The sequence below is a fragment of the Motacilla alba genome, chromosome 15 (genome assembly GCF_015832195.1).
Source record: "Motacilla alba alba isolate MOTALB_02 chromosome 15, Motacilla_alba_V1.0_pri, whole genome shotgun sequence".
In the NCBI taxonomy this organism is placed as follows: domain Eukaryota; kingdom Metazoa; phylum Chordata; class Aves; order Passeriformes; family Motacillidae; genus Motacilla; species Motacilla alba.
Genome location: NC_052030.1, coordinates 8478408 through 8602581, shown reverse-complemented (window position 1 = coordinate 8602581; position 124174 = coordinate 8478408). Strand labels below are relative to the sequence as shown.

The following is a 124174-nucleotide window of genomic DNA, read 5'->3' as shown; positions in this document are numbered from 1 at the left end:
TTCGGCCTAACCATCATCATCCTCACCTTCGGCCTCACCATCATCATCCTCACCTTCGGCCTCACCATCATCATCCTCACCTTCGGCCTCACCTTCATCATCCTCATCTTCGGCCTCATCTTCATCATCCTCATCTTCGGCCTCACCTTCGGCCTCACCATCATCATCCTCATCTTCATCATCCTCACCTTCATCATCCTCACTTTCGGCCTGACCATCATCATCCTCACCTTCGGCCTCACCTTCATCATCCTCACCTTCGGCCTCACCATCATCATCCTCATCTTCGGCCTCACCTTCGGCCTCACCTTCATCATCCTCATCTTCGGCCTCACCGTCATCATCCTCATCTTCGGCGTCACCTTCGGCCTCACCTTCATCATCCTCATCTTCGGCTTCACCATCATCATCCTCATCTTCGGCCTCACCATCATCATCCTCATCTTCGGCCTCATCTTCGGCCTCACCATCATCATCCTCATCTTCGGCCTCACCTTCGGCCTCACCTTCATCATCCTCATCTTCGGCCTCACCTTCATCATCCTCACCTTCGGCCTCACCTTCATCATCCTCATCTTCGGCCTCACCATCATCATCCTCATCTTCGGCCTCACCTTCATCATCCTCACCTTCGGCCTCACCTTCATCATCCTCATCTTCGGCCTCACCTTCGGCCTAACCATCATCATCCTCACCTTCGGCCTCACCATCATCATCCTCACCTTCGGCCTCACCTTCATCATCCTCATCTTCGGCCTCATCTTCATCATCCTCATCTTCGGCCTCACCTTCGGCCTCACCTTCATCATCCTCATCTTCATCATCCTCACCTTCATCATCCTCACCTTCGGCCTCACCTTCATCATCCTCACCTTCGGCCTCACCTTCATCATCCTCATCTTCGGCCCCACCTTCATCATCCTCATCTTCGGCCTCACCTTCGGCCTCACGTTCATCATCCTCATCTTCGGCCTCATCTTCATCATCCTCATCTTCGGCCTCACCTTCGGCCTCATCTTCATCATCCTCACCTTCATCATCCTCACCTTCATCATCCTCACCTTCGGCCTCACCTTCATCATCCTCACCTTCGGCCTCACCTTCATCATCCTCATCTTCGGCCCCACCTTCATCATCCTCATCTTCGGCCTCACCTTCGGCCTCACCTTCATCATCCTCACCTTCGGCCTCACCTTCATCATCCTCATCTTCGGCCTCATCTTCATCATCCTCATCTTCGGCCTCACCTTCGGCTCACCATCATCATCCTCATCTTCATCATCCTCACCTTCATCATCCTCACCTTCGGCCTCACCATCATCATCCTCACCTTCGGCCTCACCTTCATCATCCTCATCTTCGGCCTCACCTTCGGCCTCACCATCATCATCCTCATCTTCGGCCTCACCTTCATCATCCTCACCTTCGGCCTCACCATCATCATCCTCATCTTCGGCCTCACCTTCGGCCTCACCATCATCATCCTCATTATCGGCCTCACCTTCGTCATCCTCATCTTCGGCCTCACCTTCATCATCCTCATCTTCGGCCTCACCTTTGGCGTCACCTTCATCATCCTCATCTTCGGCCTCATCTTCATCATCCTCATCTTCGGCCTCACCTTCGGCCTCACCTTCATCATCCTCATCTTCGGCCTCACCGTCATCATCCTCATCTTCGGCGTCACCTTCGGCCTCACCTTCATCATCCTCATCTTCGGCTTCACCATCATCATCCTCATCTTCGGCCTCACCATCATCATCCTCATCTTCGGCCTCATCTTCGGCCTCACCATCATCATCCTCATCTTCGGCCTCACCTTCATCATCCTCACCTTCGGCCTCACCTTCATCATCCTCATCTTCGGCCTCACCATCATCATCCTCATCTTCGGCCTCACCTTCATCATCCTCACCTTCGGCCTCACCTTCATCATCCTCATCTTCGGCCTCACCTTCGGCCTAACCATCATCATCCTCACCTTCGGCCTCACCATCATCATCCTCACCTTCGGCCTCACCTTCATCATCCTCATCTTCGGCCTCATCTTCATCATCCTCATCTTCGGCCTCACCTTCGGCCTCACCATCATCATCCTCATCTTCATCATCCTCACCTTCATCATCCTCACCTTCGGCCTGACCATCATCATCCTCACCTTCGGCCTCACCTTCATCATCCTCATCTTCGGCCCCACCTTCATCATCCTCATCTTCGGCCTCACCTTCGGCCTCACCTTCATCATCCTCACCTTCGGCCTCACCATCATCATCCTCACCTTCGGCCTCACCTTCATCATCCTCATCTTCGGCCTCATCTTCATCATCCTCATCTTCGGCCTCACCTTCGGCCTCACCATCATCATCCTCATCTTCATCATCCTCACCTTCATCATCCTCACCTTCGGCCTCACCATCATCATCCTCATCTTCGGCCTCACCTTCATCATCCTCATCTTCGGCCTCACCTTCGGCCTCACCATCATCATCCTCATCTTCATCATCCTCACCTTCATCATCCTCACCTTCGGCCTGACCATCATCATCCTCACCTTCGGCCTCACCTTCATCATCCTCATCTTCGGCCCCACCTTCATCATCCTCATCTTCGGCCTCACCTTCGGCCTCACCTTCATCATCCTCACCTTCGGCCTCACCATCATCATCCTCACCTTCGGCCTCACCTTCATCATCCTCATCTTCGGCCTCATCTTCATCATCCTCATCTTCGGCCTCACCTTCGGCCTCACCATCATCATCCTCATCTTCATCATCCTCACCTTCATCATCCTCACCTTCGGCCTCACCATCATCATCCTCATCTTCGGCCTCACCTTCATCATCCTCATCTTCGGCCTCACCTTCGGCCTCACCATCATCATCCTCATCTTCGGCCTCACCTTCATCATCCTCACCTTCGGCCTCACCATCATCATCCTCATCTTCGGCCTCACCTTCGGCCTCACCATCATCATCCTCATTATCGGCCTCACCTTCGTCATCCTCATCTTCGGCCTCACCTTCATCATCCTCATCTTCGGCCTCACCTTTGGCGTCACCGTCATCATCCTCATCTTCGGCCTCATCTTCATCATACTCATCTTCGGCCTCACCATCATCATCCTCTTCTTCGGCCTCACTTTCATCATCCTCATCTTCGGCCTCACCTTCATCATCCTCATCTTCGGCCTCACCATCATCATCCTCATCTTCGGCCTCACCTTCATCATCCTCATCTTCGGCCTCACCATCATCATCCTCATATTCGGCCTCACCTTCATCATCCTCCTCTTCGGCCTCACCTTCATCATCCTCATCTTCGGCCTCACCATCATCATCCTCATCTTCGGCCTCATCTTCATCATCCTCATCTTCGGCCTCACCATCATCATCCTCATCTTCGGCCTCATCTTCATCATCCTCATCTTCGGCCTCACCATCATCCTCCTCATCTTCGGCCTCACCTTCATCATCCTCATCTTCGGCCTCACCATCATCATCATCCTCTTCGGCCTCACCTTCATCATCCTCATCTTCGGCCTCACCATCATCATCCTCATCTTCGGCCTCACCTTCATCATCCTCATCTTCGGCCTCACCATCATCATCCTCATCTTCGGCCTCACCTTTATCATCCTCATCTTCGGCCTCACCATCATCATCCTCCTCTTCGGCCTCACCTTCATCATCCTCATCTTCGGCCTCACCTTCATCATCCTCCTCTTCGGCCTCACCTTCATCATCCTCACCTTCGGCCTCACCATCATCATCCTCATCTTCGGCCTCACCTTCATCATCCTCATCTTCGGTCTCACCTTCATCATCCTCATCTTCGGCCTCACCTTCATCATCCTCATCTTCGGCCTCACCATCATCCTCATCTTCGGCCTCACCTTCATCATCCTCATCTTCGGCCTCACTATCATCATGTTCATCATTCTCATCTTCATCATCATCGAGTCCCTCCAATGCATCCCCAGCAATGTCTCTCCCTGTGCTGCGGCGCTCCTGCGGTTGCTCTCTATGGCATCTCCTCCCCTGCAGTTCTGTTGCACTGCCCCGGCTGCGGCTCATTCCAGGTGTTCACGGGGCCAATGCTCAGCAGTTTCCTCATTCATGATATTGAAGAAGCCACCAATGAAATTAAATATAAATGACACAGCCTGCATATTGCACATATTTATATATAGTCTAGATAGGAACACTTCTTCATCATCATCCTCATCCTCATCTTCATCATCCTCATCTTCATCCTCATCTTCATCTTCAGATGAAGATGAGTATGTTGAAGATGATGATGAAGATGAGGATGATGAAGATGAAGATGAGGATGAAGATGATGAAGATGAAGATGATGAAGATGAGGATGATGAAGATGAGGATGATGAAGATTAAGATGAGGATGAAAATGAAGATGAGGGTGAAGATGAGGATGAAGATGAAGATGAGGATGAAGATGAGGATGATGATGAAGATGAGGGTGAAGATGAGGATGAAGATGAAGATGAGGATGAAGATGAGGATGATGATGAAGATGAGGATGATGAAGATTCAGATGATGAAGATTAAGATGATGATGAAGATGAGGATGAGGATGATGAAGACTAACAAGAGGATGAAGATTAAGATGAGGATGAAAATGAAGATGAGGGTGAAGATGAGGATGATGATGAAGATGAGGATGAAGATGAGGGTGAAGATGAGGATGATGAAGATGATGATGAAGATGAGGATGATGATGATGAAGATGCCAGCCTGTGGTGTATTTTACCCCGTTCCGTGCTCTCGGGTTCCCCCATTCCCGCTCCGCCTCGCGTTTTCCCGGTCTCGTCCCGCGGCCCGGGGCGCGGCGGCTCTCGGGCGCCCCCTGCTGGTGGCCGTGCTGCGCTGCATGTGGCCCCTCCCGCGCTGCGGCGGCTCCTTCAGAGCGAGAGCTCCGCCAGCGCTCGGGTGTGTCCGAGCCAAGCTCCAAGTCAGCCCTAAAACTCTCTGCTGTGCAAGCCTGTCTCAGAGAAAAAGGGCAGGCATGTACACGTCCTTGAATTTACTGGGAAAAGGACAGCACTTGTTCCTATTGCTTATTAAGAGTACACCAATGTCATTTACTTAGGAAATAAGCTCTGCAGAGCAACACACAGGGAATGTGGGCAGTAATCCGAGTTATCAATTCCTGAAAACACCTGGACTAGGTGGTGAATGAGACAACTAGGCCTTTTTATCCTTTCTATGGACAGCTGGTCTGCTCTGAGGAGATTGTTTTGGGCTTTTTCTATAAGGTTCATCACATTTATTTTGTGATTGTGTATATATTGTGTATAGTGCATATATTATGTGGCAACTTCACTAACTTCATTTTCTCTCAAGAGCAGAGGGAGCATGGATCTAAAATGTCCATTTCTTTGCAAGGGAAATGAGATGTCGGAAGTTCAGTGTCAAAAGCATCCTCTAGTGTTGATTGCCTGCTTCTGAGGTAGAATTATAGGATTGTTTATGTTGGAAAATATCTGTAAGACAATTGAGTCCAACCATTCCTCCAGCACTGCTAAGCCACTAAACCAGGTTCCCAAGTGCCACATCCACGCATCTTTAAAATCCCCCAGGGGAATGGTGACTCCACCTCTATCCATGACCCCCTGATCCAACACTTGACAACTCTTTCCATGCAGAAATGTTCCCTAATATCCAATCTAAGCCTCCCCTGGTGAAACCTGAGGTTTTTTCCTCTGCTTCTGTCACTTGTTACTTGAAAGAAGAGACTGAGTGCCTAGAGAATGCTTTCTCAAACCATTTGGCATTGCACATAATTTAGTTTTGCTCAAATCACAGCTCTCACTGTCCTCAGCTGTAGTTATAAATGCTTGAGACTTCTGTATTCAGACCCTGGGCCTCAGTTTGTCATTCAGGGGGAAAAAAAGAAAACATATCTGAAGTATTATGGCATCACTGAATTGTGAACTCTATACTGCCAACTGGGCAGGATGCCAATTAGAAATATTCGATGCTTTAATGATAGACAGTCCATTCTCTTCTTGTAACTTCCTGCTTGGATTTCTGCCCAAGTCAAGGGAACTTGGTGACCTGAGACCTAGTGCCTCATGTCACTGCTCAGTATTTGACTGTGAGGCTGCTCCAAGGCAATTCTGCTGTGTCTGTAGTCCAAGTGGAATGGATCAGATCTTCAGCAACTCTTATTTTAGGCATATGATCTGTCCACTTGCTGTACAGAACCCCATTCACATCTTTTTCTGTTGGTGGTTTCCAGACAGTTTAAGCTGTTCCTAGGTTGGTTGTGATGTAGGAGACCATATGTTGCCTAAGCATCAGCCATTTGCCTCATGGGTGAAGGAAAATCAAGTAGTGATTTCCCTTAGTTTGCACTAAGGGATTAAAATGCTTCTATTTAGCATACTAGATGCCATGCAGTTCTGCAATTGCAGTGAAACATACCTGTAATCAAAAATTAGCACCTGTTGACCACATCTAAATTTGCATAATGCACCACAGTGATGTCCCTTCCAGCTCCCTTTCTAAACATGCAAATTTTTGTGGCCTTTGATCCACTGTACTGTAGTCTGCGGTGGGTATTTTGTGGCTTACTGTAGGAGCCCAGAGTTGTGGTCCTGCAATCTCTTCTTGATCCTTTGCCACTGAAGAAATCCTCCATGATGTGTTAAGCTAACATTGCTCATTTTGTCATGCTAAGGAAGACCCTACCTTGTCTTCACCTGTAACAAAGTATATTTAGGAAAAGAGCTGGCCATTTGTAGATTATGGTATTATTTCTTCTGCCAGTGAATTAGGGCTGGGCTTTGTTTCCAAACATTGTGTTTCATAGCCAACAAGGGATCTTGGATCAGTTTGTCTCAATCCTCTTTGTCACTGAGTTATATTTTTAGGCTGTGTAACACCATGTACTAATGAGTTCCATGACTTAGCTGAACATACTTTTAATGGAAAAATGTGTAATTGGCTGACATCCAGTTCTTGTGCGAGACTACAACAAAAATCATTACCGACACATTTTCCCCTCATCATTGATGGAGGTTTTGTAGACTCGCATTTACAGCCAAGCGAAAGAGCCCAGGTAACCCAGCCTCGCTTAACTCAGATTCAGGAGATTGGGATCAGGGGTCCGATGAGCCTGGACACAAAAGAGGAGCCCGCCGGGTGCCGCCTGCGAATAATTGGCACGTCCGGCCGGCAGCGCAGCGGTGTCTCTGCGGAGGATGGGTGCCCGCGGTACCCGTGTTGCCGGAGCGCTGCTCCGCCCGCCGGGGCGCGTCCGCCCGGGCTGTGCCACCGGGAGCTGCCCCGCGCAGCCACCGCGCCCGCGATCCGCGCCCAACGCACCGGGCACGGCCGGCCGCGAGCCGCGGTAGCGCCGGGAAGCGGCCCGGCCCAGCCGCTACGGCCCCGGGCCCGCAGCGCGGCGGCCCCGGCAGCGGCGGGCCCAGGCGGTCGCCGCAGGTCTCCGGGGCTGCCCTTCGCGTCCCGGCCCTGCAGGCCCGGCCGCGTGGAAAGCCGATCCCGGCAGGGCCGTCCCGAGTGCCGCTCGCTCTCGGACCCTTGCGGGGCCGGGCCGAGCCAGGCCGGACCGCCGGCGGCCACGGCACCCGCTCGGCTCGGCCGGGCCCGGCGGGGCGGCGGGCGCTGTGTGCACGGCGGGAGGGACCGAGCGGGTCAGCGCGGCGCGGAGGGCGGGGATAACCCCGTGGTGGCCGTCACGTGGAGCAGATGAAAGGGAAGCGGCTTGGCAGGGCGGAGAGGAGCCGGGGCGAGGGAAGGGGAGCGCGGCAGCGAGGAGCGGGGCGCAGCGCGGCGGGAGGGCCGCTGCCATGGGACGCTGACCGGCCCGGGACCCCGGCCCCGGAGCTGGAGCCGCTCGGGAGAGATGCGCGGCGGCGGGGCGCCGCTTCCTCCCGCCGCGCGATGAGGGGCTGCGGGGCCGGCGCGGGGCTGCCCGTGCCGCCGCTGCCGCCGCCTCTGCTGCTGCTCGGGGTGCTGCTGGCCGCGGCGCCGGGCGCGGCGCTGGGCAAGGAGACGGCGTTCGTGGAGGTGGTGCTCTTCGAGTCCAGCCCCAGCGGCGACTACACCACCTACACCACGGGGCTGCAGGGCCGCTTCTCCCGCGCGGGGGCCACGCTGAGCGCCGAAGGCGAGATCGTGCAGGTGAGCGCGGCCGGGGGGCGCCGCCTGCCCCAAGATGGCTCCGCGGGCCCGGCACCTGCGGCACAAAGCGGGGCCGGGCCCGCCGCCCCACGTGCGCCGCGCGGCCCGGGACGCGGTGACAGATGCGCGCCCGCGCACAAAGGCCCGGCGCCGGCCTCACCTCGCGGGGCCGCCCCGCTTTGACAGCCGGGCGCGCGGCGCGGGCTCCGCGCGGCGGCAGCGGGCGCAGCCGAGGCCGCCTCACACGCGCGGCGGGCTCCGCTCCGCTCCGCGCCGCTCCGCTCGCCCCTCCGCTGGGCGCGGGGCCGCCGGGCGGGCGGGCGGGCGGAGGCTGGGCCGCGCCGGGCGGCCCCTGCCGGTCCCGGAGCTGCGCGGGGCTGCTCCGCTCCGGGGGCGGCCGGGCCGCGGGGGGCCCGGACTGGAGTTGCCGCGGCAGCGGTGGGGTGCTGCGCCCTCGGGCTGTGCCGGTCGTTGGCCGCTCCGCGCACGGAGTTGGAGCCGGCGCTGCTGCGCTCGGGGTCCCTCGGAGCCGGGCTTCCAGCGCGTCACGATTCGTACAGAACTGTGCTTGACTTGCTCGCCAGAGAAATGGTTCTTGTCTTTGCCTGAACGCAACTACCCTTTACTCTTATTGAAACTCTTGAAGTGCTTATCTAATTCCTTTGCTTGTAGTTGCTTGTAATTGCTGACTTTATTTCCCCCACTTTGGCTAAACAGAGAAAAATTACTTGAATGGTGTTTCAGTAAGTTTGACTGTAAAGCAAGTGCCAATAGCAATCTTTATTTCTCTTTAACAGCTGTGGGATTGGTTTGTTTGCCTTCCATATATGTATGCATATGTACACATACATACACACTTAAATATACATACAAAACTTACAAGAATCTAACTGGTAGCAAGTAGGTTATAGAAACAACTGTTAAAGCTCTATAAAGCAAAGGTATTACTATCAAAATAACTTTTTTTTGAAGTAAAGAATATTGCTTATGAATGCCTGATATTTCAAAACAGTTTCAGCTGGGCTGATTTCTTATAAAAGTTCTCTTGGAAGCAGAAGAGTTGTGAGGCCAAATTGCTGATGTAAGGTAATTTTTCAGAGAAAAGAGGGATGGACCCATTAAGTTATAATTATGACATTTAGAAGAGGTGGTGCTAGTAGGGGCTGGAACTGACATGGACTTTTTTTTTTAACCTTTTAGTGCTTTTTCATTTTAAGACTTAATAGTGTCTTTGGGGCCAGCAGGAGACTTCAAAGGTTCCTTTTGTGTCAGGTGTTAGTATTAAGTACAGAACGTAGGCCATTTATTGAGGTCATACTTTCTTGGTGACTTCAAGTAAAAGTGGAGAAAAAATAAACTGTTCTGTTAAGACTCAGATTTGCACAACTCAAAACAAGGGTATTAAATAGACTTTGGCAGGCCTTCTTGTTTGTAACATCACCTGTCTGCTTCCTCTTCATGCCTGAATAGGCAGCACCCCAAATAGGAAAAACTACAGTGAAAGCCACATGATGTGGCAAATCTTTGACAGTGATTTATCACTCAAAAATTGATTTGCTTATTCATTTGGATGCATGCTAGATAGCACATGCCAGGGACAGGTTTGGGTTTTTTTTTTGTTTATTGAGCTGTGTGTGCTGCTCTTTTTTTTTTTCAGAGGAGAGAACCTGGCAGATACTGTTCCAGACCAGCCAGACTGAATGCTATCAGTTGTATTTTCACTGCTGAGGTTTTATATTGCATATAACATCTCTTGTCAGTGTCCTGCTTCCTCTGCCTCATCCTGAGAGTTTATCAGAGCCAAAACTGATCAAGATTTTCACAGCATTGTCTTGCCTCCTTTTTTCAGCTGGGCTGTATTTTTTGTAGAACATTTTGAATCTGCTGTTCTGGATCATCATTTAAAGTTCACTGTGAGGTTTAGAAAAGGCTCATGAAGCTGTTGCCCCTCAGAACCTGTTCAGCAGCAGCTAGTTGTACATCAGTCAGTGAAGCAAGCTCTTCCTGGCCCCAGCCCCTTTGTCAGTGCACACAGCTCTTTCAAGAATAAGATGCATTTTTCTTTAAGATGAAATATTAGAAGTTCTTGAAAATCAGGCACACATTAAAGAATGGATCAAAGGAATTGTGGTTTTGGGACTACACAAAGGCTTACTTTTGTTTATGTTAATAGCATCAATTACTCATTGGTCTTGAAAGTCTGAACAAAAAAACCCCAACCTTAAGAAACAATGCACTTTCAGCTTTTGATAGGTCATACATCCACTCCTGAACTGGTTATTGGTCAGATTCCTATCCAGTAGTGGTATGCTATTATATTGTTTCTTCAGTTATTGTGAATGAATCTTATTAGGGTCAAGTGTCTCCCCAGAATAACTCTTCAGAGAGATGAAATGTTCATATGCCTTCTTTCATGTGGCCGCAGTTTGTATTCAGCAAACTCATCCTTATGTTGCTGTGTCAGCTGGTCCTTAAGCTGCTGGAAAGTCGAACCATTTTGGTGGTATCTGGCATACAGGAATATCCCCTGTTTCTTGGGGCACCATACTGGCCATTGATATGGTCAAGAGATTGGAAGTTGCAGATGTTTGGTTAGAGAGTGACTGTGAAAACCAGACTTTGTTGAAACCTCTGAAATGATATATTGCTTTGAAACAAATTATCACTGGAGAGCTCCCTATGGTTGAAACTTCTCCTAGCATTCGGGGCAAAAGTTCAGATGTAGCCTTGTCTCAAACTCAGTGTTACATGGCCACAGACCGACAGTGCTTGGACAGTAAAAATCACTGATTTGAGTAGCAGTGGCTTTATTGCTCAGAGTGAGATGATGTACTTCATCTACTTGCAACTGGTGAGATCTAATTCCTGTTGCTTGTTCAGCTTGATAGCTAAGGTGTGGAGCATCTAATGTCATGCTTCTTATAAAGTTATGGTTGTGATTGGACTGCTCAGGTGAGGAGCTTGGGAAAGAGGATCAAATTTAATGCCTGTGATGTGTCAAAAACTTTAAATTATGTGCATTTATCATTGTCAGTTTTCTCTCAGTCTTGCTTTTTTGTACTCCTGCCTTAAAGCTACTGCTGAATACAATAATATGGGTGGATTACTGATATGTACAGTTTTGGAGAGAAGCAGCATGGAGGAGAGATTTGAGGATATTATGGGTGGTTTTTCTTGTGCAGCAAAAGTTTGTGTTTTGTCTGGTTTGTTTCTGGTTGGAAGCCTCAGCAGGGAAATGATGAACTTTATGTAGCCATTGAACTGGAGCAGTGTAGATGATGTAACAATCTCCACTTGCATATAATTTTTGTGCTTAAAAGGTAACAGTCTGGGGAGAACAAGCATAACTCAGTGCTTTAAGCTCCAGGAAGAAAACAGAAGTGGGACACTTCCCAGCTTCTTGCGTGACATTTCCTAGTAACAAATTATTGTCCATCTTTCTCATTCGGAAGGTGGGGAGGCTTCAAACTGGACTGCAAGACAGTGTCTGTGTATTCCTTCCTTCCTTCCATCTCCCTCCCACTCCTTACTTCAATGGCTTTGAATCTTTCCTCTGTTTTTTCAAAATGCAAAACTTACCAAAGGTTGCAAACTGCACTCAGAAGCATTGGCAGTTTTTAATGGTGTTGAAAGGAGTGACTTGAAATAACTGTGCAGATACAGAAGATGTCTAGCCATGATCAGAGGAGGCCGAGTCAAGGGAATGTTTGTGTCCTTTGAGAGTGGAAGACAAAAATACGTATTTTTGGGTTTTTTTGGTTGTTCTTTTGTGATCATGCAGGTTAAGTTTCTTCTTGCTGAGTGCCTGAAGGCCTTTCAAAATGAGGAAGTGGAATTATTTGTGGCTTTGAGTCACTGTCTTATTGAATGTTTTCTTTGCTAGTTATCCTCTTAAAATATGAAGACGCCTGTGATTGGGTTTGTGTTAGTTTCCATACCTACCTGTGAATCTGTGGCTTGCAGTAATGATCCTGAGGACATCATGCACAATGCATTTATCTGGGCTTCAGGTTGGCTTTGTCATCATGTCCTCCTTAAAGGAAACATAATTTGCTTTCAAAATAAGAGATCATTTAGGCAAAGACTTGCATGGTTATTGTACCTGGACAGCCTTTGTAGGTTGTAATGCACAGGCAGTTTGCTCACAGCAGAGGTGTTGTCTTGGGCTTGATCTCAGGACAGATTGGTCCTGCTGTTTCACAGTTTTATCCCTCCCTCTGTCCTTTTTTTTTTTTTTAAAGTTTCAATCATGGTTTATCCTGTTGTGTACTGTAGTTAAAGACAGCCTGTTAAGGTGTTTGGTTTAGGTTTTTATCCTCTTGTACTGTTTTGTCTTGACACTGAGCACTGTTCTCACACCCTGAGCTCCAGCCCAGTCCCATCATTACTGGCTTATTTTGCCTGTTCTCATTGGCTTCTAGCTGTGATATTGTAAATAAGGATGCTTATTTTTTATTAATTCTTCAGCACTGCAGTATCCAAGATGTCTCCTAGAATGGTGGTGAAAAGACATGGGAGGGGACTGATCTGAGGATGAGGTACCAAATTCAGTGATGAGTTAGTGGTTCTGGAGGAAGCCCAGGTGTCTGTGGTCTTTGCACAGAGCTGCAGCAATACCAGAATCCTCCTGTCAGAACCTTGTTGCAAGACTAAGGCAGTGCCTTGAAGAAAGGGTGGGAGGCACAGTGTAAGAAAATGCAGTAAAAGCTATTAAAGTATGGAGAAGTTACAGTGGAAAGAGCAAGAAATGCTAATGTGACCCACTTAGAGGAAGAAGAATAAAGTAGGTTAAGTAAGTAAATAAAAGCAGAAAGCTCACAGCACTGGCTCGATACTCAGACCAACCCGTGCAATTTCCATACTTCCAAGTAAAGGTGGGAAATCAAGTGGGGAAGATAGTTTGTGGGAGTTCAGGTGACTTTTCTGCGTGTGTCTATATGCTTTGTTAAATTTCCTCATGGATGCTGAAGCTCTGCACTGTTGAAAACCTTGCCTTTGGTGGCAGGATGCTGACCACTTCCTTTTCCATGTGCTCCTCTTGCTTGTTTGGGAGTTGGAAGTAGGAAAAAATCCCAGAGAGGAGGGGTACTGAAAAATTGTTCAACATGCACCCATTTGGAGAATTTTTTTTTTCATTTATATATATTTATTTATGTTTAGACTGGATCTATGTGACTACAGTGGTTTATATCTAATTACAGCCTACTTCATGGTGTTACCAGCAGTTGTGGCCAGCCGTGCCCCATGGGTGGAACTGGCCCTCAGCCCCCCTGAGCACCTCACTGGTGCCCTTGCTGGGCAGCACAGCTGCTGCCTTAGTGCTCTGCCTGGTGCAGGCCTTCTGAAATGGCTCCAGGTGAAGTGTGTAAAGGACATTATTCATGTGGCAGGCTTGGAGGCAGCTCTACTGTGAGCAGATCTTATAGGAAAGTCTTGAGTAGTTGGATAAAACCATTGATTAGCATACATAGTAATTTTCTTCCAGTTTATACCATCTTGTGGTGGAGTGTGTATTTAAAAAGGCTCCCTTTTTTATTACAGTCTTCTAGTTCTTGTTTTGGAATTGCAAAGTGAGGCCCTTCTGAACCAAAATAACTTTCAGAAATGGTTTTTCCAAGGATGAATGCTTTCAGGAGGCCAGCATTGGACTAGTTAAGGAAAGATAAGATCAGGATGCAGTAATCTGTAATGCAATAATCTGCTGTATGTTCTACCCAGTTATGTAGGTGGTGCAGGTATTTGCATTAATACACTTAATACATTGGAAGTGCTCAATTTAGGAAGCAGTCAGTGTTAACTGCTACATACTATCTCTTGTTTTGGGCATCTGCCCTTCAGTATTCAAATATGTTCAAACCAGAGCGTGTGCCTACACATAAAAACAGAATGAATGCGAGTTGAATGCTTGGCCTTATTTCTCGTTTCTTGGCTTAAAAGGAGGGCCCTTCACACTCAAAGAGACCCGCACAGGAAAAACAGATTGTTTTTAAACAAAGGTGTGGTTTGAAGTTGTTAAAACAGCAGCAGAAGATTCGTGTTAAGAAAATTAGTAATCATATTTTCTGCACTTTTTTTGACTGCTTGGCACAAACCAGAGGTGACCAGGGGAGTGTGATCTTGCACATTCCCAACTGAGACTCCCAAAATTTGCACTTGACTGCACTTATCCCATTGGTGAAGCTGTGCTTACATTAGGCTTGAGCAGTAGTGCTCAGGAAAACAGGCCTCTGGTGACTTAGGGTGTCCTCTTCACAGTGGCAGACTGCTTTCATTCATTTTTTTGAATTTCCTTTTCATGCTGCTTAGAGACTTTTGTTGTTGCACTTGGCTTTAAGATGAAGAGGCAGTTTACAAAGGTTGATTAGGTGCCTGTTATGTTCCAGACACAAGTACAACCTTAAATATGCAGCTTAATATATGCAGACTCTCTAGGCTTCCCAGACACATGTTACTTGGTGCATTAATGTGAGGATTTTAGTTGTTTTCTAAAGCTGATGGCCAGCTTAAGCTTTCTGTTGGTTTCCTTGAGCTTAAGCTGCTTTATTATTTTGCATAATTTTCAGTAGTAAAGCAAATGGAAGAAGCAGTCAGGAGGTGACTGGCCTGAGAAGAACGGAGGGGCATGTTTTAGAGTCTGCAGTCATGGTTTGAGTACAACTGTTTAATTAGCTGTACAGGCATGCATGTTGCAAGTATGTGCCTCCTACTGTGAATTTATTGCATGTGCTTGGTAAGCAACTTTCAAATACTTCTGATTGTAGTGTTTGAAAAATTGCTTTAATTCGGAAAAGAGCCCAGTTTGTGCCAAGATCTGTTTTCCTACTTTGAGGCTTTTGATGCTTGCCTGCTTTTAAAAAATACACACAATAAAAAGTGGTTTAAGTGGGGCTGTGAAAAATCCTTCTTCTCTACTTCTTGCTTTATCTATTCTACTCTGCCCCTCCTCCCCCAAGCAGAAGAGGCTCAAACCAAACTTGCAGTTGAGTTCACCTTTGGAACTGCAAGTTTTGAGCTTTTAAACTGTCTGCTTTGATGACACAGTAAGAAATGTACCTTTGAAGGCCTGAACTGGAAATGCAGAAGGTATTTATTCTGTTTGGATATTTTACACTGATGGGTCAATTTCACAATTCTGGGGTTCACGGAAAAGAACCTCTTTTAAAGGCTGTGGGTTTTTTAAATTTTATTTTAGAGACTGCCCTTGAAGATTTATAGATTTGTTTGGGTTTGGATAAATGGTGGCACTCTTAATGGAGCCTTGATGGGTTTTACACTTATAACAACAGCAACAGTAATAATACCTGTGTCTCATAGATAAAACATCAATATTCTATATACAGTGTGCCAGTTGTGTGCACAGGTGTTTTCTGTTCGTGCTGCACGAGGTTTAGCCTGTCCTTGCTAGCTTTGGAGGTTAGGATGTGCAATGTAGCAGTTGCTGCCCTTTTCTTAGGCACACTGGGTTTTTTTCTCCTAAAGCAGTCTCTAAAGGTGTGTATGATAAAATAGGGAAAGGTATTGGTTACCATTCCAGTGTTGTATTTTAATAGGTCCTGCATACTATCTCATACCTGATTTGTATTTTTTTAGAAACCTTTTAGAGCAGATGCTGTCTTGCATGCTGTGAGAATAAAGAGTAGATGAACACTTCAGGATCTGGATGCCAAGCTGGCAGATATCCTGGATGATGTGTAGCAGGGCTGGGAGCAAGAAATGAACTCTTGAAACAGTGCCAAGGGATGCTGCTGAGTTCAGTATTTGAGAGGAGCCAAGGTGTGGAGACCTCTTTTTGCTCAGAGACAAGGTATCCCCAGTCTGGTAGCCAGCAGTATTTTGCCTCCTTAAAAGATATTATCTTTTACATCCCAAATCTGCATCTGAAGAAAAGACATTGTGGACTAGTTAATGCTAAAGAACTTCCAAAGTATGATCGTATTTTTGTTTTCCGCTATTTTATTTGAGAAAGCTACTCTGCCAGAGTTCCCCCTGCCCCCATTCAGAACTGTCAGGGATAGTCTTTTTGGATTTGGATACTGGGAATTGACAGTTTTTTCTACAGTGAAATAACATGGTTGTAGTTGCACATTGGAGTAAATTTCTCACACCAGAGCTGAATGTCCTCAAAAGTCAAATGAACTGGTCTGCTGTCTTGTTGTCTACCACTCCTGTTATCCTCAGGCAACTGTGGGAAGGTGATTTGAAATCTTTCTGGACAGCTTTAGTATTAAACATAGATCCCTGATGTGGAGTAGTCAGCCAGAATTTATGCACACGTGTATGTGTGTGAGGTATGCAGTACCAACAGAATTTCTGTTTCCAGAGTATGTGTTAAGTGTTTGTTTCAGGGGCTTGGATAGGAACTTTCCTGGAGCCCAGAGACATCCCAGCTTTGGAAGTTGTCTAGGAAGAAGCTACTGTCCTTTTCTGGGAAAGGGCTGAAATGTTCTGAAAGAGTTAAGCTCTACTTAGCTCACTCATAAGGTATTTAATATCCTTATTAAACTCAACTGCTGGTTCACTTTTTTTTCCTCTTCTTATGCTGAATAAAATTTCTTGAAGAGCTGAGCCTCTGCCTCTCAGATCAGAGGCTCACATGTTGAAGCTGGCAGTGCTAGAGGCTAGTTCCTATCTGTGTGACAGCATTTTTAATTTAACAGGACCGGCTTTGATGTTTTTGAATATTTATAGGCAGCTTCAGATCACTCCAGTATGTATTCTTTTTAACTGGAGCAGAAGTTCTTCCTCACACAACAAAATTTCTTTCCCTCTGTTTACTCTTTGGTCTCTTTTGGGTCTGTAGACATCAGAGTGGTTTTATGTTACAGAAATATTGCTTAAATACTTAAAGGGGGGAACCACTTGATTTCCTTTCTAGTTCCTGCAGCTTGGGGGTAGTCCAGTAACTGGATCATAGCTCCTTGTTTGAGCCTTGCTACAAACACAATGTAAAAGAGATAGATGCAGTAAAATAGAATTTGAGCAAAACCCAGTTACAGGGAATCCTTCTCCATTACCTGTGTAAACTCAGGTGGGTCTGCAGTGGCTCAGACCTGGAGCACCCTCAGGAATCACAGAAAAGTTTGTCACAGGCCCTAAGGAAGGAGCAGGTTGTGGTGTAAAGGGGAACTGAAAACTTGGGATTTGGCTCTCAATAGGAGCTGATCAGAAATTATGGAAAAAAGTTTTTGAAGGAAATTGCCACTTGGATCGTTTGAGTTGAATGTAACTTTGACCAGACTTGGGCAGGAGTGTTAAAAAGGATACCTGATGGATGAGCTTTCATCCGAGTTTTAACCCATCTCAGGCTTCTTTGCCTCAGTGCTTCCCTGCTCCACAGGCAGTGGCTGCTCAGAGCTGGCTCTGTACTTCAGGAAACAGAGGTGAGGGGTTTGGGCATCTCAGATGCCTCTGGCTTTGGTGTCCTAGCCCTCATTGTGATTTACCTTTACCTTGATGGTGCCACAGGAGGCAGCATGTATGCCATAAGACAGTGTCCCTCAGCTTCTGCTGTGGGCTTCTCTTTTCCTCCTTCCCTGCCATGTTTCCCTTCTGCTGTATCCTTTTAGCCCTGTGTGGTGGATGTCATTTGGATTCCCTTATTCCTGATGTCCTGACCCACAGAAACTTTGCCATGGCCAACTGGGAGAGCAAAGCAATGGCATTTTTTCCTGGAACTTCTCCATGTGGATGCTGGTAGTTCAGGCAGATTCCTGCATCCTTCTCTGCTGCACTCCCTGTTTGTTGGGAAGTTCTGTACTCTTGGTGTAGCAGGATGATCTCCTGGGTAAACCTGGAACACCTTTATTGAAGAAGCAGGATTTTTGTGTGTATAATTTTGAATGGTTTCACTTAGTAAAAAATTCTGGTTTTCAGTGATGATAATTTGTTTTAATGTACAGCCTACAGAGGAAAAGGTCTGTGGGTTTAGACATTTCTGTTGTAGATGCACTTCTCTGTTGGTACAGCCTTTCTAGTTCAGCAAGTGAAATCAATGTCACTGCCTGGGTAGATAAATAGCACTGGAAATCAACCACAGGAGGAAAGTGCTTGCTTTCTATTTGACATAAGCAGCCTGCTCAAAGAGTAAGGCTTCTCTTACTGGAGACATTCAGCAGGGAAATAGAGACCTGGAACTTACTAATGGAGCAGTGAGAGTTTCTGAAAAATGCCAGTAAGCAGAACTTTGTAATACACAAAACTAGAGAGAGAACTGGATGGCTGCTGGAGTGCTATTCCAGTGCTTGTCTCTAGGGATGGGTGGATGTGATAGTGACTTCATTTTTCTTTAGTTCCTGCCTCCAAACTGTTGTTAACAAAAGTAATTTTCCTTCTCCCTACATACCCTGAAATATCCTTGTGAGACAGGACAGTTTTTCACCTGTGGAAATACTAAATGCTTCTGTCTCCAGGCAGGATTTCTCCAACAACCACGAGTTGTGCTAGGGGAGGTTTAGATTAGATATTAGGAAAAAAAAATCACACAGAGGGTTGTAAAGCATTGGAAGAGACTGGCTAGTGGAAGTGGTGGTGTCACTGTCTCTGGAATTGTTCAAGAAATGCGTGGATGTGGCTTTTGAGGACATGGTTTAGTGATGAACATGGTGGTGTTGGACTTCATCTTAATAATGGTTCTGTGATTCCCTCTGTCAGTGTGCTTTTGTCTTAGTAGGAAGTAATAGCCAGCAGCATACATCTAGTTAAATGTTATTGCAGTGAGGATTTTTTGCAAATCAAATGACTTTTCCGTCCTTAAGTTGCACTTGGTGTCTTAGAATTCAAATTGGTGAAGCTGGGAAAATATTTGCTTCCTGTGTAAGTGATAACACATACTGGGTGGTAAGGAAATTGCTAGCAAATAACCTCGTAGGTAAAGATATTTGTCAGACTAGGTAGCACTACTTAAGAAACTGAATTTTATATATATATATATATATTTTTTTTTTTTTTTAGCAGTTGTACTGTCCAAGTACTGGTGAATGTTGAAATCTTGTCATTATGAACATATTCCAGACAAAATGGGTTCTGCAGTCTTTAGAACAGAATCCACAAACTGATGCAATCTGTTCTTGTTCTTAAGATAGCAGAATTTTGATCTAGGTTAGGTCTAGTCCAGGTAGGAAGGACTGAGAAAAGTAATAGGAATCCTGAGTATCTGTCAAGGGAAAGTTGTGGGGCAGGGAACTTGACTTTTTTTATCGCATTCTTGCCAGAAAAAAAAAAAAAAAAAAGCTTGAAACAGCAAACAAGGGATGCTCAGAAGAACAAGAGAGAAGTTGAACAAGCCTTAGAAGAAAGCCATCCTAAAGCAGTTGTTGGGTATAGCACCAGCTGGAGAATATCCTCTAGCACTTTCTCTGCCTCTAGAGGCATGGTGGTTATGGCTGCTCTGCTTTAAGGAATGGTTCATGAACTGTATGATAGAGGAATTTAATCTTTGTATCAGTATGATAATGTGGCATATCCATGCCCAACTGCTGGGCTCCCTTTCTCAGCAGAGAATAGCATTGCTTAGTCTGAAAGAATCTCTACATGAAGTCACAGATTTTTGTTGTTTGTGTTATATGGAATTAACATTACAGACTGTGCCTCTGGAAGGAGGAGTTGATTTTATTTACCTTTTCAAGCTGAGACAGTTGCTAGAAGAATATAATAAAAAAAGAACCCAAACAATATCTATTTAGAGATAAGGGAATTTACATTAAAAATACTTTTTTAGAGTAATTTCAGGCATTTTCAGTGCTCCTTCAGCTTAGTTCTTAACGATACAGAGTACATTTATAATTGTGTAGTAATCTTTCAAGCAATTAAGAATGTGCTGTTTGACTGGGACTTTATGGGTACCTGTGTTTATTGGTTTGTTTTTTTTGCTGTCCATTTAGAAACTTGTCAATGAAATGTCCTTGCAGATGCTGAGGGATGACTGCTAACAGTGAATGAAGCAAATTATTGGAAGCATGAACAAAATGGGTTAGAACAAAACATATGCTCTGCTTTGCAGCAGGTGAGCATATGCTGCCTAACTGAAATGCTAGAAAAGATTGGTTTGAAATCATACATGTTTTAGGGAGATAGTTACATTTTCTGATATTGGCCTGTTCCTGTCTCTCATTAGCTGGTGGGGAATTGATCTCTGATGTTAAGACTCCAGGATCATATTTCTAGTACTGAGGCAGGTCCTGGATTATTCAGTGGGTGAATAAACTTCATTCAGGGTGTTTAAAGTTTGGCAGCTGATCCTGGCAGAGCAGCAGCTCTCCCCTGCTGTCCCACAGGTTGCATTCCCAAGCCCACATTGTTGCTCTTCTCTAAGGTGGATGGAGAGGAGTGGGCAGCAGCTCCTGGAAGGGCTCAGATGCTGGTTACAGCCTGAGATTGTTTCTGGGGCTGGCAGCATGGTCACAGGAACCCTGATGGACAGGCAGTGCCTGATGTTAAATCTGAGTGGGTGAGCAAGGGAGGAAAATACTAGGCTTGACCTCTGATTTCTTTCCTGGTGCCTTTTTCTTGCCTTTGAATTCTCACTTTCTCCTTTTAGTTCCTGTGTGAATTTTCAAGGCACAACACAGAATTGTTTCTGAACTTCAAGGTGAAAATGATTTGCAAGAGAATTTATAAAAGTTCATGATCCTAACGTTTTAACCCCACTCTTCTATAATAATTAAGACAGGAAAAAATTATAATGACCTCTAACTAATTCAGAGTTAGTCTTTGTGTAGCTGAATTTCTCTTCTCATCTGTCTTTGAGGGTAGAGAAGGAAGCTTTGGTTTGTTTTGAAATGTGATTGGTTTACTCCTGCAGTTGAAGGTATTTGATAAAAGCTCTTATCTTTGTTATATCCAGCCACAAAAGTGCAGTAGAAGAGAATTAAATTAGGAAAAGAGAGAATTTCTTACATGTGATGCTCCTTAATATGTGTTATCTCTGGTCCTTTGACATGGACCAGGTCTCAAGGGACACTGAAGGGAAATGCCAAGGTGCTGTAGAATCTTGGAATTCCCAACCTAGCCCTGCAGGGTCTGTTAAAATAATCACTGGTGCTGAGTTGTGCTTATCCTTCAGGACAATTTTATAGGTGGCACTATTTCTGTCACGTTCTGATATTTCATGATGAAATTTCTTACAGATGGGTTGCAGGCAGAGAACTAGGGTTGGTATTTATTATCTCAAGAGACCTTACCTTTCATGAAGAAAGCTAATTAGCAGTGCTCTGGAAATCACTTCAGTGCCCTTCTTAGGGTCAAAATTAGGGATCTGACAGAGAGAATTAAAGTGCAAATAAGCAGATCCAAAAGTTGGCTATTCAGACACATCTCAAAGTTCCAGCAGGATTTACTTTTTTTTTTTGCTCTAGTATTGCCCAAAAGATGGGTCATGCATGAATAGTTGCATCAGTGTACTAGTCTGGTAGGTAATAGACTACTTTTGTAGTCCATATGGCAGAATCCTGAAAATTTGTCATCAACTTCATTTTCTAGTGCATTTTGTGATAAGAAGTGTTTGCCAGCCATCTTTCCCCAGCTTGCCTGCCCAAAGCCAAATCAAGTTTCTGAAATTGCAGTGTGAGATTTTAAGCTGCTGCATTGATTGAAGACCTCTCTAGACTGAAAATGAGAAAGGCAGAGCTTTGTTTTCCCCTCAAATAAATGTTAGAACATTCACTTAACTTTTAGAATGTGATTTAATGGCTCTTGCAGGCCTGACACATCACCTCGCATCTATCACTTGTGCAAAAATATTAATATAAAGTTTATACTTCTTCCAGGTAATAGTGATCTATTATCAAATATTTTGGATTCTGTCCAGTCTTCCAGTTCAGCACTGGGAAGGACTGGGCACAACAATCGACCTTGAGCTCTGTGTTGGACATTCAGGCACAGGCACTGCTGCATGACACCGAAATTCCCTGTGACACACTTTCCCTGGTAGCTGTCAATTGCAGCAGCAAAGTTTTGCAAACAGCCACAGCTGTGTTTTCACGGTACAGCTCAACTGAGTTCTCTCTGGTTTATCTGTCTGGGAAGGCTGCTGTTGTGATTTGCCCAAGCTGTTTCCATAGTCTTTGGAAAAAAAAAAGTGAAATTTTGGGTCTCCTGTCTGTATTTAGAGTTGGTGCTGATTCCTCAGGCTCTGCTGCTGAGTGATGCAGCACCTAGAACATTGAATATTTTGAGTGAGAATTCAGGCACCTGAATAACGTAGATCTGACTGTTATTTCTGTATATTCTGGTGTGAGTTTCTTACCCATGTTTTGTAGAGATGTTCAGGCAGCCATATGAATCGTATGTTGGGGATGCTTTTTAGCCAGTTTCAGGTTTGCACAGAATCATTTGACAGGTAACTTTTCAAGTTGCATTCAAATAAGAAGTTCTTAGAGGTTGTAACCTCTCTAATTTTTTAACCCTTACTCTGTTTTTCCAGCTTGTGTACTGAGACAGGTCTTGTAGAAAACTGTGATCATGAAATGAACAACTTTATCACATTAAATGCTCACAGTAGGTCATAATTTTACAGCTTCTCTTCAGTTCTGACTGTTCTTAACTTTGAAACCACAGTTTTGAAACCACAGAGAGGTTGGAAGAGGTAGCTCATGGGCTGGGTGTTGAAGATTCCTAAGAGTTTTAGGAGAAGAACTCAAGACTGTTCCTCCATTCAGCAAAATCAGGTCTGAGGCAAAAGCACTTGGCTATACCTCATTGCCTTGCACACCCAAAGTAAGGGTGAGTAACACACCCACACCAGTTTTATTGCTTGTGTTTGCACACATGGACCCCTGACTTTCCTATTGGTAATCCTGTCCTGCTCTCAGAGCTTTGGGACTACCTCAAAATAAGTGAAACTGCTGAAAAGAGGGGAGAAGAGAAATTTTAATGGCACCAGACAGCAGGCAATGTGGGAAGTTACTTACTGTGGCAAATCCCAAATCCTTATTTCCAAAACTATCATAATGGGAGTGCTGCTGCTGTGGTAGTGCTGCAGCAAATACTGTTTATTTGATCCTTCAGAGGAAGGGACTTACCTTTATATACCTGCAGCACTCTCCAAAGGAACCCCTGCTCCATTCTGCAGATACAGGATAACAAATTTGACAAAGCAATGAGGAGTTGAATCTGTCTGATCTTTCCTTCTCTGTGTTGGTAACAGAGGTAGAGTTATTCGAAATATCAGCTAGGTGTGTGTGAGAAAAAAAAGTATTTCAGAACTATAATATACAAACTAAAAATGCAACAATATCTTACCCTGTGTTGTAATCTGGATGAAGGTTTTGGCAGCATATCTACCAGGTTTTGAGTGTTTTAAATACAGATGTGCTTTAGTAAAGAAGATTCAGCTGAAGTTTGAGTGTAGCCTTGTACAAATATGTCAGACAAGCTGCAATATAAAAAATAAAGAATAAAAGCATGATTAGAAAAATGGGATGGACAGCCTCACTGTAAGCAAGAGTCTTGTTTTTAATTAGTAGGCAACCTCTGTTGTTTAATAAGCAAGCAAAAAGAAGCTTGGATACAGTAAATCCCAGTTGTTTTTGCAGATTCTGTAATTGAAATATATGAGTATATATGCTGATGTCAGACAAAATGAAGTGGCTTGTTTGAGATCAAAGTTCACCCATCTTCTGTTAATGTAAAGATGAGTGCCTTTCCCTGGATCTGTGTGTTGGTGGAAGGTGGGTTATAAGTGTTTGTGTACAGTTGTGAGCCATCTGGGCCTGAAGTAAAATTGGGACCCCAGAAAATAGGAGGAATGGTGGACAGTGGCCACTCATTGTGTGCTCCATCTGCTAGGGAAATAACTGCTGAGTCTGGAGACTCAAATTTCATGAGGAACATTGGAACAAAAGTAATTAATTTGGTCCCATTTTTATTTTAAGAACAGAACATTGAGTGTCTACCTTTACAGTTGTCTCTCATCATAAAGCCAGCCAGGCTATTTTCATATTTTCTGCAAAGACTTATTTGAGGTTTCATTTGTTAGGAAGCCTGTGCTCCAGCTTGTCACTACTGTGAGAACGGGTGGGAGGCCAAGGGAAGCATTTAGTTTACTAGAGTTTGCTGGATTTGTGGGATCCCTTGGCCTGACTTCAGAAGGTATTTAGATAGTTATAGCTGACTTGACATTACTGAAGAGAAATGATGTCTTCTTGCTGTTTAAACAAATTCATAATGTGTTATGGAAAGGATCTGTGTGATATTAGGAAAAAATTCTTTACTTTGAGGATGGTGAGGCACTGGCACAGGTTGCCCAGAGAAGCTTTGGATGCCCCATCCAGGCTGGATGGGGCTTGGAGCAGCCTGGTCTAGTGGAAGGTGTCCCGACCATGGCAGGGGATTGGAATGAGATGAGCTTTAAATTCCCTTCCAAGCCAAATCATTCTGTGATTCTATGGCACTGACAAATTGATTTTATGAGTCCTAATTTTTCTGACCTTTTTCTCATGTCCAAAACAAGAGGGAGGGGAAATGAGAATGTGGCTATTGGCATGTCACTTTTTAGTTAAGTCATGAACACATCAGACTTAATGTTTAGGCTCCTGATAATTTTTTTTTTTTTTCTTTACACCGAAATCCCTTGCTGAGGGCCGGGATATTGGGTACTTAAGAGTTAAATAATCTTGCTTTGGAAGCAGCTGAACAGTTTACACTCCTTGCTGGGCTGTACAAAAATACTTTTCCTTTGAAGTGCTAGGAGGAGCGGCTGAGGGTAAAACCTGGAATGGGGTTGTAGCTAGCAGTTTGCAGTGGGCTTAGCTTGGAGCAGGCAGCTGCCTGCAACTGCAGTGTGAGATGGCAGAGAAGGTCAGGCTTTCTTTCAGTCTTGCCATCACTGTCTCAGTCTGAAGGCTTTCTTTCTGGAATTCTTCAAATGCTATCTAGTTCTTATAAATTTTTGGATTAGGACACATTGCAAGAAATACAGATTAAAAATATCCTTTCCCATGAAGGCGTGAGAAATAGAGGGGTCTTGTTGGAAGTTCCTTGACTGCTTCTGATGTGATCTGGTAGTGAAGTGCACCCTGCTGCTGTCTGGGATGAGAAGGATTTGCCTCTGCCAAGGGGTGTAAAACAGGTCAAACTCTTGTCTGGAAAGAGCTTTCCAAAGTTGGCCAGAACCTGTGAAATCTCAGGCCTGATGTTCCACCTCAGCCAAGCTGAGCTCTCAGTGTAGCAAGAGCTGACAAAATGACAGTACTGGCACTTGCCCCAGACAGAGGAAACTGAACCATGATGTTTGCTAGAAAAGCCATGGGTTAAGAGCACTGTACAGTGGGAAGCTGTGTGTCCTCTGCTGTCAGAGCTGTGTGTGGCACTGCTGGGTGCTCTTCTGGAGAGCAAACCTTGCCATGGGCAAAACCTGATGCACACTGGCTGTGAGTCGTGTCTCCTGCTAGGACCAGCAGCGGAACTAGATAAACTGAAGTTGCTCTCTGGTTTTCTAGGGCAACACTCTGTCTCTTGGATTAATAATCTCTTGTCACGCGTTTTTCTGGGAGATGCCATTTCAAGAAACTGAAGAAAACAAATTTCCTTCTAGCAATGCCACTAAAGGGACAATAAAAAGCAATTTCCCCAACAGCTAATGAAGGGTAACATTTAAATATCTGGCTATATCTGTTGAAGAGACTATGATGGTAGTGCTGCAGGTCAGATCTCCAAATTTCAAGTTAGAGTTATTTATAATAATAATAGTAATAATAACGATAGTGCCCTTTCATCTTTACTCATTTCAGAATCAGACACTTGGCTGTTGGTAGGATCTCTGTGTTTCTTTCCCTGCTGCTCTGCCACTCAGTCTTTAGCTTTCTACCTCTGTCTTTTTTTAATCTCCGGACAAAAAAATCGTCCAGAATTCAGTTGCTAAAACAGGCAGCATTTTCCTCTAGGGTTTCTGCAGTTGCTTTGCCTGCCTGAAAGACTAACCATAAGTTGTCAGGGTCATCTATTCTTTAAGAGGAGCGGGCTGCAGGCGCTGGCAGGAGGGCACAGGCAGGCTGCCCACATGTTGGTGCAGTGGCTGTGTGTGCTGTGTGTCTGCTGCTCCGGGATCACAGGGCACACATGCCGCTTCAGAGCGTTCACAAAGCTGCTCTTGGACAGGAATGGGTGCTGCTGCCTTTTCCAAAACTGTGCAGGCAAAGCAGATATTATCAGGGCTGGCCCTGGGGCATAAAATAGAAAGATCAAAGGAAGTGGCAGCAGCACACAGAGGCTCTTCAAAGCCTGAGTAAGGGAGGATTGATAGAGAAAAGGAGAATGCTCTTGCTGATGTAATCACAGCCTGTGAGACAGGTTGTTTTTTTTTTTTTTTTCTTAATTTAAACAAAGGCACAAAGACAGTCCTTGTTTGTTTAGAGAGGTGAAGCATGTGCCACAGAGATAGAGCAGGGATACCTCACTATATAGAAGGTTTTCATGAGTAGCGTGGAGCTCAAACATTTGGAAGTGTCTGCAAAGTTGCAGTTTTTATTTTACTTTGCACAACTTCTGCATGTGGTATTTCTCTCACTTGTGGTGTCCATGTGGAATGAAGTAGGAAAATGGCAAAGGAAGGAATGCTTGTTTTCAGGCTGCTGTCCTTATTAAAATGGAAGCTTTTTTTGTTTTCTTTGAGAATGCCAGTTAAAAATTTCTGGGATTTGTATGAAAAGAAGCTAAGCACAGGCAAGGTGGAGTTGGGGGGGAAGTGATAAACCAGATCCATTGTCAAGAAGCACAGGCTTGTTCAGGCACAAGCTGTGAATTGGAAAGAAACAGTTGTTCTCCCCCTTTATCTGTGGAAAGGGGGAAGAAGAGGTGGGACTTTTCTGGAACAGATGTGCAGGAGTGGAGGGAGTTTTCAACCTTCTCTGTTACAGACCTCACTTTATATGCTACAGCTGCAGAAGTGTTTCTGAACCTTCATTTTGCTTATAAAGGTCGCACCTCTGTAATTCAAAGGGAACCTTGTGAAATTGTGACCTAGAGCATGGTAGTCCAGCTTTTCCACCCAAAGCTGTGCCTGTGTGGCGTGTGGCAAATGACCTGAGCTAGCACAGTCTGATACCCAAGAGTTCCATGAAGACATGACTCAAAGCCTGAATGAGTAACTACGACCAGAAAGGCAATGTATATCAATTAATATAGTTGCATTGATTTTGCACACGTTTGGGGCTCAGGCAGGACAAGCTCTTCTGCTTAGATGGTGAGCAAAGCCTGCATGCATCTCTTGGTAGAGACTGGAGGTCCATGGGAGGGAGAGGCTGTCCCTCTGTAAGTCTCTGGGAAGCTGTTCACTCCAAAACTTAAAACAGCTTCACCATTTTGCATTGTTTCACTTATTGATTGTTTTAGAAGAAAGACTTAATGGGATTATCTCAGTCCCAAAATGTTTTCCAGGATGCCAGAGATCAAAGTGGTTGTTTCTGATGGCAAAATCTACAGCTTTCCTTCCCCTGTAGGTCTGAGACCATTTGCAGTGCAGTTCAGATCAGAGAACCACAATTTTGTGTACTGAAGTTCAAAAATCTGTCATGAGGGAAAGGTGACTGCCTATATTGTTAATTTTAATGCCTTCTTCTGGGGTCAAAGCTACATTTATAGTCTGCTGAATCAGTTTATTACCTTAACAAGGCAAGCAGTAAGGTCCCTGCTGAAAAAGGGATTCATCCTCTTTGTTGTGGAGTATGTGGGATGATACTGGCATTCTTGTGTTGCCTCATGTGGAAATTTCTAAATTTTGCTGGTCAGCATCAAAACTTTTTCTCTTCACCCTCCTGCATGTCTCTTCTGCATTGCTGCTTCTACAGATTTGTGTGATTTGATACTTGACACTAACAGAAAGTGCTTCAATACACTTAAAATACTCTGATTTTGGTTTCTGCTTAGCAAACCTTCAGGCACCAGGAAATTTGCACATCTTACAGAGCTTTGAGATGGGCTCTGACATGTACTTGTGTTAGTGCTGCAGGCACTTTCCCCTCACCATACACAGAGGCTAGAGAAAAATTCTGGGATGGGAATCCCAGCAGTTACCATGGCTTTCTGCTTTAAAATACATTCAAATCCCACCCAGAATATGTGAAGGACAGACTGTTCCAGTCTGTAGAGGACAGTTAATAAAGCAGAGGTTTCTCTGCCCATAGAAGAGTGTAAATTGATGGGTTCTGCCATCAGTGTGGCATCCCCATTCTTTGCTTCTAGTGAGCAACAGAATGAAAAAAAGAAAGAGGTTTTAGCTGATTTCCTGTATGCTCTACTGAGTTTGTGCAGCCACTTTTGCCAGCAGTTATCTGTGGCCTTTCGATTCATGCAGCCAAGTGAATTAACACAACTGCCATGCTGAGTTAACCAAAAAAGTTCCTCTGCTCCAGTGACTCTGGCAGAGACCAGTAGCAGATATTTGTGAAGGAATGTAAGATTAGAGCAAGCATATGGTGAGAATTCTGCAGTACATGCTTCCAGGCTCTGCCAGCTTGTGGCTTAGGTCTTCCCATAAGGATCAAGTTCTACAGGAGAGCCCTTGATGGGTTTTTTTTTTTCATATTTTTTTCCAGTCCATTACTTCATGTGTTGTCTAAACCTGAGAGCACACAGGGAAGATCTGTTTTGGTTTTGGGGGTTGCTGCACACTGTGACATTGTACTTTATTTTTGAGGAGCAGTGGAGTCCATGTTGCTGCATGTAGTGCAGGAGGTGTAGAACAGCAGTTTTACTGCCACGTCTGACAGGTACCAACTTAAATTGCTCACTAACAGGATTGGAAGGAAGACAACTAAATCTCCAGAATTTTTCTTGTTCTCTTACTGTTCAGTGTGAATTTTTTTTTTTTTTTGAGCTGCAGGGGAAAAAACGTTGCCAGGAAGTAATTGTTCTTTCTGTCTCTTCCTAATTCTGTGCAGCAGCTGCCTTGTCTTTAGCTGCTATTAATGGTCAGAGCTTTGTGAACAAAGGAGCGTCAGGCTGATGTAACTTCTTCCTCTGCTAGACATTCCCTCTGAAGCCATCTTTTGTCTTGATGGCACTATTGTAACCATTCATATACTGATGAATGAACAGGAAGCTGATGATGATAGTGAGCAGATGAGTTTGATCATGAACAGGTTTTACTCAGACTCCAGCCTGAGGGAGTATATATAGGAACAGAGCTGTAGCACTGTCAGCTACAAAGTCTGATTTGTTCATTCAGATTTTCTTTTGTGTAAGAAACTAGAAAAGGTTGTTAATCTAAGAGGAAGTGTGCTAACTTTTTATAGAGAACAACAGTATTACAGGTAAAAATACAGTAATTCTGTCTGTGACCTCGTCATACAAAGAGACGTTTACTTGAATGGCTGTATTTTTTAGGGGGATTGTGATTTCTTGAACTGGAATGACTGTTTCAAGACTGGTGGTAAATACTTTGCTGTACTGTTAGCTGCCTGAAAGAGGCTGCATGTTGTGTGACAGTGAATGAAGCATCCTAACCATGGCTTTTCCAGCACAGATGTTTTTCTCATGTGGCTTTTGGTGATTGTGATATGTATTAGCTTTCTATAGATAAACTATTCTCAAAATGCCTGATGGAATGGACTCCTATTTTTAAAAATGAACACCAATTTAGTGTTATTTAAATACTACAGACAAAATTAGAGGCTCCCCAGCAGTGGAGAGCGAAGATATGCTTGTGAATGTGGTTCTTTTCACAATGCCTAGCCTTTCCTGTTTGTTTTTGTGATTAGGCAGAAGATTCCATTGACTTTGTTTTTATTTTTGTGTCTGTCACATTTTCTGCATTCCCATTGTTTAGATCTCGTTGAATGTGCCTTTTATGGACCTTGGTTTAAGGGATTCTCCCAAGTCACAGCTGTATGTACAGCAGGTTATCAGGGCTGATCTTAGTTAATTGTAATACAACCTGGAAGCATGAACCAGGAAGAACAAAGAAGCATGATAAAAAGCTCCTCAAAATTGTGGCTAAAATGATTTTCCTTTTTTGAGAATAAAGTGTATTGTGAAAACCATATCCTTACACTAAAAATTTCATGGGATGTTGCAATTAGTAGGACAGGTAAGAGAGCAAATTATGAGAGAGCAAAGCAGAAGACTTGGTGAGCACCATTGGGCTCCAAGAGCTTGAATGCTGCATATAAAAGTGCAGTGCATCATAAAAGTGGAAGGGCAGAGTAGATACTGGAGCAGATAGATCACAAGCTATGGATCATCTGAGTCACGTAACAGTGTGACATTCATCGAAAAAGGCCTGAATTTTACCAGTTTGGAAAAGAGGCTGTTGACAAGAGACTTTGAGTAAAATCTGATGTCAAGGCAGCGATTAAGGAACAATTTTTGGTTGTTCCTTGCAATAGGATTATCTCAGAGCATTCTCAGTGAAATTCACAAAACAGCTTTACTACAGTAAAGCAAAAGAAAGTGCATTTTAAACCAGTAGTTTGTGTTTCTTGCTGTAGGATAGTGTAAAAGCCATAAGTATGTGTGTCATTCCAAAGGAATTAGGTAAAAACATGGAACATAGATGCATTGCTTACTTAAACACAGTATTCTGGGTGAAATCTCAGCTCTGGAGGTCTTAATCACTGATAGCCATAATGAGGCTGTATCTAAAGCATAATCATTCTGTATTTCTTCTGCTTTTCATATTCTCCAAATTTCTGCAGTTAGCAGCTGTTGGGGATAGGTTACTGCACTGGTTGGATTTTTGGTCACACCCTGCATGGCTGCTTTTGACTTGCCCAACACTGCACAGGAATCCTGTGGCAGAGGAAGCAATCCCGTCTGTTGGGAAGCATTCAGCTGCTTTAAACCACAACTCTGTATTTTCTTTTCTCATACTATCTTACCTCATTCCCTGCACTGTCCAAACTTCCTGACATGTGAGGGGAATGTCCTGCAGACAGCACTCATTCACCCCTCACTGCCGTGTTTTTGGAGTGCAGTTTACAGCATTAATTTCCCAATCAGTGAGGCACACCTCAGTGTTGAGGTGTGCCAGCAGGAGATACACAGCACTACACCCAAGCCAATAGGCTTGACTGGATTTATTAGCATGGGTTGTATGCCAGGGCTGGAGGAGTTGGATGAGAAAAAAGGGGGCAGCATGGGGTGGGAGTGAAGTGGTGAAGGGTTGTCAGGAAGAGACAAGAATTGAGGCAATAGATTAGTGACCATGTGAAGGAGGAATCATCTGGAAAGAGATGGGAGAAGGAGGAAGAACTTCTGATGTATCCTGAAATACAGCACAAGCATCTGAAATTTAAGGCTGAATTGGGCTCATGATTTTAATGATTTTAATTATGGTAAAAATGTAACTTTAGAAACTTCTAGTACCTGCTTTTTTCTACCCATACATAGGATGCTGTAATATGATAAGTATGTACATTAATATTTCTCAGAAAAAGCTGAGAAAACCTGATTTGGTTTACTGTTCCATAAAACAGTTCACTTTTTGTAGTTTTTTTTTTTTAATTCAGAGTGGAATTTAATTTTGTTCTTATATCAGGAATAAACCCCTTGTAATGAAAAGGGAGTGCATCAGGTCTCCAGAATTCCAGAAACTTCCATTGCTGTTCGTTTGACTTTAAATAACATTAATTGAATCCTTCGGGCACCAAGTGCTAAGTTCCTGCAAGTGCCTTTGATAAATGAAAAAGAGCAAAAAAGTGATAATGAGTTGAGTGGAGAATAGTTCTGATTCTGGTTCAAGATGCCAAAGCATAGACTGAGAGCAGAGAGTGAAACTGGCCATCAAGTCAGCTTTTGATCTGTATGAATTGTGCACTGGACTGAGTTGTGGAGCCTGTGTTACATTCAAGTTGGTTATTTCCTGTGCAAAATAAAACAAATTAGGCCTGAAAGAGGGAGGATGAATTTCACAGCGTGTGAAATGTTTGCAGAGACTAGTCCAGCAATGTGCTACGTTAGAATTAAGCACAGCTTTTTATTTTCAAGTCATTCTCTCTAGTACAGAGCATTCTTCAGTGGTGACTCAGGGTAGAGCTAATCTCACTCAAAATGGTTGCCAGTTGCCACTTGGAACAATAGGAGCGAAGCCACAGGCTGCCATCAGGTGGTAGTTTTTAAGAAGGCCGATTTTTCCCCAGTGGATTTGTATGCTTTCTGTCTGCTAACATGAAAGATTGCAATGTGCACTGAATTCTTGTAATGGAAAGTGTTGAAACAGTGCATTACTCATTGCTTTGCCTGAAATGGAGCACCCAGTGCAGCAGGTATTTTTCTTCTATGGAAAAACCCAAATGTTAATGTTTTCAGGACCAGCTCTTGGCACCTGATTTACATACTGGCTTGTACTTCTTTTAAAGTACTCAGTTCCTCTCTGGGCAGGGGCATCTCACCTTCCAGTAAAGGAGGTTGTGTTCTGTGCTACATCCTGTTCTAGAGCCTCATCTTGTGTAGCCACAGAAGAGACTTTGGCTTCACCTGTATTTCCACAGGATAAAGGTCAGAGAGATTGTGCCGATTGGAACTGACAAAGAAGTGCACGTAAAACAAGGTGTGATGTTTGGATTTTGCCAGAAAATGTGCAAAGCAGGTGCAGAGCATCAAGGGTGCTGTGGAAAGAATTTCTTGAGAACTTGATGCTGGAGAAAGAGGAAACACTTTGGAAGCAAACAGTACCTATTTGGAGACCTCTGCTTTCCCTTTTGGGTCCTTTCCTTCTAAAAGTTACCTAGCACCTGAAAATGTTTTCACACGGGCAGAAGCCATAAGTTGAGTACAATCCATTGAAGTAATCTAGGTTATCAGGTGAAAGGAAGGTCAAATGGTAAGTTTTGGAGAGGAAAGCTTGGAGCACAAAGTGGGGAAATGGGGATACGAGAAGGCATGTGACAGCTGGAGTTGGAAACAGAACTTCTGTAAACTTCACTGGTTTGTGTATTGGACCAGAATAGCTTATAAAAGGTAAAGAATCTGACCAAAAGGTGAACTTTGAGAAACAGTTTAAGATGAACACCACCTTCAGATTGTAAACTGTCACAAGGATTTTCTTGGAACATTTTTTGGTCATTGCAGCGTAAGCTGCAGTTAAATGTAGAGACCTGGAGAGTGCTTTGTAATTTATGACAGAATTCAACACAAGAATATGATAGTTATCCTCAAGTCAGCTATTTATAAATTTAGAAATCTTAGAAGTTAAGCTTCACAGAAATCTGTGCAAAGATAAGAAGTAAGGGGAGGTGTCCTAAATAGTCTAATAGCAGCATAACAAAGAAGTAATGAAGACCCATAATGCCCATAGCTGATTCCAATATTTTTCTTCCTCTAATGTCTTGAGAGTGATGTGTGAAGGGATTTGCAGTAGACTGGGTCAGAACTGGGTGTTTTGTGGCAGAGGAATGAGGAAAAACTGAACAGAGTATGCAGCACAGACACTTTTATATCAAGACAGAGGTATAAATACAATTCCTTAGAAATAATGCAGTGTGGGAGGAGCAGCTGGGGAGAGTGTTGAGAAGAAGAGTGGGTGCTGGAAAGTCTGGTCTGGGCAGTGAGAGCAGGCACTGCTGGAATCCCACCTCTGTTGGATCTGTGCCTCAGGGCGTGCTGTGAGCTCTGGGAACTGGGAAATCCTTATTCCACCACTGCCCTGAGAGCACATCTCTCAGATGGGGGTTTGTCTCCATCACATCACTCTGAAAGACACAAAATCCGTGTTCTAGTTTAGGCTGTTCAATTTTCATCATATTCAAAAACTTTAAAGAGCATCTTGTGCAGCACAGGCTGAAGGAACTTTTCTGTTGGCTGGAGATCGTCTGGTTCATAGACTCTTGAAAGAGTGTGTTTGTAAATATTGAAAAATCAGTTCCCATACTAAACTGAGGAACAGAGTTGATCTTTAGGCTGTGAGCTATTACATTTCAGCCTTGAGGTAACTTATTTTTCATGCTGACTAAAGCTGACTGTATCTGTCTTTTCCTTCCCTAATGGTCCTTCTTAACTGACTCGCAGTCAAGGGTAGCGATCAAAAATTTTCTAAATATTAAAACCTTTTTTGCTGACAGCTTTTTTGTATTGCAACCCAGAGGATTTGTTCAAGCCATGTAGCTTTGGTGCCATTTGAATTAGCACTCAGGCTGCCACTGTGCTGACAGCAACTGAAACTTCATGCTCCAAAACACACGCTCAAGAAGTGTGTCTGCTCATCCTTAGCAGATGCCAGCTGCTTCCCTTCTTTGTCTGTTTTGGGGAAGATACTGGGCATGACGTGGGAGGTAAATATAATGAAATTATTTCTGTCCTGCCATTACTTGATAATTCAACAACTGTGTTTTTAAGCTCTGTCAGCTAATTAAGACACTTAAAAGAAAATTGTAACTAAGTACTGGTTCTATCAGGGAAAAATGAGTTTGCTAGAATAGAGTAGCTCCTAGCTTTTGAGAACTACAATGTTAAAATTTTAATTATTTCTTGAATTTTAATTTTTTTGTTCATAATAGAGAAATTTTGATTCCTGTTTGCTCTCAGATTTTACTTAATCTGTTAGATTTCACTGCTTGCATTTGCAGTTGCTTTTCCTGTATTTGAGGGCTAGGGGCTTATTTTTTACATTTGGTCATTAGATGTGTATTTAATAAAAATGACTCGAGTTACGAGAATTCTGAAAAGCAGAGTCTGGGATTGCTCTTATGTTGGCTTCTAATTTTTATGCAAATATTGCAGGTAGCTAGGAGCCTGTTATTTGTTATTCCACAGTTTCTCCTAGAAAAATAACACATATTTTGTTGGGTAGTGTTTGCAGGCAGTGTTTATTGTATGACTGCCTCCCAGGCTCCAAGGGAAGATGTATTTATGTTTTCTGTGAGCAGTAATGAAACTACAGCTGGCTGTGTATTATCTGCTGTACCTTTTCCATCCCTCTTCTGAGCATAGTCACTGAGACAAAATTTTAATTTTGAACTGTGTAGAAAGCTGATCCTTGCTGCTGCCTTCTGCCTACTGCAGCATATTTGACACGATGTATCTTGATGAGTTTAAACAGCAGTTCAAGTATCTCGAGTGCAAAAATGGGTGGAGAGAAGGATTAAAATATCCTAACCCTTCTCTTTTGTGCATCCCCTGAAGCAAAGTGCAAAGCTGCCCACTTTCTACTGCCAGCTCCAGCTTTATCCTCCATCTCTGAATTTCACTGCAGCCCCAGGGGAAGCTGCACCTCTGTGGCTCTCCCACAGCTGCTGGACTTTGATGAGGACATGCCTTCGCTCTTTCCACTGGCCTCCCTTGGCAACCAGCCCTTTGAAGATGACCTCTTGCTGTTTGCCTGTTGTCTCTCTTGTGTTGGATTATAGATGAGAGGTTGGCGTGAGGGGAAGGGGGATGGAATGGAGTGTTGTGCATTTTAAGCCTCATTTCTTTCTGCATTCTCACCTTTCTTTTTTCTTTTTTCTTTTTTTTTTTTCTTTCCTCTGTGGCTTTTACCTCTCTATATAGATAAAATGTTGTCATGCGTATGGAAAATAGTTTCTGGCAGAAATACAAAGTTCTTGCTTGTCATGTGTATGTAGGACAAAGGAAGTTTGATTAGTATTGTGGTAAGGACTTTGCGTTCTTCTGTAACAATCTACTCACGTTAGTTCCCTTCCCCCATCCCTCTTTTTAAGAACAATATTGTTCTTAGTTATAGTGCAGCCTTTCTCTGTGTGCATGTTCCCTGTTCCTCTTCCCTCCCTCTTGCCCCACTGAATGCTTCCTCTTGGAGACAGGACAATTATAATCACCTTGTTAATGAAGCCTGTGGTGTGAGATGGCAGGGGATGCACTAGAGCTCTGTGCCTGGGTCACATTTTGCATGGACACTGATTACTTCTGGAAATCCAGACAATGAGACTTTGCTAAATACTGACAATATCCTTCATGAGAGTCTCATAGGGACAGTAGCTGTAGGGTAAGAAATGTGGTACTTACAGGGGATTAAACAAAGCATAGGAATACACATCCAATTTTCACTACAGTGAAAGGTGAACAGGTGAGATTAATTAGGACAGGACATTGTAAGTAACAGTGTTTTTACACACTTTTACGAATACTACTATCTGCTTTTTCAAATTTTCTCACTGATGAAATTAATCTTCAAAATTATTAATTGAAAAATTAATAATCGAAATGTGGCAAGGAGAGCAGAATGGTAGTTGTCATTGATGTGGAATATTGATGAATAAAGGCAGGAGTAATATATGTTGGAGGGTATTTTACAGCAAACATGAAGAAAATAATGTGGATGTACCTGTGCATGCAACTGGAATGCCTCAGTGCAGCATTCCACCCAAAATTAGAAGAATAGGGTGTGGGGGGTACCTGTGATCTGCAGATATAATTAGTATATCCTTATACTGCTGTTTAATTGGATCTTCAGTTTCTAACCCAAATGATGCCACAGAAATAATTTGTGTTATTTTTAACTCCTCTTTCTCTCCTTCCCTACCCTTCTCTGTCCAGCAAAGTTCCCCACAAACCTGAATGCAAGCAAACCAGCTCTGCTTGTTAGTAGCTTATTGCAAAATACACAAAACAATATCTTCTCTTGTCAGAGGTCACCTCTTACTACATCAAGGACTGCCTGGAAAGCCAGGATCTAGACCAGTTCAGGTGTCAGAAAAATGAACTGTAGGGAGTTTGGACATCTCAAATCAGTGTGCTCATACAAAGAACAGTCACTGCTGGTCTGGAGTCTCACAGTACTGTGAAATATTGGGTCAGCATCAGATCTGTCAATCTGTTCAACTTCCTTGCTAAAATACAAGTGGCAGATGAATAGTTCTGAGACTTTTCAGAGCTGTGTGCTTTTGTAAAATGAAATACTACCTTCTCTGGTATGTGCACCTGTGCGTGTTGTCTTCTGATTCCCTCCTAAAAGTCTTGGAATTTTCATCCCAGCCAAATTTTCTAAGTGTGCATCTTGTGTGCTTTTGGCAAGGGAATGCAAAGGGAAATTTCTTTTAGGGTTCCTTACATGAACAGCTTCCGTCAGCTGGGTTTGGTAGTTTGTTTCTTTGGGGTTAAGTGTTTTGTTTGGTTTTGTTGTTGTTTGTTTGGGTTTTGTTGTTGTTGAACAATTGTATTCATTCTTTCTGGGCCTCAAACACTCCCTAAGGTTGAACAAATCCCATTATGTTGTACAGCCTTTGTCAGGGTGTCTTCATACTTCCTACTCCATTTTCTGCTAGAAAATTTAGTTGCAAAGTATTGATAACTCCATATCAGGCCTTTGACTTAAGCCAAGGAGATTATATGGCAGTGACCTAGTATTTTCAGTTATTGGTCCCTGCTTGAGTGCTATGGGACAAATGCAGTTTTTCATGAGATGTAAGATAATCCTGCTTTTCCCAGCCAGTTATGATTTTGTCTAAAATTTTGGTAATTAGTCTGTCTTGTTTGTTACAGAGCTACAAACTCTTTTGTTTTATCATGTAGCTGCTGGCCTTCTTCTGCTGAAAGTAATTTATGAAGGTATCATTTTATTCCAAGTTTCCTCTCTAGTTTCTCCCATGCTTAGTGACATTATGCCTTCACCTTTTGCCAGCATCTTTCCACCAATTTAAAGGAGTGTGGGGGGAAGCCACAATTGTAAATATGGCTTTGTTCTCCTTTGGTCTGTCAATACTGTGGTAGGAGAACTCAGTGTAATCAAAGCACTTAAATTTCTGAGAGAAGAACTCTTCCTTCCAATTGTCTACAGTATGTACATCTTTTCATGGGAGTTTTGCTTTTTGAGATGTTTTAAAGGAAGAATACACCAGTTTTCTGTTTGAATGGACCAGGAGCTTCCTTTGCAGTGTTTGGAATAATTAGTGTCCAGCTGCCTTGTTGCAATAGATGGCTCAGCTGCATGGCTTAGGCAGTACAATCCCTGCTTGTGCAGCAAATCTGGTGCAAATGTGCTGAGTTTAGGTTTGTAAACATGTGTTACTGTGCACATGCTGTGGGTATCTGTAGTGTCTCTGAGCTGGGACAGTCCTAAGCAGGAGGATGCCTGGGAATGTCTTTCAGGCAGTTCTCCTCATCTCCTGAGGGATTTGAAGCTGGACCGTGGCACAGGTGAATTGAGTTTGCTGATGAACTAGATCAGTGCTAAGATCTGGTTCCCTAGTTAACAAAACCTCCTTTGGCTGCTCTTCAAAACTTACTGCTCCTTTTCAGAGGATCTGGTGGACTTTGTGTAGCACTGGCCAGTCTGCATTGTAGAATTTGCCTGGCCTCTCCTGCATGGTGGATGTGTTCAACCGAGTATCTCTGGTTTTACATTCAATTACAGCATGGACTGGATTTCTCATCATCCCTTTTGGCATACTTCCTGGAGTAAGTGGACTGTGAGAGGATTTCAGGAATGCCTGATGCTCTTGCTGTAGAGAAAGTTGAGTGGAAGCCACTTGTGGGTTCAGTGCTGACCACTGGGTTGGACAGCATGGTCACAACTGATAGCCAAGAAAAGCGCCCTGCTGAAATGCTCAGGTCCTATCATGTTACATTTTGTGGCAGTTTGGTTTTTTGCAGGATGTACTTCTTTAAAACAGAAAAAAATATGCCTGAAAGGGAAAAGAAACCATATTCTAGAGGAGTTTTCTACTTGTGCTGGGGAATAAACATTCTTCTCTGCATGGCAAAGCTGCAGAGTGATGAGGAAATGCTTCTGGCTTTCACCTTTTCCAAAAAGGCTGCTGTGTTCCAGCTGCAGCCAGCATAAAAACCCTCATGTTTTATCATGAGGCTGCAAAAACAATAGCAATGCCTGACTTTTCTTTAAAAAAAACCCTACTCTTTAGTTCTTAAAAAATTCCTCCCCCTATTTGTACAGTTTTGGATTGCTCATGTGTAATGGCACATTCTACTGAAGCCTTTTTCAAACAACATGACACAGTGGAGTTAAGGCCTGAGCCTTTTCTTTCTGCTGAAGACAGTAATGCTGGGTTGGAATATTGCAGTCAAGAGCCTTAAATCAGTTTTTGGTAACACCTTACTGTGCCAATACAGAAGAGTAAGTGGAGATAGCTTTCCCAGAGCTGCCTTCTTGGATTTTGCAGATGAGTGTGGCATTCTTTGCCTGGCATCAGGCAAAGATCTCCATCACCTGTGAAAAATAATAGAGCTTGATGTTGCAATTACAGCAGCCAGCTCTAATTAGACATCTGGAAGCATCCTCTGATTCCTTGGACACCTTATGCCAGGTTTGCATGGATGATTCCTAACTTGATCCTCCTTACAGCTGTTGGTTGCTTGCTTTGTTACTGCTTTGTGCCAGCCCCATTCAATAGCAGGCATTTATTGTTTGCAGTTCTTCTTGCTGTTAATATACTAGTTAGTCTTGACATTTCTTGCCAGTTTGAGTTCCTAATGGTTTTCTAATTCTCTGCATCTCCAAGGAATATTTCTATGTTTGTGAGTGTGCCCCTTTTCCCCTGTCTCTATTTCATCCAACTTCTGGTGAGTCCAGCACCAAAACACTGGATTGTCTCTGAATCAGACACTCTGCAACCTCTAGTACTTTTTGGTGAATGAAGTTGTTATTTGTTTAAAATCTGTTTGGTGACTTACTGCATTATGAATAAAGCATGTCCACTCAGTCCACTTTTTGTGTTTAATTAGTCTGGTTTGACTGGGGAGATGCTTACTGCAGAGCTCCCAGCAGAGCTGTACTAATGGTTTTTCTGCTTCCTGTAAAAACATTGTTTGGTTGGCTTAATTTCACTTGAGCCTTGATACACTTCAGACTTTGGATCCTTCCTTTAGAAAAAGCTTTCCCTGGGAAGAGGGATTGGAAGGAGGAAACAAGAGCTAGAGCTTGGAAGCAGTGGCAGGACCAGGAGTGTCTGAAGTCTGATCTGAGTTATCAGGCTCTGCTTCCATACACCTGGGGTGAGCCAGGAAAGGAACTCTCTTCCTTTCAGTTACCAGAGGCTACACCTGGTTTAGGAGAAAGCTTTCCCTGATGATAGAGTTCCTCTTCAGGTTGACTCGTTTTTTATGTTTTCTTTTGAGCACTGCAAAACCTCATAAATTTTATTTCAAAAGCCTGTCTAGTGAAAGAATGTGAATTCATGTGGACACAGATGAATCCATGCCAAGTGCATTCCAGGTGGGAAAGCTATATGGGGTGTCTGTTGTTTCAGGCTGTACAGCAATAAAGAGTTCAAGTCTTCACAAAAAGACTGAATACTTCTGCTCCTTTTTAGAGGCTTGTGCACTGTAGTATTTTGAATTTGCTTTTTACTGTGACAGTTTGAAACTACTGATAATTTTCCTCCGCAAAGAAAATAATTAGTTTTATTGTTGCCATTGTAGATTGTCCATAATTTCTTTTGTTTAGTGTGTTTAAAGTAAAAGATGTCTGTGATGGAGAAACACCCTGGATCCTCCCTGGTCCTGATTAATATTTTCATTTAGCCTTACTTTAGTGTGTTCTGTGATTCAGTGATTAATTCACTTGTGTTGTGACAGGAAACCATGAGAACATGGCATACACTTGCACTGGACGAGTCCTGTCATAAGCACCATCAGCCCCAGTGAATGGTGTTTCATTCCATGTGGGCACCTAATCAGAAGTAACACCAGCGTTTCAGGCTTGAATTCTTAAATTCACATGCTACTGTTGCACTTTTAGTTGATATCTCTGGTTTGGAAAATTACAGTATATTTTATCTGTCATGATCTACAGAGATCACTACAATGTAAGCTTGTGGTATCCAAGCAGAATCTACCAACTACTTGTGGCTTAGAGTGGTGGAGTGCTTTTCTGGACACAAAGTTTTCTGTCATTGAAGCCCATGTCTTATTGGCCTTGGTGCTGATTCTGGTTTTTTTTCTTTGTCTTTAATACATGTTTGTAAAAGGAAGAGAAGAAGCTCTTTCAGGTTTATATTGATTTCCAGGGACATAACTACAGAGTGTGCTTGGTGAGTCTGATCCAGAGGGTCATTCACACTTGGAAGCTGGTACAGAATAACAGTATTCCAGAGGAAAGTGGCAGTGGAAAGAATTTTCTGTTCTTTTGGCCTTCTACCTTCTTTAGTCCTTTTTCTGTGGACTAAAGTGGGTAGAGCTGTTATTTATTCTGTGGTTGGGGAAAAAAGGACCAAAGCTTTTCTATACACAAGACTGTGTGTAGAAAGATCCTGGGTTGTTCATACAGCATTTTGTAATACTATAATGCCTTATCCTGGCAGACATAAAAAAAGGGCAAAAGGGTGAAAGTTCTCTTTTAATCATCAGGACTTTTTAGGTGATAGAGTTACAGAGCAAAGTATTCTTCATCTCTTGGTTTAATGTTTGTCTGCCCTGTAACACTAACCCACATAAAATTGCTGCAGCTCGTTATAAAGTTATTTTAGACCCTCAGCAATGTATACAGATTTTGTAACCTTGGATAAAAGCACCTGAGTCGTGGTTTCAGTTTTACCCTTTCTGGCATGTGCAAAGTGCCCCAGCATATTTCAAGGATTTTGAACTAGAAACTTCTTAGATATGGATTATGGTTTCAAAGCTCAATTGATACACCCTATGTCAAGGGAATTACATCAAGGAAATGGTTCTCTGTTTCTTTAGATGCTTAATATTGATTAAAGCTTTGTGTTTGCTTAAAGGATCCCATGGACTCTTTGTGGGGTTGATTATGTTGGTATATCTGCCCTGGCAGTTGAGGAGAGAGCACTCTGCCTGACTCCATCCTCTGTTTTTGTGTCTGTGCTGAAGAGTTTATCCATCAGATGCTGAGTTTATGGAGTGGTTCATCTTCCAGTGATAGTACTTCCCCCAAGCTTTTAGCACTAAGTTAAATTGCTCATCCAGGTGAGGTGGTAGTCACAGCTCAGCAGTGTGTGATAGTAACTCATTTAGAGGGAAAAAAAAAAGGAGAAAGGCTAAATTAAGAGCCTGCCTAGTACAGTGTGGCCTGTTTTGTGTGTTTTTTTTTTTCCCTTGGAATGGATTGGTAATGAATCTTGAAAAATAACAAGTGGTAGGAAAATCCCTGTATTGTGTCAGTTCACTGTCATGTTTCCCATATTTTACAGTAATCACCCAAGTTATTCAGAAAGTTAGGGCCCCACAAGATAATATAAATAGCACTCCATGTATTGTATCACTTGCAAAATGGAAGTCAGGGTACAAGACATGGGAGAAAAGGAGAAAAGGACAAAACGACAAGCTGGTGATGCAGAAGTGATGGTAGGATTAGGGGCCATTACATGGTGCTGCTTTGCATGGATTAGTGAGGGGTATATATATGTAAATTATTGAGCAGTATAATCTGCTACCAGAAAGCAGAGTTGTCATAGTGCTGGTATCAGTTTGTGGTTTTCTTCAGCTAGTTTGATAAAGTTGAGATTTAAGGAAAGACACTAAACTGGATGAAGTAGGGACTTTTTTTTTCAAAGACCTCTGAATGTTAAAGCCTGGGAAACAGGCAAGGGTGTGAGAAAAATCCAAGGAAAAAGAGAGCAAGGAGAAGACAGTATACAGTATAAGAAGTGAGATAAATGACACTCTAGTTTATACACAAAGACATTATCCTAAGGAAGGACAGCAAATTTGGAAAAGACAAACGATGTGTAAGAAGCTCCTTGCCATAATAAAATTAGAGTAGCTACTGTAATTAGAGTAATTACACCAAGTGTTGGAAGAAGGAGGAACAGATTAAATATCTGAAATTAAAACAAAGACATATTGTTGCTTAGAGTAAGAAATACAAATGTCTGAAAGGAGACTGAAGTTTCTCACTTCATGATAGCCCTACCCCCCACATCTTTTGGGTTCAGAAAACAATAGAGAATGCTTCACAATGGTTAGGAAGTTTCTTGTATCTTACTTTGGCCTACATGACAGGCTTGTTTGAAAGGATGGCAGCCTGTTAGTACTGTGCAATTATTTAAAAAAGAAGGTGATAATGGTTCTGAAACATGGGGTCTGGATCTTAATGATGTGTAAAGCTTTTATAAGGGACTCTGCCAAACAGTATTATTTCTGTCGTTTTGCAAGGAAGGGTGGTTTGCAATACCAAGGAGGGCTTTGTAGTTAAGAATTTTATACCCGAGCAAAGGACTTAAAATCACATTTAATTGTTAGCCTTAAATGATTTTTTATAAGCAAGATGACAGCTTACATAAAATTGCAAAGATTTTGTACTCATGGCATGCTTCAGAAATGTACTGAATTTTTCATATATGCAGTCTTACATTTCAGTTATTCTGGTGTATGTTAACTTAAAACAAATATACTTTAATCTATTATTTATCATTTTATTTATTTATATGTCTGTATGGTTTTGAATTCTAATGATTGGCTGAAAGTTTCTTTTTGATTCTGTTTCAGATGCATCCACTTGGACTGTGTAATAGCAATGATGAGGAAGACCTCTATGAATATGGCTGGGTAGGAGTGGTGAAATTGGAACAGCCAGAGTTGGAGCCTAAGCCATGCCTCACTGTCTTAGGAAAGGTAAGGGGATAGCTTGGGACTGCATGTAAATGTTTCTTGGAAGGATTAGTCCCTTTCTGAGAAAAGTCAGCAAGCAATAAACCCAGGGAAAGTTCCTCTTACTCCACAAAATACTCCTGTTTTGCCTATTTTCACTCGCGGTACCTCAGGGAAAGATGCTGTCCTAACTCAGTTGATAGAGGTGGTGATGGGGAGCTGAGCATTCCCTTTTTGACCTCTGTAGGAACCTAAGAAAGATGAAAGCAAAAATGGCCTTTTAGCAGGAGCAGTATTGGAGTAGAAAGGGTGAACTGCAGCTGTGATTCTTACTTGGTCAAAGCAAGCGAAATGAAAGCATCTTCCTAGTTTTCCTTAGGCACAATTTTCTGAGAATACATACATTAATTTCCTCTTTTTGGGGAAAGAGAAGCTTTCCAACCTCGAAAGATTTATTCACTTTAATCTCAGGATAGATACCTCTAACAGCAAGCAAATCTTATTGTACTGGTCAAAAAAAATTACAAATGTTTATAATCCTTGAATTTTGCCATGGAATGGGGCCACTGGAATCTTAAGTGCAAAACTTTTCTCTTTGTTTTATGGGGTAAAGTCACTAATATGCCATTACTGCTCCTAGATATGTTAAAAAAGAAAGCAGAAAGGTGACCTTCTTTTGTTCACGCCTTAGAATTTTTGAGTATTGAAGTTATTATATGTTGGCGTTTGAAGTCTAGAGGGTTTGAGAGTGTGTGAAAGAGCATAGGCCACAAGTTCTACCAGTAACTGAGTAGCTGAAAACTTCTGCAAAGCAGGGATTCATCCTAAAATCCAGCTGCCTAAATTTGGTAGGATTGTGTTGGTGACTTCAGGTTAGCAGTGGATCAAGCGGAAAATAAAATAGCGGGTTGAAATTTTTTTACATAAAACTTGGCTCTGTAAATTTATAAACAAAACTTCTAAAAACTTCACCTTTCCAAGGAAATGGGAAGCCATCTGCTTGTCTAAAAGTTGCTGCAGGTTTAACTTGTGGTGCGTGGTGAAAAACATCTCTTTAAGAAGTGGCTTCCCTTTCTATTGAATTTCAGCATAATACAGCTTTTTTTTTTTTTTTTCCTAACTTAGAAACTGTTTTTGTTTCACAGAAATTCTAGGTGTTGCTTCTTTGTTCTTAGAAAGATAAAATCTGAGGATGAGGTCTTGTAAGGATGGGAATTAGAGAAGATTCAGTCCTGAAAGATGCATACTCATCCATAAGCAAACTCCAGGAGTAAGTTTGATCTTGAGGCAAGCCATTTCAGGAAGGAGTCTGGTCAGTGCCATCTGTCAGGCTCTTGAAAATTATGTATGAAATAGATGTGCAAAATGGATAAAGATTGAGGCATAGGCACCCTGCACAAAAAAGCCAGTTCAAATTCTATACCTGGCCCACTGCTGCGTTCCCAAATCCCACCATGTTCTCTGTACTCCCCATGTCCCCAAAGCCAAACCCATCTCCAGAGTAAGTTCAGCTCAGTATTTGCTGATGTTAGCTTGGCCTGCTGAGCAGCAGACTCTGACTTTGCTTCAGGAGCTCTGTAGCATCTGCCTTGATGCATAATGATGGTGATGTGACATAAAGTGTGTCCAGAGAATTAGGGCATAGAGTTCCAAATGTAGTTTATATGTAGCAATTTCAACAGGTGAAAAAAGTCTGCCGTAGGTTCTGGTCAATACTGCACTGCATTTCATTGTTCTGGATTTTCTCTACTTGTTCTTCTCTTCCTGAAATATTTCTTCCCTATTTCATGCTCTCTGCTATAGTTCCTCCTCTCCTTCTGCTCAGTTCTCACTCTGCTCAAGCTATGTCCTGATTTAGAAGGACTTCTCAGAATTCTTGGAATATTGTTGAGTGCAGGTAGCAGCAGGAGCATCAGCCCTGAGCTTCTTTCAGGTCTGTCAGTTCAGTCAGCCTGGTTATCTTAGCAGAGAGAGTAAGTTGTGCTGTGATTGTCTGGGTCTCTGAAAAGTTCAGTTTCCATGCAGTTTGGTACAGAAATTGCTATGTGAGCATTCAGTGTGGCCAGTAAACTATTTTGCCTGGGTAAATATCAAACCTGCTGCATGTGTGTATGTGTCTTCTTCTGGTTATTTTTAGGATTTGGCAGCTGAGTTAAAAGAAGATGTGAAAGGGAAAGGAATGGGAGAGGAAAGGAAAGGAGGGTGGGAGAGGAGGAAAAATAGAAGGAAAAGGAAAAAGAAAAGGAAGGGAGTAGGAGAAGGAAAAGAAAGGAAAGTGGGGGAGGGAAAGGAATTGGAATTTTTTCCACATAGAAAAGGAGGAAGAAATCAAGGAGTGCAAACCTACAGTTTGTTCCTCATTAGGTTTGATTTAACTTGCCCCCAAGGTGGACCATCACAGGGGTGACATTGTTGAAAGTTTGGAATATGGTGAAGCAGAATGTAGACTAGTTAAAAGCTGTGGAGGTAAATTGCATGACACATTAATCTGGTAAAAAGTTTTGTATGGCTTTATTCTTATTGTTGGTTTTGATTTTCAAGGTCTTTTTTGATTTAGGGGTGGTGTTTTTGTTTGGTTTTTTTTAAAGTAAAACTTTGGCCTGTGTCTTTAGAAGTTCTAGTTCATCCACAGGTAGCTACACAGAATTTATTGTGTCCATTTTCGTATCGATTTTGTAATTTTCATATTGATTTGTAATTTGTATTGATTTTATAATCGCTCATCCTTCTTAGTCATTGCTTGTCCTTCTTTATATGATGTAATGGAAATGAAAGTGTTTAAAAACATGTCTCTGCTGTTAAGAGTGCCCGTGGAAACTGGGCCTTGGTTGAGGCAAGGAGTGTGTGTGGCAGCTGTGTTTTACCATTACCTTTGATCACAGTGCAGCCCTGTTTGAGGCCGTGCTGCATGCAGGCAAAGCAAAGGCCTGGGTTTTACTGATCTTATGAGCTCCTGAATAGGCCTAGAAGGGGAATGACAGAGGAAGAAGAAAGCTTTTGGAAATGAAAAGGAAACCCCGTGAACCCGAGCAGCATTATTGGCTGGATTTGCCTACCAGGGAGCCGCTCAGTTTCTGCCAGGCTAATTTTGCTTCAGCTTCTCTCCCCCACACCCCCAACCCCACCTCCCCCTCTCTCCTTCTTTCAGACTTTTTTTGTTTTTGAGGCAGGGCTGTAGTAACTTGGTTCTCAGGCTGGGAACCCACTGAGCTGTTGCCATGGTCACTGGGAAGCTCTTCGTGCCATGTGCTTCAAAGGGAACCTTTCCCCTCCTGGAATTCCTGCCTTCCCTCTGCACACAGCACAATGAGGCTCCTTCACTGCTCCAGCAGTGGCTCTGTGCTGGAGGAAGGGAGAAGCAGGGTTGCCTGCAATACTGATTGCCTGCCTGCATCCTGGCAGGGCTGGGGAGTGGAACTGGGTGTTCTTTAGGGTCCCTTCCAGCCCAGACCGCTCTGGGATTCTGTGATCCACTAGACCTGCACGTGTCCTGTACTCTCCAATATGCAGACCCCTGTTCTTCCCCCACCCCAGTAATTTCCAAAGCAAATTACATCTGTCAAAACTCTGAAATACAATTCAGCAATACCATTGTTTTTTTATTTCAGTACAGGATAGTGAGAAAATGCTGAAGATTTGTTTAAAAAAGTAGCACTTGTTCCCTTTCTGCAGGATTGAAAGTCCACAAGAAAGGATTTCTTTCTTCTTTCTCTTCCAGGGACTGCTCTTCTTCTGTATTAATAGGATATATGTATTTGAGGATGTGCATCTGAGTGTAACCTAACAAAGACAGGATGTCCCTGCTACTACAGCTTCCTGTTTTGTTCAGATGAAAGAAATCTGTAATATGAGGAAATTCCTTGCAGTGCTTCCAAAACCCATTCACTTCTTTTCTAAGAGCTTATTTACAGAAATTTATCCAAGTACTAGCTAGAAGAATCTCTTGCTTTACCATGTCATCATTATTATTATACTAGTTAGGCTGGGGCAAAAATCATCCTAACTTGAAAAATGCACTTAACAGTTGAACTGTGATTCCTAACCTTTTGTCTAACAATTTAGTTTAAAAATTCTTGTAAGGTAATCAAATGAGAATTTATGGGTCTATGCTGGTAGTTTAGTTCCTGAATAAAGAGGGGTCTGTTCTAAGACTTGAGAAACAAGAAGGCCTGTGAGAAGTCCAGTTTAATCTTTTTCTTTCAGAGTTACTAAAACTAATAAAAAAAAGCAAATTAAACAAAAGCACCTTACACCTTTATATTAATAGCCTAAATTAAGCAATCAGTTATATGTTCAAATTGGTTGCTGACAGCATAAGTATAATTTTTGTTTCTTTATAGCATTAATAGTTTTATATAGTTTGGATAATTTCCTGTAGAAATGGATTCAGTTCAGTTGTAGAAATGCATATTGAATTTAGGCAAACACTCTTCCATGCTAAACTTGTTCAGAAATTAGGACTGAACTATGCCATAGATTAAGATCTAAAATTAATGAGAGACATGCCTAAAACCATTGGTCAGTGTTTCCAAAACTTTGCTTGTTCAGATACTTTCGACTGGTAGTGACAGCTGCAGTAAGGCACCCTGTGCTGAGTCCTGTGCTGCTTGCAGTAGGAAATATTGTCACTTCAGGAAAACTTCTATCCTTTGAAGTAGTTGACATCCTTTTTATGGTATTTATTCCACAATTTGGAGGTCTTTTCTACCTTCTGTTTGTTAGCCTGTGTTTCTTCTTTGCAAACAGCATCCAAAAAGCATTTGTAGTTCGTTTTGAGGCAGTAGTCTCAAAAATGAGTGGCAAAATTTAATCCATATGGATGAAAATAATAGTATGAGGGATTTTTAAGCTGGTTGGTTTGTTTGTTTCACCTGAAGGTTCGTGCTGACAGTGTAGAGTCCAGTGGAGGTAGGAACAAGTAAGAGGAGGTAGGGTCTGCTATTTGTGATGGCAGTGTGGGCATAAATGGATGTCAGACTACAGACTGAGAAAGGTTTTTTGGCAGTATAAACTCAGTATTGGTTGTTTTGAACTCCCAGGCATTCTGTGCTAAGAAGGAAGTTGTTATGAAGTGGAAGAAAGCTCTTTGAATGAGACTAGACTCCTTTGGCTGTGCACCAGCTGTCAGATCTATATTGCAATGTCAACCATGCCAGAGCCCTGATCAAAATAAAAACTGTTGTTTTTATCAACCCCATTGTTCTGTACTGAAAAATGAATATAAGTTTTAATGGGGAAAAATAGCATCCTGGCTAGTGTTAAGGATTCAGACTTTCTGAATCAGTCATGTTCTTTAAGAGCCTTCAATAACTTTGCATCAATTTTTTTTATTTCCAAGGTTTGTTGTCTTAGCACTACCTAAAATTAGTGAAAAAACATTGTATATATAATTGTAACAATATAATATGTATAATTGTAATCCCTGTCATGTTTGTGTTTGTCTTTTACTGTGTTTGTTCTAAAGAATATATCGAGGAAGAGAAAATTATAATTTTCTCAAAGCACCAAAGAACATGAGTATTGTAATATGATTGTTTCTTGTTATTCCCCACTTCAGCATAATTTATAATGTCCAAGACACCTGAAATGTTTGCATCCATTTTAAACAACATCTTTTTAAATGATATCTTGAAGTGATACTGTTATCTGTGGAACTACTTTGGATGTAATTTATGTTTTGACATTAATTTTTTCTTACTTTATTGGTGCTAGCAGTGTGATTAGACCTCTGCACCATATAGACACAGTGATTTCTAGAGTTCCAACAAAACTCTAGCATAGATGAGATCAGAAGAAGGGATAATACATGTTTTTTTCCAGGAAGATGGCTTTTCTTAATGGCACACAGAAAAAGACAAGAAGAAGGAAAAAAAAAATCACATAGAACAAAATGCTTTTGCCAAAAGCTCAGTGCATTTCTGCTCCCATCTCCTTGCCTCTTCACCCCCCACAGACCATACTCCAGCAAGGCTGTTTTAACAGATGAAGAAGGGGATTTGAATGGGAAAGAAAAAAGGAAGAAAGGCTGCAACCTAAGAGTGTTAGAACATGTGGCCACTGCATGAAACAGCAGTGCAACATCATTGTAACTGAGTTGAGTTTGTAAGTTCCTTTCTCGTGTATTCCCTCCTTACATCCTCTCATTCCATCTCTGCTTTCCACTCTACTTTCTGCAGTCCCTTTGAGGAGAGAAGGGAGAGGTTGAGCCCAGGAAAGAGAACTGACAAGCAAGCCAGTTGAAATGCGGGGAGAGGAAAGGTTTGTGTATGGATTGTGTGGTGAAAGATGCAGAAGGAAAGAAAAGAACTGGCTCGAAGCCAAAGAGGAGAGAGCTCAAAGGAAGGGCCAAACAAGGGCTGAATCAGGTTATGCAGTTCAGAAGAAGTGGCTCTGTCAGGTTTTCATTCATGGCTAGTGCTGAGCTCTTTCCATTGGTAACTAGTGCCAGCAATCTGCTACTGTATTATTTTTCTAACTTTCTTTCCATGTTGCCTGCACAGTTAGGAAAAGCATCAGCTATTCATGAACAAAGCCCTCTCTCGTGTTTCTCCCTCTGGGCACTCCTTAGATTTGCCATTGTTGGATTGATTACTTTAAATAAAAGTCCACTTTTAGAGTTGAGTCCTTAGCAGTCCCCAGCACCATCTTCACTCCTTTCTAACCAACTATGGAACACAGCTGCTTCTGCCTTAAGCTAAAGAAGCAGCTGTTGTTGCACTACATGTGTTACTGGAGTTCAGCTCAGTCAGATCTCGCAGTGAAACTAATGGAAGTCAAGGGCTGAGTAAAGACTAGGGAAGAATTATTTAAGGCATGCTGCACTTACAAATAATAATAATATGTAAATGCTTCATGTCTCTTGACTTTTTGGACCCTCATTATTCTATGTGCCTTGTAAGCTTTTCAAACATTGAGAGTTGTTTTGTTTTACATGCAGAATCTACCTATTTCTCTAACAGGAGAAATGCATAGTGGCAGGAGTTTGAAACAGAAAAATGAGCGAGCAAGTAAGTGCTGCTGTGTTGGAGTATAGAAATGAGCACAAAAGAAGCCTGGCAAGCAGAATCAGATAAATGGACCAGAAAGGGAAGAAAATAAGGAGCAGATATGGAGGCAGGGACTGGAATTATTTAGGACTTCACAGATGAGTGACATGCCTAATTTTGGTGCAGTAGGAGACAGAAGGCTTTGAAAGAAATTGGAGAACTTCGGAATGTAACCAGAGCTGCATCAGAGGGACTCCAATATTCAGAATAAAAATTGGGCAGATACAATCGACAGTGGTAAAAAGCTGGATCCTGAGAAATTGCAGACATAAAGTGGGAATGTTTTGCAATGATATTTTCACAAGACTGAAAGGAAGGAAAGAGAAAAAAAATTACACAAATTGTGCTTCGTATCCTACTGCTTTGAGATAATTTGCCAGAACATGTTTTTCTGCTCCACACATTTTATCTTTTTGATGACCAGGTGATATCTAGAGGTGCGGTTTTGGATAACATGATGATTTAACATTTGTACTGAGTTCAAGGAAATGACTCCAAATGAAACAAGTGATCATACTGTGAACTCAAAATGAGTAGGAAGTGCTTTTTAGTCAGTGTAGGGAGTACTGACTGAGCTACTTAAAATTCTAGCAGGTTAGTTTTTGAACATTGAAGTTGGACATATTTGTGACATGAATTAGGTTATACAGATTAATTATACATTATTGGTATTTGCATTGCTGTGGCCTTAGAACTGTTCAGTAGGCATATGAAGCTCTCACAGAGACCATTAAAAATATCACAAGAATGTATGTATTCTAGTGCATTAATGTCTCAGTTCTTGGCCCATTGGTGGTTTGTTCAATTGGTAAGCCAAGAGAACACATCACAGACATGTATTTTTTCAAAATGCTCAAATAACTTGGTCCCTTTGAGATAGGAAGAAAGATGGACCTTAGCCCTGAGGATCCAAATAGGGAGCTTTTAAATGGGTGAGGGGGGGGAGAGGCATTTGCAAACAGATCAGAATCCATAGACTTGAGGTCCATGGATGGTGTTGAAACTCCCAGAGGGTCGCTTCAGCTGAGTGTAAGGGTCTAATGAGCCAGTCTGACTGTTTATGGGCTGTGGTTAACCTCTTGCAAGTTAGGATTTCCTGTCGCCAGCAATGAGCTGTGACCGCCAGCACCACAGTGTTAATGATGAGGTAGGGGCTGATGAATGGCTGGACTCCAGACAGCAGCCTTCACTGGCAAAGAATCAAGTGGCTAGAGGGAGAAAAACATTGAAGTCTACAAGGGAAATAATGCAATCTCCAGAACCTATAATTCCCATGTTTAAAAAAAGAAAGGGATAAAGAAACTGGCGACAAATTCAAAACAAGTGAAGCTTTTATCTCTGCATTCTGAATAGAAGATTGTTCTTCAGCAAAACTGGCTGTAAAAGCCAGGCCAGTTAAAACAATATGCAGGCTGCTTGCCTCCAAGTAACCAGAAATTGTTGGCTCGGAGTAGCCTGTTCTGAGGAGCCAACCTGCTGGGAGACGTTATCCAAGCAACGGCTTGAATGTAATTCCTCCCGCTGTGGAATGGCTCTTTGGCAAATGAAGACCCTAATTAGAGATGGAAGGGTTTCTATTTTGTTTTTCTTTAATCCTTGCCCCGAGGCCTCTGCAATACAGCCATGTCTCTGCTTGCGTGGAGAGAAGTTTCCAGTTTCCCTTTGTAACAAAAATCCTCCACCTTTTTCATTTTTGTTTTCCCCTTCTTTTCATCTTTTTTTTTCATTTTTTAAATTTTTTTTTTTGTTTTTACAGAGTCAACAAACTAACAACAAGGGCCCACCACAGTCTGGGACCTTGAAGCTAAACTAATCCAAAACCAAGGATAACTGTTTGGAAGAAGGGCCATATCATCCTATATTAGCCAGTCATGAACATGGAAAGTTGCTACCTAAACTGGAATACTGGCCCACCATGCAGATTTTTACTATTCAACTTATTACCCAAGCTGATTTTAGTTGTAGAGAGGGAGGATCTCACAGAATCAGCAGTATCCTACTGAAGCCTACATGATTTTTTGTTCATTCAGAAAGACTGAAGTCCCTTACTAGGGTTTACGTGCCTTTCTGTAGTCTTGGATGCAGATGCTCATCCCTGCCAAAGAGGACAGAACCTCCAGGGCATTGGACTGCAGCACTTTGATATGTGTGGAAGTGAAAATACCTTTGCTTCTTCTCAACTCACCTTGGTATATATCGTGTCTATCTGAACATACTGTTAGGGATTGCATGCAGGCACTTAATAACCCTGCAAAGAGCACTGCATTTGCTGTCGCTATTGAGATATGGATTTACTGTTTCATCATCTCAGATTATTGTGTTATCTCTAAAATGTCCTTGTTCACAGTAGATACCAACCTGTTGATGAAGGTCAGCTTCCTGAGGGTGAGGCTAAGCAAGACAGATGATAGTAAGCATTCCCCATTAAACTGACTGAGGTTAGGTGGAATTCTTATTAACAAGTTTTCAAAGTTTTGCCACTTCTTATTCTAAATACAAGACAATTCTTATAATTTGTTTTCCCTTTTAATGTACATAAATACCAGTTTATAATTCTGAAGTCAGAGCACAAGGCTATAGGAGGAGCTTCAGTACATTCTTTGTAAACAGCTTGGGTACTGTAGGGATGTCTTTTTGTAGTGGTCTGCATTAATAGTTTCTTTAATTTACAACTCCTCCAATGCTTTCTTATATCTCTGTTTTTTATTTTCTCAGCACCACAACATGCTTGCATGTATGTTTACACAATTATCTTAGGTCTAGTTTGTTGTTTCTATCCATCTACTGTCAGTACACCCTCTCTGAAAAGGTTAAGAATTATCTGGATTGGCTGTAGTGGTGTTTTACAGCATATGATAGTACATGCTTAGTACATAATTCCTAAATAATCCTCAGCCTGTGACCATTATATTTCAAAGGTAACTGTATACAGAAGTTCTGGGAAAAGCTTGAAGGGTTAACCATCAGTTGTGAATGCAGCCACCCAGTTCTTGCTGAGTGTGCTAGGTTCTCTGTGAATATGTAATCTAGTTCAAGACCCCAGTCCCCTCCTTTGATCTCTTCCAGTGCTCACCCTTCTCTCTGTGACTGTGCCTTGTCATAGCAACAAGGCTGCTGGCCTGCAGAATGGTGATAGCAGAGGTCAGCCTTTGGGACTGCAGTCCCATGACTCTGAAATGGATCTTAAAGAGATGTGCAGCCAGCAGGCTTTGCTGTGTTCAGGATTAAAGAAATGTCCTTTTCTTGCTGTTTTTACTCAGTCTAGACTCAGAACTGGTAACAGTGTTTTTAACCCCAGAAAAGAGAGACACTTTAGTTTTCTTGTTCCCCATTTTAACCATCTGAGAGCCTCTCAGTGCTGAGTGGTATGAATCACACTGGTGTGTCTGTATATTGTTGATGTGATTATGTATGGCATGAGGTGATAGTTTATTTAAAACTGCAAGTGCATAGCTTTTTAAGGTTCATTTTTTTTTCTTCACCAAAATATACGTTGGTTTTAAGTTGTGATTATGCTTTTAAATTTTAAAATGCTGCTTCACACTTTCTATACTTCTTAATTGGTAAGCAACTGTTGTAATGCTGTGTAATATAGGGCATGTGTATAAAACATATCTCAAGGTGCCAGAGAATTTGAGTATGCCAGTCAGGAAGGGGTTTTATGCTGGTGTGATACATGGGGATTTGACTGTCTTGTTTTGATATTCTGCCTTTGTTTTCAGACAGAAATATTCAGACAGAAGAAAGTTCCTTTTTCATTATCTCAGAAAAGGTTTGAAATGGCATCCTGTTTATGCTTGGCTTAACTGAGTTTCTGGAATTACCAGGGAATTGTACATTAACAGGTCTGAAGCATCAGTTGGTTAATTTGTAACTTCTGCTGTTTGCAAAGTAGATGGCTGTCCTTTTCTCCTTCCTCCTCTGCCCTGCAGAATTGGCCTGTGGCCTGGCTTGCTAGCTGCAGTGTTGGTTCAAGGGACAAGGTATTTTTTTGTGATTGATTGAGCCTGATAGCAGTGTTGGGGGAGAAAAGAGAGAGGCCTGGATTGTTCAGATGTTGTTGTCCGTATTTTGTGTAGCTCTGAGAGAAACAGGTTTTTGCATTTTCACGGTTGCAAAGAAAAGGTGTATTTGCACAGTGCTGTGGGTTTTATGTAGGGTTCTTAATGATGAGCAGGTTTGGATGGTATTGCCAGGCTTCATGTGATGCCATTTCTGAAAATCTACTGCTGCCATGGATAGAATGGGGATGCAGTTCATACCCACTGCTTGTTTTAATAGGGTTGTTTAAGGTATTCCTCTCCCCTGAAGAAGTTTAGGGCTTTGAGAGCATCAGGGTCAGAATACCGTTCAGCTGACTAGAATGGCAAACTGGCAATGGCAACATCTCCTTGTCACAACCTGCAGATTCATCATGCATTTATGTAAGAACCAGTGGTCTCCTCATCATTAGGACTTCCTGGGTTTGTCCAGACTTAACTGAGGTTTTCTCAAAACTGCAGGAAGTTAAACCCTAATAAGGCAGGCTCCTAATGCTTGTTTCAGCACCAAAGTTGTCCTTTGCTAATATATTAAAAAAAAAAAATCAAATGAAGACAAGGCTGCAGAAGTGCCATAGTTTAACCACACATCTACAGCAAACCTCTGCTAGAAAAGCCAATATTCTAGAACCTGGTACAGCATATTCTGTATCATATCTCCATAATATTTAATTAAATAAATAAATAAATATTTAATAAAATTTAATTATTTAATAAAATAAATAAATATTTAATAAAAGTCTATATCTTTGTGGTCTCACTTGACCTTGATATGGAGGAAACAGGTGCAAATCAGTTGATATTGGAACAGACTTTGTTACTTTTGAGTCTGCTCAAGAGAAGACCAAGACCACTGAGTTGCTATATCCATAATTTATTTTGGTGAAATATTGCAGATGAAAACCTCATTCCTTCAGCTGTATACCCTAGCAGTCAAAATCGTCAAAATCCTTGACCTGCTTTTCCAGAGCAGTAAAACAAGACACTGCAGCTTTTCATTGAAAATCTTGTTTCTTGGAGTCACAGAGTTTGGAAGTTGCATGCCACTGAGTGTTGCTCGTGTGTTACCAGTACACTGCGTGAGAGGCTGACTTCTCTTATTTCAAAGCACCAGAAGACAGCTGATGATAGAATCAGCTATGAAAAACATTCCACTTAACACTGCTTGCATAATCCCACTCTTTTGCCAGATTAATGGCCACTGACTCCACCATGTAGAGAGATCTGACATAGACTCTTGGATCTGATGGGCTGGCAATATCCAGAAAATACGCCTCAAGTTCAATAATTATTAGTTCATAGAGAAACTGAGGGGGGAAAAGCCCTCAAAAACTGACAGAGAAAATTCAGGCTGGGTCAGTTGTCAGTTAAATAAGGACATACAAATCAATTTTATTGACTACTCTGTTCAACAGTCTCTGCACTGATTTAGAGTAGTACCATATTTTCTGCCCCAAAAACCAAGACATACTGAAAAAAGGAATGGCAGTAGGAAAAAGCCATTGGAGCTGTGCTGTTACCCCTACTTCTAGCAGCATTTTGCTTTTGGGATCCATAGGATTGTTCTGTGTGTACTGTGTCCTCATTTTGGAGGGCCAGCTAATAATGCTGACACCCAATGGAATACTTTGCTAAAAGGAGTTTACTGGCATTTGTACTGGTTATTCCTTAAACCATTGCCCAACCTCCTCTTCCCCAGCTGCATGAGTTTCTTAACCCAGGGAATAAACCAACCTGCTCATGTAGCACATACCATAATTATAATTAATGTTTGTTAACTAGAGTGTACTAAGTTCCAAGAAGATAATACTTACAGTTGGGTGAACAAATCCAGGAAGAGAGATTGGAAATTTTTAATGTAAAAATATCTGTGAGAACATAATTTTATATCACCAGAATACATTTATGGCTTATACATGCAGCCAGTACTTTTAAAGTATACTCTTCTCCCTTCAGTCCATCAGTATTATCCAGGATGCTAACTTTAAAAAGTTTATTTACAAGTAGTAATCTGGCTCTGCCAATAGCCATTTTCAACAAAAGGTACTCTCTTAATAGATGTGTAATGCATTACTATGTTGATGTAAATGGCAGAGCTTGCAGTGCTTAATGAACTTTGATCTCCCCACCTATGGTTTAAGCCTCGGTCTTCCTCTCATCTGTAATTTATTCACTCTCTGAAATCCATTAGATTAAAGTGTCATGTCCTCAGGTGCAAATACTACTGGATACTTTCAGGGAATTCTTCTGGCAAAGAACTAAATGTAATGAATAAAGGCTGATGTTGTTGGTATGATTTTTCTCTTAAAGGGGAACCTTGTTAAGCAGCTTTTCTTATGATGGTTTCTCCACTGTTGCATTCTAACTGAAACAATAATTGGACTGAAACCATACTAGAAAGCAGAGGGGAGAGGAGGCTTGCCATGTTCATATGTGCAAGCATGCAAAGTCCTTCAAGATGCCAGGAAGGAGCTGAACTTACTGTTTTGATTGTTGCTGTCCTACCTGGCTTGAATGAACAAGAGGAACAGTGCACCTGTTTAATAATTATTTGGTCCCTTGGGATGAAAGTTTGCCTCATCAAGGAAGTTGTTACTTCCTTATTGTATTTGCCTGGCCCACAGGGAGGTAGTGCAGAGCTCTTAAAATCTTTCTGGTGTTCTTTGAGGTAATAACTTAAAATTCCTCAGGCCTGGAGATGTGGAGAGGTATTTTTCTTGTGCTTCTGTCAGGTGCATTTCCTCTTATCCTACATAGATTACAAGGTCTAGTAAATTCTGCCAGATTTTAATCTGAGACAGTATTTAATGTGCATTTTATTGTAACGTCCATTGTTCTGTAGTAGCATAAACTCTAGATTCTGAACACAGAGATGGACTGGGAGGTTGTTGCCGCTATGAACAAAGTGATCACTTGAATTATGAGAAGTGCGATTACCTTTTTTTTGTTTTCTATTACTCTTTACAAAAGGAGAAGAATATTGATACGTAGTGATAGTCATTTGTTTTAAGCCACAGAAGACAATCACAGAAAGAAATAGGCCTGGCAAATGAATGGGAATTGAATTGTGGAAATGTCTGATTGTTTGCCACAAGTGTTATAAATGGGAAAGTATGAGCTTATTTTTCCCCCTCATCCAGCCTGTGTTTATTTTTGATGTAGGTTTGGTCACTTTGCTTAGAAAAATGATTTGAGGGAGTCTAAATGCTGGCTAGCCCAAAAAGAAAAAAATCACGTGCCTATTACAGACTGGCATTATTTTAAGTGGGACTTAACATTGCTGTGTTATTTTGAGCTGCCCTGATTACTGAGGAGTGGACAGGGTACTTTCAAAGACGTTTTGACCTATCCTGTGGCATTTTCGGGCATGCAGAAGCTCCGGCGGTGCCCGGCAGGTGTTTCAGGCTGCCCGGGAGCCCCGCTCACCGGTGCGCTCCGGCCGCCACCTGGGCCTGAGGGCGGGAGGGGAGCGCCCGGCGAGCAGAAGCGCTCCCCGCCGCTCGCCCTGCTCTCCCGCCCTCCGCACTGCCCGGTTTTACGGCCGAGCTGGAGGCGGGGCAGGCGAGGCAGCCGCGCTCTGATCTCCGGCCAGCGGAACCTGGCCCGTCGGGCGGCCCCCGAGCCGCGGGGCCGGAGCCCCGGGCCCGCCGGGGAGGGCAGCGCCCAGCTCCCGCCGCGGGCCGTGGCTGCCGGGCTCTGCCCTGCGCCGCTCGGGCCGGCGGGAGCGCCTCTGTAGCACCTTGTGCAGCAGTGGTCAGCGCCTCCAGCAGAGGAAGTTTGGCAGGAGCGAACTTCCAGGCAGGAGCGCCTTTCCCTGGGTATCAGGATTTAAACCCCACAAGGAATAACTCCCCGCGTTTCCCCGTTCTCTCCTCGCGGTCCCGGCCCCTTCCTCTCCCCTCCATGGCCGGGGACAGGCGGCGCTTCCGGCGCGGGGGCGCTGCGGCCGCAGGGGGGCGCTGTGCGCGGCCGCTGCTCCCTCAGGGCCGCGGGGGAAGGCGGCCGGAGCCTCGCGGGGCACGGTGGAACGAGCCTCGCTTGGCCCTGGTGAAACGAGCCTCGCTTGGCCCCGGTGAAACGATCCTGGCAGGGCACGGTGAAACGAGCCTCGCTTGGCCCCGGTGAAACGAGCCTGGCAGGGCACGGTGAAACGAGCCTCGCTTGGCCCCGGTGAAACGATCCTGGCAGGGCACGGTGAAACGAGCCCCGCATTTGGCAGGATGGTCACACGACTCACCCCCATTTGCCATGAACCTCCGCAGCGCGATGTTTTCTACTCGGTGCTTTTCCTCTCTTTAACACCTGTTGGTGAAAACTTGCTGCTCGTTCAGTGTATGCATCCAATTAAAGAGTTTTTATCAGCGCTGATCTGCAAAATCGCTTTAAAAATCTCTTCAGAGATCAAGGGGCCTTGCTTGTTGACTGATCATCCTGAAGAACCAATCTAAATAGCCTGAACAGTTCTATAAGCAGTGCGTGTCTGTGAGGGGAGCCTTCTAGGGAAAGCTAGATGAGCCCTCACCTCAGGGCTGCTGCAGAGGAGAATGGGTGGTAGATTCCTTTTAACTCTTCCTCCCCAACAGTTCTTAGTCATTAACCAGGTGTGCCGACTTCAAAGGGGATAAATACCTGGTGGGCTGAGAAAAAGCTCTAATTTGGGAGTTGGTTTCCCCCATGTGCTGTCTGATGGGCCTTTTCGATTTAAAATAAAATATGAGAATATAGCAAAGAAAGTGACCTTTCTGTATTCAAACTAAGTTCTCTGTATTGGCTGACATTTTTCCAGGAAACTGCTGAGTAATGTTTCGTAATTTATTGCTTTTATTGGTTTCTCTTATATCTCAGTGTAGGTTCTGGTAGTCTCTGTGGAGGGCCAGTGCCTTCTTGTTTTGTACTGTGGTGGTAATAGCTGTCATTGCTTGGAGAAGTAGTTTCTTATATTCTGTGTCCATAAAGGCAATAGGATTTTGAAAAGTTCCTGGGAGTGTCAGCTTTGTGGAGCCATTAAGCAACATTTGAACAGTACATACAGAGACACAGTGGCAAAAGCAGGATAAAACCCCTGTGTTAGCCTTGGTGGTTAAAATACTGTTTTCTCTATCCCAGAGGATTTTAATATCTTCTAATGCCTTCTCTGTGCAGTTGGTAACTCCAGGTTTGGACTGGGTTTGATGAAAAGCTGTACACTTAGGTAGCTCTGATCAGCTTAAAAAACATATGCAACAGTTCTGACCTCTGATGGTCAGAAAAAGCAGTATTCTCTGAGGCACATTTTGAGATTGGGATATCCTGGTTTGTGAGAATGATACTGAAAAAGTATAAAGAACCCTGTCCACCTTAATTTTTTACACTTGTGAACTTGTATCCACTCCAAGTCATAGGGAAGATGGTTTTTAATAGCACTTCCGGATAAAATGGAGGGAAAATAATATAATTTTTAAAAAATCTTCTACTTAAAGTCTTTAGAGGGTTTAAATCTCATTTGAATTCCTTTAAAAGGTTGTTGAAAGAGGAGTTTGAGAAGGAAGGAACAGAGACACTGTAGAAGCTCTAGCGAAGTTTAACTACATTCCATGCTGGTTCAGGAACTCCTGTTTGTAATTGTCCTGTTATTTGTTTCAACTATGCAGAAACACAAAATGTTAAGTTTTCCATCTGGAGGTGAGGAGAGGGAGTAATTTTTGAGTTAAGAAGTTATCTTTTGGGGTGGGACTGAGGATGCTGTCTTTCTTATTGCAGGCAAAACGAGCAGTACAGCGAGGAGCCACAGCGGTCATCTTTGATGTTTCTGAAAACCCAGATGCCATTGATCAGGTATGCAGCAATGCCAGGCAGGAAGCAATGCAGGTGTTGGGAACCTGGTAGAAAGGGAAAACTTTGGGGAGTTAGATTTTCCTTCTAGCTTTTGCTAGAATCAGATCTGGGATTACGGTTTTGAAAGAGGATGGAGGTAAATTTTTTTGTGGCCCATTATCTAATCAAGGAGGTTTTCTTTGCCCAGCTCTGTGTACAAAACACAGGATGTTTGGCCTGTCCAGCCTGTGATCAATAGTGTTGTTGAACAGCTGCTATTTTTGAGATTGTGAAACAACTTACAAACCTGATTCTAAACAAGTTTCTTTTTAAAGCTTATAACCATTTCTTTCTCATTTACAGCTGATGATTTCTGCCTATGTATTTTGTGGACAAGCAGGGTTTTTCTTCTTTTTCCAAGTCTTGTTATAACTTTCGTCTTTTTATTTGAAGTGGGTGAGGTAATAGCCCTATGAAAGGCTTTAGCATGCTTCAGCCAATTTTGGGTTATTTCAGTGAAGAGACATAAGCACAAAAATAGTCTGCATTTGGTTTAGTTCTGTTTTGTCTTGAAACAAAACTGCCGTTTCTGTTACAGCAGAAAAAAGTGGAGCTGAAGGTTTTTAAGTGCAGCCTGTATTTCTTGGGGGAAACGAGAGATCATCAATGTTTACATTAAAGAAGCTGGCTCTAATTCTGAAATGAGCATCTGTTGAGCAAAGGAATGCAGAAGATCCTGTGCAGTGGATGCTTTGAGTACTGTGGTCTGCATGTGCATCGAAGTTACAGCCTTGATCTTGAAAATATTCACAGGGATATTTTTTCCCCTTTTCTACACAGGAAAAATCTCTTTACAAAGATGTCATCTGTCATTTTCTATTTTTTAACTCTGTGTTCCAGCTTCTGGTTACTTTCAGCCACCCTGCTCTGGACTTGGGAAGCTGAGTTGCTGTCTCTTGCTCTTTTCCCTCTAACAACAAAAGCTTTTCCTGCTTGATTATAAATAATAAACTGGGTGCATCTGTCCTCAAGAGCTGGGAAGCTAGTCTAGTGGATGTTTGAATATTTTGGGTGTACCAATAAAGTGGAGGAAGGTTAGTGGCTTAGAGCAGTAGCTGACACAGGAAGTAGGCTCTGTTAGATGAAAGAGCAGTAGCCTGTGGAAACACTGGCAAACAGGAGAGGAATGACTGGATGTAGCTTTCATACTCAAAAAGTTACAGTCACTGGGTTGGTCTGTTCTCATGCTGCTCTGGACGCCTGTTTTTAATGGGTTTTGATTCTCATTTAAAGTCTTCAGAACCTTTGACATTGGGGTGCTGAGTAATTTGTCTTTAAAATAAGTACCATTTTGGCACTCGTAATGGAATTGTGGAAAACAATGATCGATAACAGTGGAGGGAAAACTGACACGAGGTAATCTGGACTATCTTTGGCTCAAATGGAAATATCCTAAGACACTGAGGGGAGCTGTTTAGGAAGTTTTCTCTTGTAGGCTTGTTACCAAGCACTAGAACAAATAAGGGAGATTGCTTTGAAAAGGAGGAGTGGAGTATTATGAAAGGCAGTCCCTCCTGCCAGTCAATGAACAGAAATTGGAGGCAGGCCTGACCAGAAGAATTGTCCTCAGATAATTTGGTAGATGCCAAATAAAAGGAATTTGCCTAAGTGGGTTTTATTCCCCTTGATCTGGATATCTTCTGCTGTAAATTAAGAATGCAACTTCTATTTTTAGAAATGCTCTCTGAAGTCTGACTTGTTTCTTAGTTTTACTTTTGCATATTTGAAGAGGAGTAACAGCGCCCAGAGCATCATGGTTAGCAAGAGTCTGACAATGTGCAAAAATGACTGAGGAACTGGGAGAACTCTGTCTTGAGCAAGACATCATGAGAGAGTATGTGTCTGGGAATGGAAGGACAGTGATTGGATTTGGGCCTAGGCCAGCAAGGCTTGTAGACACATAGGATCCCTGGATACTGCAGCTAGTTTTGAGCTCATCACAAGACACCTGCCTTAAAAGTAATTTGATCAGTGTTGTCAGAGAATCCGCCAAATACTAGGAAGAATCACTTTTAAAAAGTCTCAATTAAATCTGTTCTCATCATCTGGTCAGTTTAAGCAGAGTCCTTTAATCAGGATGGTGGACCAGTCAACTGGTAATTTCTACATGGTTTAGCCAGAACTAACAGGTAGCTATCAACAGTGCAGATATGTTAATCTCAGATACTCTTGTTCTGTTTGCTCCCATTCCTGTCATCTCATTCCTTTCCCCTGTACCATTTCAATCTGCTTGCACTGCTTGTTTCCTATCAATCAGCCTCTGCACTCGTATTTTGCTCGTAAGTCAGAATAAGTTATATGAATTTATTGTGTTGGTGCTGGTTTTTAACAGAACAGTTCTCTTGTGTAGTTATTATTCTCTCTGGTATATAACTTAGCAGATTGTTGTTCTGCATTTGTTGGCCAGAGAAGTTGCACATTCTCCACACTTGAAGGTTTTCAACATCTGACTGGATAAAGCTGTGAGCAGCCTGATTTGATGTCATAGTCGACCCTGCCTTGACCATGAGGTTGGGCTCGTGACATGCCTTCCCACACATGTTATTTTCTGATTCTATCATTTGGCCTTTTTGACAAAACATAGCTGGACCTGGAAGGAAGTTTCAGGGTGAATTATGTGGTCTACTCAAATGCTTCAGTCTTTGAGGCCCTCCCATCCTGCAGTCAGTAGGTTTCATCGTTGCTAGAACTCAAGTAGTTTTGAATGAGTTTGTAGAGTTAAACATCAGAAATTAGTAACTTAACTTGGCTAGGTACAAAGAGCCTGACAGACAGGAGATTGTCAGACAGGAATATGAGATTGTTCAGAAAGCTGAAGAAATTTCTATGTGAATAATGTTGAAATTGAAAGATTGATAAAATGTAGCAGGGACAATTTTTTTGGAACATGCAGATTTTTATTCTTCCTCATTGTGAGGTTTGACATTACAGTATTAATATCTGCACTGATACATGATGCAGCTAAGTCAAAGTGGCTGTTCAGAAATAGCATTTGCTTGTCCTTAATCTTAGTTTTGGTTCATAAACAAAAAAAGGCAGCATAAGTCAAAAGTTTAATTTAGGTTTAATTCTGTGGGATACTTAACTAAAGGTCTGTGCTAGAAGAGAGCAAAGGTGCTTGAAGTCAATTCCATGTTCATACTCCTAACCCGTTCTCTGCATTGTGCAGAGGGAAAGTGATTTTCCTGAAACACACCTTCTGAGCAGACTACTTTTTTTTTGTTCTAGCTGAACCAGGGCTCAGAGGACCCTCTGAAGAGACCAGTGGTGTATGTGAAAGGTGCTGATGCTGTCAAGCTAATGAACATAGTTAACAAGCAGAAAGTGGCACGGGCCAGGATTCAGCATCGCCCCCCACGGGTGAGACTTTCAGATCCTTTCTCTGGGTGTCAGTGCTGGTACTGCAGGCAGGGCTTGCTCACTGCACTGGGGGTGAAGATGTTCTGATGCTCCCTATGTGCATTCATACATGGGAAATTCTGTTGACCAAAATAAACTGAGCACTGTGGACAAGCAGCTGGACCTGGTGTAAGTATGGAATCCACAATGTGGCATCTGCTGTCTTTCAGAAGGATACGTTTGAGTATAGAAATGGCTAAAAAATTCACACAGTAGAAGTTTTCCTTTTTCTTAGTTATTGCACACTCCTGACGGTTCAGTGTTTAAGGTGGTTTGCCCTGTGTTAACTAATAATTCTGTGTAGTATTTTAACCATAGATTAATTACAAGATTATCTGATATTTGTAATTGTAATATAAAGTAGGTTTTCTAGACTTTTTTTTCCCTAACACTCTCTACATATAGTTTACAGAAGAACAAAACTAAAGGTCATCAATGTTCCAATTACCACTTTGTTTTTTTGTTTTTTGTTTTAATGGAATCCTTCTGTTGAGAAATGTATTTGAGAAGTGGGCCATTTTTTGAAAAATCAAATGTCGATTTTCAGTCACTTATGTGCATAAGCAACCCAATAAGCTATAAAAATTAGTTTTGGTGTGATTCACTCAGTTAAAAAAACCTGGATTTTGCAGTTCAGAGACTGTAAAACTGACATCTCATGCTTGGCAATCTGTGTATTCCATTCACTTGCAGTGGCACACAGTGGAAACACAGGTTGTGTCTCACAGACTCCAGTTAATGAACAGAACAATGAGCACCCTGACTGCTGCCATTCTGACTGTGTACATTCAGCAATGGCCCCTGAGAAATTATAAGAGAAAGAAACAACAGCTTTGACTATGATCTAAAGGAAGGAAAAATAATACCTTTGTTTTAATTTTTAAGCAACCCACGGAGTACTTTGATATGGGAATTTTCCTGGCCTTCTTTGTGGTTGTGTCTCTAGTTTGCCTCATTCTTCTTGTCAAGATCAAACTGAAACAGCGCCGTAGTCAGGTAAGAGCAGTAGTGGGAATTCACTGAATGCTGAAAGTTAGCCTCTCTTACTTTGTCCTAAAATGTGCTTGCACCTTTTGGAAATGCAGGCCACTGACTTACTTGGTGGCTGTGTGGTTTTATCCTTGTGTGTAGGGCTTTGGAAAACTTGGAAATATCTTTAAAGGAGATTTACATTGACCCATGATGGTCGTTCAGTTAAATCCTGGAATGAAAACACTACAGAAGCAATCCATGTAGGCACTGGGACGAAAGAGCATTTCTGGTTGCTCACTGGTTATCAGTAGCACTGGTATACTTCCAAATGAGTCCAGACTCTTGCTGCTGTATTGTGGAGAGGATCGAAAATAAATCACAAATCTTTTCAATAGGGTAACATCTGTTGAAATGGGAGGTGTTTTCAAGGTAAAAAGTTTGATTAGGAGAAATTCCAGGTGACATACTTGCTGGAGGAAATGATACAGCTAATTTATAATATTTCATTTTAGTCCCTTTCTCAAGTATTGCTCCAGGTGATATGGTGGTAATAGCATATTGGGGCATTACAATCAATACTGACATATAAAAGAAGTCCCTGGCCAAGTTTTATACGTTGGCTTGAATAGTTGCTGCACATCAATCGAGCAGTTGCAGCGTATCCCATTTGTCAGCACCTTCATCCAGTTCTAATTCAGAGTAGTTTATCATTCTCACTTCTGCATGTGGCATTCATTGTTTTCCATGAGGCTTCTGATCTGAATTCTAATTAGCCTTCTCTCTGTTTAATTTGAGAAATTATACATCACTTGGGCCTGACATGATCTGTAAGATATGTTATGGTGGTGTTTCTCTGCTATTACACTCTAGTCCCTTACACAGCAGCATTGGCTTTTTTTTTTTCCTTTTTTCTTTTCTTTTCTTTTTTCCTTTTGTTTCTTCTCATGTAGAATTCCATGAACAGGCTTGCAGTGCAGGCACTGGAGAAAATGGAGACCAGGAAGTTTAAGTCCAAAAGTAAGGGACACCGAGAAAGTAACTGTGGAGCACTGGATACACTCAGTAGCAGCTCCACCTCTGACTGTGCCATCTGCTTGGAGAAGTACATTGATGGGGAGGTAAAGGATGAAAGGTTTCTTCACCTGGGCTGGGAATGTAGGTGGTTTTAGCGCTGTGGTACGTGGCTGGCTGTTGGGGACATTCTGTGCTGAGGTGGTGCTGCTCCTCAGTTTGATCGCACTGAGCAGCCAGCGTGGCCTCAGCTGCATCCTGCAGCTCTAAATTGCCCATGCTGCAGAGTGAGAGGTGAAGGATCCCATTTGCAAGTTGCTACCTTCACTGTTCTTGCATTTCTGAAGAACAAGTCACAAAGAAGGCAGGGCTGCCTCAGCACTTGGTTCTCTGGGTATTTTTGACAAGTCATGCACTGAGGTGATGATGCATGTAAGCTCTGTTGGAGGTAAGGAATATCCTTAGGGTTTTGCTTTCAAGATTTGATGGCACCCTGTCTTAAAAATGTCAAGTACACAGCACTGCTGGGAAACCAGAGGAGGAGAAGGAAGAGAGGTCAAAACATTCAGGAACAGTTTTTTGACTCCTCAGTTGCAGTCGCTGTATTGATGTCAGGGCTTGATGTCCATGATGGTTCTACCCAGAGGAAGCACCAAAAGAGTGAAATAGAAAATGGGCTCCTTAAAATAAATAAAATAGAGGCAGTCAGTATTCACAGCTATCAACTTCCATTAGAAAGATTATGTGAAGAGATTTTATTTTGTCATAAAAGAGTCATAATTTTTAAGGTAATAGAAAATACCAGTTGCATATTTGAGTGCTGTAAGGTATAAATAGAAAGTTTAATGAAATTAATTAATGGGAAATTATTCAGAGTAGCAAGGATGAAGGTAGACAAGGACTTCAGAAGGGCTGTACAAACTGACTGCAGAGGAAATTCAGGCATGAACTTCAGCTTGAAGTGATAGACATAGGGAAGAGCTTCACATGTATCAGGGATGGGTTGGGAGCTGAGCATTGCTATTCAGGAACAAGATCTTGTTGCTTTAGATAGCTTTGTGAAAGCAAATTGCTGGTAGTTTAACTGCTTTGTGGCAGTTAGAAAGGCAGATCAGATTCTAGAAATGAGATGGGAAAGTCTAGAGAACTGAACAGAAAACATTACACCACCAGTGTAAGTTTAGTCATGTTCTCACTTTGAGTACTGTGTACTTCTGACCTCACCTCACAAAAGATATGGAATGGAAAGGAGGGTGCTTCAGGAAAGGGCAGTCACAAAATGATCAAACATTTTGAATGGTTTCTGTAAAAAACCTGAATGATTGAGTGAGCAAGGACTCTTTAGACCCAGATTGCCTGGGGACAGGGGAATACAAAGTTGTGTGGTGTTTCTCCACCAGGAGGTAGTAACCCCATGGAACTCCTTGCCAAAGCATGTTAGAAATTGAAAACCTAAGCTCATGGGGAGACATGAGCAGTACTTAGAAGAAAAATTTGTTGCAGGTTTCTGAGCTATCCATCAAGCTCAGGAAATCCTGTAAATAGATCATAGCTGAAGGATAAGAGTTCTGGGCAAGGGAAAAATTTTTGTATACACTCTGTTGTTTTTGCTTTTACCTGATTGTTTTCCATCGCAAATAATTGTAGGAAAGGTACATCATTACTCTTGATTTTTTTAAGTTCACTGAATATATTAAGGAAAACTTTTATGATAGCCTTCTTAAAGGTGTTGGGTCATAGGGACATACTACAAAAGGTGTCCTAAAGAAATGTCCTATGTAATGGAGTTCCAAGGTGCCTGCAGACTATTCTTTTAGAGACAGCTGAGCACCAGCTGTTGTGCTCTTGGCTGTCTTGATGCCATTTTTTTCCTTCTTAGCACTTCAAGACTAGGAATTGCTCCATTTAATAGCCAGGTTGAAAAAACTAGGAACAAGCTGTGAAAAATCACCTGTTAGGAGGAAGTACATTTTCACGGTGCTTCATCTGTTCCTGTAGGAGCTGCGTGTCATTCCTTGCACTCACCGATTCCACAAGAAATGTGTGGATCCTTGGCTGCTGCAGCATCACACCTGCCCTCACTGCCGCCATAACATCATAGGTAAGTGCTGCAGTGTGGATGCTCTGGTGTCTTGTTCATTTCAGACAGCTTAAAAGATGAAATTAAAAGTGTGCCTGTGTGTGAATCTCCGTGGAGCTCTCAGTCCTTATTGTAACATAGCCCTGGAAATGCAGTTAGCTCCTACCTCTCAGAACGTCTGAGTGCCCCTGGCATTACCTTGGGTGGGGATGATGCCCAGCTGAGGGCAGTGTTGTGCAGCCCTGAGTGCAAGGACACGCGGAGAAAAGGGATATGTTTTCCCTTGGGAATCACAAAGAAAACAATGTATGGGCTTTTATTTTTCCATGGTGGTGTAACTTTGAACGTGGTTTCCCTTACTTGCCCTCTTCCTGCTTTCATTTCCTCTGTCTTAAGAAAGTTTTCTGCTGCTGCACATTTATGTAAAAATGCGTAAAGTGAAAATTTGAGCAATGACTTCCAGCCTCTCTCAGCCTCTGTGAGATGTAAGCAAAAGATTTTGTGTATATGAGAACAGTATCTGAAATAAATTCACTTCTTTTGCTTTTTAAGCAAATACATTTGTGTGTTTCAAAGTGTTTTCCAGACATGCTTTTGAGTTTTGTTTTGCTTTTATTTCCTTCCGTGTTAAAAATTGGTGCATAATGTTATGACGTGGAGAACAAAATATCCTTTCCTGTATAAAGTACATTCCCTTTTATTCCCTTCTAGTTCTACTTCTCCATTCTTATTTCTCTCATTCAGAACAGAAGAAGGGGAATGCAGCTCCAATCTGTCTGGAATCCATCAACCCAGCGCGCAGCCGGCAGCAGAGGGTGATCCTGCCTGTCCATTACCCGGGCCGAGTGCACAGAGCAAGCCAGATTACAGCGTATCCCACTCGGACCAGCATGGACCCTCACGGGAACCCCATCACCCTGCTGACAGTGGAGAGACACGGTGAACAGAGCCTCTACCAAGCCCCTTCCCCAGCCTATATTCGCAGTTATCAGCCTATTCATTTGGACCACGCTTTAAACACACATCACTGCAGCCTGGAGCACAGGGCTTACTCTCCGGCTCACAACTTCCGAAGACCCAAGTTCGGCGGGCGCAACTTTTCCAAAGCGGCGTGCTTTTCCCGATACGAGACCATGTATCAGCACTACTACTTCCAAGGCCTTAGTTACCCTGAGCAAGATGGACAGCTTCCAGCTGGCATTGCCTCAAAGGGTCCTTCCCGTGCCTTTCAGCCTGGCAGCAGCGTGCTTTTCCCTCCCGTGGTACATGTAATGCCCTCGTCCCGCTTGGAGAGTGGCAGTACCTCCAGCTTTAGCTGCTATCACGGTCATCGCTCGGTGTGCAGTGGGTATTTGGCTGACTGCCCTGGGAGTGACAGCAGCAGCAGCAGTTCTGGTCAGTGCCACTGCTCCTCCAGCGATTCCATGGTTGACTGCACTGAGGTCAGTAACCAGGGGGTTTACGGGAGCTGCTCCACGTTCCGCAGCTCTCTGAGCAGTGACTATGACCCCTACGTTTACCGCAGTAGGAGCCCTTGCCGGGTGGGTGAGGTTGGGGGTGCAAACAGGGGTGCAATTGTGCTCTTGGAGGGCCCCCACCAGGACGAGCTCCCCGCTCACAGTCATGGTATGGTGGGTGCTGACTGCCGGCCTGTGCCAGCTTCTTCCTCAGGGGACCAACTGTCCAATTGCAGCATGGATATGAACTATAGCAGTAATTCCTCACTAGAGCACAGGGATCCAAATGGCACTACCTCAGAGGGAGGACCTGAGGCCACTCCTGGTGCTGCCTTGGATGTTAAAAGGAACTGGAAGAATCCAGAGCTAGCGGGGTCGATTTCGGAGCAGGCATGCGCATGCTGCTTTGAATTCCAGCACTCTGCCCTGGAGCCTAGCAATGGGACAGCTGACTGTAGTGCACTCTTCCTTAGCTCTCCACTGTGGGGGACATGTGGCCAAGGAATTGAACCACAGTCAGGGAACACCCCAGGCTTGTACAGTATTAACTCAGACCACTTACATAGGACAGATGGGGTAAAATATGAGGGGTTGCCCTGCTGCTTCTATGAAGAGAAGCAGGTAGCCTGTAGTAGCAACAGTGGCAGTGGAGGTGGTGGCTGCTATACAGAAGACTATGCAGTGAATGTGCAGTACACTCTTCCTGATGACACCTTGCCAAACTGCTGTAAGGGTGTATGTGATCTGGGTCAACGCATTCCCATCATTCCTGAAGACAGAGACTGTGAGCTGATTCTACCACCAGAGCACCAAGGGACCCACATAGGAGGCTGTAGCTCCTGGGATGGAACACCTGAGCTAGACACTTACCTGCACTGTCAAGGTATTGGAGAGGTACAGGTCGAGAGGGAGGTGTGCTATGAGGCAACATCATTCCTGCAGCAGAACTACTCTCAGGAGGAGGAAACTGGAATGCCCTTTCCCAGTCCCACTCTGAACTCCCAGAAGCTTATGATGACCACAAAGGCCACAGGTAACATATGTGCTTTTTTTGATTACTTGCTACCTTTCTGTGTTTGTGTATGAAATGCTGCCAGCTACCTGGCTACCTGCAGCCATAAAGGTTACTCCATCCTTCACATAAGAGCAGGTTACTGACTAACCATTTGCCTCAAAGTATTATTCCCTGGTTACCTGTGCCCATTTGGTAAAGCCAGAGGAGGAGAAGATGATAACTTACTAATTAACCCTATAAAAGCTTTCATGCTCATCCTTTGTGGGGAGGGGCCCCCATTAGAATTCCCACAGCAAGGGACACTGTGCTACTCATGGCAGCTGTGGTGAGTTGCCTAAGCAGGCAATGCCACTGTGACAGACAACAGACAGGCTGAGGGTTTGTTTTTTTTAAAGGTGAAAATCTTGGAATTGCCACAGGAGAATATGTGGGAGTCTTTGCTGTGGACACAGACAAAAGGAAAAAACAGCCACTCACAGAAAGGGGGGGATATTTCTTACCTGCCTTGCCAGGGTTATTTTAAAGGGTCTTCATACAATTACAAGGTAGCCTAGTTTGGAATGGACCTCAGGCCATTATCTAGTCCAACCCCCTGCTCAAAGCAGAGCCAGCTCTGAGACCAGACCAAGTTTGTCAGACCAAATTTATCCAGTCAGGCTGGATAAACCTTCAGACAGGGACACAGAGTGCAGTCCTTTTCTGGACTCCTGTGGCTGTGCTCAACTGCCCTTATGGTCAAAAGATTTTCCTGGTATCCAGTCTGAACATCTCACAGTTCAGCTTAACTTCCTCACCTCTTGTTCAGAATGCATGTCTGTGGAGCCTGTGGTTTCACCTCTGGGACAGCCTCCATGGGTATTGCAGAGCTGCTGGGGATGCCTCTACTGCAGGCTGAATGGCCCAGATCCCTCAGCCTCTTCACACCAAGTGCTCCAGCCCTCTGAGCATCTTGGCTCTCTGTGAAACTCCTGTCAGTGAGTGTCTTGTTCTGGGGGCCCCAAACTGTATGCAACATTCTAGATGCAATGTTCCTTAGTTTTCTTTATCCTTCAGGTGCTGGATCTCATCCCTTGGAGAGAAGCCAAATCAGTGACTAGACCTGTCCAGATGATCCCAGATGGAGAAGCGGAGCTTATCAGAGACTTCAAATTCTCATGGACTTACTTTTTTTTAAGCTTTGACAAACACACAAAAGTGGTAATGTGGAGAAGTCCCTCCCCTACTTCCTCTGTGTTCACATCAGTTTGATTGTCTCCTTTGTCCCTCCTGCCTGAAGCCTTCAGGCCTTGATTTGTGTGCAAAGCCCATGTGGGACATGGTGTGGAGCATTTCTGAGCTCTAGTGCCATTTCTATATTAATAACAAAGTGTTATTTATATTTTCTTTTTAGAAGTGACCTCTTGCTGAGAGGTAACACAGTGTGTTAAATAAGCCAGGCTATGTGTAGATGCTGTTATCTCCTACTTGAAGGAGTCCAGCCTTTGATAAGCTCAGGGCTACACCTGCCTTAGAAACCAGATAGCACCTTGAAATATAGTAATCCAGAGGGATACAGCTGCTGAATGGATGCTCAGATACTGACCAATCCCAGTAGCAAATCCTAGCAGCCAGCAAGTTATGTGAGTGATTTTGAGGGAGGTGAAGCATTGGACTGTCTCCTTTCTCCTCTTCCCTTCTCCCCCCTTTCATGCTGCTCTGATGGTTTGCTAGGAAGGTGTCCTGCCATTAGGATTAGTTTCAACAGAGTGGGGGTAAGGAAACTGAGAGCTCAGAATGTTCTCATCCTCACCTCCTGTATTTAAACCGTGGACCTCATTGTATCTTCTGACCAGTGAAGAATGCTGGGGACCTCTCCCTCAAGCAGATGCTCAAACAAAGTGCTTAGAAAGGGTATTACCTTTGTAGGTAATGAACTTTTCCTTCCATAGGAAGTTTTTCAGGCACCTGTAGCCCCTGTTACGGCTGTGAGGAATGCTGGCACGTGCAGGAAAGCAGAGCTTGCAGTGTGCTCGCAGCTTTGCTGGCTCATTTTGGAAACAGGGTTTCTTGTTTCCTTACAGGCTGCAAGCATGCCTAAGGGAAGCAGTGCTTGTCACCTTTTGTGTGTGTGGGAAAGTGAGGGACTTGGTTTGATCATTGTTTTCTTCTTTGCTGTGGTTGATGTAGCTTCCATAGATTGATCTGTTTTAAAGGTTTCTTGGGCCCAGCCGGTCGTGCTTCATTTTTGTCTTGTGTACAGAGTGCTCTCTGTACCCCATTAGCCTGGGCACATACTTTTGTTCTTGTTCTTGTCCTAGTGGGGATGTTTGTTATCATGAGATAATTTATGTCGTCACTTCTGATAGCAATTGTTTCCTGTGGAAACAGCAGCTTCTGAGTAAGAGGCTACCATAGCATGGGTTAAATTGCCTGTCATGCTGCATGTGCCTGAGGACACAGTGTCATCCTGTGGTGTATTCACAGCAGGAATTCTTCTAAAGGGAAACTAAGTATTTAATGCCCACAGTGCCAGTCTTCTGAAAAGATTCGTCCTAAGTTCCGTAGACTTTGGAGATACTTCAAAGACGTGAAATAGAGATGTACACTTCAGATTCTGCCAAAGCAATGTCCTTGACTGCACTGGGCTGGTTGTGAGACCCAGCAAAGCTAACTTGTATTCTCTGTAGTCCCAAATGAACTATTTTAAAAGAAGAAAACAGGTATCTAAAAAATAAAAAATACATTCATCTATTTCCTTTTGCTTTCATACCCAGTAAGTTGGCAAAAAAGTTCCATCTACAGGAATTCACAGTACATCTTTTCAATCAACAAGCACCCAAATTCAGCTGTTCAGAGAATTAATACAAGGCAATATCTGGGTATAAGATTAAAAGAAAAATTTCAATAAACACATTTTCTGTGTATAGAGCTTATTAAAAACTTATTCATTCTCTGAATGCCTGAAGTAAGTGGTATGTGTTGGGAGAACCAACTCTAAAGGTTTGTGATTTTTGGAATTTTTTTTTTTTTTAATTTTTAAGTCTTACCCTCTCCTTCCTCCACTAAAACAGAAATGCATTTTAGAAGCTATGGTATACTAGCTTGGTTATTCTGCTTGGTGTTTTGTGAGGCACTGTAAAGGCCACCTGAGATACGTTGTACTCTGTAACTAAAACAGCATATTGTGGTAAAAGTGTTTCTTAGAAAGATTTGAATATTCTGGCTCCTGGTGATCCCAGATGTTCTGGTCCCACACCTTGTGGAAATCTCTGCTGGTACAAGTCTCTGCAGGCCATACACAGACACCCTACACCTGCCTTCTGTGCTGGGTCTGCCAGTGAGCAGAAAACCCTGTCCAGTGCAGACTCACAGGCTAGCTGGCCACAATAGATGGTTTTTATAACAAAATGCCTTTCTACTACTTACATGAACAGTTGTCGTTGTGTTTGGCTCATGAGGCACTATTTAAAATGTTTTTAATTAAAATTGTCTTATAGCACTTAAAATTGTTTTGTATAAAATTTGCTGTAAAGATTTGTAATATGGTCAAAGGGCTCTTTCTCCTTCATTACCATTTTTAAAAATGTTTTAAAAGCTAGAAAGCATCTTGTATATATTCTGTATATGTATAGCAGCACATTTCATGTATGGAAATATGTTCTCAGAATATTTATTTACTAATATATTTATCTTAAGCCATGTCTTATGTTGAGAGTGTGTGACATTATTGTAATAATCACTGAAAATCACTAACACGAGGCCCTGTAAATACATGATAATTGCACACAAAGATTTTACAGTACTTGCCGACCAAAAATGATTTAAGAGAAGTGTAGTTACTTGCAGTTTTGTAAGAAAGTGTACAAATGTCTGTATTAAAAGAAAAAAAAAGGCAAAACCACACAAAAAAATACAGTTTTATTGCATATACATGTGGGAGTTGTCCTTCTTGTTTTGGGGGAAAGGACATAGATAGCTGTTCTCCTCAAAGTATAGTCCTAGATATACTGAGATGAACTCTAATAAACATTTTTTTCCTTTTTTTTTAAACAACAGACAGGTGGATATGTATGTGCCTTTACACGGCACTCCAGTTACTGGGGGGCAGTGGGGGGTGTCACACAAGCCCCTGAGCCCCCCAGGCACATGGAAGAACCACAGCTGCTAAAAGAAATCCTCATTTATGTTTGGAACCTGCCTGTTCCTCCTGGCAGGGGAACTGAACTCTGTTGTAATTTCAGGTAAAAGCATGATACAGGTGGGCACAGCTGGGTAAATCGTAGCTTAAATAGTCAAAATCCAGGTCCTTGCCCTGGATCATGCAATCACTGGTCCTGCTTAGGTGAAACTCAGTATTGTGGTGCTCATTTTGTCAGCAGAGAGCACAATTTCATCAGAGATGTTCACCAGACTCCAGAAGAGGGGAGCCTGGGGCTGTGTGGCTCTGTGTGTGTATGTAATGTGTATTTATGTGTGTTACTGTGTAAACAGTTTCACCTTCATGTGTTACTCACTTCCCATCCAGTGATAACTCACAGAGCCTTTTCCAGGATTCTCCAGCTTCTTCCTTCTCCCAAAGATTTCCACCTGGTAATCCCCTGGTCTTTCCCCATCCCTCATCCATGTTCAAATGCACTGTAATTCAGTCACCTCAGGATTCAGCCAAGAAATGAGCCTGACTTCTGCAACCCTCCTTGTTTCATGTGTGGTAACTCCAGCTGGGGTAACAGACTGCTCAAGAGCATTCTTTTGTAGGGGACCCTTCACAGCATGAGGACCAGTTCCCATCCTGACCTCAGGATGGAAAAGCCTGCTCTGTGTGGGGAGACAGGCACAATAATGGAAGAGCAACAGGAGCAGGTGCTTCCCAATTAAAGTGTGTGCCCCTTTTTTTTAATCAGTGAACAGAGTCTTGGCAATTGCCAGTGGTTACAGATAGGCCTTTTATATGCAAATTAGTTCACAAAACAGTTGTTTTTACAAATAACATAAAGCCCCTGTGTGGGTGGCTGGTAACTCTATGTTGACAGGTCACATCTGAATCTCCCTTCTCTTCCCTCCCTCCACCCCCGGTTGCTGTTGCTGCTGTGTCCTGTTTTCTTGTTCCCTGTTCTGCAGGAAACTGCCAGCTGATTGGGCTTTTAGGAACAGGACATGCCACCACCCTCAGTGTCCTGTAGGCACACAGTTTGTGGTGATGGGGAGTGGGGCTGAGCCCCATCCCCAGTGGGCACAGCTGTGAGAAGCAGGTGAGCAGCACTGACAGCAGTGAGCCGTGGAGTGCCCAGGGGCACTGAGAGCACAGAGGGAGCAGAGGGCACACAGGTGCCATGCATGAACACGAGGGGATGGAAGGCTGGGCTAAAGAACAAGAAGGGCAGGTGATGCCTGCAGCTTTCTGAAGTGACAGGATGTTACTCTGCGTGGGCAGATGTCTGAAGCCTTCTGATGTGGTAAGGTGTTATTCTGTATGGGCAAATACTTAAAGCCTTCTGGAATTGTATGGTGACACTCTATTGTGGCTGTCCCAGCTGTGACATGAGCTGTGCCAGTGTCCCAGAATAATCAGTGAGCCCATGTTCTGTCTGCATGGAACACAGCAGTGGGCTGCTGGCTGAGCCTGTGTGTGGTGCTTGGCTCTGTGGGATATTCTGCCTAGTCTTTGTTGTGGCTTTTTAAAAATGACTAGATGTAAATATTTTCATGTCCAAAGTGACCATTTGGACACTTGGCAAGGGGGGAAGGTTCTTGTTACTTTTCAGGTGTGATGCTTAAGGAACAACTTTGTGACAAAATGAGAGTCCTGCGGGGCACCACAAACCTCCACAGAACCTCAGTACAGTAGAAAAAGAGAAGCAGGAGCAGATTATTCATAGTGGATTGTACATTACTGTAACACTTGGTGTTTCTGTAACACTATCTGCAATATCGTGTGCATCTGTCAAATCCTATGGCAGCTGTTAGGTAACGGTTGTTGCTTGGGTAGCGTGGGGAGAAAAATGCCCTTAAAAGGATGGCCACGTTCATACCCTGTGGAGCCAGCTTGGCCTAATTCTCTGGCCAGGGAGACAATGGCATACCTGAAACCAGATATTTTATCTTGCAGTGAAAGCACCCTGCTCCTGTGACTTAAATGCTTCATAGAAAAGTGTCTCTTTCAGAATAAAGAACACATTTCCCTCGTGGGGAATGAAACTGCTGCTTAGGAAACAAGCAAGAGAAAAGAAGGGAACAGTTCCCAGAAAGAATCAAAGTGCCAGAGTCTCATAACCAGGATGGCAAGAAAGGAGAGCAGAGTAACCTCCCTGTAAGGGGAGGCCAGTCCCCTGTGACAACTGTGTTTTTAAAAGAAAAATGAGTCTTCACAGGAAAAGCTGGAGACAGTTTTGGTATTTGTCACTGGTTTTCTGGTGTTTACATAAAAGGTTGCTGAAGGTTTCTTAAAATGTAGCATTATTTTGGCCAGGAGGAATTAATTAGAGAAAAGATGAGTCTTGCAAGAAAGTGGAAACAGCATTACACAGTGCTGCAATGGCAAAGCAAACCCTGAACAAATTTATACAGTTCTTACAAGTTTGAAAACACGTAAACCGAAAACTTTCAATTTGCTGTTACCTCAAAAATTGTGTCTCAGAGCAGTATCATACTTTATATGTAAAGTAATCATTCTCAGCTCTAGTTACTCTCTTCTGACATGTAAAGCAGGCAGTGCTCTTGTAATCTGCTGGTGAGCTGCAGTAGTTTCTGCCTCCTGTATTTCATGCTTGCATACACTTCAGTCATCCTAACTGAACTCCTCCTGCACCAATACACTATTTATTTTTTCATAATTATTATTTACAACCATTTGCTGAATGCAGGGTGAACAGTTATCAACACAGTGCATATTTCAGCAGTGAGTCACCTCAAGTTTGATTTATTCTGGTTTCTTGACAGCCTTATGTGGTTCATGTGATAGCTTTCAGATTTGGAGCAAAATGCCTTTAGACTGAAGTTCATGATGCCAAATTTCATCCCAAAGCACAGGTGCTCAGTAAATCTGGGAGAGTCTGAGTGGCGTGAAATGTGTGTCTAGTGGGGATGTGTTGTTAAAAAAACTGATATGGTCTGAAAGCAATTGTATTTTTCACTCTCAGGGTAGCAGATTTGTTCATAAATGTCCAGAACAATACCCAGGTGAAACTATCAGTGAGCTGTATTTCATTGGAAGATTGTGAAATACGCTGCAAGGCAGTAAGAACCAGTCGGACAAGTTTTTGTCAGGAGTTGTTTTTGTAGTTCACCCTTCCTTTAGGCAAAGTGGTGCACTAGAAAACTGTTCCTTCCCACTGCCTGAGAAGGCTTATTAAGCAGAAGATGAAAGTGGAATAGCTGCTTGTGCTCACTCAGTGGCAGCCGTGTGTCTGCTGATGTGTTTGACCTGCAGTCATTCAGGCTGCAGATTCAGTGCAGTTTCCAGGACTGTCCATAAAAATCTCCTGTTTATATTATTGCTGGGGGGGTTGGAACACACAGACTTTATAATTCTGCAATCCCACTGGATTGTCTGTGTGATAAACTTCCTCAGCATTGTCCTGGCTGTAGAAAATCTGGCAGAAACAAGTCCTAAAGAAGATTATGTTAATGCTTGATTGAAAAAGCAGATTACATGTTTCATGATAAAAATCATCCAGAGAGTATATGCACATGAATTTGCAGAATCTTATCAACAGCCTAATACAATTACAGGCTAGAAATGAGATTCAAAGGAAGAAAGTGTTTCTTACAGCATTTGTTTTATCAGCATCTATTCTGTCACAAAACTGAGGCTGAGCTCCCCTATTCTCAATGTCTTTCTATCATATACACCAAAGAAGTATCTTTGATTTTTTTCCCTATGGTTACAGTGTATAGAAAATTTATTTTTCCCAGAGTGTAAACTAACATCTTTTCTTCCTATAAAATGTTAGCAAGATAGAAGCATAATATGCTGTATTAAATAATGCATTTCCTATACATATACAAATATATATATTACTATGATAACACATCACACATTTTTACATAACAAAGTCTCTATTTTCCCACAACATAACAATATTAAGATAAAAATACATATAAAATCACGTAGTCAACAAACTAAACTAGTTCTAAATGGAGATTTTGAATGAGGGAAGGCACTTGTCCAGCTGGCCCCTTTCCACCTGAGGTCCACACACAGTGTAGGCTGCTGGAGCTGGGTGCAGAGTGAAGGCAGCGGGCTCAGCCGTGGCTGCTGTGGCAGCTCCAGCAGAAGTGCTCATGGCCCCAGCTCCTGGGGCACACATCTGGCCTTGTCCCATGGCTTACTGTCCACTTAGGGTGCACTCAGGGAGCTCTGAGCTCACCCCCCTGTGCCACCAGCCAGTGAGCAAGGTCAGAGAGCTCAGCTCTGTGAAAAGGAACTCAGGGAAGAAAAAGCCATGGCAGTTTTGGACCTGATGAGTTTATTGCACCACTGCACAGCTGGTCACACCAACACAAGAGCGAGCAGTGGGCCAGAGCAGGAGCTGAGATCCCTGTGAAGGAGGAGGCAGCTCCTCATCAGGATTTGGTTGCCAAAACAGTTGCTTTTGACATTGTAGCCAGTGTCACCTTTGCAGCCTGTCCAGCCTCTTGAGGGGACTGCTAGGCAGGAGCTCAGAAGGCTGTTCAGATAAAATTCCAAACAAATTCTTCTTCTGCAGTTATTCTGAATTTTTGGAGAAAATGGTGTAGACACCACCATCCTGAGGTGTCCCTGCTCTCCAGCTGCCAGCTCTCAGCTGCCTGTGTAGTAGGGGCATTTCTTTTGTGGCATTACAACACTTATGCATGGTCACACTTTTTGCTTCTTTCTCCCCCAAACCCTTACAGCAAAGATCAAAACGTGCTGTGTTAATGGATACCACATCTCTTGGCCATCAGTCACCACACCCTGAAGTGTCAGCACTCAGAGTGAGTGACCCTACCACATTTTGAAAAAATCCACACTGGAGATCTACCCGCTCTTCATGGTCTCAGCCCTGGAAAGTATAAGTGCTATTTAAGGGACCCTGTCCATGAATTTCCATCCATTGCTCTGTTTGCTGGCACTAGCAGCATCCAGAATCAGCCAATCTGAAAAATTCTGGGGGGGGGGGGGAACATAGTTTCTTCTATGCTTTTATCAGTGTATTACCCATGCACTGTCTAATACTAGTCCTGTTTATTGTCAGCATGACCAGTTAATCTGCTCTAAGTGCTGGTTTTATGGGACTTTTGTACATAAATGTGATTAATGCTTCCCATGAAAGTCCCATGAAATACAATTTTATTAAAGAAATATTTGAGGACCTAAGGGAGCAATGCAAAAATCTCACTTCTTAAATTCTGTAGATTTTGCATTAGTAGTGTCAGTCGTTGTTGCTGTTTGTAATGATATTTTCTCTAATATTATAGTGAAATTAAATTCTTCACTTGTGAAGAGAAGTGTAACATTCTGTACTTTTTCTTTCTGTGGTAGGTGTAGATCAGTCACCAGGTGTTCCTGATGTTTTTTCAGGTTATCACCATTAGGTAACTGCCTTGTGAATATCTCTGACAAAATGTTTAACCTGCATTTGATAAGGCAAGCAAAGCTTCATCACTTTGTGATAAGCACTATGTGCTCTAACAGCTCCTGAGGATCTGGCAGCACACTGTGATTCTCTCTGCCTGGTTTCCTCTTAGTGCACCGAATTAAGGATGCTTAGGAACCAGCCTACTTTGTTTTGCTCTGAATCTCTGAGGTGAACTCTTTCTCCACACTGCATGATGCAAAACCTTACTTTTAAAAAAGGCAATTTCAGAACTCTTGTTGGGTCTGAAACAGACAATGGTTTTTGGTCCAACGTGGTGACACGTAAGAGAGAACCAGCATATTTTTTACAACTTGTCCTGTCTTCATTTTAGCTAATACTGTAATTATATTTTCCTGTATTCTTTCCAGCAGCTCATGCAAGAAAGTACTAGATGTTCCCATGCTGTTCCATTTTTTATATAAACAATTCCATAATTGCTGGCTTAGTAAAGTCTGGTTTCTTTTAAGCATGCATTGTGATATTGTTCAGCTGTCTCTAGCACTCATCTGTGGTACATAAATCAAGCTGGACTGAATTCAGTTCAGGTAAAAGACCAGATCTACAGTGGTAAGGCACAAGATTTCACTGCTTAATTCTTGGATGCCCTGATTTTTCAGTGAAATCTATAGTTCTCACAAAAGAGCTATATGTTAAAAAACATAAGGGCAGATACTAGAATGAATTTAAACTCTGAGAGAATTTTCTAACTTTTCTTAATTACCTTTTGTAGATGCACTTAATAGATGTTCTCTGACTGCACATATGGTATATGCAGACCATTGTTATATGTTCAAACTTAACCAGAATTACTGTAGTTTAATGGTTCTCAGTGAACCTTCTCTAACTGAGTTTAAGGAGCTGCCCGCTGTAAACTTTTCCAGTCAATTTATCTGACATTTGCATTGACAGTTTTTCTTAAATATCTGGCTGGTCTGAACTTGCTGAGGCTGAAGGACTCACTGCTGATCCCTTGTTTCCCACTTGTAGTGGTGGGATGAGAAATCTGAGTATTGTGGATGGACAGCCAGTCTACCAAAGAGGAGAAATAGTTAATGCTGTCTGCTGCAATCAAAGAAAATAGTTCACGGATCAGAACCCCACTGATGTTTTAGTTCTTTGACAAGTAAGGCAATTACCCTAAAAATTCAGTTCAGTTTTAGTGCTGCAGGCAAGGAGACTCTTCTCCTCGCAGGCGAGTGTCAAGGCAGCTGTTTTGTGCATGTTCAGCTGCACAGCCTGGCCCAGGGGAGTTGGTGATAGCAGCCTACAACTTTGCAAATATTTTGGGCTGCTGAGATCAATAGATGTGGCTTCAGAGCAAAAACTGGTTAGTCAGCCTCACTGATAAAAATTCAGTGGATTACAGTATCTTTGGACAATCCTTTCAGAAGCCCTAAGCTTACACCCAGGATGAATGGCGGCTCCAGGCTGGAGTACAATTAGTTTTTTCAAGGATCACTGTGAACGTGAACAAAATTATCATAAACATCAGTGAATGATGGGTCAGACAGTCACTTAAAAGGCTTCAATGCTCCTGCAGGCCTTGACCTGGTGAGCTCTAGTCAATCAAATGCATGTTTGTAGCTGAATCCTGTTATAGAGGCATCCTGAATCTGATTTTTTATGTTTGCATCTCTGCTTGTAGACACAGAAACAGAACATGCAGAAAGAGCACAGCACTGAGCAACCAGGCTGATCATTTTTCCAGTCTTTGATTCCCATTCTACTGTACAGCACCACTGAGATGTGTTTACATCAGGGCAAATAAGCTCTGTTTGCTGAGCAGGTTAGCAGTACCCACCTCTGTCTTCAGCCTTGAGAACAGAAGGACTAAAGTAGCCTGCTCTAATACAGTGGCACAGACAGGGGGACACAAGAAATCCTCAACCTGTAGATACCCCTTCAGTTACCTCTGGCAGGGGTACAGGACATTTTGAATGTTACGAGTTTTTACATCTATTTGAAGTGCAATGGTTTAAAGACAGTAATTAACAGCACTACAGACTTGAGGAGCACCAGGTATTTCAGAATTATTGCTGCAATTAAATCCGTTGTCACTGCTATTTCCAAGGGAACAGCAGATAGGCAAAGTCTCTCAAAGGCCTTTGGAAATGGACTTTTTGGAAAACAGGTACGAGATTGGGAGGAAAAAAAAAAGGAAGATTAATCTCAAGTCACCTGGATTTTAAGGAGATCAATTCTTGCAAAATAAAAGACAGCTCAGTTTCCCACCAGTGGGTTGCAATCATCTTGTTGATTTCGAAGCTTCTTCTTGAAGATGGATATTGATGTGGATGGTTGGTAAAATATGCTCCAGATCTCACCAGCAGTAGTGACATCACTGCAATCCTCTGTTTCAGCTGCAGCTGGAATCTGGTGGGACCTAGGAGACAAGAGTGAATGAACTCTTGTGTTAATGGGCTTGGGTAGCTGTGGTTATTAATGTGTCTGCACTGGGAGTGCTCACAGCTTCCACTGCATCTGGGACACTTCTTTCTACCAGCTGTGCAAAATGCAGGTTTTGGGAGTGTTTCTTGGTTGGCCTGATCAAATGAAAAGTTAGGTATCCTTCTGGCACCCCATGACAGCACTGACATTAAGCTAAGAGGGCTCTACAGACTGTACTTCTTGTTGTTATTATAGTTGCTATTAATACAAATTAATTTCCTTGTATATTTTTAAGCCTGTTTCTACTATGTAAATACAATATTCAGCATTCTGATTTGTTGATTACTCACCCATCATTTCATTCAGTGAGTGCCCATCTAGAGGACCCAAAATTTACGTGGTAGGTGTGTAGAGGTTTTAATTTTTTCCCTGCAAAGTATTATCACAATTTGACCTCTTCTCACCAAACCTGGATGTCTGATAACATTTTCCTCCTTCCCCCTAAGTAGCAAATGCTATCCTAACAGACTGGAAAGTTAAAAAATGTGCTTATTTAGGATCTTCTATGAGAATACAAATATGTAATAACTAACTTGGAATATGGCCAATCTGACAATTGGAGGGCAGACAGGAGCCCCAGGTTTGGTTCAGAGCTCAGATCTTGGTTCTCTGTGGTTGGTTTTGCTCCACACTCACCTCATGGTAACGTGCAGAAGTATCTTTGCAATTATGGCTGTAACACTTAGGATGAGCAGTGCTGTGAGGCTGTATATTGTCCATTCTGCAAAAGAGAAGAGCTCTCAGTACGTTCATTTAGTTACAGTTTTTACAGTAAGAATATTGCATGAAAGAAGCAAACAGCCTTGTGATGCTTTATTCAAATGTGGAATTTGACAATGCCTTAAACCTACAAATATTTTCTGCAGACTGGCACAAACCATACAACTTTCAGTCAGAACTGCTTTTTTCTCTTGCAGAACTCCTCCCAATAAAACTGAAAGCTGGCAACATTCAAAGCATATACTAGTAAAATTATCTAGGAAAGGAAGCAGAAGTTCCCTTCCACCCACTGTCCCCTCCTCAAAGCGTTGCCTGTACATGATGATTTGAACAGTATTTTTGGAACTGCATGAAATCCAAGGGTGCAGTTTCTGTTGGTGTTCCCGGGCAGTTTAACACTAGGCAGCTTAGGTGTAACTGTGGTAAGTCAGCATTAGGCTGGGGCAAGTCCCAGACTATTCCTGGGCATGTTCTGCACCTTGGCTGGTTTGGGTGTGCAGCTCATTTTCAGCTTTGGGATGCAGACAGCTTCAGGACTGTGGGAGTGTCCCCAGTGGGACTGAGGCCCAGCTCCAATGATGCATAAAAGCAGATGCCCAGGGTGGTTTAACAACAGGAGAGAATAATGGGGGTATTCACCAGGAGTGCATTTCCAGCCTTCAATTATTCACAGCTCAGTAATTTCCTGAATTCAGTGATGTCCTGAAGCTGAGTTCTAAACACATGACATTTCTCAGTGACATCTCCCCTACACCCATTACCTTGTCTAGTCCTCTTTGTATTATTGATGAGGCTTTTGTTAATTGGGGTAACAGGGATGCAAACAGCATTCAAGCTATTCCAGACTCTGCAAATGAAGTTTGCTCTTTTTTCATCAACTTGTGCCCTTCTGTGGCACGCAGGTCACTAAAGCTGATTTCAGTAAGGAGGCTGCTCTGACTCATGTATTTTGATATCCTTTCATTCTCAAGAACTCACCATCTTCACATTATTTCTGACTTAGGCTGAGAAGTGTTTTGAAATGTAATGAGAGAATCCCAGTTAGTGCTACTCAGACTGAGTGAAAATTCATCTGTTAGTAAGATGCACAGTGGATCTGCTAACGAGGAGGCAGCAAAGGAAACAGTGACTCCAGATTTTGCTTTGGCAAAATGTTTTTTCCCATTTCCACATTTTATTGTGTCATTACCAGGCATGGAGCTGGTTGGATGGCTTGGGCTGGTTGTGATGACATAGAGTATCTTTGATGACCGCGCTGCATTGATGCTGAGATTTGTTTGCTCATTTATCCTCTCTGGAAGGGTGTGATTCACTGGGATCTTGTTTTGGTGCACATTGTCCTTCACAGCTGAAAACACAGGAATATGATTACAATAACAATCTCTTAACAGGTGTAATTGGACTTTATTTTGTGCTTATAAACAGACATGCTGCTCTCTGGTTTACATAAGAGAACTCAGATAATCAAATTATATCTGATTCCTAAAAAGCCTCTACTTCACCAGTTTGGGTTTCTCAGAATTTTTCTGGAAGCTGATTGTTCATCATAACAGTAGGTACAACTCAAAGACCAGAGTATTTTCTCATGATGACTTTCAGCTGGAGAGGAAGAGACTGTTGGGAGGAGCCAAGATAAACCAATGTGCAGAAGGACTATTGTTTGTTTTGTTTCCCTTTGTAATTTTCCAGTCTATTTTAACAGGAAGGTAAAGAATTGAATTTCTGAAAACTTGTATTTTGCTATTTATGATGTACCTGACTGGAATGTTCTAAACTGAGAGAAATTTTGGTGAAACTTTCGCCCAGTGAGTAGTGGCAACAAGAGGGATCAAACACCTGTTAGATAAGAGCTGAAATATTTGGTATTTAATTGCCACTTCAGAAATCTCCTGTGGGAATTAAATGCTTCCTTGAAAGGTAGAAACAGCAAAGGTAGCTCTTACCTCTATACCTGATAGCAAATCCCTGGGCTTGATTGATGTCATCTGAGAAAAAGTACAAAATGACAAAATCCAAAGAGATGTTAAAGGTGCGGGGAGGCCTGTTCTTGCCATTAAAACGAGCCAGAACGTGGTAGGTGTAACCATCCAGCAGTTCCACCATATCTGTAGCATCTTTGATTTCAAAAAGGACAAAGGTGAAGTGGATTTGAGATGCTCCTGGAACTTGTATGGTCCAATAACAGACTTTGCCTGTGCCGTATGTGTCAGGGAAATCTGGGGAATAGATCACAGCTGTAGCAGAAGTGTAATTCCCTCCACAGGCACCAATAAGGGCTGTGAAAACAAGAGGAAAGGGGGGGGGGGGAACGGGAAGAAAGAAAGAAAACAGAGAGGTAATGCATTAATTTTATTAATTTTGCCAAGCTTTAGCATCCTGTACATTCTAATACTTAAATGTGACTTGAAGGTACAGACTGGCCAGGCCAGCAGGATGCACTGACTGCAGCTGCTCTTTCCCTCCCTCAGCACTGGCAGCACAGCCTTTGTTGCCTTTTCTTAGAACACTTATGCCTCATTACTCTGCCCTGTGCATCAGTCTTGAACACTGCAACTTTCCTTTGTCCTCGTGTGTAACCATGTACCCTCTCCTGCATCCCTGCAGAACGGGATGAAAGGTAAATCACTGATTCAGGGGCTTCTACTCCAAACCTATCAAGCAGGCAGGAAAGTGGATTAGTGACTATTAACTCTGGCTGCTTAACGAGTGACATTCCTTCACAGCTGTATGAGATTGAAAACTTAAACTCCAGTGAATCCTGAGAGAACTCAGATGCCACCAACTGACAATGTATATCCATACACGCATATACAATTTTTTACTCTATAGAAGACCAATGCTTAGGGAGTTTCTGACAGCTGACTTAGCACCACTTGTGAGGAAAGTGAGAGAACCTCTGGAGGATGAGCAAGCATCATTTCTTGGAAGAGCCATTTCACAGTATTAATGGATGAGAATTTTAGGCAGAAATGGAAAGCAGCTATATTTTATACCAATGGAGGTGTTTTCCTGTTTGGTGTGCAGCAGTTCTCTTTGTTTTGAGCCTTTTCCCTAATTTGCTGAACACGTGAGGCCTCTCCTTTGGGAAAAACTGAGCCTGCTTCAGTACTTACTGTCAAAAAGAATGACTCTGCCGTCCCCACCGCAGGGCTGAGTGTGGTCTCCAAAGCAAACACTGTTGCATTCCGTACTGGCTGCCTCCCCGTATCTCCAGTAGTCAGGATTATTTCCACAGAAGCAAGCATAACCTGATTCCATGCCTGCAAACTTTGACAACAAAGATGCATAAGGGAGGGATAGTATTTGAAGGGGTGACAGCGGGAGGTTGTTTGAGCAAGAAAGCTGGCAGCAGAAAATGTGTGTTTTGGAGAAGTAAGATTACTCAGAGGAACCACCACAGGCTATTTTTGTTTGGGCTGTCAGGATGCTACTTCAGACTGGGGGGAAAGATGAAATGGAGGGCACTCTGACACAATTGCAGTAAGCAACCATATTTTCTCCTGGTCTTATTCATTAGTCCTTTGTCCAGATTCCTCTGGATGCAGAGAGGGGGCTGATCTCTGTGGTGAAAGTCCAACCTTCCACCTTTGGGAAGACCTCCCAGAGGTTAAAAAAAAATGGGGAAGAGGAGAAATACAACAGAGACCTCTAGGCATGTTGCCATTTTTGTCTTTGAAAGCATTTTGTAAATGGATGTCACAGAAATCACCTTGAACTGCTGGCTGCGGCAGGAGCTGATGCACGTTTGGATGGTGAGCTTGTTGGAGGTCTCGCTGGTGCCAGTCAGAGGTGGTGGCTCCCCATGGTCCTTGTAACAGCCCAGATTTCCTGGCACTGGCAAGAATAACACACAACAGTTATTCTAAAGTGCCTGTAAACATCCCAGACCACTTCATGCACTACCTGGTCACTGAGCAGCTCTCTCTGTGTTCTGGGCTCGATGTTGCACTATGGAAAGTCTTTGTTACTCATGCTCTGTATGATTCTTGTCATATTTTCCAGACACGCCCAGGGATGAGTGATGGGACAAAACAGTATCAAATCATCTCAGCAATACACCTGTAAGACTGTCTAGCTGGTTTCAGTAAGCTGCAGTAAAATATACAAGATAAATACCTTGTTCATTTCTCCTGAAAGAGGCAATTAAAAAACTCAAGGCATTAAGTGGGTCCAGGGGGGTTGTGGGGTTTGGTTTCTATTTTTACTACTGGCGTGCATATTCTCAAAATTTAAATTAAACTGTTTGATTTCTGTCTGACCTTCCAAACATGACATTCTGGAAGTTTTCAAAACAGCATATGTGAGGAAGGGAATCCAAACAGTTTTAGAATGGAGTTTGGCAAGTTTTATGGGAGGGACTAATATAGGGGAATTTCCTAATATTTAAAACTTGAATTCTGATATGAATCTGAAGCATCATACAAGGAGATTAAAAATGAGCAATATTACTTTAAAAAAACAACCCATCTATTTATATTAATATGATGTTTCAAGGCTCCTTGGTCACTATGGGAGATGAGAGTTTTCTTCCTTCAGTGCTCTGTTTTTTTTTTGGTTTTGCACTTTTCATCAAAGCACTGGAATTTAGCCATGACCACCCCCGGGAGAGGATGTGGAGTACAATACAGTGCTGGCATAATGGCATAAAATTATCCCTTGCCCACTTGTCACATCTATTCACATGCTTGAAATTAAATCTGTTACTAGCTCTATGTCAAGTTTTATTCTTGTGCCAGATTGACATGGATTCTTTTTGTCCACCTAACTGCCACAGCTCTGTTTGACATGATGTGCTCAGAGACCTGTATGAGTGTTTTATTTATGCAGTCATTGGTTATTAGAGTACCCAGTAAACTTATTATAAATAATGACATAACGTTGCTTGAAATACTGTTCAGAAATTAATTTTGTTCTCTAAGAATACAATTTCAATTATAAATACTTGCATGGAGTTATGGCTTTGATATGCCCTGCAGCAACATTCATATAAGTACTGAGACTTCAAGTTACAGCCTGATTTAACATACCTTTGGAAATCCCCACTTGCAGCCCCACCCCAGCTGAGTACAGCTGGGCAGATAACTCATGAGAGAGCTCATTCTTTTTTGTATTGTGCATGATTTCACAGCCCTGAAAAAGCTTCCTAGTTATCCAGCCTAGCTCATTTTCCTAAGAGACCTGGGATTTTAATTTTTTTTTCTTTTTTAAAGTAGCTTTATTAGTGAGACCTTTCAACCTTGGCTCTAGAGGATTAGTACTTCAGTATGCTAAGAAACCTGAGTAATCTGAAAACTTCTTACATTTTTTAACTAAATCAAGCATACATCCTAAGACTAACAAGTCTCTGGTGTCCCAGCAGTATTTTAACCTTCTTTGCTCTTAATATTTAGCCTGCTAAAGAAACTTGGCAAAAAAGTGAGGTAGTCAGTGTACTGCAATTACTGTTGGAGCTCACCAGTGATGTTTCACTATTACACTGTCTATTACAATGTCTATTACACTATTACAAATAGATACCATTTGTATCTATTTGTCCTCTTCTGCTTAAAAGGTCACCTCTTTTGCACAAGCATATTATTTTTCTTTTAAGCAGCGTTTGACTTAATGAGGTCCTGGCAAACACCACAGCTTCTGCATTTTACATGTTGAGGCACATATTCAGTGTATTAAAATATGGAATTAATCCTTTTGAGCTCAAACCCATGTTCCAGCTATGCTCATCTCGCTGTCTTTGAAGAGCCTCCCAGTTTCTGCACTGGTAGCATGCACAAATTGTTAGGGCTGTCCTTGTTCCTGTGTTCCATTTAGCTCTGTACAACTTACCTGCCCCTGCCACTTAACAGCTCCTCCATTATTTCAGTCAAATTTATTACATTGCGTACATGCACAATGGAAATATGATTCCAGTAATGAAATCTGTTTATGAGGAGAGAGTCATGTGAGTCATAAACATGAAGATGTAGTTAAGTGGTATAGCAAGCATTTCTTTCTTTCTTTCTTTCCTTTCCTTTCTTTCTTTCCTTTCCTTTCTTTCCTTTCTTTCTTTCTTTCTTTCCTTTCTTTCTTTCTTTCCTTTCTTTCTTTCTTTCCTTTCTTTCTTTCCTTTCCTTTCCTTTCTTTCTTTCCTTTCCTTTCTTTCTTTCCTTTTCCTTCTTTCCTTTCTTTCTTTCCTTTCCTTTCTTTCTTTCCTTTCCTTTCTTTCTTTCCTTTCCTTTCCTTTCCTTTCTTTCTTTCCTTTCCTTCCTTTCATTTCCCTTCTTTCTTTCTTTTCCTTTCTTTCTTTCTTTCCTTTCCTTTCTTTCTTTCCTTTCCTTTCTTTCTTTCCTTTCCTTTCTTTCTCTTTCTTTCTTTTCTTTCTTTCTTTCATTTCTTTCACATTTTGGAAGTGCAAGTTGTTATTTCCTTTGAACTTAAACCTAACCTCATTAACAAAGAGACCAAAAAAGTCAGGAATAGCTGCAGCACTGCAAACAAACCATCTGAAGCATTCAGTTCTGAATCCTCCATGTGAGATGCACATGTTCTCTCAGCACTCAGAGCTGCAGCCTTGCCTTTTATTTTGTTTCTGTCCATTTCAGTCTGCTTAGCAGACATGAAAAAGGAGAGAGGAAGAAAAGGGAAGACAAAGCTCCTCCTGGAGTAACTACCACTGTCTTCTGTGATTGTGCTCATCCATCTCCACCTAACACTGCAAAATTCTGTACATTACCTATGCAGAATGTCAGAACACATTTCTGACTGAAGCATGTAGTGTTATGTGTAAATATTAGGGAATGAGACACATGAGATAATCATGTGAATTCATCACCATAATGAAAAATTCTTAACTGTAGATTCTTAATTATTGTTCAGATGAATCACTGCATGCAAATCTGTCCAGACAATCAAGATGCTTCATGTTGTTGGCACTGCCATGGTATTATGTGGGCACAGTTAATAGGTAACTTATGTTCCAGATAATTTTCTAGTAGTAAATATCATTAAGGAAAAGAAGCTTATATAAGAAATTTTTCCCTAAAAATTTTCAAATAGGTTTCTTTTTAAACAATTGCTTTCTTGCTCTTATCACAAAAGTCAAGTTTTGCATTCAAAAGCTGACTTTGCATTTCATTTGTGCACTTCACAAGATAGTTTTGATGGTCCTATGACTTAGCATCATGCTTACTGAAAACAGAAAGTCTGGTGAAGAATAAAAGATTTTTTTACACAGCTCCATAAACCATGAGGTTTGTATTAAGATTTGGATGGGCTTGCAATGTACAGTTTGCTCTAAATTGCTGCAATTCCTTTTTCAAGTATCAAGTTTCAGTGCAATGCTTGAAGCAGCTGCTACTGGTCAAAAGGACATTTTGTAAATGTAAGTCTGGATTATCTGTGCAAGTAAGTGTCCAAGTTGAAATCCTCTGCTCCCCACCACAGAGAAAACGAGCAAGGCTGGTTTTAAAAGGATCCTTTGTGTAGAACAAATGGAGTGGAGAGAATTTGTCTTTCAGCTTTTTTCCTGGTGCCGTATCCAGATAATTTGTTAACATCTGTGGTCTTTAAAGAAAATGCAAATTCTTTCATTTTAGACCAAGTTAAATTTCTTAATTAGGAGGGTCAAGTTTCTTAAATCATACCTTATATATTAGAAAAATAAGAGTAAGATGTCCTCTGAACAATGAGTATCAGAGTGTTGAATGATTTTGTGTAATTTAAATTAGACTCCTTAATCTGTATTTAAGTCTAGGTAAAAGACAACTGTCTTAAGGTCACACTTATGTATTTGTTTGCCTGGCATGAAGATGTGAATCATTCACATTCATAAAAACCCCAAAACAACAAAGCTATGAACAAAGTAAAAAAAAAATCACTTTAGCTCCATTTTTCTTGTCTGTTTTTGTTTTCTTAACTTCAGGTAAGAAATATACTTCTTCCAATCAAACGTGTGTCTACATATGGACATCTGCTCTGGTGCTTAGCAGTGATGCCTTAGAAACAGAGGGTACTTGCACAAAATTAGTTAGGAAAGCAAGTGAAGACACCTACTAAAACGTGTAGCTAGGGTTGCTTGTTAACATGCAAGACTGGAATATCTTCTTAGTATTTGGGCATATTTTAAAGAATGTGATTTGGGAAAGACAGTTTTGGAAGATACTGACACAAATCATGACACTGTAGACACAGTAAAAAATAGAATACATTAAAAATATTAAATTCTGGAAAGAAGTTTCAAGTGAGTAGCTTGTAAATGATCTGATTTTAAAAAAATCAAAGTCCAAGTTGTGGTTTCACAGCAATGTTAAGTATCTGCACCAGCCAGAGACAGAATTCTACTCCAGAGTTCCCATACAGCACACAGACACCTTTTCTCTGTGTCCTCTCATATTGTTTTTGTTTCCTCCAAGCAGTTCTGTGTAGGATGCTCTATACATATTAAACTAATATAATTCATTTTATGAGCTAGTTGCAGTGGATGGACACATATATACCTTGTAAAAACTTTCCTTTTTTATGTCCTCTAGATTTTAATCAATGAATGATCTATGGATTCAAAGAACTAGCAGTACTTCACAGGTTTTGTGTGATTCCCTGTTATACAGTATTATTTGTAAATAACATAATCCAGTCATTCTGAGGGAAGATGAAAAGGATAACAGTGGAGGAACAATTCAGTAAGCTTGTCATTAACTCTAAGAAACCTGTTTAAAATACAACTTAGTCTGCAACTGAAAAGAAGCTGTTTTGCCTGATGCTAGTTTGTGTTTGGAAATCAGTACCCACTGTTGTGGAACTGCCAATCTCTGCTCAGCTGAGCTGCAGGCCTATAAAAACTGCAGGGTGCTCTTACTTCGGCAGGATGGAATCTCACAGTATTTCCAGTATATTCCATCTTCATGTTCTGCAATGTAGCACCATGGGCTGACATCCCCATCAGGGTTTCTGAAAGAGAAAAACAGTCACTAAAATTTATATTTTTTTTTCAAAAACTACACCAAAAAAGTCAGTCTTATTAAGCTTCAATGGCATTACTATTTTTGCTCTAGTACCTACCAAAAATGCAAAGTTTTGCATTATCAAGAAGTTCAGATAGCTTTGGTTATTACAGTATTCATCAAGCATAAGATGCTAGTAATGTCTAAAGTATAGCTTTGTTTTACTCTAAGATTAAAAGGTGCAGAGCTATTTGTGGTCAGTACTGACAGAGAGGAAGATTTTTCTGTCCCACATCCTGTGTACAGGTTCCACAGACTCATCAATTTGATTTTCTGCCTTGGTACAAAATAGTCCAGACTCCAACTTTCTGTGTGTATGGTGGTAAAAATACTGATAGCTGATAAAGTCTTCTGGGAAAGACTGATTTTTTCCCTCCCTTTCAATAAAACTAACTAAATCCATTCCAGTGATCTCTTTATATTGATGGTTAATTCCTTATATGTCCATGAGGATGATGATCACTATTTTTATAATTTTTTGCTGTTGTGTAGCACCACTTACAAATGCATACCTAATTAGTCATTAGGTTATTTAAAGTTTTTTTTTTCTATATACACTGTGAAAGGCTATTCACATTGCAAAGATCTATTTAAGAGAATACATTCTTATTTTGGACAGTCAGGTTGAAATATGACTTTTTCTTTTAACTAGGACCAGTTGCAATCTTTTTATCAAGTGCTTTGGCATGAATTCTATAAATGACACAGCCCTACTGAAGTGTCAGTCCAGCTGCATGTTGTCATTTACGCCTATTAACAACTCTTTTGTGGGAGATCCAATTTTAGAAATTCTGTGGATGTTTTTTTGGTCAAACAGCAGACTGCTGAAAACAACTGGTGAGACGAGTGCAGTTTAGATGACTAAAATGTTGCTAGTTAGGCTTTCAAACAGATTAGTAGAGGCACTGCACCAGGAAAGTCTAAGACTAGCTATGCTAGGAATTTAGGTGTAATGCAAGAGCCTCCAGTAGCTAAAAAAAGTAGAAGACTAAAACCAAGTGAAGCTTGTACTTGAACTAACCCATTTTCCCTTGTTTCCAGAGCTACAGGAATTTTTGCAGTTACATCTTCATGACAGAAACTGTATATCTGGAATTCAACCATGAGAATGGCACTCTACATAGAAATGCCTTAAAAATGCGAGGAAATTGGAGAGAAATGTGATGAATGTCTTTAGAAATCTTTGTCTTGAATCTCAGAAGTGCATGGCAGTTAGAAAACAACTCTCTGTCTTTCAAAATCTCCCAAAATTTCAGTCCTTATAATTTTGTTATGGTTGAAGTGAGTGAGGCATTTCCATCTTAACAGGGTGTCTTGCAGTAAACAGTGTTCCAAGTAAGGACCACCCATGGAGAGGTAACATGCTTCTGATTAATACTTCAAGTATAAAATTCAATTGTTCAAATGTTGTCCCCCAAATCAAATCTCAAGGCCATGTATTATGCCTTAAAAAAGCCTTGTGAGGTATGTGCTGCCTGAGAAAAGGGAAAATCCACTTGTCCATTGTCATCAAGCAGATGAATGTCAGAGAAAGAGCTAAACCAGCTGTATCACAGCCCTCAACAACATTTGCTATAGATATACTCCGGCACTCTTAGTGACTCTCCAAGCTTTCCTACAAGAGAATGTGAAGTTAAAAGTCATCCTTTAGTTAGGACTGTCATTCCATACACCTGTGAGAATACTAGGCAAAGTGATACAGCATAAGGAAGAAAATGAGGATAATCTAATGCCTAGCAGACTCAGGTAAAAAAGCTCTATTTGGTAATTAATTTCGCAGGTTAACATATCACATTATAGGCTTCTTGCTCTTTGTAGCATTTACCAAGTTCTCATTTGCTAGGTAAAGCAAGTTTCAAGTAAGTGTTTTTTGAGTATCTGGATAAATATTCAGTTTCTCATGCATGTTTTTGCACAGCTTGTACATGTTTTGCTTTGTACGAACCAAAATGTTAGCCAGAGATGATTGCCAAAAGTAAGATCCTGTAGATACAGCTTGTCTAGAATATTGCCACACAGCAACAATCAAAATTACTTTCTTGATTCTGCTATTAGTATCAAAGAGAATTCAGTGGCCACTGTATTTTTCACAGCTCTTTATTAGTATGCCTACTGAGACACAGAGCTGAAAAAAAGCCTCCAGAGCCTAAACATCTCTGGACTTAAGTTCTGATTTGGCTCCTAAATTCTGAAGTTCTTATTTAAGTTTTCTTCTAAGTTCTATCCATAGTTATGGAGGACTTTCTCTAGAAAGCAAGGAAACAGAAGTGCATGTTTTAATGCACTTAATCCATGGTTTAATCTGGTATTGTAACCCCTGACAGATGAGCTTCTGAATTCAAATAACTCTAAATCACTGCTGCTCAATTAGAATTTTTAGTGACTACATAACTTTCATTAGCAGAAAACTTTAGCACAAAACCTGGAAAGGTAACAGAACAGGCTTGTGTGTGAGGATAAAAAACATCCAGAGACTTCTCCAGGCATTCACTGCACTGTGTCCTTCTAATTTAGATCTTTTTTTTAATCTCCACCTTTTCATATAAGTAATCCATAGTCTTTCTCTGTCATGCCACCTTATAAATTGGACACGACAGGGACTGTGCTGAAAAAGTGTGGGAGCTGGGTTGAAAAAGTTATTCTGCTAATGGTGCTGATATTGAGGGTACTGATAACAGGGTAAACCAAAAAGTGTTAGATACCCATGGTTCTGACATTCTTCACTGCCTGACAGGACATTTCCCAATTTTCTGTCAACTGCTTAAAGTAACACTGGGTATTGGCAATGGTAAAGCAATGGGATATTTCTTACCTGCAGTAGTTGTGCTCTCCAAGCCCTCCCTCCCCATTGGGATATTTCACAGTATTGTAAGGATGCTCAAAGGTCTCATTCCAAAAAAGACAAGGTTTCCCTGCATATTGGGAGGTCTGGTTCTGAGTGCCACGATAGTCAGCCCCGTTGGCTGTATAGCATTCTGGGAAGAAAGAGAAATGGGAAAAAGAATGTATGAAGGTTTAGTGTTTGTTCTTCCCTCACCCTCCACCCCATATCCAATAAACCACGTTTACTGCATTGTTTAGGCAGCTAAAGATGCTGGCTAGGATTTAAGCTTTCTCTCAGTCAAACCTGTATTCAAGAGATTATGATGTCATTACTTTAATAAACAATGTATAAGACAGGTCTGATGAGAGGTTTACACAATTAACATGCATTTTCTGAATAACATAATAATTTTTTACTTTTACTTTTACTTTTCCTTGTGTTTTACTCATTAGGATGACTCTGTGACTTGCTAATTTTCCAAAAATGAAATCATATGACATTATCAGTCTGCTACTCATCAGCATATTAACCAAAATCTCATGCCACTTCAGCTAAAGTTGTGACTATCTGTACTTTACAGAGTGAAAGACTTTGTAAGCATCGATCTTACCAACATTTACATTCTGATTTAGAAAAATTCTGACAGACTGAATTGCCTTGGAAAGGGACCTCCTTCAGCAGAGTATAATTACAATACTGTGATTTGCTACTAAAGCCTTTATGCTTTCAGATTAAAAAGTATGGGTCAGTAGTCTTCTGCCCCACTCATATTTTCTCCCACTTGCATTTGTTTTCTTAGCCTCCTAATACTCAGCAAGTTAGAAACCAAAGCAGAGAATGATTTCAATAAATACATTAGCCCCTTCTCAGCTGAACTACAAATTCTGTGCTGCCTGACTTTGCTGGGCCTTGTTAATCACAGAATGGTAGAATGGTTCAGGTCGAAAGGGATCTTAAAATCATCCAGCTCCAACCCCCCTGCCACAGACACGGACACGTTCACTGGACATCTTCCAATGAAATAAATATCCAAATGCATGAACAATTCTACTTTTGCTGAAATTGCCAAGCATTTTTGATTAAATTATGCAATGTGAGTGTGGCAGAGCATGGGAACAAGTTGTCCAGGGAGGCTGTAGAATCTCCATCCTTGGAGATATTCCAAAGCCACCCGGCCATGGTCCTGGACAACCTGCTTTAGGTGACTGTGCTTGAGCACAGCAGATGGACAACAGGACCTCCAGAGGTCACTTTCATCTCAACCATCCTATGATTATCTCTCAGGAAGAATCATTATAATTAGTTTACCATAAATAAGTCCATCCTGCTTATAATTAATAGTTGCTAACATTTATCATCCTTGCATTTATTTAAGAATAGGATTAAAACATAACAGTCTGGGACAGAATTAAAACTGTTGTGGTACACTGCTGTAAACATTCCTTTGTACTGGACAGCATTACTGGGGAAATTCATTGAAAATTAGCTTTCTGTTAACTACAGGCTGTGAAACCTCCTGTTTCATCTGATAGTGTTCTCTGTAGAAACCATATTGCAGCTGCAGAGATGTTCTACTACCCTGAGGGAGTGGGAGAGTGCTCTGAAGTATGTGCTGATCTCAGGTGTCCCTCCTGAAATCTAACTTACAAAACAAGTCTAGAAAGACCTGTGTGGCTGCAGTTGGAAGAGAAAAAAAAAAAAAAAAACCCACCCACATTTTAATCCTGATATTAACAGTACACTGTTTTTGTATTTAGAAGTACTGTAGAAGAAGGAAAAATATATTATTAAAACCATGCCTCTGAAATTAGTTTAGTCTGGGCTCACAAATATCAGAATGGTACAATTATAATAATTATTTCAGAGTTCTATTACACAGCAGATGAAAGACAATGGTTTTGTGCTTTCACTGTGCATTTTCATGCCTAGGCAAGTTTGGATTTCTATTAAATGAAATTTTGTTGCTGAAGGCACATAGAAGAGGTGTCTGCAGAGCCATTAATATATTCTGTTATCATCTGTGGACAGAAAGGTGTATAATTTAACAAAAACAACCTTCAGGTCAATACTCCTCCTTACTGTAATTTACCTGCCTTAGCAAAACAGGTGGGCTGCACACATTTGCTTAAAAATGCAAATCTGAGTTTCCAGCATTCAGGCCACCACAGATATTTGTGTAAACAGAACACATGAAAAAAAACCCACTTTAAGGTCATGACTGTGTTGCAACTTTCTTCAATACCTCTTTTGCTTTGCAGTTAATATAAAAACTATTGTAGATTATAGCTGAAAAATATAAGCTGATGAATTTTAGCAGAAAAGGGAAAAAATTTAATCAAAATAGACAATAATAAGCAGCAAAAAGAATTTGTGAAAAGTGATAATAAGCACATCCAGAAAAGATATCTACATTAGCTTTGTGCTTTTTTTTTTTTTTTCTCACTCCTAATGAAAAGCAATATATATTTCCATCTACTCAGAAATTTAAGGAATGCTACACTACCTGAATTTAGTCTGGCACGTAAACTAAACTGAAGTTAACTTCAGTCCATTTTAGGATCTGCTAAGACTGGCCCATGCTTTAACTTGCAGCAGTGGCTTACATTTTCGTGTCAGCTTTTTTAAACTGATCTTCTTCAAACTTCACTGCACTTCAAGAAAAAAAGGAAGAGTCAGAGCCTATCTATCTAGCCTACCTATCTCTCTTCATTCCTCTTAACTGCAGTTTTTGTTCCCCAGACAATAGGTAGCTGTATTAGTGCCTCCTGTGTTTCTCTGTGCTATCAAGAGGTTTGGTGCAAATGTTTCAGCTGAGCTGTAACAAAGCTCCCCTGGCTTAGATGTGGATGTGGAAAGGGGAGACAGTGAGATACCACGGAAAATCATTGACTACTGAAGTGAAAACTTTAAGTCATGGAATTTTGCAGCTGTTATCAAATGAAATACAAAACCTTTTGTGTTACAGGGAATTTGGATTTTCTTAAGGATTAATAAGGATTTTGCCATAGCATGGGAGTGCAATATTTTCAAATAAATATTGGCATTTAAAAAAATCAGGTCAGTTGTCCTTGCTGTGCTCCCTCCTGGCTTCTTGTGCACCTGCTCACTGGCTAAGCATGGGAAACTGAGAAGTCCTTGATTTAGAGTAAGCACTATTTGGCAACAACTAAAAAATTCTTCTATTTATCACACGCAGTGATTTCATCATATTTTGCTGCACGACAGCCAAGACACTACCTTAATGATTTCACCATGAAATTAATACTCTCAATGTGCTGAAGGTGCATGTTTTGTCTGCAGAAAGGCCACTGTCCTCTCTATTTCAAATCCAAGCCCTAAGAGGTTCTGGAGAACAGGAGGTTAGAACCTCCACCCTACTTTTTGTCTTGTACCACTGGTGCAATAATTCTGTGAAAAGATGAGCTTAAAAAAAGGTCACCTAGATTTGTCTGCACAAAACTAATTCAGATGAGGTCATCTAAATTAAACAGTCAGAAAAGACTGGACTGAATGCTGTTGGTAAAACTTTTCAGCTTACTCAAATCACCTGATTTCTCTTTGGTAGATTATGCAAAAGGGAGGGGGAAAGGAGTAAATCAATCAGCAACAACCACCTCTCTGTGCTGTGGCACCCGTAGGTTGAGTGATACTTCCATGACACTTTAGGGTATGAAGCCCCTCACTTGGAATGCATCATCAGAACTGTGGCTCAAGAAAATCCACACTGGTTCTGTGAATTTCAGCAGGCCTTATTCCTTAAAGTTTTGTAAGATTATGGCAAACTGTGACAGAACTTGCACTGTACCCAAGTCCTCTCCCAGTGGCAAGGACAGACAGCTTGGGGACACTACAGCTGAGAGGCCCCAAGAAGCCATCATGTTGCCACTGTGCTTGATAGATTTGCCACATGGATTTTGTTCAGGCTTGCAACGCTTAGACCATCCTGTCAGCTAAAACCTCTACTAAAACACTAGGGTTTCAGACAAGACATAAAGAAAGCTGTGACCACTCAAATCTAGAAGTGTGTGACCTCATACTTCTAAGATCTTAGTCAGCTGGGTTTCAGATATAGTCTGAAGTAGAGGCTTATGTCAAATCTGTGATTAGAATCGCTGTCCGTGATGATTTCACTCAATTAACTGCCTAATGACCCTGCTGCTTCTGCTGTGTCATGGGGATGTCTGTAAACAGAATTAATCAGAGATTAATCGGAGATAATTAATCAGAGAACCTTTGCAGTGGTTCTAGTCACAAAAGGTTCCAACAGATGCTGTCCAGGCTAGTGTTCATGAACCTTGGTGAGAAAACAGGGACAGCACTTTGTTGTCAGGGCTGTTGTGATTTCAACACATCAGGTGCCATGGTTGACAGCAAGTAACTTTTTCAAATGGATGCTGAGGCTAGGTAAGCATGTACTGAGTGACAACTGCTAGAACAAAAAAGCAGAAAACAAGACTAGGGATGTTGTCCACTGTAAGTGAATACTCAGTGTGTGATACAGGTTCACAATTAGTTTTATTAGAGCCAGATCAACATTTGGAAGATCAAACAGCAGCTGTTGTAGAAATTCTTTCCATCTGTGTCGGTTTCTTCTTCAATGTAGGGACCTTACAATGATCATTTTCCTTTGTTACTTTGGGACTGCATGGCTGCCTGCACTCCACATGGGCGCCACTCTAGGATCATTTGAAAAATTAAGGTAGTGCAGATTATAACAGCCTGATGTTTTATTGATGATAAATCACTGACATTTCAGAGTCTGCACTGGCTTCCAATGATTTTCTCAAAGACATCTATCTAGAGACACTACAAATTGCAGGCTGAAGGGATGGAGGTTTCAGGATGGTTTAAATGACTTCTTAGAGTACTTTCCAAGTTTGAGGCCTGTACACAGCTTTTGAGACTGAAAATTCAGAATGACAAACTTCTTCCTATTCCACTGGAGAGAAAAAAACCCAAACCAAACCACTTTGTTTGCTTAGTGTTTTTGAAGCTACTTGGAGCATTGAGCAGTGTCCAGAGAGACTGACAACAATTATCAACCTGAAACTAGCCTACCCAAGCCAGAAATTATCCTACCACCTACTGCCCAACAAAAAGCAAAGTTTTCTTTTAAAGATCTGCAGATTAATGAAAGATAAATGAAAGTGGCTACTATTTAAATCTTGGGTTCCATTACAGCAGTGTAATTAAATGTAAGGTTGGACCAAAAATTAAAGGTTCCTTGAATTTACGTGGTATAACTGCCTGCTCAGTTTTCACTTGTTTTTCCTACAGCCTTTTAGAAAAGTCAGGAAAATGCTTAAGCAGAATATAAGGGTATGAAACCAAGGGTGCCAGGTCCGATAATGACTCAGTGTGGGTTGCCTGATGCATGTGCTTACAGAGTACTCCAAGAATAATTTTAAGTCATTTCCATTCTATCTAAACTGTTCTAGTTCTTGCCGGAGATTGCAATTTAAGCACTCCTCCTTAAATGAAAGCACTGTATCTAGGTGCAGATGGCAACAGTTACAGGCACTAACCAGATGCTGCAGTCTCTAATTTGATTGAAAGGGTATAATTAGACAGCAGAAACACTTCAATGAGAAAGTAATGCGCAGAGGAAAGGACAGAAACCACTTAACTGATGCCAAGATACCCCGGCAGTGACAGAGGCAGGGGCCCACGGGTGGAAGGGGCAGAACACCACATCACCTTCTTCAAATGGGAACATTTTTGTTTCCCTAGAGATGTGAATAGGGATTCTATTATCATAGGTTGCCACAGTTCTTCATGTGGGAACACTGATTAAAACCAGAAGAAGCTTCAGGAGATGAAAGACACAAATATGGCTTCTGTGGTCATTATTAAAAATATTTTTAGCATTGCAATGGTTTTCTTTGAAGATGCAGTTTTATCGACTGAACCAAAAGTTAATTTGCATACTATCATATGAGTGGTCAGGAAAATAAAATCTAATTCCATATTATGATGCAAAATAAATGCTTTTGGGAAGTATAAGGCTGATTTAGATCTACCCAAGTGAAAAAACAGCGTACTATTTTTACATTTCAATACTTTTCTTTTCCAATTCATACTAATATAATACAACCACTCATCAACTGTCAGGCTTCTGTGCCTGTGCTGTAACAGTAAGAACCCCCCACAATAGAACAGTTGATACTAAGCTAAAGAAAAACCATCACAAAAGAATTATCTTTGTTTAAAATAGCAATTTTCAAAATTCCTAGAAAACAACTCCCCATTTCTTACATCTGACAGTTAAATTTTAATGTAATGCTATGAGGGCAATTGATTAGCTGATCATTTTTTCCTTTACAATGTGGGGGCACTCCACATGTAGTTTAAGAATTGTATCTGCTCATTCTACATAACCATGCAAACATACACATACAATTTTTGAAAGTCCTCAAATGCAATTAGTCTTGCTAGTGAGAATTAGAGACCTAATTAGCATTGCTCCAAGCCAGAGAGTAGCTACAGTGAATATCTGATTCTACTTGAATTATGCCACCTGAGATTTGACCAAACCTTGACTGAAGCATCTGCCTTGTAAAATGCACATTCCTGGAAATGTACAGACATGCAGAGTTGATACTTGTGTTCCCTGGCAGTGTGTGAGCTGTCGTATATGTGAACTTGCTATCCTTGTGAAATTTTGACTTTAATCATCAAGCTAATCACTTTTCATCACTTTTTTTGTTAAAAAAAAATCTGTCTGGCCAGACCTTTTCTGGAATATGTTGGAAGCAGACGAGTTAGGTTATGAGCACAAGAGGCAGTTCCCATTATTTCTAAATGCATTCTGTCCCTTTTGTCTTTTTATTTGTACAATACAAACAAGCTATATTAGCCAGAGCTTTGCAGCTGCTGGCTGGTCCTCAGCCACAAGATGCAAACACGCTTGCCTTGTGATTCTTTATCTCTGGAAGTAAGAATGTGTGATGTGACCCCATAAGAATTTCTGCTCCTTAAAACACCCATTTGTTTTCTTTCTTTGTGAAGTTTTTAATCTGTTGTTCCCTTGTCAAGTGTGGCAGGCTGAATCCCTTTGGCAATTTTATCAGGATGGGCCATAGCCACTGTGTGGATGAAGGGAGTGGTCAGTTGCACAACCATTATGGTGTGATATGACAAAAATGAAAATTTTGCAGCTGGCAGCATGTAATCCCTGCCTCCCTCCTACTTCTTTGGCTCCATCCTGCTTAAATCTATTCACATAACTCTGGATTTTGAGTTATGCTCTATGCATGTACAAGCATGATATGCTGAAATGTCTGACTATTTCATCCTCTATCTGCCTAGTTAGAAAGGAAAAAAAAAAGCTTTTTAAAGTATTTTCATGAGGCTTGCTTATGGCACATCAAGTAGAACTGCTTCTCTGAATCACCAAGGCATAGACAGAGTAAGATGACAAGAGATAGCAGGTTTGTAAGAGAAGGCTGGAATAACAGCTCAAAGGAAAGACTCAGCTGGGAAAAAAACCAAGGGCATGGTGACTCAGTATTGCTAATGGAAAGAAAACAGAGAAAGGAAAAAGAGATTGATAATCACATATATTTCTGAAAGGGAAATTAAATGAATGATATAAATACAGAAACTAGAAATTACAACTTATTGCACTGAGTATATAAAATAACATTTGTTCACCAAAACTAACATTTGCTGAAGGCACTTCCATTTCTTTGGCCTTGTAACACAAAACTCACCAAACTGAAACAGTCCCTTAATGGTAGGTAATCTATCCACACACTTCTTACTTCTGATCCACTTGAGAAATTATGTATGGATGATGTTTGAATGCACAAATGCCAAGGTCTGAATGCAGATATGTCAGTGTCTGAATTAATAGAAACTGTTGAACATCACATGGCAAAGCAGAAACATTATGTGGAAAGTACCATAGTACTATGTGCAAAAATGGTTGTTAATTCACTTTCATTTCTGACAACTGGAGTAATTTTTCATATAGTAATTCCTGTAGTTTTTCTCCTATCTTAGCAAATGATGGTGACACAGTCTTTATTTTGACTGCGCTTTACAATAAGCTTATAAGGACACTCATTAAAAAACCAAAACAAGGAATAGGCATTAAAAACATACCATACAACAAACTGCCTTCCAAAAGCAATAGTAATGTTTGTCATTTCAGAATTCTTCTAGTTTCAAGTGCAACCTGACAGCTGATCCTGTTTCAGTTCTGTGTGGTTCAGGATCAAGACGAATACCCTGATGTGTACCTTGTGCAGATTAGGAACTCTGCAGATCCTGTACATGCCACACAAATTACAAGTTTCTGTATTTGCACTGTTTCCAGGCTCTTGAGCAGAAGACACATGGGTGGCAGTGCTTTCCAGATCCATTCTCCTTTGCTATACCTTCATTTGGAGTCATTATATACTCTTCCTTCCTCCCCCTGCCCCAGCTGCTTGTGCTCAGGCATTTCTGTCCTCTTTAGCAGCCAAACATTCATGCTGGGCCATATCCTCCACTTGCTGTCACACAGCCCTCTGTGAGAGACATGGTTACACATGGAGTGTTCTGTTCAGAAACCTTACAAGCAAACATTCTTCAACCTAAGCAAAGGAAGGAGTATCCACTGTGTGCACCAAGCACATCCTTGCTACTGGGAAAAGACTCTTAGATATGGTCCCTGTCTAGGCAGCTCTCTAAATGCTTATCTGAAAATACTCTCATGTTTTACTTCTGAGAAGAAGTAAAATTTACCAGAACTTTTTTTTTGTAAAAGGTTTTTTATTCCCTGAAAATGGCTGTGCAACTATTTTCCGTTTCTAATTAGGTGCATCTACAAAAACTTGATGAGCAAATATGTGTTCAAGAAGAAGGAGAGCAAATTCTATTTTGTAAGAAGAAACAGCAATCAAGAATACACAAAATGTATCCAGAAGGACCACACATCTGATGGCTGTGACCATCTGGAGCTGCCACTTCTGATCTTGCAAAGCATGGCCAGCGCTTACTAGAGGAGAACCACAGTATTTGAATACCACAGTATTTGAAATCATTAGTAACAACTAAAACGAGGACAAAAGGGTGCCGGGAAATTTTAAGTGAAAAATCATCTTAGGAAGTGAAGCTTCAGGCTTCTAAACAGTGAGAGGAGCCCAGGCTTGGCCGGGAGCTGGGGCAGCACACTGCGGACAGGCGGGATGCTCACCCTTCGAGCTCTGGCTCTGCTGCCCCAGGCTTTTCCCCAGTGACACAAACAATCGCACGCCCCTCTCCCTTTAAATGCCTCCATTCCGCAGACCTAGCTATCGAGCCACTTTTACAGAGAAACGTGCTGCTTTTCTTCCTCTTACATCATTCTTTCATAGGAGATCCCGAGCTCCCAGTTCAGCGAACACGGGGAGAGCCTCAAATACCCAGGGACTGCAGGCAGAAACACCCGCTGCGTGCTCGCACGGGCAGCTTCGAGCCCGGCACGGCTCTGCCGAGCAGGAAGGGACGTCGTCGCGACCTCGAAGAGGCGCTGCCGGCCGGCAGAGCCCTTCCGCGGGGGGCTGCGGCTCTGCGGAGCTCGGGGAGAGGCTGCCCCGCTCCCTCGCCGCTCCGCCCGGCGGGAGCTCGGGGAGCAGCCCCGATCGCGCCCCCCTCCCGGCTCCCCGCGGAGCGGCACTCACCGGACAGAACGGGCTCGCGGCAGCAGCTCAGCGCCAGCCCGGAGAAGGCCAGGACGGCGGCGAGGGCGGGAGGCTCCATAGGCGGCGGCCGCCGGGCCGCGCCGCGCTCGCAGGCGGCAGCCCCGGCTCTCCGGGGGTGGCAGGCGGCCGGGAAGAGCGCAAAGTGCGGGAAGCGGAGGCCCTACAGCATGTGTCCTGTAAGTGCGCCCCGGCGAGGTGCCGAGTGGCAGATGAGGGATCCTATTACCAGCCATGTGACAGGAAAGGATAGAGACCGACATCCCAACCTGCTGCAGCGCGGGACCGCAGGGCTGCCGCTTCCACTTCTGACACCGACAGGTTCGGGCTGGTGCTGTTCGCCCCGGGGCAGCGCTTTGGCCCCGCGGAGCCCTCCTCGCTAGCCGGGACGCCTCGCCACACACACACACACACACAGAGACTAACACACAGAGACTAACACACACAGACTCCTCCATCCCAGCAGCGACCCAAGCCCAGCTCTCGTCACTCCCCTCGTAGCCAGGGTCCCGCGGAAGAGGTCGGGCCCGTCAGCCCCGTGGCCTGGCGCGGCCGCTGCCCCTGCCCGCGCACGCCCTCCGCCCGCTGGGCCCCCCGGGGGTGTGGATGGGCGAGCGCAGGTGCAGCCCGGCTCTCCCCTCCTGAAGCCGCGAAGGCACGGGCGGACACGGCGCGGGGAAGGAGCGCTGCAAACTTTCTGAGGGACGCGGGCGGCGAGGTGCCAGCGCCGCACGCTGCGATTTGGGGCGTCGCTCTAAAAGAGGAAAGACACCAGCCGCCCCACAGAAGTGACCGGGCGGCAGAGCCGTGCCGAGGGAGCGCTGGCAGAAGGCAGCGCGGCTGCTGAAGCCGCCGTGTCCCCCCTAGGCCGCGTCCCGAGGCGGGCGGAGCTGAGGCCGGGCGGGGGCTGCTGTCCCGGCCGCGGGTGGTAGGGAGAGGCGCAGGGACAGCCGCACAGACAGGAACACAAACAGGAACACACAGCCACACAGACAGCCACACAGACGGGAACACACAGCCACACAGACAGCCACAGGAGCCCACCACGCCCAGGGACCCGGGACATTGGCGGGCGGGCACGGACACGGAGACGTGAGGGGACACCCACACCTACAGCGCAGCACACACCCTGAGAGACAAACGCGAACACAGCAGCTCCGCAACCCAAAGGAGCATCGTTGCTTTCTGAAAATGCACGTGCAGAAAGATAGGGTTTGGGTTTGTGGTTTGTTTGGTTTGGGGTTTATGTTTGTTCGTTTGTTTGTTTGTTTGTTTTCATCTACCTGACGATACCAAAGGACAAAGTGTCAAGGTGGTAATGTCAAGCAATCATCTAAACTCTTCTACAAAGTCCTTACTTGGCCTGCGAGACATTTTAGTGATGGTAGAACAGCTTTGCTAAGAACCAACCAATATGAAAAAAGCCCCCACAGTAACAGTTAAAATAGCATTTAAAAAGTTGCTTTGTCAGGAACAGAAATAGGGCAAACATCCTTTGTACAAGGTACATCCTTGTACCCCCTTTACAACACTGCTGTGTAATCAAATAGCAACCCATACAGGCAGAGAACAATTTGCTATTCTGAAGGGGAACAATCAAAATACAGTTTGTAGGCCTTAACTATTGTATCAATACACAGTGTGGATGCATCTCACTTTTAGCATACAGAAACCTCCTGCCATGTGAAGCTGTAAGGCTGATTTTTAGGGGGAAAATATGCTTACATTTCTTTTGACCTTTGTGACACAAACAGAAAGCAAAAAATGGTCTTCATATAGTAGCATGGCTTTACATATAAATTTTAATATCACAGCATAATATGCCACATTCTTATTTCTTGAAGCTGAATTCGTAGTGAATGTAGCATTTTTAAGTGATGAAATACTGATGAACAATATCAATGTTTTGTTAGCTTGGTGCTGGGCGTTTTTTTTTTTCTTTGTGACAGGTTCAGAAGTATTTAGTTCTTCCTCACACATAGTCTTCTTTCCAAGGGCTGTAACCACATTTTGTTTCCGTTCATTCAATTTCGATTCCATTTTATCTGGTATTCTGTTACTTGTGGACACTGGAACAGAGAAGGCTTAAAAATTTGTAACAGTTGCTAACAAAGTTCAGAAAATCAACCATATCTCCATTTCAATCCACCAGTATTCCTAGGCAAAACCCTTTTCATTCACTATGCTGCCCTCTTTCTCCACCAGTCAGTTTCACATACAGTTGTTAAGTGTTTATACATCAGCTGCACTTTTTTTTTACCTGTAGCACACTGGCACTTTGTTGCCAGTGGTCATTATTAGATTATTATTTTAAAAGTCATAGCAGTTGCTATTTCTTTAGGAGGTTCATTTGTGTTCTCAGTTCAGGTAAGGCTTACCTCTCCTTTCTGCATAAATAACCCAGACGTCCCAGGACTGCAAGGCCAACTATTCCAAATACACTGCCAATAACAATTACTTGTTTGATAGCTGAAAAACAGAGATCAAGCACAAAAAACCATGAGGACTTCAATATACATTACTTAATATCTGTTTGAATGCAGTCACATGACAATTTTTGAAATTGTACATATAGAGTTAATTTTTCTGTTCTATTTGCTTGTGGAACTGCCTCCCTTGGCAGTGGGATTGGACTAAATGATGTCCAGAGGTCCCTTCCAACCCTTTACCCTTTCAGATTCTCTGAAACTGGTAAAGATTAGGAACTCACAGAATTCCTACATTTGACTGGAGGACAAGTGGCTGCAAAAGCTTTGTAATACAGAGGGTGGCTAGTGGTTAATATGTAGTCAACATTTTGAATGTGCAATATTAACGTGGAATTGTCAATCCCAACTGAAATGGTTTTCAATCCTTATTCCATACAGTTTGATTACTTTAAATATTACCCCTATTTTGGCATTAAATTTTGAAACTACCTTTGCTGTTTAATAACCTACATAAAAGAGAAGTGACTGCTCTGATGTGGGTACATTGAACTGCATCAGGGAGTTTGAACACACTAAAACACAAAAAGTGTCAACTTGATTCTGTGACTGCCTAACAAGGACACCCGAAAGAGAGAAAGAAACCAGATATGAAACAAATTTTGAATAAAAATTATAATTTTGTTTTCTTCTTCTACTAAGCACTGGCAGATTACCATATAAGAATATTTGTAAAAGTTAAGAGATGCAGCATGTGGAGTGAACTGTCTGGGAGAAACAATGATTCCTGCATTTTGTATCAGAGCCTTAATCAGGGCTGCATTTTTGTCAGCCCTTCCTTCCATCACTTTGTCACACCTGCCCAACCCACAGCCTAGTGATGGCAGAGTGACAGAACAGACACTTCTATGATCCTAGAACAGATTACTCAGCTGCTGATTTGGTTTATAGTGAAGTTTAAGGAAAGAAATGGGATACACAAACTGTTTCACAAGCATTGGTCCATCATCCAGCAACTTCTGAAGAAGGCCTAATGTTTGTCTTACACATCCTTCACAGGGAGGCACCCAGTCTCTGCCAAGTGATGAGAACCCACCACTGGCTAGAGTAGTTAGTCCAGTAGTGATTTGCCTCTCTTGTGAAATCTTTGTGTTTAGAAAAAGCACAGAAGACTAATGAGATTTCTGACAGCTTTTCTAAATGAACAGCATTTACACAGAGCCTGAGACTGGAAAAGGAAATCTAAAAGTAAATAGAGGAAGGGGGGGAAAAGGAGAATGTAACCCAAAAGACAAACAAAACTAGATTGCCCTTAATATCACCATATTGTCTGTCTCAAAAAGACTGTATGTACATATGTTGCCACTATCTTATGATTTTTAGCTGGTTATTACATCTCATTTTACTAGAATCTCCTTTTTGCTTTTGCTGGATGGCTTCTTTGTTCTTCCTCTTTGTGATACTCTGTGAAGAGAGCTTGCTGTGGTACTGGCAAGACTTGCAGAGGGATTGTAATTAGAAGCATAGCAAAATAATTATTAGCAGAGGATTTCCATGGAAACTTTAGTCCAAGGAAGCAAAACTCAAAAACAACACTATGCAGGCCCAACAACATAATTTGTATTTGAAGTTTCAAAATACCAAAATGGATTTTGTAAAATAACTGGCATTACATTTTTTTTGCTTCCACCTCTTTTCCCATCCAGTTTTCCTGGTTCACATGCCTTCATTTTTAATATTCTCTTTTGAAAAGGCATATAGCAACTAAAAAAAACCTTGATGATTTGCAAGACAGAGCTTGGACCTGATGTGCCACAAAACTGCAGTGTCATGAACACAGCACTGTAAAGAAATACACCTGTAAGCTTAGAATAACAGAGGGCTGGGCCCTGTGCTCCTGACCAGCATGAAAGAAATAACTTGAGAAAGTGTGTGTTTAATAGTTCACTTTCAAAGTAAAAAGGTGACTGCTGATCACAGTGGCTGGGCCAGTGGTCACCCATTCAGGCACCCAGGAATTGGGAAGGACTGTCTGTTAATTTTGTCAGCATTTTTCTGGTGTCAAGAAGGTCTTTGTTGCAGGACTTGATAAAATGGATGTTGGTGAAACAGCAGCATGCTGCTGTGTAAAGAGAAAAACAATAAAGAAAACTGACCTCAGGAACCACAAATTTTGACAACACAAGGACCTTTTCTGTTTTGGAGAAGAGAAGGCTTGGGGGATGGAGAGTAGAGAAAATAGCCAAATAGAGAAGTAAGACAAGGAAAACTGGCCCTGGATTTCAACTGTGTCTTGGACCAGTGGCATAAATGTGTTTAGTGGAAAGCAAGTACACACTGTCCATGATATTAAAATATGAGAAGTTTAGATATTAGTGAAAGGAACTTTGAACTGTATTGCCTCTCTTCTCTGTAGAGACCTGGGCCTGTCAATAAAATAGCCTTCTCAGGCAAACACTGACATCCAGCAGAACACCTTATGGAAGAAGAAGAAACAAGGCTAGCTATAAATGCCACTAGCAGGGCACAGCAGTAAGAAAAAAAGAATGGAGAAATTTGTATTTTATATTGTGTTTCTCAGTTGTTGGTATTGCCAGTATCCTGCTGCTGTGGACAGCATTGCCGTACTCCAACTTCCTGCAGCTAATAAAAACCATCAATTTTGGTTCCCATTGCAAATTAACTAGAACAACAAACATCAAATAGTAAGGAAGATCTTTGTGGCAATCAGATCAATAAAATTCTTCCACACCTTGTTTTTCTTTGTCACCTTTTTGGAAAGCATTGGAAAACATTGTGGGTTTTGTTTGCTCCTCCACAAAGCTGTGTCACATCTCCGTCATTCTGAATGCAATCAATCACTGCATATCTTCCAGCTCCTTTCCTCTGATCTCACAGGGCTGCCTTTCTGTCCCCCTTTTGCTAGTGTAAATGTCAGCATCTGTTTTGCTTATTGAGACTGACTGGCTCTTATCCAGTATGTATGTGGTTGATGGCAGCAGTGGAAAAATATTCTTAGCTTTCAGCTTGGCAGAAAGTTTTGACATTGCCTTTTTGAGATCTGGCCTTTGCGAATTTTTCTGCTGCCCAAACTCACTGCAGTTCATCTTACAATTATTATTAAGTTCAGAACTGCTTCGGAAATGTACAAGCAATTGGTACAGGCAGCAGAGGCTGATGAAATGTGCCAGCATGACAGGAATTCGTTGCTGATGTGAAGTGCACTTTCCAGATTTCTTTGGAAGGGTCTTAGAATGGAGAATCTGTTAGTATGAATTATTTGATGAGTGCTTTTGGGAGCTATTAACTCAGCATTGAAAGTGCTTCAACATGCCATCTGGCCTTGCACCACCCTGGTGCTTTGAAATATTGCCATCTTGAGGACATTTGGAGTGTATGTGCTGAATGAATAAAAAGAAAATTTTGGGCCATTTTCTGTAAATCATAGAGACAGCCTCTGCTACTAAACTGGTACTAAATCCAACAATCCCAGGCTAACTGATAATCTATTAGTAGTAGCACAAGAGGGGGAATAAATCTGTGTTATTTATACTAAATACTATTGCATCATTCACAATACTTTTACTGCTGTAGAATAATAGAATTATGTTTTGAGATAAGATAATCGTTTAGAAAAAAAAAGAGTGGAAGGGTTCAACAAGTGTGGGCTCTGTCTGCTCTCAAATCACAGAGCAGTTGTGGGATGGGACCTCTGGAGGTCATTTTGTCCAACTTCCATGTTCAAGCAGGACTACCCAGAGTGAGTTGCCCAGGACCATGACCTGACAACTTTTGAGTATCTTCAGGTGGGAGATACTCAAACTTCTCTGGGCAGGCTGCACCAGTGCTCAATCATAATCACAGTAAAAAGGGGTTTGTGATGTTAAGAGGGAAGTTTCTGTGATTCAGAGCATGTCTGTGGCCTCTGGTCTTGTCCCTGGGCACCACTGAAAACATCCTGTCTCCATCCTCTTTTCACCCACCCTTCAGGTACCTGTACCCATTGATAAAAAAAAAAAGCTTCAAAACCTCCACCAAAATGCACAGAATCACCATAAGTCACCTGTTATTTAGATTTGAATGATAGTCATTCTAGAAATTCAGACATCTCATGTCCAGTGTTTCACCAAGTAAGAGAAATTGCATTTGTCAGGGCCATCATGGTATACTGAGATTGCCTTGTCCTTGATAATGATTTTTTAGTGACAATATGTGATATCTAAAGGGCAACAGACCTGTTACTGGGCTGCACTGGGGTGTGTCTCCTGACCAGGCTCCTGACACTTGGCAAGTTCTTTCCTGTGACCCTCCTGTGAGTTCATAGCCCTCATTGCAGGTGAAATTGATGGTTGAGCCCAGCAGGTAGTTAGTATTATTCTTTTTTCCATTGGTTGGATGATCCAGCCAGCCACAAGAGATCACTAGTAAAAGAAACATATCTGGTTAGAGTATTTAGGACTTAGATCAGCAAATCTCCATTACAATGATTCAAACAGCATTTTAATGGCAACTCATGGAAAAACAAAGATTTTTAGGCTATCTGAAAGACAATACTTCCTGCTACTTTAAAATTTTATTTTGAAGTCCTGGGAAGACAGCTTAATGCATATAAAATGAAGATAAACTTTCTATGCTGTGGTGTTATAGTGGAAGAAATGGAAAGAAATTTATTTTGAATTTGCCTAAGTATTTATCAGTACAGAGATTCCCTGGTACAAAGATGATTCCCTACAATCAGATTATTTATAGGTGCATGAACCTACAGTTAAGCAAAGCCTCCTCAAACAGTGTTAACTCTTTAGATGCCCTGTAGAAATATCTATAGTGATGCTCCCTATGGGCTGTTCACTTAAGGTTTGGACTTGATGATCCCAGTGCGTCCCTTCCAACTCAGAATATCCTGTTATTCTGAAATGATGTTTCATGGAATGTTGCATCACCTGGCTCTAGATGTTCTGCCAGCAGCTTGTGATTCTGATGGGAAAGTCTTGTGGAAATTCCCACGAGAAGGCTTCTTGTTGTCAGGACATCAAATCTGCAGAATGGGTCAGAGCCACAGTATGAGACCATCTCTTCTAGCAGGGGATCAGCAGGGTCTTCATGAGGGGAGAACACGGGCAGAAAGGAGGCATTGTGCTTGTCCCCATAAAAGAAACTGTCCAGTAAGAACTCCGTGTCATAAGTAAAGAGAGAAGTTCCATTTTCAATTGCCCCTTGGGAGACAGAGACAGAAAGATTCACATGTAACATTGCCAACATAGACCACCTTCTGCTACTAATCCAGGTGTTTATCTACAGAAATGTAGCTGGAGCTGGAAGAGATATAGGAACAAAGTGCTGAACCCTCCACCACGGTTCTGTTTTCACTCCCCAGATAAGTAGAGGAGGGCATATTTCTCTTACTGCCTTCTCTTCTCCCAGTACTGGTTTCTTGGCACAGGCCTAATTTCCTAGTCCTTAAATCATAAGCTGTCTTAAATTTGTAAAGAAAATGTAATAATAGACCATAGAAATTACTTACAGCTAGCTCCAAACTCAAACACCTGCTGGGGACTGGCATGAACTGACATGGTGGTTTTATTCTTGAAGGTGTAGTCATCCTCTGGATTGCCATTCATCACCCCAAAGAGACCCCGTGTGTGATTCATAAACTTCTCTGGGAGCAGAATTGTCAGGGTCAGAAATCCTCCACTTCCCCTTATTTCCACTCCAGAACCAGAAGAGAACATCACTGTGATGTTCTGATCAGGTGTAGAATAGAGAAAGAGACCTATAACAATGAGAGGAAGAGGACAAAATAGTTAATTATCCCTAGTGAAAAAATTATTGTGTTTTAGCATCAGTTAATATCATCAGTTTTAACCATTTTTCATACAGCTTTTCCTCCCTTCCACTCTGAGCTGCACTCTGAGAAGCATTTAAAGGGAAGCCACACCTTCACACTACAATTGTGATTAGATGGCAACTAGAGAGTGGCAGCAAAGAGAGGGCCACTGTTGATATAAGGTGCCTCCTGCCAGTGTCCCAGCCCAGAAGCTTAAAGATATGAGATGTCCACATCAGAGAGTGGCTGTGAGCTATAAGCACCACTCTCATGGTCACAGTTTTCCTCTCCTTCTCCCTTGTCTTGTCAACACCTCCCTAATATGGCTTCTTCTCCAGGCCTTCTCAATGTCCCTTCCATTTTGTTTTCCTCCCTGCATCTCTGCTTCTGCAGCTCCTTGGCAGTGTAGCCCTCCACCTGCTCTTCAGCCATGTGAGGAATATGAAATGCTAGCCACAGAAATGTTCCTCTGCTGAACAGGGGGATTACTGTTAAAACTGAAGTGATGCATGATGGGTATTTGTCAAATTATCATTAAGAGTAATCAAATGATCACAGCCCTGTTGGACAAAAAGTCAACTTCTGATAGTCTTTTTTGGCAGAAAAATAGAGGAATGATATCTGACTGACAGAGAGAGCTCCCAATAGGTAAATATGAAATTGGGTTGCATTTTAGTATATATTTTAGTTATATTTCACTCTGTTTCATTTTATTTGCTAGGCTTTGTTGCATTAGATGCAGTAAGCTCAAAGCAGAATGTAGAGGACAGAGTTTTTAATTCCATTCACTGTCCACAGGATGAGGAGGAAAACCATTGCTCTACAAACAAGTGAAAGAGGATATAGAAACCATGGAGGACACTGAAGCCACCTAAAACACTTCACCAAAGGATGCTGAAAAGAGAGTCGAAATGCACACACCTAGAGACACCTTTAACTATCCATGAGCTCCATCAGAATGGAATTGCTTACAAGGCTGATATGTGTAACTAACCTTTCAAGTCCATCCAAGTTTGTTCAGAGAAGTTGAGAACCCTCTGGTTCAGGAGGACCTCCAGATGCAAATCCTGAGAGTACCGCACTTCAATCACATCAGAGTTGTTCTCCTGCATGGCCACTGCAGACAAGCCTGTCCCCTGAGCCCCAGTTCCTTCCAAAAAAAAAGAAAAAAAAAAAAAAAGAATGCTATCAAAATGCATCCGCTGGCAGCTGTGCCTATTGACTGATTTCTAGAACGGCCCTTATGTTTCCTTATTGATGAGAATGGGCATGGAGAGAAATAAGAATTTTTTGAGCTCTTAAACACAGTAGAAAACTTTATACTTCCATTACTCACACCCAATAAAAAAACCTAGCAATTAAACTTTGATTGGGAAGTTTTTCCTGAAGATGTTGTCTGCTTTCTGAATGGTGACTGTTCACAAATGGCCAAAAAAGAAGACTAGAGATGACAGGAGGATTGCTGTTAAGTGCAAATCAAGCAAATATCAAATCTCAGTTCTGCAAATCTCAGAAGTTCAGAAGCTCTGCTTCCTCTCTTACCAACTTACCATTGGAAAAGTGTGCCTGCTGTGTCCTCCCTTGCACTCTCAGGGATGTGAGATCAGACTCTACCAGTGTATATTCTCCCAGGCCATTGAAGGTGAAGTTCAGACCATCAAATGTAAAGAAATGAGGATCTCCAAAAGCAGATGCTGTTTTTAAAAGCAAAAAGAGAATTAAGATCAAGCAAAAATCGCAACCTGTTACTCCTCAAGTTCATGAGAAAGGAAAGAGGCTAGAAGTCTGTGTCACCTGCTATATATGGGGAGATTTGGACGTGAGTACAGGGCTATTGCCTTATCTTTGCATCCATATTCTTTGCACCCTTATCCCCTTTTGCATTTCCAACTTCCACGTAAATTGCTCCAAGTTCCTTCTAATTTATCTTCTTTTATATGCTTTAATCTGTATGGTAACTAATGCAATGCACCTTGCCATCAAGTTGTAAAGTTGTATTTTCACAAATTCAAACTCTGCTTCTGCCAACACTTTTGATGGGCTTTCTTTAAGCAGCCAGGCCACTCATTCATGACCCCTAACTACCTAATGCAATGCCCTCTGCAGTTTTCTCCTTTTTTTCCTGGTGCAAAATGCTGCCTCTTTGCACTTTATAGGAGGCCAAGTCCTGCTGGACACCTCAGCATCTCAGCAGCATAGAAGGCAAAATGTGGTAGCAACAGAGATATGGCAAGTCTTGATGACTGAGTTAAAAGCAAGCGGGAGAAAACCAGACACATTGTAAATTGTAAAACTTTCTTATTTGATATGAATATTTCTCATTGTGATAGCTTTTCTAGCCACTTTCTACCTGTCATTAACCATCTCTAACCACCTTTTTTTCTCAAGAAGTCAACACTGATGATATAAAGTCGTGGACATTGACTACTATGCTTTGGCTAGTTAGGTTCTAGGGGTGAGTGAGGTGCTCCACAGCAGAAAATCTTGCAGCACAATTAGAAAACACATACAGATTTTGTAAGTGATAAATCAAGAGAAACCTTCCACAGAATTTTTCCACAGGACATTGTACACTCACCATTGTTAACTCATACCTGCACATATACAAGTATTCTAAAAGCCAACACTGGATGAAAAATCTACGCTGCATAAGGAAATTTTAGAGCCCTTACCAGCTCGGGGCGGGCGGTACGTCCTGCAGTCACTAGAGGGCCGCCTTTTCATATAGAAGTCACAATTCTCAGACCACAGGCAGCAGTAATAGAAGCTGATAACATCATAAAGCCAGTGGGAAAAGCCAGGTATCCGGGGAGGCTTCAGGAAAGGTGGTGAACCCCAGTCATGTCCTCGATCAGGTGTGCTGCCTCCCGTGGAGTCGCGCGTGAGGATTTGGGTTCCCGTGGAGTCATAGCAGCACTGCTGTCCAGCCCCATACTGGGGACTGATTGAGAAAAGCAGCAAGAAAATCATCATTTAGCTCTGTGGGGCCTGTTTCTATTTAGGAGTTGCTTACTGACTTTTAATGAATACAGCTAAATATTTTGTTTGCCAAGCTTTATCTGATGTCCAGTTAAACTTCACCCCTGACTTCTGTGATGCTGCTGTCTCTGAGGTGAAAGGATTAATCAAAAAAAATGCAGTTAAAAAATGTTCTTTACCTGGCTTGAATGGCTCTCACACAATGCACAGCACCGGGATGATAAGTACACACGCTCCCCTTTTCAATGTCGCAGCCATAATCTGTCTGAAAAAGATCAATGTTCACACTTAATGGGGTTCTTGCCTCATTGTCCTTTCTGTTCTTACATTGTGTTCCCACCCTTTGTATCTGACACGTGTGTAAAGTTGACATGAACTGGTTAAGGTTGTGTTGAATAGCGTGCAGTGATAGGAAAAATGGTGAATTTAATACTCAAGTGTCTGGAGTAACATGTGTGACCTGAACATTTTGCACTCTATTGCAACAGACCTTGAAGAACAAATGCAGCCAGATGGGGATTCAACTGTAAGTGTACAACAAACACACATACAGAGGAAATGTTTATCCTATGTTCTTAGACAGAGGCAGTAGATCTATTTTTTATCTTCACAAGCTTTTACACATCATGTTTGGAGCTTCATAACCAGAATAGTAACAATGTTTACCTAACTTTTTTTTTTAAATGCATAAACACATGCCACCATTTGGTATCATAAATAGGAGAGGAAGTCACTCTCATCTGGTCCTCAGATCAGCAGTGTAAGTGAAAGTGTAGACTGAATGGCAATTGATTTCTTAGCTTTTGTCAGTTCCTTGATAACAGTGAAGATGAGAAGGAGGAAGGAAGCAGGATAAAGGAAATAATGGATTACAGCTCTGGGCTTGAGCTCTACAGTACAAGTACAAGGCAGAAGGGTTTGCAGCAAAGTATGAAAAACTAGACAGAAATAGTTTGTCCCAGCATGGAATATCACCTTCAAACACAGACTGTCACCTTGTAGGATCTTGAAGAAGCCATTCCTGCTCCCAGCTCCACAGAGTGTTTTCAGTCTGCCATTGGAACTACTGTTTTAATTCCCTGTTTGAATGCCATTTCCATCTCCTATTCTGTAGGCACTTTTATTCATACTACCTAGATAAGCTGTATTTACCTCTGCCATTTGATATGCTACTTGGGCAAATCTAAATGTAATTTAATTTCCTTGCAGGGATGTTTAGAGAGGGAACAGGGGTGTGTGTGTGGAGTTTGGCACTCCTTAAGCTTCCACCTGGAATTGTAATAAGCCAGAGGGATCAATTAATAACTTACGTGGAACCTGCCAGTGTCAGCTCTTGCCTGGGCCAAGGTGCAAGGGCAGTCTATAATTTCTTCCATGAAGTTTGGAAGCAACTCTTCCTTTCTGTCCCATTCCATACATTTTGCAGTTGCCCATGCATTTGGGTCATTTCTGAAATCTTTCTCAAGGTGCCAAGCCAATGCATGGTCTGAGCTCCAGATTGATGGAATATTGCTGGTAAAAAAAAAGGAGAGAGAAAGAGAGAAACAAAAAATAGATCTGATAGCTGAACAAGCACTATTTTGACAGTAGCACTGTGGCTCAATTGCTAATTATAATTAAAAAGATTTTTTTGACTTTCAAGTTATTTCATTGCAAAGCCCGCTGCTTTCTTTTTCCTTCAAAAAGTTATGGCACATAAGAATTTTCCAAATTCAGGAGGTGACAGAACAGCATGCAGCAAGTACGCAATAATCAGAATATATTTTAGTAATCATGATTCTGGCTTACATAGATCCTTTTAGAGGCAGGTTTTCTAATCATGCCTTTTTACGCTGTAATTTCACGTAGGCCAGTATGAAGAATATCTGGATTCTTTAATAAAACATGACAACTGCACCCCAGTAATATCAGGACTACTGGCTACAGGAACCATTCAGAATCCTTGAAATGTTCCAAAGCCACTCTGCTTTTCCCCATGAAAAAAATATCATATACAAAGTGTAATAAAAAACCCTCCAGAAGGAGAAAAGGTTGTACTTCTCTAGGTAGCAACTCCTAAATGTTCAAAAAGGTTCTGACATATTAGCAATATGTTGTAACACTGAAGAAGTGGCATTTATATACTCACAGAGTCTACACCATATACATCAAACCTGCAGATATGGAAGAATTATGAAGGAATATCCATGGAGCACTTACGCAGGTATTTCACCAAAAATCATGGGGAAATATGCAATGAAATAAAAGAAAACGGGCATAAAATTTGAAGGAATGCAAAAACCTGCATACAAAAATAGAAGAGGAAGGGCTGTGGCTGCAGTGACTGAAGTTCCACAATTAGGGACTCCTGCACAGCTGTGACAAAAGAATCAGCAGATCCTAGTCTGGTGAGAACATGGGTTTGGCTGGAGTAATTTTCTTCATAGCTGCCACATTTTAGATTTGTGACCAAGACAGTGCTGATAACACACCAGTGTTTATCTCCTGCTGGCACAGTGTCAAGGTCTTCTCTGTGTCTCATTCTGGTCCCCAGGGAGAAGGCCAGGAGGGAGCACAGCTGTGACAGCCAACCCAAACTGACCAAAGGGATATTCCATCCCCTAGACCAGCATGTCCATCAACAAAACTGCAGGGATGTTTTTCCAAAGCAGCCCTTACTGGGTGCACCAGTCTGCTTCATGATTCTTCCTCCATGCTCCTCTTTACTTAGTTAACTGTCTTTATCTCGACCCATGAGTCTTTCTCACTTTTGACCTTCCAGTTTTCTCCCCATTTTTTCCCATGAAATGGAGCTTGAGTCTCAGTTTTGAATGCCAAAGGAGACAACAGCTTATAAGGTAGCTATTATTATTATTATTATTATTATTATTATTATTATTATTATTATTATTATTATTATTATTATTATTATTATTTTATTATATGTTGTGATGCACTTGCCTCTGCCCATCAAAATAGTTGCTGGGTATAATTCTCAAAATCCCATAGTCCCATGTATTGTAATTTCCTTCAGCGGGTACAGGAATGAAAGAATATTTCCCTGTATTGGGGGTTTCTCTTGCCAAAGTATAAAGGTATTTCCATTCAGCCTCCCAGTTTTCTGAATAACTGTCACCTGTCAGATAGAGGAAGAAAAGGGTTTTGGATGCTGGAAAAGAGCAATAGCCACAAGACTGAAATGAGATGTCTCCACCCATATGTAAATGAAGAGGAAAAGCTGACATTATTGTCATCAGTTGTTTATAGTTGCAGGTCTCAGTGAAAGCAATCACAAGCTGTGCAGAGCTCTGCACATGAGTTATGTGTGTGATAAATGCTTGTAGGAAAATGGTCACTTTACCTATTTCCTGGTATCCCCAGACTTCTATGTTGACGTGGGTTGCTGCAAGTGTCTGGTGAGTCCAGGTAAGAGTTAAGTTTCCACCAGTGTTGGAGGTGCCATAGTATTGCCATTTTGTCTCATTTACCAAAGTGCATTTTTCTTCATCTGAAACTTTGCTGTGATGTACTGCATTGCAGAGCAGAAAAAGAGGGCTAATGACATTTTGGCTTTGTACAGTCCTGAAAAAGTGCTACTCTATTATTTAAGATTTAGCAGGGTTTCCCCTGGGTATGTTTTACTTAGCACAGGATGCATGACATGAAGAGAATAAGCTGAAGCTGAGAGAATGCAACCTTTACTAATACTTGCAGTCCTTAGATTGCAACACCACAATGCAATTATTTGAAGAGGGGACAAAAAGGGATAGAAGTAGGAATGAAGTGGGAACTGTTTTGGTCAACCTCATTTTTAAGCAGGACTTTTTATCAGTTAATGCTGCTGCTGCTACTCAATTGCTGTGAAAGTTCATCTCCCAAAAGATGAAATAACATGAGTCTAGTGACACTTTCTTTTCTGAGGCCTGTTAAGGAAGAATAAAGCTGATCAAATTGAAAAGACTTCTATAATCTTGCATGCATGGAGGAAGAATATAGGAAGAAAAACGATGCTGTAGATATAAGTGACCTGATAACCAAGTTCCAGAGTATGGAAACGTTAACCCAGCATCTGCAGAAACTTCAAAAGGGATGAAACCAGTCTCATAAAGCAATGGGGAGATGCAGTGGGCTTTTCCATCCTTGTCAATATAGCCACTGGTTGTGATTTGCTGCTTGAACCTGTAAATGTTGAAAACACTTTTCAGTGTCACCATAGATAGAAGGGAAATTCTGAATGTGCTTCAGCAAGCAACCTTGTGTCATGTGTGGATCATGTCAAGTCTGGGGCTGTTTTGCTTGTAGCAGGGAATATAAACTGGAAAAATCTGCTCATTACGTCAATGTGAATTCTGCTGTGAACTGCACAAATATACAGCAATCCACAAACCTTCAATTTATTATTTAATCACTGGGGGAGTGAGACATGATAAATTAGCAACAAAGGGGCGACAGGAAGAGGAAAATAACATTATAGCATTAGTAGGATTACAGGGTGGCTAACAATGACCATGATGCAGTTATTGCAAATTTCTGATTTGTTTTTTTTTTCCCTGGTAAATCCTGTGAGGGCAAGGAAAGTAATTTCATGCTGTTGTAGAATTTCTGTTGCAAAGGTTAATTCAGAAGGCACTGCTTGTTATTTAACCATTTGATTCCAGTTAGGGCTCTTGCCCAGAGTGCTGGGGATTAACCCCACCTGTGACTCTTCAGGACTGATAGGTGGGGACTGAATATCTATTCCAAGTATCAGAGGAACCTGGGGCCTGCCAGGAAATAGGACCTTTGCTTTTCTGCACTGGAATTTGCCTTGGCTATAATTATGTAACTCTGCAGGCACTTCGAAGTACACAGTTGTGTTCTACAGAATGAATGCCTTGGTCAAAGGTTTTCCAAATAAAGAACTGAAAACCTGTTCAGGTACTGCTACCCAGATAGGAAGGACTCCAAAATCTCACTCAGAACCTTCTGTGGAAATAATAACACAACATCTGGGTCATCAAAATTCATTGTACTGTATGTATTGCATGTGGCACATGCATCTAAGTGTGATACAGGCTGACACATTTAGGATCCACAGCTTTCTCTTACAGGAAAAACATCAGGCGTCCTACCTACATTTCTGTGTTGCTGTTTTCTCATTCAGATTAAGAAATAAATACTTCTTTGCCACAAAGGGAAATGCAAAAGAGATATTGACAATCAAGTGCCCTGAAAGGAAACCCTTTTCAAAAAGTCACTGTTTTAATATGGTAAGGGAAGAATGAGCAGAGTCATGATTGTACCACACAACAACTCCACCTAAAAGAAACAATCCTGTGTAGAAATACAGTCAACAGGTATCCTTGAGGGTGAGAGTGAGCAGAACTTTTGTACACTTCAGGATTCTAACAACTTTACAAAGTTTTCGCTCCTGTGTGGACTGGTCTTGTTTTGTGGTAATTGCCTGTTGTTGGAGAGTGAGATTATAAAGTTTTGCCTCCCTTTGGCAGAGGAATATAAAATCATGGCCCACCTGCATTGTATCACAGTAGAGGGATCAAAAGGTGCGTTGTTAATCAAAAAGTCTTTGCCTCCCATAAGAGATCCTGAGTATGGAGAAATTTGAAGACAAAATTCTTTATAATCAGGACAGCAGGTCCCCAAGGACTGGCATGTCACCTGGCAAGAACAGGTACCAAGCAGCTCCCCACATCGCTGTGCACAAGAGTCTTCAGCTCCTTGTTAAAGGAAGAAAAAAAAGAGTCAGGAATGTTATTGAACTCTTCTAGATGTTCTCTGAAGCACAAGTACATCATCCAAAGGACTGCTGTAAGTAAATAAAATAGGCTGGTTATGTTAGTTTAGGAATGTATTTAGGTGAAGGTTGTAATCACCTGCATATTAAGGTTGCTCCATTTTGAATAGCAAAATACACTTATTTACCTCCCAGACAGTATATAATTTCATGAATTCCATGGATATTTTTACATGTAATAAATCTCCAGAGCAGCCCCTCAGTGAGTGTCACTAATTGCATTTATTTTTGAGAATAAGTCTTAAACATTCCAGAACAGCCCATGAACCTCCATGAACCCTGTGTGGAAATCAGTAAGAAAGGAAGGCCAGTGCTCCTGGAAAGTTAACATCAGCAACAAAATGGGCTCCAACACAAGTTTATTAAGAGTTACTGAAATGTCTTTGTTTTGTGCATTTCATCTGAGCCTGGCCTTAACAAGGCAGGTACACAGACAGGTGAGTAGGCTCTTGGCTTACAGACTGTCAGTAATTACTGGACATCACATGGGAAACTACTCAACAAATAAAACAGTGAGAAGAAGACAGGCATTACAGTAGCACTGTCAAAAACAGCTGGATTTCACAAACAGGTAAGGGGAGTTAAGTGAGATGGACAAGCTGCACAGACAGCTGGGAGCACTGAGGACCTTTTGGGAAGTGGAATCTTGCAAGGATAACACTGCTTGGGAACTACATCAAGAATACCATGCAATGCTGAGATGATCTAGGTAAGTATCAGAAATTCTAAATTTGGACGTGGATCTTGCAAAATTGGAACCAATTATGAAAAAGGAACTAAGGGAGGATTGATTATTTGGGAGGACACAAGCAAAAAGAAAGGCAGGGATCAAGGTGGGTGGAGAAGAACAAGCATGGGAAAATGCAAAGAAGGGAAGTAAAAACACTTGTTCAATATGGGAAGCTAGAAAGTTTTTCTCTGTATTTAAATATATTTACTGCATTCTCCAGATTGTCTGTTTACTTACAGAAGAGATCCACAGAAGAGACCTGCTGGAAATTATAGAAGGGATTGAAAATGAAACCATGCAGGTAAAAGCTGGCCTGTGTGCCTTTGCTTTAGCTTGTATAGATGGTATAAACAATTTCTTACCAAGGTTACTTCTCTGAAGTAGAGAAGTCAAAAAAGTTTGCAGTTAAAAGCAGCAAAATGTTTGAAAATCACTTACCTGCATTCCAAAGAGCAGTGAGGATGGAAAGAATGAAGAAAGAAACATCTAATCCAATGAATTTCATATTTTGTCCAGATTCAGGATAGCTGATTGTGGTAGTCTTCGTGCTAGCCAGGGAAAAGCCTTCAGTGGAAACGGGTGTCCAGAAATAAACAAGATTCTCGCTGTTCAAAGGTTTGTTGTAAATTACTGAAGCAAAACAAACTGAATGAAATGCTCCATTTCAGAGGTCATCTCCAATCCAGGAAAAGATTGAAGGGGAGATAGTCACTGCAACTCCTTCCCATTAACAGTCAAGTTTTTCTGAAGGGGGGGTAGATGTTTATTGCTTTACAAGCATTTCTGCTTCGAAGCTCAAGGCCATGGGGTCATTGGCAAAAGTTCTATGCTTTAATTTTGCTGGAGGAACTAAAACCTGTTATCACTTAGAAGAATGATAAAGAATACATGCTGACACTACAGTTTAGCTCAGAAGATAATGAGATATTGAGGAAGCATGCTTACTGCACTGGATGTGACAGCATGAGGGCTGATTTAAGTGAAAGTAGACTGCTCTCTTCCCTCATTTTAAGGGGTTAAATTGAAGGAAACTCACCCTTTTTCATCATTTTAAGGGCTTAAATCAGAGGGTTCCCCTCCATTTCAGAGCACTTCTGCCTGTTCCCCAGCACCACGTCTCTCGTGTGGGAGCAGTCCTTGGATATATGCAATTTTGGAGGTGGAATTGAAATTCCAGCAATGGCATCCAGGCAGAGAATGACAGCAACGACAGCTCCTTTCCATAGGAAGGAAAACACGAGCTCCAGTGTCTCAGGTGCGGGTCACAGGCTGTCCTGGGGAGGTGAAGGTCCCCAGGTCCTCTCTGTCCTGGCAGCTTTTGTCTGGGAGCAATCCTGGGATGTGTTGGATTTTGTGGGTGGAATCCGAGCGGCGGGCACATGAGCAGGGATTGAAATGACTCGCTGGTGGCACCTGGTGACTCACAGCGCCACTGCAAAGCAGAAATGAGCCCTGGCGCAGCGCTTGAAAGGGGTATTCGTGCTCAGCAACTGCAAAGCATCAACATGCACAGCAACAAGGAACTGCAGGCTGGAGCTGGGCTCTGAAAGCAAGGGAGCTGAAAGTGTTTCTTTGGATAAACCCGTAGGGAGAAATTCCCTTTTTGCCTCTTCGGTCTGTAGGAGTGAATCTTTGCAATCAAGAGACAACAGAGTGGTTAGTAACACTTCAACCTCTCAAATGTTGTTATCTCTCAGAGAACTGGGCCAGCACTGAGCTACTCTCATGTCCCTGGAGAGCTTTGAGGAAGAGCAAGATGATGTCCCACTTCTGTCTGGAAAAAAATGGCAAGAAAATAAAAAG

At 42.1% G+C, this 124174-nt stretch overlaps 3 protein-coding genes across 3 annotated transcripts; 1 reads left to right on the top strand and 2 right to left on the bottom strand.

The window, feature by feature from the left end:
* Positions 1 to 7701: 7701 nt before the first annotated feature.
* On the top strand, positions 7702 to 74336 carry ZNRF3 (zinc and ring finger 3). The gene is made up of 9 exons (XM_038151944.1): positions 7702 to 8168; positions 43455 to 43580; positions 60382 to 60456; positions 63724 to 63855; positions 64780 to 64890; positions 65817 to 65984; positions 67876 to 67978; positions 68702 to 70447; positions 71483 to 74336. The coding sequence occupies exons 1-9, from the start codon at positions 7734 to 7736 to the stop codon at positions 71524 to 71526; spliced, it is 2940 nt and encodes a 979-aa protein (XP_038007872.1). The 5' UTR covers positions 7702 to 7733; the 3' UTR covers positions 71527 to 74336.
* KREMEN1 (kringle containing transmembrane protein 1) lies at positions 74308 to 105627 on the bottom strand. The gene is made up of 9 exons (XM_038151947.1): positions 104622 to 105627; positions 94963 to 95125; positions 92006 to 92097; positions 86885 to 87009; positions 86289 to 86442; positions 85119 to 85451; positions 84365 to 84523; positions 83092 to 83176; positions 74308 to 82390 (listed from the first exon to the last, which is right to left on the bottom strand). The coding sequence occupies exons 1-9, from the start codon at positions 104698 to 104700 to the stop codon at positions 82228 to 82230; spliced, it is 1353 nt and encodes a 450-aa protein (XP_038007875.1). The 5' UTR covers positions 104701 to 105627; the 3' UTR covers positions 74308 to 82227.
* Positions 105628 to 106423: 796 nt separating this feature from the next.
* On the bottom strand, positions 106424 to 123851 carry SUSD2 (sushi domain containing 2). Its single transcript, XM_038151945.1, has 15 exons — positions 122810 to 123851; positions 121360 to 121564; positions 119875 to 120026; positions 119209 to 119376; positions 118809 to 118983; positions 117179 to 117380; positions 116048 to 116133; positions 115562 to 115830; positions 114440 to 114583; positions 113884 to 114039; positions 112587 to 112835; positions 112006 to 112278; positions 111301 to 111486; positions 107018 to 107108; positions 106424 to 106708 (listed from the first exon to the last, which is right to left on the bottom strand). The coding sequence occupies exons 1-15, from the start codon at positions 122874 to 122876 to the stop codon at positions 106696 to 106698; spliced, it is 2436 nt and encodes an 811-aa protein (XP_038007873.1). The 5' UTR covers positions 122877 to 123851; the 3' UTR covers positions 106424 to 106695.
* Between the last annotated feature and the right edge of the window lie 323 nt (positions 123852 to 124174).

Coding starts and splice junctions, on each gene's coding strand:
- ZNRF3 (XM_038151944.1), top strand. CDS start 7,734: ATGAAAGGGAAGCGGCTTGGCAGGGCGGAGAGGAGCCGGGGCGAGGGA. Junction 63,856..64,779: donor TTCAGCATCGCCCCCCACGG/GTGAGACTTTCA, acceptor TTAATTTTTAAG/CAACCCACGGAGTACTTTGA. Junction 67,979..68,701: donor CTGCCGCCATAACATCATAG/GTAAGTGCTGCA, acceptor TCTCTCATTCAG/AACAGAAGAAGGGGAATGCA.
- KREMEN1 (XM_038151947.1), bottom strand. CDS start 104,700: ATGGAGCCTCCCGCCCTCGCCGCCGTCCTGGCCTTCTCCGGGCTGGCG. Junction 87,010..92,005: donor TGAGATTCCATCCTGCCGAA/GTAAGAGCACCC, acceptor TATTCTTGCCAG/TGCCAGGAAATCTGGGCTGT. Junction 83,177..84,364: donor TCCAACCAGCTCCATGCCTG/GTAATGACACAA, acceptor TCTCTTTTGCAG/AATGGACAATATACAGCCTC.
- SUSD2 (XM_038151945.1), bottom strand. CDS start 122,876: ATGAAATTCATTGGATTAGATGTTTCTTTCTTCATTCTTTCCATCCTC. Junction 111,487..112,005: donor GGCAGAACATCTAGAGCCAG/GTGATGCAACAT, acceptor TTCTTTTACTAG/TGATCTCTTGTGGCTGGCTG. Junction 107,109..111,300: donor CCAGTGCAGCCCAGTAACAG/GTCTGTTGCCCT, acceptor TCTGTTTTTCAG/CTATCAAACAAGTAATTGTT.